At 44.6% G+C, this 141,404-nt stretch overlaps 9 protein-coding genes, 3 long non-coding RNA genes and 1 pseudogene across 18 annotated transcripts in view; 6 read left to right on the top strand and 7 right to left on the bottom strand.

The window, feature by feature from the left end:
• LOC120677774 (bromodomain-containing protein 4A-like) overlaps positions 1–1,434 on the bottom strand; it is a 6,694-nt gene extending 5,260 nt beyond the window's left edge. For 2 of the 3 annotated variants that reach the window (XM_039958965.1, XM_039958967.1), the window contains exons 1-3: positions 1,278–1,434; positions 352–1,175; positions 155–232 (exon numbers count right to left, since the gene is read on the bottom strand). In XM_039958965.1, coding sequence (XP_039814899.1) covers positions 155–232; positions 352–1,095 — 822 coding nt within the window. In that variant the 5' untranslated portion in view covers positions 1,096–1,175; positions 1,278–1,434. The remainder of the gene's footprint in view (positions 1–154; positions 233–351; positions 1,176–1,277) is intronic. The other variant, XM_039958966.1, reaches the window with a different exon arrangement.
• A 305-nt stretch (positions 1,435–1,739) lies between these two features.
• On the bottom strand, positions 1,740–7,269 carry LOC120680194 (auxin-responsive protein IAA25-like). Of its 2 annotated transcripts, none has more exons than XM_039961807.1 (5): positions 6,943–7,269; positions 6,670–6,803; positions 2,407–3,689; positions 2,140–2,278; positions 1,740–2,024 (listed from the first exon to the last, which is right to left on the bottom strand). In XM_039961807.1, exons 3-5 carry the CDS (start codon positions 2,870–2,872, stop codon positions 1,967–1,969), a joined length of 663 nt encoding a protein of 220 aa, XP_039817741.1. In that variant the 5' UTR covers positions 2,873–3,689; positions 6,670–6,803; positions 6,943–7,269; the 3' UTR covers positions 1,740–1,966. The 2 variants fall into 2 exon arrangements, with proteins under 2 accessions (XP_039817741.1, XP_039817740.1); XM_039961806.1 differs by having other exon boundaries at positions 2,401–3,689; positions 6,943–7,234.
• A 28,217-nt stretch (positions 7,270–35,486) lies between these two features.
• LOC120679788 lies at positions 35,487–37,289 on the bottom strand (annotated as a pseudogene).
• Positions 37,290–65,898: 28,609 nt separating this feature from the next.
• On the top strand, positions 65,899–67,022 carry LOC120678406. Its single transcript, XR_005676516.1, has 2 exons — positions 65,899–66,697; positions 66,770–67,022. It is a non-coding gene; the product is annotated as an uncharacterized LOC120678406 (long non-coding RNA).
• Positions 67,023–69,609: 2,587 nt separating this feature from the next.
• LOC120678405 (adenylate kinase, chloroplastic-like) lies at positions 69,610–72,196 on the top strand. Its single transcript, XM_039959586.1, has 7 exons — positions 69,610–69,926; positions 70,094–70,189; positions 70,343–70,471; positions 70,567–70,701; positions 70,931–71,077; positions 71,639–71,713; positions 71,814–72,196. Exons 1-7 carry the CDS (start codon positions 69,735–69,737, stop codon positions 71,910–71,912), a joined length of 873 nt encoding a protein of 290 aa, XP_039815520.1. The 5' UTR covers positions 69,610–69,734; the 3' UTR covers positions 71,913–72,196.
• A 3,879-nt stretch (positions 72,197–76,075) lies between these two features.
• LOC120678403 (alcohol dehydrogenase-like) lies at positions 76,076–78,693 on the bottom strand. The gene is made up of 8 exons (XM_039959584.1): positions 78,383–78,693; positions 77,864–77,999; positions 77,626–77,695; positions 77,445–77,538; positions 77,146–77,359; positions 76,858–76,999; positions 76,499–76,669; positions 76,076–76,419 (listed from the first exon to the last, which is right to left on the bottom strand). The coding sequence occupies exons 1-8, from the start codon at positions 78,627–78,629 to the stop codon at positions 76,225–76,227; spliced, it is 1,269 nt and encodes a 422-aa protein (XP_039815518.1). The 5' UTR covers positions 78,630–78,693; the 3' UTR covers positions 76,076–76,224.
• Positions 78,694–79,371: 678 nt separating this feature from the next.
• On the bottom strand, positions 79,372–85,414 carry LOC120678402 (phosphatidylinositol-3-phosphatase SAC1-like). Its single transcript, XM_039959583.1, has 16 exons — positions 85,216–85,414; positions 84,912–85,116; positions 84,315–84,480; positions 83,991–84,213; positions 83,800–83,876; positions 83,150–83,337; positions 82,829–82,926; positions 82,179–82,312; positions 81,960–82,094; positions 81,347–81,716; positions 81,022–81,143; positions 80,778–80,897; positions 80,472–80,702; positions 80,195–80,386; positions 79,957–80,068; positions 79,372–79,859 (listed from the first exon to the last, which is right to left on the bottom strand). The coding sequence occupies exons 1-16, from the start codon at positions 85,288–85,290 to the stop codon at positions 79,608–79,610; spliced, it is 2,700 nt and encodes an 899-aa protein (XP_039815517.1). The 5' UTR covers positions 85,291–85,414; the 3' UTR covers positions 79,372–79,607.
• Positions 85,415–86,438: 1,024 nt separating this feature from the next.
• LOC120678404 (TOM1-like protein 5) lies at positions 86,439–90,701 on the bottom strand. The gene is made up of 10 exons (XM_039959585.1): positions 90,543–90,701; positions 90,149–90,365; positions 89,775–89,853; positions 89,212–89,310; positions 89,012–89,125; positions 88,550–88,707; positions 87,714–87,789; positions 87,465–87,550; positions 87,141–87,296; positions 86,439–87,061 (listed from the first exon to the last, which is right to left on the bottom strand). Exons 2-10 carry the CDS (start codon positions 90,247–90,249, stop codon positions 86,716–86,718), a joined length of 1,215 nt encoding a protein of 404 aa, XP_039815519.1. The 5' UTR covers positions 90,250–90,365; positions 90,543–90,701; the 3' UTR covers positions 86,439–86,715.
• Positions 90,702–99,078: 8,377 nt separating this feature from the next.
• Positions 99,079–100,579, top strand: LOC120680121. Its single transcript, XR_005677480.1, has 4 exons — positions 99,079–99,158; positions 99,404–99,486; positions 100,409–100,460; positions 100,550–100,579. It is a non-coding gene; the product is annotated as an uncharacterized LOC120680121 (long non-coding RNA).
• A 7,546-nt stretch (positions 100,580–108,125) lies between these two features.
• On the top strand, positions 108,126–110,377 carry LOC120679699 (zinc finger BED domain-containing protein RICESLEEPER 2-like). The gene is made up of 3 exons (XM_039961356.1): positions 108,126–108,406; positions 108,889–110,112; positions 110,224–110,377. Exons 1-3 carry the CDS (start codon positions 108,126–108,128, stop codon positions 110,375–110,377), a joined length of 1,659 nt encoding a protein of 552 aa, XP_039817290.1.
• Positions 110,378–118,894: 8,517 nt separating this feature from the next.
• On the top strand, positions 118,895–122,753 carry LOC120680120. Of its 2 annotated transcripts, XR_005677479.1 has the most exons (4): positions 118,895–118,992; positions 119,084–119,808; positions 119,913–120,004; positions 122,218–122,753. It is a non-coding gene; the product is annotated as an uncharacterized LOC120680120 (long non-coding RNA). The 2 variants fall into 2 exon arrangements; XR_005677478.1 differs by lacking the exon at positions 118,895–118,992 and having other exon boundaries at positions 119,016–119,808.
• A 325-nt stretch (positions 122,754–123,078) lies between these two features.
• On the bottom strand, positions 123,079–125,179 carry LOC120679698. Its single transcript, XM_039961355.1, has 4 exons — positions 125,162–125,179; positions 124,660–125,058; positions 123,359–123,410; positions 123,079–123,269 (listed from the first exon to the last, which is right to left on the bottom strand). The coding sequence occupies exons 1-4, from the start codon at positions 125,177–125,179 to the stop codon at positions 123,190–123,192; spliced, it is 549 nt and encodes a 182-aa protein (XP_039817289.1). The 3' UTR covers positions 123,079–123,189.
• Positions 125,180–127,196: 2,017 nt separating this feature from the next.
• LOC120680298 (glycolipid transfer protein 2-like) lies at positions 127,197–129,556 on the top strand. Of its 3 annotated transcripts, XM_039961911.1 has the most exons (7): positions 127,197–127,475; positions 127,579–127,685; positions 128,299–128,354; positions 128,507–128,637; positions 128,735–128,870; positions 129,045–129,188; positions 129,288–129,552. In XM_039961911.1, the coding sequence occupies exons 1-7, from the start codon at positions 127,402–127,404 to the stop codon at positions 129,321–129,323; spliced, it is 684 nt and encodes a 227-aa protein (XP_039817845.1). In that variant the 5' UTR covers positions 127,197–127,401; the 3' UTR covers positions 129,324–129,552. The 3 variants fall into 3 exon arrangements, 2 of the variants coding, with proteins under 2 accessions (XP_039817845.1, XP_039817844.1); XR_005677575.1 differs by having other exon boundaries at positions 127,200–127,685; positions 129,038–129,188; positions 129,288–129,556; XM_039961910.1 differs by having other exon boundaries at positions 127,202–127,685; positions 129,288–129,553.
• Positions 129,557–141,404: the final 11,848 nt, after the last annotated feature.

The following is a 141,404-nucleotide window of genomic DNA, read 5'->3' as shown; positions in this document are numbered from 1 at the left end:
CCTTAAACTACTCAAACACCCTGAGGTGGTTTCACAGGGTAATTTTGCCTTGCTGGCATGCCATGCTGGACATGGTAAACCATGCTTAAATAGATGCAGCGTTACGGTGTATTTGAAATGAAAGAAACCACAATGTGTAGCACGAAATACTCACTGGTATTCCTAATGCAACAGGATCCACTGGAACATTGAACGGCTCAGCAGCATCCATTTTCATGACTTTCTTAATAGCCTGAGAAACACATGCAAACAGATTCTCAGTATAACTGTTATGCAGATTCAGCAGATATCTAATAGGCAAACCTTGGGAGGGTCTATAGACCTAAAACAGGAAAGCCGAATTTTACTCACTTCAAGTGCAGCAGAAAGCTCTTTGTCATCACGCTGACGCTCTGGAGTAGACTGTTTTTCCTCTGACTCCTCTGAGCTCCTCAGCTCCATTACCTCCTCGATTTCTTTGATGTCCGAAATAGCTTCCTGCTTACCCGGAGGAGGCTCATCAACCAAATCGGCTTTCCTATCTGGGGTGTTGCTTCCACCAGAAGATAACCCCACCGACTTGATCTTGATCCCCCCTACTTTCCTTGCCACCTTTTCCTTATCCGTATGACTCGGCTCCGATGCCTGCATGTCCCTTTGCTGCCCGTCAGTTCGGACACCAGCCTTCTCCGCATCAGCCTCTTTCATCACTTCAGGGACATTAGGGCTCTCGGATTTTCCAGCATCCACAGCCGGCGCCAGAGCTCCCGAAGAACCCTGCTGCTGCGGGGGCGGCAGGTCTACCGCCTTGGATGACTTGAACTTCAACTTGACACGGCCGTACACAGCTCCCACTTTGGGCTTGGTGTACGGCACGGCAGCGCTGGGCTTCTGGGGTGGCTCAGTAGGTGGAGGAGGTGGTGGTGGTTCAGGCGCATGTACTGCCGCTGCTGCTTCGGTGATAGGCAGCACGTTATCCTCCTCCGTCTGATCTGGCGTGCTGTTCGTCGCCTCTGTGCTTGGACTGGACGGGGAATCCGGCGAGGGGGACTCCGCCGCGGCGGCCGCCGGAGCAGCCTTCTTCCCCGCTGGCTTGCGGCCGCGCTTGCGCTTCATCCTGCTGTGTGTGTGTGTTTTTTTTTTCTTTTTTGGGCTTACCAACAGGGATGGATCGAGCGGCGCAGGTGAGGAACGCGCTGCAAAATCGACAGGGGGAAACAAGCATTCGAATCTCAGGCTCGGCGAGGGCGGTGAAGAATTCCCCTGGAACGGAACGAAGCGAAGCTAGGGTTCCTTACCAGGAGGGAGGAAGAAATTCGATCCCGGGGCAGGGAGGATCTCGGGTCCCAGCAGCCGCAGCAGAGCTCCGACGGAGGCGGGGGACAGGAGAGAGAGCCCAAGCTCTCCTCGGTGACGGCGGCCGGAGAGACGACTTGTGTGTGGGTCTCAGGGCTGCTGTTAGGCCTTATATGGGCCTTGTGGGCCTGTGCTTCACCCATTGCGCTGGTTATAATGGGCCTTGCGGACTTTGATGCAGCCTTTTTTTTATTTTTTATTTTTTAAAAACGTTTTAAAAATATATTTCTGTAAAAAATGTTTTTAAAAAATATAAAAATATAAAAAACGCCTTTGATGCATATGCTTGGGATTGACCGGGTCAAAACTGGCTCCATGTCTCCACGTTTATAATTAGGGGGCGGGGGGATATTGTTTGGTACGCTTTAGTTTGTGACAACGCCTCGATTGTATATAAATCCCCATCAAAATTAATTATGTTAGCTACTAATCGATTAATAATTCACCAAAGTCTGAAATATTACACAAACCAAAACTTCCTCTACAGATATATGTGCCTACTGCACTATATGAACTGCTAGATCGATACTAGCACATACAGTGTTGCTATGATCTGCTTTAATGTATGGAAAAAGCAGCGATCGAGCAACATCATCTCAGCAGCTCCCTCTCTCTCTCTCTCTAGCTCTAGCTAGTTCTTCCTGGGGTCCTGTGCGATGTAGAGCCTCTTCACCGAAGCCATGAACAGCCTGCAGCAACAACAACGATATCGACGCTCCAAATTAGCTCATCAGCACCAACGTACGACCTCATCAACATATCTCCATCATCTGCCACTGTGGCAATTAATTAAGAACAACTTACTCCCACGGCACGTCGCCGACGAGCATCCGGTCGCCCTCGTTGTCCTCGTACAGCAGGATGTACGTCTTCGTCCTGTTCTTCTTCGCCGGCTCGTCGTCATCTTCGTCTTCTCTGCCTGCGGCGATCCTCCACTGGCCATCTGAAAACAAAGGACGCACGATCTCATGGTGATCGAATTGACGCGATCCCAGGCCAAGCAAGGCGATGGATGCTAGCTAGCTCTCTCGGTCTCTCCTGATGAGTCGAGTCCCGAGTCCTGACCTTGACCTGACAGGAAGCCATGGAACATGGCCTGCAGCGCGCGGGACAGCGACGCGTACCCGCGGTGCGCCTGCAGGTCCACCTTCCTCCCGACGGCGCAGCCCTCCAGGTTCACCTTCACGAACATGCTCGCCGCCGGCCGATCGCCGCCGGAGCCACGCTTCTCCTTGCCCGGCTCCTCGGCGACCTTCGCGCCGGCCAGGTGGCTCTTGCGGAACGCGCCCACCGGCGGCCACCCCACCGGCTGCCGCTGGTGCGCTTGCTCCAGGGCCGCCTTCTCTTGCCTGGAGGCCAGGCTCCAAGGGTGCACTCCGCCACCGAGCCATGGATCATTGCCGCCGCTGCCATTGTCTGAAGAGATGCCGAGCCTGAGCTCCAGGCCACTGCTCAGACCGCTTCCCTGCATCTTGCTACCATCGCTCGCCTGCTCCGGTTTCAGTCTCAGCCTTGGTGCAGCTGAAGAGCTCTTCATGGCCGGCCTCTGATGCCAAGCTTCAGCTCTAGCACATACTACCACCACTAGTGTTCGTTGTGTGTACAGAGGAGGTGAGTGTTTGTGCAGAGGAGCCTGTGTGGATCTTTATGGTGTTGAGGTAACTGTGAACTGTGATGGATGGATGGAAACATGAAACGATTGAGGGGCTGAGAGATGATGAGAAAAAGGCAGGTGGCTTTGTGCTTGCTAAGTACTCCTAAAGTGAACTAGTGGGGGACTAACAAAAAGTATGAACAGTGAAATGATAGCCCTATAGTAAAAGTTAGTACATGAAAAAGTTAAGACATCCCTATAGAATATGTGTACTCCTCTGAACTTTGAATGCATGGCTTTATTTCTGAACCTGCATAGATGATAAACTGTTCTGTTTCAAAGATTCAGTAGCACAGTGAGAAAATAACAAGCGTATGGAGTTTGTGAAACGAAGGCAGGAGCTCTCTTTCGTTTATTGATATAAGAAGAGGAATCTGGCATATTTCAGGTCAAGTTGAAGCGCAGGGCAAATTGTTTCAGGAATGAAGAGGAGCGCTATCGCAATGGGCGACACGTGCCCGCAGCAGTTTGTATAATTTCAATGAGAGAATTGAGTGCATGGAACTGATCAATATGCTGATATGCGAGTGGTTCAAGTGGATGGACATCTCATCGTTTGCAAGAGTTGGTTGTGTAGTTTTGTCTGACCTTGGGTTCTATGGGGGACACAGTGGCTACTGGACCTCCAACTGAAAATTCAGTCCACTCCACTTCAGTCTTTTTTCCCGAAAGCGATGCTTGAGCTGTGCTTTTCCTTGTCCTGCAGAAAATTTGGCAGGCACTTTTAGGTAACTGTAACTCTGCACATGAACATGTGTCTCAAGATGCTTTGTTTCTTTTCCTCTATTGCATTATGTACAGCTTTTAAAGGGCACAAAAGTTATAAAAGTTATATACTGTATTTATGGACTTGTGCCTGTGAACAATATTCGATATTACAGTATTCGATTTCAGAGTTTATCCAAAACTGCTGCTTGCGCTCCAAGTCCTAGTATAGTGAATGTTATCTTCATGAAAAAGAAAACCTTGAGATTAGAAGTTAGCTCTTTATGCAGTGAAATGTACTGACCAAGATGCTGATGTTACTTCACACAGTTATCTAGCAAAAAATAAACTATGCACTAGTTCCTTATCTAGCAGCATATTTTCAGATTAGCTATCAGAACAGTAGTCAATACAAAGTAGCTTACATTTGCAGAGAACCAAAAAACGGCGCAACAATTGCCAACCACAAAAACAATATATCCTGTTGTGAACCAGAGTGAAAAGAACGTTTCTCATTCATTTATTATAAATAAATCTTGACTTTTCTAATGAAATATTTATCCCTATTTATTTTCTTGGAATCCTGCAGACAAATTGGTAGGCCGTTCTAGACAACTCTAATGCTGAACACTGACATGTCTCAAGAATCAAGATGCTTCCTTTTTTTTGTTTCACTGCATTATATAGACATTTAAGAGAGCTGGTGACCCTAACTAAAATAATTTGCTCAGAGCTCAGTGCTCTAAGCTTTAATCCAGAAAGAATCCTTGAAACAGAGAAGAGTTGATCCTTCTTGTACTCCCACCATAGTGAATGTCATCTTCTTGAAAAGAAAAACCCCCCAAATTAGCTAGTAATTCTTTCCACAATGGGAGCATAGTGCTATAGATGTTGACATTACCTCACATAAGTGGTGATCCAACTGCAAAAGAACTGTGCAATCTTAGTGTCTCATCTTACCAGGCTATATGTTTGAGCTGCTAGTGCAGAGTAGCTATTAGTATATTAGTCAACTAAGCAGTTTTTCAATTTATTTTTTGAAAGGAAGAAATTTTTCAGACTTAGAGAGGCCTAATGAAAGGTGTAATTATTTCAAAGCATCATTAAGTTAGTGTTTACTGTCCACAATGAATAGCACATTTCTCGTTACAACTGTCCTTTATTCAACTACTACTATAGGGATAAAGTCAGGGACATTTACAGTTGTGGAATGTAATAACTAACTTCAGGTAAAGTAATTTGGGATGGTTCTTGAGTTCTACTCTACAAGGCAAGAATTTTCACCAAAACAAATGAATCTGTACCTACATAGATTGGACTGTCGGCCCAAAACCAGGAGAGTTGGCCCAACCGGGCACACACCCGGAGGAAGTCATGCTACACCCCAAAAGCTAGCACAAGAGGTGAGAGACTCCCCCCACTTTTAAATTGGTTAAACTCTCCCCTCACAACCAATGTGGGACTAATCCTAACAATCTCCCCCGTCACACAATGTGGGACTAATCCTAACAATCTCCCCCGTCACACATTGGTGCCCCTTAGCACTGACCGGGCCCACACCACAGTCCACCAGTGACCGGCTCCACACACGGGCCTCACACCCGCAGGTCCACCACTGACCGGCCCGACACACGAGCACACACGGGTCTCACACCGACGGTCCACTGGGCTTCGGGCCTACACCACTCAAGTGTACACGGGCACAAGAGATTGCGGACCCAGCTCTAATGCCAATTGTTGGAACTGATTACACTAGTTAATAGAACACACACACGCACCACGTCCGGCCGCACGACTTGGCCAGGCACTCCGTGGCTTAACCACTAAGCACACATGCAGGCCACATCTCCTTGCATGTAGCACCACTAACAGCACACACTAACAACCTGTGAGAGCTTATCTGATCCACTCTTCACGCTATGACTTACTCACTTGACTCGGCCACAACTACAAGCCAGCGTGCATCTGCATGACTTGATCAAACTAGCTCACTCCTAAGAAGTCGCAGCCACTAGACCAAGCACCTAGCCGCTGCACACACATGTGCACACGCACATGACACACTAACATGGACACAACTTGATACAACCAACAAGATTAACTCTAACATGGACCAATCTACCTGACAGTTGGGGTTATCTATTCTTACCCAGTTCACTTAAAATACATGTAGAAGCAAGGCATATGGTTCCATGATGCCTACATATGCCTCAAAATCCACATTTGAGAAAAGGAGACCCCTAAGAATCGGTCGAATCGTACCATCTCTTATATAACCAAGAAAAGTAGGTGTAATAACTATTACGATTGTTCTTGATCCTCTCTATACAATGACAGCTCCTCACATGCCATGTTAACATAATAATGTCCAGAATCTATTCTTTACATGTAATACTAGAAGCTTTACTAGAAAGACACTCGACTTTTCACCAATCAGCTTTACCACTTGCATGCATCTCCTTTATCAGGACATCTCGTACATCAAGGAACACTAATCTATGCATCGGTGCAAAGTGCAAACCTAGTAGGCAGCTAGCCCCATGTAAGTTCTATTCTACCATGATTGGCCTGCCTAATTGTGTATCATTATCGCTTGCTTACTGAAAGAGTATCTTGTCCCATCCGAAAATCACGGTATAATAGTTGCCACTGGAATAACCCTTTCCCTTTGGCACAGATTTCTTACTTAGTGCTTAAGGAGTAGGCAGTTTTGATAGGTGATGCAGCAACATGTCCTGTCTGGTGTACATGCCATGCCATTTTCAGGGCATTAGTGGACCTGATCAGAAGCTTTTGTTGACTTGTGTTGAACACCGCCGCACATGATTCTTCAGGCTCACAATGATGATGAGTCAGGATCGCCTAGTTGCCCCTATCTGATTAGTTGTGTGATCTTTATAACTGTAAGACTACAGGAGCCACCAATTATTGGAACTTAGAAAGATTCGGGTACTAATTGACAAGGAGATAGATACCTCATATATACCCTCCTGCAGTCTGCAGAAGCTCCTTCTCACCAATGTTCATCTTGATTATTGTAGTACAGTGAGGCAGGATTGGCATGACCCTTGTGCCGCATGGCCCTTTCCAAGAACACCAAGGTATCATCCTAAGAATTGAATTGGTTCTTTAAGTTCGCGATGGCATTCCAGAATTTGTGAAGCAATGCTCGTCGACAATAATAACAAACAATAAAATAAAGACAACAGAAAGGAAAAAAAAGGATTAGGAAGTGATTGATCACATACTCGGTTTGAGGCTGAGCTGTGAGCCCTACTGCAATGGCGAGGCCACGCCTTAGCAGTCCGCGGGCGCCGCGCTCCCTGTGTCTGGGCACCGCGAGCTCTGGACGCGCCGGCGCCGGCGCAGCCGCGGGCCCGCGGCAGCAGCATTAAGAAATCCGTCGGAGCAGCTCGAGCTGTGAGCGGCGGCAGCGGGTGAGGGGATCCGGAGGCGGCGGCTGGGAGTCTTGGATTTTACGCGGGGAGGGCGCGGGATTGGCGGCAGCGGGCGCAGGCGATCTCGCCGGGTATGATGTCGCCGCCCGGAATATTTGCGAGGGGACCCCTATTTTGGATCGCGAATAATAATTGTGATCCGAATATTTACATATGGCCCCTAACTTTTGCACAAAACCCCCGCGCTCAGTCACTAGCACCCCCTGACTAGTGACTCCGGCAGCAACGGGAGAAGTGGAGGTGCAGCCGATTCCACAAATCCGAGACGAACGAGAGCTCACATGGTCGGAAATGGCGGCTTGGTTGGCAGAGACTCTTTCACATTATACTTGGTCGGATTCTGTATTTCTGTCCGGCAGTCAGCAGGCTTGCCATTGCTCGAGTTGCTGAGTTGGTGAGCATGCATCCAGTTGCTCGTTGGATTTCATGCAGTTGAGCCATTCGATGCAATGGAAGTATGGAACACATGGCACGAAGACGAACGTCCAATCCAATCGAGCTCTGAAACATGGATCCTGGTCTCTCTCTTTTTTTTAGTTGGAGTGACTAGCACTAGAGCAACTTGCAGTATTATCCCATCATACCGGTCGTGTCTGCCGAGACCTGTGACAAGGATTGCTGGATTGCAGTATTAGTTGTTTTGGTTGCTCATCCCACCGGTGCAACTCCTACTGCTACAGATTGATGCTACCAGCACAATGTCCATCAACTGATTGAGTGGCGGATACGCCGACTTTTCGAATGTCAACCATGTTTCCTGCTTTGCCCCTTCCTCTTTTTCCCCATTCAAGAGCCTTTGATCGACACTCAGGTCAATTTATTTGAGCCTTTGATCGATCCCCAATTTCAAAAATATTGTGTCTAAATAATAGTGTCAAAATCAGAAGAGGAAGTGGCCTTCCTTACAAAAAAAGATTTCCAGCAGTTTAGTTTAGCTTTTTCTTAGCTTTTTCTTGTCTCCGGCGCCCCTGAGTAGTTGTTTTGTTGTTTGGTTGTTAACCCCCGCGGTTTCTTTCTTTTTTCCTTTGTTGCAATGAGTTGCTTTCCTAGGGATTTTTGTATTGTTTGAGGGGGCTCTTTGCTCTCTCTTTTTTTCTCATCTTCTAATAAAAATTCGGCAAAGCTCTTGCCGTCCGTTCAAAAAAAAAAATAGTGTCATGCAGCTGCAAGTGTGCTTTTAATTAAGAGCACACAAGTTATGCTACATGCCATGCTCAGTTTTCTCTCCTTTTTTGTTATAAGAGTTTTTCTTTTCATTTCATTTTTCTTCCATAAGCTTCATGTGGATATTTATTTGACCTTGATAATAAGATGTTCGTTCCTGTAGTAATCAGCAGCAACCGGATCATGAAATGAACATCTGGGCAACAGAAAACCGGAGAAAGAGAGGAGCCTGTGGGCTATGGATGTTCCCCCTGTTGGAGTAATGGGCTTGGCCCATTCATTCTAAAGCATTAAAAGAATTTAAAGCCCACTATTAATGCTAGGGAATCAATGCTTAATTCCGTACCGGGAATTGAGGAGGATCTCAACCGACTTAAAAGGTGGACATCGTGTACACCACTTGTGAAGCCGGTAAGAGGAGGACGGTGAACCACACGCGCGCGCGCTCGCTCGCCTCGCCGTGGCCGAGCCGAGGCGCGGCCGGCCGGACGTGACGTGACGTGCAGGTGCGGTGCGGTGCGGTGCGACGTGCTGAGATGAGAAGGATGTTTTGCAGTAAAGAGTATTAAAACAGAGGGTTAATGTCGTCACTAATGACCGTTGAACCTGAGGCACATTAACCGCCGCTCATCAAAGCCATTCATGACGTCCAGGTTCGTTAAACCTGAGGCATCTCGTGCCTATATAAACCAGCACCCTCTCCTCTCATCCTTACTCATCTCAAGCACTCATCCAGGTACTCCTCTTCAGGAGACCTCTCCCTTCTCCCTCAGCTGCTTTCTGCCTTTCCCACCGCTAGCACTGCGCGCACAGGTCTAGCGAGAGCAGGGCCTCCGGAACCTCTGCTCGCTGAAGGTCCTGCACGGGACGCGGGCAATTAGATTTTTGGGGAGCGTCTTGACGCGACTGCTCGCTCCCTGAACAACTACTTCATCTACTTCCCGGCGTGACCGTTCGTGAGATGACTACTTCGACTACTTCCCGGCGTAACCGTTCGTGGGACTGCACTGCGAACATCTTCCTGCATCGACATAGTTCGGCTACTTCGAGCAAGGCCAGTCGAATAGCATGTCTATTCCAGCTGATAAAGGCGCAACCGGTGCCTCCGGCACTGGTCCCGCCTTGGGGTACTTACTAAACCTACTCTGGTTTAATTCTTTGTTCATGCTTATTAGTGAGAATAACATGAACACATGCACATATCTTGTACACACATTATCATTCATCTGTATCATGAAATTGATATTAATATTTGGAATTAAAATATACCGAAAATTGCCTAGATATCTAACAATCCAAAAACCTAATTGTGTTAATAGGCTTTTGGTATCTAGCTTTGCTGCATTAATCAAACCACCACCTTTTGATGGTTCAAATTACAAACGTTGGCAAGAGCGGCTTATACTGTGGTTAACACTATCGAGAGTGATCCATGTGAAAGAGGGTAAGCCTGAACAATTCTCTCCAGAGGAAGGGAGTGCGTTCGATGAGGCTGATATCCTCTTTCGAGGCTTGATCATTAGTGTTCTCGGTGATAACCTGGTGGATTCTTATATCCGGCTGCCAACTGGCAAAGCATTGTGGGATGCTCTTGAGGCTCAATATGGAGTATCTGACGCCGGGAGTGAGTTGTATATCATGGAGCAGTTCCTTGAGTACAGGATGGCCGAAGACCGTTCTGTAGTGGAACAGGCTCATGAAATACATACTCTGGCAAAAGATCTTAAAAATTGCAGCAAAGAGTCCCCATGTGTGTTACCCAATAAGTTTGTGGCCGAAGGTATAATCTCTAAGCTGCCACCTTCTTGGAGGGACTTTGCTACTTCTCTAAAACACAAGAGACAGGAGTTCACAATAGATGGACTCATAGGGACTCTTGATGTTGAGGAGAAGGCGAGAGCAAAGGACATATGTGGGAAAGGAGTTGTTGGTGCTTCAAGTGCCAATCTTGTTCAGAAGAACAACTCCCACAAGAACAAGAAAAAGCCACCGCAGAACCAACCAAAGACTAAAAAGACAACCACTTTTAAGAAGAAGAAGAAGACGGGAGCTTGCTATGTGTGCGCTAGTACGGATCACTTTGCTGTAAAGTGTCCGAACCGCAAAGGCAACGACTCCGCCAACATGGTTATTAGCGAGCCTGGAGGAACATCGGGGTACGGTAATTTATTACCTACTGTTCTTTCAGTCTTTGGTTCACCCGAGTGGTGGGTTGACACTGGTGCTAATATTCATGTTTGTGCTGATGCTTCTTTGTTCTCTTCTTACCAGACCGGCGGGACTTCCTCCTTGCTGATGGGGAACGGATCACATGCGCGTGTTCTTGGTGTTGGTACGGTAAATCTGAAGTTTACTTCGCGGAAGACCGTGCAGCTGAAGAACGTGCAGCATGTCCCCATCATCAAGAAGAATTTAGTCAGCGGCTCTCTACTGTGTAGAGATGGTTTCAAATTAGTCTTTGAGTCCAATAAATGCATCTTGTCTAAGTTTGGTACTTTTGTTAGAAAAGGTTATGAAAGCGGAGGCTTGTTCCGTCTTTCTTTGTCAGATGTTTGTAATAAAATTGCATATATTATTATTAACGTTGATGAAACAAATGTTTGGCATTCGAGGCTTTGTCACGTTAATTTTGGTTGTATGATGCGCTTAGCTAATTTGAGCTTAATTCCAAGGTTCACTTTTGTCAAAAATTCTAAGTGTCATGTATGTGTTGAATCAAAACAAACTCGTAAGCCTCATAAGACCGCGGAGGCAAGGAGCTTGGCACCCTTAGAATTAATTCATTCCGATTTGTGCGAAATGAATGGAGTGTTGATAAAAGGTGGTAAAAAATATTTCATGACTTTGATTGATGATAGTACTAGATTTTGTTACATCTATTTGTTGAAGTCAAAAGATGAAGCTTTACACTACTTTAAAATCTATAAAGCTGAAGTAGAAAACCAACTTGAGAGAAAGATCAAAAGAGTTAGGTCAGATCGTGGTGGCGAGTATTTCTCAAATTTATTTACTTTATTCTGCGAGGAACATGGTATTATTCATGAGAGGACGCCTCCCTATTCACCTCAGTCAAATGGGGTTGCCGAAAGAAAGAACCGCACTCTAACGGATTTGGTTAACGCCATGTTAGATACTGCGGGACTTTCCAAGGAATGGTGGGGTGAGGCTATATTGACTGCATGTCATGTCCTAAACCGTGTTCCTACAAAGAATAAAGAGATAACTCCATTCGAGGAATGGGAGAAGAAAAGGCCAACACTGTCATACTTACGTACATGGGGTTGTTTGGCAAAAGTGAGTGTGCCAATAACCAAGAAACGTAAGTTTGGACCTAAAACTGTGGATTGTATCTTTCTAGGTTATGCTATTCACAGCGTTGGATATAGATTTTTAATAGTGAAATCTGGAGTACCTGACATGCATGTTGGTACTATAATGGAGTCCAGAGATGCTATATTTTTTGAAAACATTTTTCCCATGAGAGATGAAACAAGTTCATCTAGGCAAGAGTTCATCGAGGATGATGGCTCTGCTGAGCCGATAGAACACAATGAACATACACTTGTAGAAAATCCTGAGGAGGATAACAATGATGCTCCGAGAAAGAGCAAGAGACAAAGGACTGTAAAGTATTTTGGTGATGATTTCATTGTATACCTCATAGATGATACACCCAGAACCATTGAAGAGGCATATTCATCTCCTGATGCTGACTATTGGAAGGAAGCAGTAAGGAGTGAGATGGATTCTATTATGTCTAATGGAACCTGGGAGGTCGTTGAACGTCCTTATGGATGTAAACCGGTTGGATCCAAGTGGGTGTTCAAGAAAAAGCTTAGGCCAGATGGTACTATTGAAAAGTACAAGGCTGGGCTTGTGGCCAAGGGTTATACCCAAAAAGAAGGAGAAGATTTCTTTGACACTTATTCACCAGTTGCCCGATTGACCACAATTCGAGTGTTACTTTCCCTGGCAGTCTCTTATGGTCTTCTCGTTCATCAGATGGACGTTAAGACGGCTTTCCTCAATGGAGAGTTAGAAGAGGAGATCTATATGGATCAGCCGGATGGGTTTGTATCAAAGGGTCAAGAAGGAATGGTTTGTAAGTTGTTAAAATCTTTATATGGTCTCAAGCAAGCGCCTAAGCAGTGGCATGAAAAGTTTGATAGAACTTTGACCTCTGCCGGCTTTGTTGTGAACGAAGCTGACAGATGTGTGTACTATCGCTATGGTGGGGCTGAAGGAGTGATTTTGTGCTTGTATGTGGATGACATACTGATCTTTGGCACTAGCCTTAATGTGATTAAGAAAGTCAAAGAGTTTTTATCTCAAAATTTTGAAATGAAGGATCTGGGAGAAGCTGATGTTATCCTTAATATAAAACTGGTAAAAGAGATCAATGGTGGGGTGATTCTTACACAGTCTCACTATGTGGAGAAGGTGTTAAGTCGCTTTGGTTATAGCGACTATAAACCTGTCTCAACACCATATGATGCCAGTTTAATTCTTAGAAAGAACAAAAGGATAATGCGAGATCAGCTGAGATATTCTCAGATCATTGGTTCATTAATGTATTTAGCGAGCGTTACAAGACCTAACATCTCGTTTGCTGTAAGCAAACTGAGCCGGTTTGTTTCAAACCCGGGAGATGATCATTGGAAGTCTCTTGAAAGAGTAATGCGCTATCTGAAGGGGATAATGAACTATGGAATTCACTACACCGGGTACCCAAGGGTACTAGAAGGGTATAGTGATTCAAATTGGATTTCTGATGCTGATGAGATAAAGGCCACAAGTGGATATGTGTTTACACTTGGTGGTGGAGCTGTTTCCTGGAAGTCTTGCAAGCAGACCATCTTAACGAGGTCAACTATGGAAGCAGAACTCACAGCATTAGATACCGCCACTGTTGAGGCTGAGTGGCTTCGTGAGCTCCTTATGGACTTGCCGATAGTTGAAAAACCGTTACCGGCAATCCTAATGAACTGTGACAATCAAACGGTAATTGTCAAGGTGAATAGTTCAAAGGATAACATGAAGTCATCTAGACATGTGAAAAGGCAGTTGAAATCTGTCAGAAAATTGAGAAACTCTGGAGTTATAGCCCTGGACTATGTTCAGACGGCTAAAAATCTGGCAGATCAGTTTACAAAGGGTCTTTCACGAAATGTGATAGACAATGCATCTATGGAATTGGGCTTGAGACCCATGTGAGTCATTCTATAGTGGAAACCTGTCCTATGTGATCAGAGATCCCGTGAATTAGGATGGTGAAACAAACTAAAGTCTGACTGTGAGAAGAGAACCTTTGTGAAAAGGGCTCATTCCGTGTATAAGGTGCATTTCTCTTCTAATCTGTATGGCAGGTTGGTCTATACCTTAATGTGTGCCAGGTGGTTTCTTTTAAACAAATGAGTTGTTTTCTTGAAACAAAGATGTTGTCCTATAGAACATCTGAAAGGAACACACCTATATGAGTTTGACCACTGGTCATGGTCTATGAGAATTGGGTATTCTCTAGAAACTCATGAAGGGCCTGGAGTATGACTTATAAGCTCCAAACCGCGGGGATGCTTTTGCAGCCTAGTACCAGTGTAGGGCTCTGGTCAAACTTGTTTGCACAAAACTGGCAATTCAAGGCATAGTCCATTGCACAGTTGTGAATAAGTGTAGCCTTTGTCCTAGATGGAAGTTCAACTTAACAGTCTCTGTCGAATACTGGTATATCAATGAGGGAATGAGGGCATTTCTAGTGTGGCTTGAATTTCTTAGTGGGGATTGTTGGAGTAATGGGCTTGGTCCATTCATTCTAAAGCATTAAAAGAATTTAAAGCCCACTATTAATGCTAGGGAATCAATGCTTAATTCCGTACCGGGAATTGAGGAGGATCTCAACCGACTTAAAAGATGGACTTCGTGTACACCACTTGTGAAGCCGGTAAGAGGAGGACGGTGAACCACACGCGCGCGCGCTCGCTCTCCTCGCCGAGCCGGGCCGTGGCCGTGGCCGAGGTCGAGACGAGGCGCGGCGCGGCGCGGCCGGTCGGCCGGACGGGCGGTGCGGTGCGGTGCGGGTGCGCGTGCGCGTGCGCGGCCGGACGTGAGGTGCAGGTGCCGGTGCCGGTGCGGTGCGGTGCGGTGCGACGTGATGTGCTGAGATGAGAAGGATGTTTTGCAGTAAAGAGTATTAAAACAGAGGGTTAATGTCGTCACTAATGACCGGACATTGAAGGCTCTTTACGACGTCCAGGTTTGTTGAACCTGAGGCACATTAACTGCCGCTCATCAAAGCCATTCATGACGTCCAGGTTCGTTGAACCTGAGGCATCTCGTGCCTATATAAACCAGCACCCTCTCCTCTCATCCTTACTCATCTCAAGCACTCATCCAGGTACTCCTCTTCAGGAGACCTCTCCCTTCTCCCTCAGCTGCTTTCTGCCTTCCCCACCGCTAGCACTGCGCGCACAGGTCTAGCGAGAGCAGGGCCTCCGGAACCTCTGCTCACTGAAGGTCCTGCACGGGATGCGCGCAATTAGGTTTTTGGGGAGCGTCTTGACGCGACTGCTCGCTCCCTGAACGACTACTTCGTCTACTTCCCGGCGTGACCGTTCGTGAGACGACTACTTCGACTACTTCCCGACGTAACCGTTCGTGGGACTGCACTGCGAACATCTTCCTGCATCGACATAGTTCGGCTACTTCGAGCAAGGCCAGTCGAATAGCATGTCTATTCCAGCTGGTAACGGCGCAACCGGTGCCTCCGGCACTGGTCCCGCCTTGGGGTACTTACTAAACCTACTCTGGTTTAATTCTTTGTTCATGCTTATTAGTGAGAATAACATGAACACATGTACATATCTTGTACACACATTATCATTCATCTATATCATGAAATTGATATTAATATTTGAAATTAAAATATACCGAAAATTGCCTAGATATCTAACACCCCCTCTTCAATCAGGAGTAGCATCTAGCAAAGATTTTGTGCAGCTCCCTTTTTATCTTTTCCTCAAAGTCAACAGCTTTGCAAGTTTCAACTGCAGACCTGCTGATGCCCAATGCAAAAGTCGGATGCATGCACCTTCAAGCAACGCAGGTTGTACAGCGACCTGCAATACAATTACAGTGTAGGAGTACACTTGGAGGCAGTCAGGCAGGCTTTATTCTTGTAGATAGACAAGTACTGCCACTTGAGCTCATTAAGTACAGTGTAGAGTTACACTCGGAGACTTGGAGTACACCAAGGAATCATCCTCTGAATTGAATTGGTTCTTTAAGTTCACGATGGCATTCCAGAATTTGTGAAGCAATGCTCGTGGACAATAACAAACATTAAAATAAAGACAACAAAAAGAAAAAAAAAGATTAAGAAGTGATCACATTAAAGATTATTACTACACAGGCATTTTAAAGATTACAAACCAGTTCAAAAGATTATTACAAAACCAACTTAAGTAAAACAGTTATACAAAACATAAGTGTAGAATCAGAGTTTAAAACAGCGGAAGATAAAACACGACGGCTACAACACGTCGCAAAAAGGATACCAGGCTAGCCCAGGCATGGTATCACTCGTCATAGTCATTGCCGGCCGAAGACGTATCCCACTCTACGGACCAGCCAGGAGGCAACGAGCAAGGATAGGTTAAGCTAGCGATCTGATCCTCAAAACTCATACCTGAAAAAGGGTTTCAACAGCAAGGCTGAGTATTCTAATACTCAGCAAGACTTAACCGACAACGGGTATAAAAAGCCCACCTTAGCTAGACTATGCAAGGCTTTGTAAGGCTCTGGTTTTTTCCTTTGCTGAAAAGCAATAAAGAGTAGGTCCTTACTTTCAAGTTTTAGCTTCAAGATTCTAGTTGATTAACCATTCTATGTATGCATCTACTAACCAAACATGGTGGAACTTCTAAGCAAACATCAAGATTAATAAGAATATTGTTGCTCTTATTACTCTGTGTGGCAAAGAGATCAAGCAGTCTCATTTCATCGTGAGAGGCGGACGATTCTGAATCGAAATTCAACCTTGCAAGGGTAACCTAGCACACACGTCTGGAATACCGTCGGGTCATTCCCAAACAACCGTTGACCTTTCTTTCCGGCTTGTGGATAGGAACACTCTCCCCGACTACAGGGCTCCAAGGTCCACCCGTGCTCGGTCCACCCTTGTCCCTAGAAGTCGTGGTGTTGCGCAACATAAAATAAAAACCTATCTCTAAGAGAGAGTGTCAGGTATATCCACTCCCCGGTCCAATCGGCTACTAGGCTTGCCGCGTACCATATTTACGGCATGTGACTAGTACTTTCAAAAACTTAACCAGCACTACCACACACCGCGACCTTAGCAAGTTCATCAACACAGACGGGGTATCACATAAGGTCATGATATCGAACACAACCCCGTCCGTAGTCCTTATATTGATAACAGAAAGTAAACAGGGAATTCCTATAAAACTCGCGAGTGACAGGCGATCACTCGACTTTTACCGGTCCTATAAGCTTAGCAATTATTCGAACTCAAGTCTAGTGTTCAGTACATAGGTTCCTAGGATCATGCATCTAGAGTTTCAATTCAACTCCTATGAACTGTAAATGCACAAGTAAAATAATACAGTAAATGAAATTAATTTGAAGTATAGGTTATGTCCGGGGCTTGCCTTCTCGGTAGTTGCTAACTATTTCAGCGCTAGGCTCTTCCGAACTTTGGTTCGGGGCTTCAGTTAGTTCCGCAGTGTTCACTTGAGCTTCGAGATCACCTCCGTCAGACTCCGGAATCAACTCGTACGTCCCGTCTGATAAAATAGTCGTATCTATATGTAATGCAAGAACAACATTATAAACAAACATGGGCAATCGTTTATAGAGTAGTTAAATAACAAATTTAACTACACAAGGCATCATGATCAACAGCACAAAAGAAGTTGACTAACTTCATAAACAAGTGGGGGTGATTTCCTATACAATTAAGTCATGGTTTACAAATAAATCAACAACTCAGAGTACAAATAGAAATAAATTACACCAAAATTACACTAAACAGAACATGAACATACTAAGCTATCCTGCAAAAATCATATGAAGACATGTAACCATTTAATCACAATAAATCATTTATGCAGGCAACACCTAGTACAAGTCTGAATTATACAGATCAAAATAGATCAAAACAGAAGCTCAAAAATTAACAGGAGATCTACACAGGGATGATCTAGCTACTGTGAATTTTTCACGATTTTATATACACGGAATTAATTCAGATAAATTAAACAAAACAGACACCAGTTTAACAAGATTCAATTTTAACTCCTATTCTAGCCATGAACTGAAGCTTAAACTTCCTGGACAAGCTAATATACTCAAAAAGAACATGCCAAAATAAAATCATGATTTATTACAAACAGAAACTATTTACCATAAATAAAGTGTACTAAACAAAGATTAAAACAAATAAATAGCTACACAAGGGAACTGACCATGAAATTTTTATAGTAAAGCTAGTGTAACATGATTCAACTACCACAAAAATTTCAGAGCAATCCAAGTTTTTAAGCATCAGATAAGAGAAAGATTAAAGAACAAGTATTTATATACCTATTAACACAAAACCATTTATACAGCAAAATTTTGCAACTAAAGCCTAACATATTATGGTTCTACTGCATAGAGCTCTTCAAGAGGATTCTAAAACATCAAGATTTGATATTTTACGAATTTTCTATGAATTGATCTAGAATTTCAAAGTTCACTGAAAAATATTACAAAGCAGTCCTTAGTGCACTATTCACATGAGTCTAGGTCTATTCAAATAACACCCTGAAGTTTTGTTTCTTCCACCCCGAGGTCCCTGGGCCGGGTCAGAGAGAGGGGGCGGCGGTTGACCGGCGATTTCCCGGCGAGGGGCTCACCGGCGGCGAGAGTGGAGGGGTGCGTGAGCTTCACGGGTGCAAGGCGCACCTCTGGGTGGCCTAGGGTCGCGGGGAGAGGCTCGGAAGCGGCGGCTCGGCGGAGCAGGGCGGGTCGGCGGCGGAGGCGAGCAACGGCGAGGGTGCTCCGGTGAGGTTTGGGCGAGGGGAAATGGCCTGGGAGCTGCGCGAGGTCGAGGCGGTGCTAAGGGTGGGGGCTGTAGGGGTGGAGCGGGTCTGGGGTGGCGGCTCCGCGGCGGGGTGGAGCTCGCCGGGGTTCAAGCAGGGCGGCGGCGGCGTTCTGCGGCGTGGGAGCGATGAGAGAGCGAAGGGAAGCACGAAATCGAGTTCTGGGGCTCTTGTAGTGCTCGGGCGCTCGCTAGAATAGAGCGGCGGGCTCTGCAGGGGACGCTCCACGGCGGCGTCGCGGTGGCGGCCGTCGGGGAGGTTCTGGGCGCGGCGGGGGCGCGTGGCGAGGGGTGGAGGCTCCAGCGCGAGGCAACAGGAGGGGGAGGAGCTCGCCGGCGACGCGTGGAAGCCAGCGCACGGCGAAGTAATGGCCGGGAAAGCCGGGAAGGCGCTCCACGGCGGCGCTGTCGGTGGCCGGCGGCGAGAAGCAGAGCAGGGAGGGGGAGATGGTCATAAGGGCGATTTTGCAATTTCCAAAAGTTCCAAGGACCTTTCTGTAAACAAGCAATAACTTTTGAACTAAAGCTCAAATGAAAAAGTGCCCAACATGAAAGTTGTTCAACTTTTCAAGATCTACAACTTTGATGTTGTGCAAAAATTTATTTGACCAAAGATTCAAGAGCTAAAATTAAAATCATTGAAGGGATTTTGAATTCCAGGAAATTTGTCTTTTTCAAAGCAATTTCACTTCAAATGTAGACCTTCAAGCAAAAATCGATGCCATGCAATAAATGCACTGAAATTTTGCACAAACACCCTTCACTAAAACTATAATTGCTCAACCTACTCAACACAACTGCAGAAAGGACCTTGCATAAAATCATAATTACACATATACCCTTTCATAATTACAAAAAGATCCTTTTTAAGTAATTCAAGCACATGATGCATAGCAAACCTACACCATTACTGTGCAGGCACCTAATTAAAATACTGTGTAAACACCCGGGGTGTTACAGCCTTCCCCCCTAAAAGGAATCTCGTCCCGAGATTACAGAAAGAAAAGGGTGCAACGATTTGGTACCTGGATTGGTTCTAAGAAAGTCGGGAAAGTTTCTTTGGAGAAAATTTTCAGTTTCCCAAGTAGCTTCTTCTACAGTATGCTGATTCCACTGGATTTTGTACATTTTAACTTTCTCCCTTCTAGTACTTCTTTCTTTTGTGTCAAGAATCTTGATTGGATACTCCGTATAAGATAGATCGGATTCAATTTCGATATCTTGTGGTTCAAGGATTTCAGTAGGTACCCTGGTGCACTTCCGAAGTTGTGAGACATGGAAGACATCATGAACGGCGGCCAATTGAGATGAAAGACGGAGTCGGTAGGCAACGGGTCCACAAGTTTCGATAATTTCAAATGGTCCGATATATCGGGGTGCTAATTTCCCTTTTAAGCCAAAGCGTTGAACACCTTTAGTAGGAGATACTCGCAAATATACAAAGTCTCCTACCTCGAATTGTAAAGGATCTCTTCTTTTGTCTGCATAACTTTTCTGTCTTGATTGGGCTGCTTTAAGATTAACCTGGATAACTCTGACTTGCTCCTCTGCCTCAGAGACTAAATCTGGCCCAAAAATTTTGCGTTCCCCAGCTTGTGACCAATTCAAAGGAGTTCGACACCTTCGACCGTATAATGCTTCAAATGGGGCCATTTGCAAGCTAGATTGATAACTGTTATTGTATGAAAACTCTGCCAGTGCTAAGCACTTAACCCAATTCTTGCCATATTGAATAACACATGCCCTCAACATGTCTTCAAGGATTTGATTGATTCGTTCAGTTTGCCCATCTGTTTGTGGATGATAAGCTGAACTACGAATCAGTTTTGTTCCAAGGGATTCTTGCATTTGCTCCCAGAAACGTGCTATAAACTGAGGCCCACGATCAGAAATAATCGTCTTTGGAATACCATGTAAACGAACAATCTGATCGAGATAAATCTCTGCGTACTTCTTGGCAGAATAAGTGGTGTGTACTGGAATAAAATGAGCGGTCTTGGTGAGTCTATCAACGATTACCCAAACAGAATCATGCTTATGAGGAGTAGTGGGTAAACCAACGATAAAATCCATACTGATGTCCTCCCATTTCCAGGATGGAATAGATAAAGGTTGGAGAGTACCAGCTACTTTCAAATGACTAGCTTTAACTCTTTGACAGACATCACACTCAGAAACATATCTGGCGATCTCTCTTTTCATTCGAGTCCACCAGAAATTTTGTTTGAGATCATGGTACATCTTGGTACCACCGGGATGAATCGAAAACTTCGATAGATGTGCTTCATCAAGGATTTGTTTTCTAAGCTCATGATTCTTGGGTACAACTAGTCGAGATTCAAACCATAAAACTCCTCTATGATCCACTCTGAAACATTTATACTTTGCTTCACCTTGTGATAACTTTTCCTTGATGACCTTGATACCCTCATCATGTAATTGTCCCATGATGATGCTATCATGAAGTGTGGGCTCAAGGGATATATGGTTCAAACTTCCTTGAGGTACCATTTCTAGATTTAACTTCATCATTTCCTGACATAAAGTTTCATTGAATGGCTCTACAGATAGACAATGGCATTGTGACTTGCGGCTAAGTGCATCCGCAACCACATTAGCCTTTCCTGGATGATAATGCACTTCTAGATCATAATCCTTTATCAACTCCAGCCAGCGTCTCTGTCTCATGTTGAGATCCGCTTGAGTGAAGATATATTTGAGACTCTTATGGTCAGTGTAAATATTACAGTGAGTTCCCATAAGATGATGTCTCCACATCTTAAGAGCGTGAATGACAGCTGCTAACTCCAGATCATGGGTTGGATAATTCTTCTCATGATCCCGGAGAGCTCTTGATGCATAAGAGATAACCCGGTTGTCCTGCATAAGCACACAACCAAGTCCCGTACCCGACGCATCACAATAGACATCAAAAGGTTTAGTACTGTCCGGTGTAGACAATACTGGAGCGGTAGTTAATCTTGCTTTGAGAGTTTGGAAAGCTTCTTCACACTTATCATTCCAAACAAACTTCACTCCCTTCTTCAATAACTCCGTCATAGGCTTGGCTATTCTGGAGAAATCAGTAATGAATCGACGATAATATCCAGCTAAACCAAGAAAACTGCGAATTTGATGAACTGAAATAGGAGATTCCCAATCCATCACTTCTTGTACTTTAGTTGGATCAACAGATATACCATCACTGGAGATAGTGTGACCTAAGAATTTCACACTGTCCAACCAAAATTCACACTTGGAGAATTTGGCATAAAGATGATGATCTCGTAATCGTTGGAGAACGATACGCAAATGTTCAGCATGATCTTCTTCATTCTTGGAGTAGATCAAGATATCGTCAATGAAAACCACGACGAATTTATCCAGCTCCGGCATGAAGACTGAATTCATCAAGTACATAAAATATGCTGGGGCGTTGGTAAGACCAAAAGACATAACCAAATATTCATATAGTCCATATCTGGTAGAGAAAGCAGTCTTTGGAATATCACAAGGCTTGATCTTTATTTGATGGTAGCCAGAACGAAGATCAATCTTAGAGAAAACCTTAGCTCCAGCTAACTGATCAAACAGAATATCAATGCGGGGAAGAGGATACTTGTTTTTAATAGTGACCGCATTGAGTGGTCGATAATCAACACATAGCCTCAAACTATTGTCTTTCTTCTTCACAAACAGGGCTGGACATCCCCAGGGTGAAGAACTTGGACGTATAAAACCTTTGTCAAGAAGGTCTTGGAGTTGGACTTTCAATTCTGCTAATTCATTTGGAGGCATTCGGTACGACCTCTTAGAAATAGGGGCGGTACCGGGTTGAAGTTCGATAACAAACTCGATGTCCCTATCAGGAGGCATTCCAGGTAAATCCTCTGGAAATACATCCGCATACTCCCACACGATAGGGATATCTTCAAGTTTAATTTCTTTTGTGGCATAAGCACAAGAGTTAATGCACTCTCGTTGCAGCAGATAGAGTATGGTGGCTCCTTGATGTGGTGAATCTATCTCGATAGCTCGGGAAGAGATATCTAACAGTACTTTATGTTTAGTCATCCAATCCATGCCCAAAATAACATCCATGCCTTCTAAATTCAACAAAATCAAATCTGTCTTTATCACTTTACTACCCAACTTAAGGGGTACATGTGTAGTGATTTGATTGGAAGCTATCCTCCCACCAGGGGTTGTTATCATAAAAGATCCCTTAGTATGACAAAAATCCAATCCTAATCTGGCTCCAAATTTGGCACTTATAAAACTATGCGTTGCACCAGAATCAAATAATATGACTGTGGGTTTATTGTGGATAGAGAAAGTACCCGTCATAACTGGTGCTCCTGCTGGAAGGTCTGCAAGAGTAGTGAAATTAACTCGCCCTTGCCGGACTTGCACCATTTGCCTCTTGCCCTTGCCCTTGTTGTTGTTGTTGTTGTTGTTGTTGTTGTTGTTGTTGTTCTGATTAGAGTTTTGCCCTGGATTATTCCTTCTGGGTTGTGGACAATTCTTGGCAAAATGAGAAGCACTGCCGCAGTTGAAGCATCGATTATTACTATTCCCACTATTGAACTGTGGGGCATTCGGCCTTGGGCTAAACTGCTGCTGTTGCTGTTGCTGAGGCACTGGAGGTCTGAATCCTCCTTGTTGCTGAGGCGGCCTAAAGACAAACCTACCCACTGGGGCATTTCTTTGTGGAGGCCTTGGTGGAGTATTTTGCACCAGGCGATACCTCGGTGGCTGGGCACTCGAGGGTCCCGTTGGTGCCTTCCGCTTTTTCTCAGCACGATGTGCAGCAATACAATCTTCCTGTGTAATGGCCATATTAACCAGCTCATTATAGGTATTGGGCTGAACCAAGTTTAAACGTTCTTTGAGCTTAGTATTGAGGCCACGACGGAAACGATCACGTTTCTTGGCATTAGTATCAGCATGATGGCCCGCATATTGGCACAGATGATTGAAGGTCTGTGCATATTGAAGAACAGTGCGGGTTCCCTGATCTAGAGCCAAGAATTCATTCAACTTTCTCTCCATTAGTCCATCCGGAATATGATGTGATCTGAATGCAGTTCTGAATTCCTCCCAAGATATGATATGTTCAGCAGGCTGCATTTCACAATAATTATCCCACCATATACGTGCAGGACCGCGAAGCTGTTGGGCGGCAAAGGGGGCCTTGTTCGCATCAATACATGGTACCGCTAACAAAGCAAACTTGGAATTGATTGTACAAAGCCAAGCATCGGCATCCAATGGGTCATCAGCTTTGCTGAAAAGTGGAGGTTGGGTACCAAAGAATTCCTGGTAACCCGCTGGTTGTGCCTCCCTTCCTCCATACTGCTGGCGTGGCTGATTTTGTTGCCCATGGACTAGCTGGCGAAGCAGCTCTGTTTGCATGGCCATTAACTCGGCCAGATTCGACGGGGGTGGCGGTGGTTGCTGAGATCCACTGCCATTTTCACAACCGAAGCCATCAGGAGTTCCGCGTGTATGACCAACCATCTGTAATCATGGAAGACATCCATTAGATACATATTTCTTGCTTCCAAAATCAATGGTACATGCAATGATCATACATTTGGATAAAACAAAATCAGCAAAAATGTAACTAGATGCGGTGTAGCACAATGTGCACAACACATAAATGTGCAACCCACAAAAATCAAAACTGGTCAGCTGCTAGGTAGCTTCATGCTCCATTGTATAGAAACTCAATGCTGAGACCAAAGGGTAAAGAAATAATCCATCAATTCGCTCTTCATCGCTATGTGCTATGTTGCTAAACAACAGAGATCACAGAAGGGGTTGGACTAAAATTTAGTCTCACAGATTCAACATGCTAACATTTGATGAGCACATATGCCACAAAAATTTGCAACCTCTTGTATTCACCAAACGGCGTGAAGATGCACAAATAAAGAGATTTGCTAAGTAGAAAGATTATGATTTCCAAACTGATAGTCGCTACTTATATTACATCCAAAGCAGCCTTGTTCTTACAACCTAACATCGCTTAACCTTACCACATATAATACAGCAAGTGGTACTCCTTCCTAAGGCTATTTTACAATAACATCTTCCCTATATACATATGATACAACAAGAGAACACCACTATCTAGGACAAGTCTAAGACGCCTAGAAGTCGTCGAGGTTGCCCACAGAAGAGGCACTACCGGAAGAAGAGTCGTCCGGCTGAGGGTTAGGCTCAGCAAGTGCGTGCTCTGAATCTAAGTCAGATACTCCCTCAATCTCCTCTGGGTCCTCCTCTGCTGCTGCCGGCTCAGCTGGGGCATCTAGTTGCTCCTGGAGCATACCAACATGTGCTAAAGCATCAGCCCAATCTGCTTGCAGCTCATTCACCTGCGCCTGAAGAAAACCGATAACTGTGTTGCGCTGCTCTATCTCAGCACCATACTCCATAGCCTGATGCTCAAACTGTGCAATAGCAGTATCCCTCCCAGCAACGGCATCCTGAAGTCCCCCAATCTGAATATCCTTCAGACGAAGGCCTCGCTGAAAACTCTGGGCCAAGTCTATCACCTGGTCCATGTGTCGCTGCTGAAGTATCTGGTAGTGAGACTGGGCATTCATATATCTGACTACTGCCTCGATAGTCTCATCCGCTACATCTCCAATCAAGTGTCCAAAGTGTGTGACCCTGAACAGCCACTCTGCATTTCCAGCACTGACTGCTGGGAACAAACCAATAGGATATGCTGCTACCTCCTCGGGATGGTGCTCACAAAAAGTGGTGATAGCGTTGAGAGCTGCTTTCTCAAACGCATCCACAAGACGATACCCAATCACCTCGATCTCAATCGGTGGCCACTCCAAGGTGGGGTGCTGAGGAATGGTCATCTTAACTCTGTTCTTCTTAATTCCATCCTCCGAAAACTGGCGTCCCGTGTACTGGGGTGGATCTGGGTAGTGGAAGATACGAAGTGAATCCCAAAGAATCCTCGGAAAACCCTCCCAGTACAGACAATCGGTATGAGCATTTCCCTCCTCATCCCAAAAGATCTGGGAACAAGTCGCCATCTGAATCAAAAAAGATTCAAATGTGAGTAATACAATTATCTCAAGACTTCTCAAATAAAGCTTTAAGAAGACTGCGGTAAAACAAATGTGATTCTAATTCACAAGATGATATAATTCCAAACTCAAAGAATAATAAACCACAATCGGTACTGGTTCATCATTTGAGATTCTAAGGAATGAAAAGATCCTTATAACAACAAGATGGGGCTTAGGAGGAAGGCATGACTCGAAACCATATTTTTCATCTAAGGAAACCTAAGCATTTTACTAATAAGGTACTAACATCAGAGTTTCACTCACTCATGTTTTAAGCACACTAACACTTATCTTATAAGGATTCATACTAGAAATTCCTTAACAAGCTCATGTAGCAACTTCAAGTACTAGGAACAAATCAAACATCAACTAGATGTGCATGCACGTCCTGTTCGTTCCTCACAAGATAAACAATTGCCAACTATCGTTGGGCTTACGTGGTTAGCACGGTGGCATACATAAATACGGCTCTCCCTATATAGCTAGTCGATACATTCTAACCGTTCTTATCTTATCGAATCGTGGTTAGCGTACCTGCATAAGATTGACAGAACATAAATATATAACCCCAATGAACCTTTCATGCCAGCACTCATGAAAGCGTTCCCAAACATTACCGCTCACTATAGAAGCGGCAGCCATACAATTTCCGCCGTATGGCCAACGTTAACATACGCTAGTTAGTGGCGTATTCACGAGTTCCTTTACTCCCAATATAGTCGACCGAGATTGGTATATTGGCAGCAGCTCAAGTAAGTCACTGCTTGAGCGCAGCGTTCGGTTCGCATCGCCGACGGGAAGGTCAGACTCCCTCAGCTGACTGAGTACACTTTACTCCCAATATAGTCAACTAATAGTCGGTATATTGGAAGCACCTCAAGTAAGCCACTGCTTGAGGGCAGCATTCGGCTCGCATCACCGACGGGAAGGTCAGACTCCCTCAGCTGACTGAGGATCCTTACCATCTTACCTCACGTAGGTGCGTCGTTACAAGAAGTAAGAGTTGCTTGTGAGTATGGTTTGACAAAATGTAAAGTGCTGGAAGTCAGATAACATAAACCATACAAAAATAACCACCTAGTAATTCCCATAAATTCCCTAGGGCTTTACGTTCTAAACACAACTCTTAACGAATCCAACGTAGTTTTCCGAGATTCTTTATGGTTCCAATTTTATATGGAAAGCGATTTTTAAGGTTCCAACACCTCTGGTATATGCTTGTAGCTCTGATGCCAGCTGTGGCAGAACCGCCTAAATTATCCCGGCTCAAGTGCGTAAACCATCACCATAAAGGCAATATTAGCTTAAACGCACTTCAAACGGAACAATTTTTGGTCTGTCGGGTAACGTCCCGATACAACCACCGATTCTCGGATCGAACAAGCATACCCCGCACGAAGGCGAGTCCAGAGATATTACAACCACAATTTTACAACACAGGCATATTAAAGATTACAAACCAGTTCAAAAGATTATTACAAAACCAACTTAAGTAAAACAGTTATACAAAACATAAGTGTAGAATCAGAGTTTAAAATAGCGGAAGATAAAACACGACGGCTACAACACGTCGCAAAAAGGATACCAGGCTAGCCCAGGCATGGTATCACTCGTCATAGTCATTGCCGGCCGAAGACGTATCCCACTCTACGGACCAGCCAGGAGGCAACGAGCAAGGATAGGTTAAGCTAGCGATCTGATCCTCAAAACTCATACCTGAAAAAGGGTTTCAACAGCAAGGCTGAGTATTCTAATACTCAGCAAGACTTAACCGACAACGGGTATAAAAAGCCCACCTTAGCTAGACTATGCAAGGCTTTGTAAGGCTCTGGTTTTTTCCTTTGCTGAAAAGCAATAAAGAGTAGGTCCTTACTTTCAAGTTTTAGCTTCAAGATTCTAGTTGATTAACCATTCTATGTATGCATCTACTAACCAAACATGGTGGAACTTCTAAGCAAACATCAAGATTAATAAGAATATTGTTGCTCTTATTACTCTGTGTGGCAAAGAGATCAAGCAGTCTCATTTCATCGTGAGAGGCGGACGATTCTGAATCGAAATTCAACCTTGCAAGGGTAACCTAGCACACACGTCTGGAATACCGTCGGGTCATTCCCAAACAACCGTTGACCTTTCTTTCCGGCTTGTGGATAGGAACACTCTCCCCGACTACAGGGCTCCAAGGTCCACCCGTGCTCGGTCCACCCTTGTCCCTAGAAGTCGTGGTGTTGCGCAACATAAAATAAAAACCTATCTCTAAGAGAGAGTGTCAGGTATATCCACTCCCCGGTCCAATCGGCTACTAGGCTTGCCGCGTACCATATTTACGGCATGTGACTAGTACTTTCAAAAACTTAACCAGCACTACCACACACCGCGACCTTAGCAAGTTCATCAACACAGACGGGGTATCACATAAGGTCATGATATCGAACACAACCCCGTCCGTAGTCCTTATATTGATAACAGAAAGTAAACAGGGAATTCCTATAAAACTCGCGAGTGACAGGCGATCACTCGACTTTTACCGGTCCTATAAGCTTAGCAATTATTCGAACTCAAGTCTAGTGTTCAGTACATAGGTTCCTAGGATCATGCATCTAGAGTTTCAATTCAACTCCTATGAACTGTAAATGCACAAGTAAAATAATACAGTAAATGAAATTAATTTGAAGTATAGGTTATGTCCGGGGCTTGCCTTCTCGGTAGTTGCTAACTATTTCAGCGCTAGGCTCTTCCGAACTTTGGTTCGGGGCTTCAGTTAGTTCCGCAGTGTTCACTTGAGCTTCGAGATCACCTCCGTCAGACTCCGGAATCAACTCGTACGTCCCGTCTGATAAAATAGTCGTATCTATATGTAATGCAAGAACAACATTATAAACAAACATGGGCAATCGTTTATAGAGTAGTTAAATAACAAATTTAACTACACAAGGCATCATGATCAACAGCACAAAAGAAGTTGACTAACTTCATAAACAAGTGGGGGTGATTTCCTATACAATTAAGTCATGGTTTACAAATAAATCAACAACTCAGAGTACAAATAGAAATAAATTACACCAAAATTACACTAAACAGAACATGAACATACTAAGCTATCCTGCAAAAATCATATGAAGACATGTAACCATTTAATCACAATAAATCATTTATGCAGGCAACACCTAGTACAAGTCTGAATTATACAGATCAAAATAGATCAAAACAGAAGCTCAAAAATTAACAGGAGATCTACACAGGGATGATCTAGCTACTGTGAATTTTTCACGATTTTATATACACGGAATTAATTCAGATAAATTAAACAAAACAGACACCAGTTTAACAAGATTCAATTTTAACTCCTATTCTAGCCATGAACTGAAGCTTAAACTTCCTGGACAAGCTAATATACTCAAAAAGAACATGCCAAAATAAAATCATGATTTATTACAAACAGAAACTATTTACCATAAATAAAGTGTACTAAACAAAGATTAAAACAAATAAATAGCTACACAAGGGAACTGACCATGAAATTTTTATAGTAAAGCTAGTGTAACATGATTCAACTACCACAAAAATTTCAGAGCAATCCAAGTTTTTAAGCATCAGATAAGAGAAAGATTAAAGAACAAGTATTTATATACCTATTAACACAAAACCATTTATACAGCAAAATTTTGCAACTAAAGCCTAACATATTATGGTTCTACTGCATAGAGCTCTTCAAGAGGATTCTAAAACATCAAGATTTGATATTTTACGAATTTTCTATGAATTGATCTAGAATTTCAAAGTTCACTGAAAAATATTACAAAGCAGTCCTTAGTGCACTATTCACATGAGTCTAGGTCTATTCAAATAACACCCTGAAGTTTTGTTTCTTCCACCCCGAGGTCCCTGGGCCGGGTCAGAGAGAGGGGGCGGCGGTTGACCGGCGATTTCCCGGCGAGGGGCTCACCGGCGGCGAGAGTGGAGGGGTGCGTGAGCTTCACGGGTGCAAGGCGCACCTCTGGGTGGCCTAGGGTCGCGGGGAGAGGCTCGGAAGCGGCGGCTCGGCGGAGCAGGGCGGGTCGGCGGCGGAGGCGAGCAACGGCGAGGGTGCTCCGGTGAGGTTTGGGCGAGGGGAAATGGCCTGGGAGCTGCGCGAGGTCGAGGCGGTGCTAAGGGTGGGGGCTGTAGGGGTGGAGCGGGTCTGGGGTGGCGGCTCCGCGGCGGGGTGGAGCTCGCCGGGGTTCAAGCAGGGCGGCGGCGGCGTTCTGCGGCGTGGGAGCGATGAGAGAGCGAAGGGAAGCACGAAATCGAGTTCTGGGGCTCTTGTAGTGCTCGGGCGCTCGCTAGAATAGAGCGGCGGGCTCTGCAGGGGACGCTCCACGGCGGCGTCGCGGTGGCGGCCGTCGGGGAGGTTCTGGGCGCGGCGGGGGCGCGTGGCGAGGGGTGGAGGCTCCAGCGCGAGGCAACAGGAGGGGGAGGAGCTCGCCGGCGACGCGTGGAAGCCAGCGCACGGCGAAGTAATGGCCGGGAAAGCCGGGAAGGCGCTCCACGGCGGCGCTGTCGGTGGCCGGCGGCGAGAAGCAGAGCAGGGAGGGGGAGATGGTCATAAGGGCGATTTTGCAATTTCCAAAAGTTCCAAGGACCTTTCTGTAAACAAGCAATAACTTTTGAACTAAAGCTCAAATGAAAAAGTGCCCAACATGAAAGTTGTTCAACTTTTCAAGATCTACAACTTTGATGTTGTGCAAAAATTTATTTGACCAAAGATTCAAGAGCTAAAATTAAAATCATTGAAGGGATTTTGAATTCCAGGAAATTTGTCTTTTTCAAAGCAATTTCACTTCAAATGTAGACCTTCAAGCAAAAATCGATGCCATGCAATAAATGCACTGAAATTTTGCACAAACACCCTTCACTAAAACTATAATTGCTCAACCTACTCAACACAACTGCAGAAAGGACCTTGCATAAAATCATAATTACACATATACCCTTTCATAATTACAAAAAGATCCTTTTTAAGTAATTCAAGCACATGATGCATAGCAAACCTACACCATTACTGTGCAGGCACCTAATTAAAATACTGTGTAAACACCCGGGGTGTTACAGCGACCCTCTCTCACACCTCCTTTTTAACCTCGTAGCCAATGTCTTCACAAGGATGCTTATGAAAGCAGCTGACCACAACTTAATTGTTGGTCTGATGAAGAACTCCATTGATGGGGGTATCATTAGTCTGCAATATGCAGATGATACAATTCTTTTTCTAGATAATGATTTAGACAAGGTCTGGCACTTAAAGTTGCTTCGCTGCCCAGCAACCATTGTTGGATTAGAAGGCATATTAAAAGACAAGAAGAAACTAGTGAAGGTTGTTAAGAAGATCTTAGGCCTGAAAAATACCTTTGTGACGGTACTCTCAGAATTGGCTATGGCTTTGTTATTTGGATTTCTCATGGACATTCACAATGCTCATAAGAAGAATTTATCTTGGGCTGGGGGATTCACTGTCAAGGATATGGTAGTTATCAACGGATGTGAATTCAGAATAACCAAGAAACCGCGAGAGTTTGGAATCCATAGTAAAGGTCATGATTTCTTCTTCACATTCTTAGCTTAGGAAAAGCGTTCTATCTCCAAAGCTAAGGACTTGCAAACACTTGAGAAGATATTTACTCCTTATCTGCAATCTGGTGATAATCCAGACTCTGAAGATGTAAAGGATATCTGAAGACTGAAGAGCTGCCATTGTTCTATGGTGACCTTAGGAGAATTCTGAAAGGGGTCACCACGGATATGGTGCAACAACCATGGTTTTGGGAATTCTTGCTCCATCATCCAGTTTTTGAGGCCTCACTAGTTCCCAAAAAACTGGTAGAACTTCTTCACTAGTTTTTTCTCAACCCAAATCTTGTAACTATGAAAATCAGTAATGTTCTAAAGAAGTTATACATTGAGGATGAGGACTGGCGATGCAATCCCTGAATCCAAGACTCATGTCCTCAATGATGTATATAACTATGAACCTGGGGACCAAAAGAATAGGAACAGTAAGGAGCAGAAATTGGGTCAAGCTCAGAAAAAGAACTTGGGTCAAGGCCGGCCAGAGGAAAAGTTTGAAAACTGTTTTGGTGGCCTTGTCAAATACAACAGGCATTTCCTGCAACACGCAGGTGATTATGTCGAGGTAGAAGACCCACGACAGATTGAAATCTACTTTTCGCAAGTCTTTGGTTACCTTCCCGAACTCTTGTTGCTCTTATTGAGTGAGGGATTCTTTACAGAGGCAAGGTATGTCTTCTTCTTGAGAGTTTCAGTTTTGTAGCATTTCTTTCCCTAAACCCTAAAAGTGACTTACCCTCCTCTTTTGTAGTGTTTCCCATGCATGGGAAGTCTATTCTGCATTTCAGGTAAAGACGGTTGATGGTTTGCAAGAGATTACGATTCTCAATCTTAGTGACTTGCTGACCAAATTTGGTAACACTTATCAAGATAATTGCTCGTGATTTTGGTACTAACATTAAACTGTAGGATGTCGATGCGACATAAATACTTGGAGCGTGAGTTCCTTTTTTACTCCTATGATTGATGTTGTTGGTGTGTGTCAGTGTGTGAATGTAACTCTATGCCCCTGTACTTTAGGTAGAACCAACTTGGGATCCTAGATTGCAATTCAGATGGATCAGCCTTTGATGAGGTCTTTGCTTTTTTATATTTAGATTTTTTTTGGAAAACAAAGGAGATACATTAGTTTGATGGGTTTCTGGTTGGGTATTAAAATTAAGGGAAAAGTCTATTTTCACCCGCCAATTGTTACAAAAGTCCGATTTCAACCTACAACTACAAAACCGGACACCAAGGACCATCCAAAACTGTCGAAACTAGGCACAATAGGCCCTTTGGGTGGTTTTCGAAGGTGGTTTTCTATTTTCCAAAAAATTACAAAAGACAATTTAATGCAAAAAATTCATAACTAATTTATTTAAAATTAGAAAAATATGAATCCGGTGCCAATTTTTGTCTAAAAATATGACCTATATATTGGTGCACCATTCGAAGTTATTTGCATATTATTTATTTTATTCTAATATTTTTAGAAAAACAATAAAACACTAGCAATATAAACATATAATACCAATAGTGTGCCAATATGCATGTTACATTTTAAAAAACTTTTTTGGCATTGATTTCATATTTTTTTGATTTAAAATGAATTAGTTATGAATTTTAAAGTTTAAATGATATTTATTTCTATTTTCATAAAATTGAAACTTCAAAATCACCCAAATGACCAAATCTTTCTGGTTTGGATAATTGGATGATCTTTTGTGTCTGGTTTTGTAGTTGTAGGTTGAAAATCAGACTTTTGTAGCAGTTGGAGGGTGAAAAACAGATTTTTCCCTAAAATTAAAAAGAGCACCGATCTGTTTATTGTTTGCGCTTAGCCACTCCCACGGTCCCACCCACCATGCTATGGAAAGTCAAGTTGCCCAAGGATGGGATTATTCTTCTTTGGCATGTCCTACATATATAGCCTTTGCACCAGAAGTTGTTGCAGCACTTCTTGCATTTCCTAATCTAAGCCCAAGGCTCTCCACACACATGCTGCCCTGTCAAATTTGGAAACACAATTCCGACTCTTTTGGACATTTGAGGCATATTGCATTATCAGTGTTTATTGATTTGTACAATGTTGTTAACATTCTTCAAATTAAAATTTTGACTTTACCTGTAATTAGCTTCCAGATTTCCCGCCACACTTATGTTTATTTGAAGTTGTTTACAAGTAGCACATCAGGAAACCTAAGCATCCAAATTCAAATCCAAGAGGCAAGAGCACACAGGCTGATGGAAGGACAGAAATAGATGAGATCATGAGAGGGCAGGCCGACAGGGGAGGAAAGTTATTAAGGAAATGAGTGGTCATCAGTTACCAATAGATGAGTCAGAAGAGATGAAACGACTGAAGTGCAAGACGGAAGCTGCGTTACCAACAGCTGATCCCACTGGAATCCTGGAGGACTGAGGGTTCTACGTACAGATAAGCTGCAGTCAAGGAAATTTATCGACGGTGGTGGCGGCAAGTGATAATTCTTTTTTTTTTTGGAAAGGGGAAGATATGGCAAAAAGATTTATGTTCTTTCCTTTTTCTGTGATAAATTTTAGGTAAAAATTCATGATACGACAACGTAATTCTTAGTCATCATGGGCTAGTTTATCTTTTTGCCGCATGTTTATATGTTCTCTTCATTCATGGGCTCATGTTTAATTCTTGTAGATAACTGAGTTGTATTTGAAATGTGAGTTTATTCCCCATTTATTTTGACTGTTTGACTTGTGCCTCACTGCCTCTACCATGAACTGCTATGTCGTCTAATATGTGACATTTGACCCTTATTGCAGAAACTAGAGTTAGGTGCATGACTGTGTTGTTTTTGGGTGAACGTTACTATCTGGTTGGCAAACCTGTTCACACTCGTAGCAGCAGCGCTTAATTCGGACGCATGGTTTTTGCCACTGAATCGTGTTATAAATATGTTTCTAGGGCGAACTCCAATTCTTATTTTGGCTTTACATATATCACGCAAGTTTGCGAAACCTGGTATGTCTGCTGAGTGCTCAGAATATTGATTTGTTGAACTTTGACAACCGTTAGTGCTAAAAAAGTGAACTCATTTTCAGAAACTTTGTCCGATGGCGATCAGTTTTTTTCTGCTGAGATCTCAGAATTCATGAAAAAGGAAGAATTAAACGAGTTCATCCCTTTTTATATACATGAAAAAATATATGAATTAGGGATCATCATATAGAATTCAGTTAAACTCTCCCACTTTCCTCTGAGTAAAAGGCAGGGGCTCTGATTCGTCTGTTGATACAAGAAGAGAACTCTTGCATATTTCAGGTCAAGTTGAACCCTGTTTGGAGCATGAAGAGCGTAATCACAATGGGCGACACGTGCCACAACAGTTTTTATACTTCTAGCTCACCAGGGAAATGGAATGCAATTCATCAGTGATTAGATTTCTTTTCATAGTTGAAGAATTTTCACTTCTAGCTCACGAGCCAATGCTCCGTGCGAGTGCTACGGGCACACAATATTAGAACGACATTTACTACAAATATTTTTTTCAACATTTTGACTGCTCCATAGCCTTTGATCTCTAAAAAACAGAACATGGAGACAGAGGCAACTCTATCTATGCCTTTCAAAATAACAAATTGACTCGTCCAGAACAACCTCCTCCACAGATTATGTTACACCAATGCAAAAACAGCGGAGAAGCTTATTTCCTTTCACCGTCATCATTATAATAGGATGAGTTTTTTCTACATTTGCTTGTAGCTACTCTCATCATCAGTATACCATCATATATATGTCCACTTACTCATTTATCACTTTGAGTATGTTCATATACTAATTCTAAGATACTTCAAATAGATATATATATAAAAAATTTTAAAAGCATCCCTATTTTTAAATATATGATGATTATACCTTAGTCTTAGTATATAAAAATAAGTATATACATATACTTTATTTCACATACCCAATATATATATCATCATAGATATTTTAGTATGAACACATACTCCACATACATACTGTACGTTGAATCAGATACATACTGCATCATAAGATACGCACGTGGGAGTAATTACAAACGAGTGTGGAAAGGATTTTTACACGCACGCACGCACGCGGGAGGACGGGCGTATATATGATGAGTTTTTACTAATACCTGAAGAAACGACAACCACCTCTATCCACGCAGGATACATTCCATCCAACAAAGACAAAACGGTTAACAGGTACTACCTCCGTTCTTGATTACTTGACGTTTCAGACAATTGAAATGACTTGCAGTTAACTACGTTGAGCTGTCGGAAACGTCAAATAATAACGAATGGAGGGAGTACAATGATTCCAGAAACAAAGCATTTACTAACAAATTGTCAGGGCCATACATTGTGCATTAAAGATAGCTTGTCCAAAAAATTTAAGAATCAAAGCACAGTTTATTAAGATGGGGAAAAAAATAAAATTATTGCACATGGCACAATTACGATACGATAACTTATGACAACCTCAACCCTCCATCATCTTTATTTGCTGTAGTAGTATGATACCGTGGGACAGCAAGGTGTATGCAAGGCCAAGCCATTACTATAATTTTGCCCAGAACACCTATGAAGGGTGTCCAATGTAAGTTGCTCAAGTGAGACTGCGCTCTTGACAATACAACATGTTAGCTCAACCAAGCTCTTTGCAGAGCTGAATCCTATGATCTCCACTCTCTTGAGGTGATCGTGGCGGCTTTCAGGCAGCTGCCTCAAATGTGAAGAACCTTCAAAAATCGATTCATGCTTCATATCTTTCTGAGCTACCTGAAGACAACCAGGAAATTGAATAATTAGACACACCCAAATGAGTGACCATATTTAAATTTGCAGGATAGGATAGGATGGACAGCGCCTTACATCCAGGTTCCAAGTCACCAGGGAAGGAGATGCATCCAAGAATGAAACCAGAGAAAAATAATCATAGGAACAGGACCAAATCTGAATGGTAAGGTGCTTGAGGTTGAGGAATTTGGTGGGTATCCACCTGCACAACAAATATGCCATGTTCAGATTATTAATTATACACCAGCACAGCAAGGTATTACTATTGATGTATGAAACTACTGCTAATCTGCAGTATACCTCAGCGTTCGTATGTAAGAAAAGAGTCTCAAGATTTGGCATAATGGATGCAAGCTTAGCACGAGCATAATAGACGACGTTCGCATGGTACAACCCCAAGACCTTCATCGTTTGTGATGCTTCTCCAAGGGAGAGTTTTGAAAAATGTCCGGTAAATGTAAAATTGGAGAGACTTGGTGCTTTATTCTCTACAACTCGGAGTTGCCGACATCCAAAAACCATCAGGTAGCTAAGCTGCTGTAGCACAGAAGGTATCTTCAGGACGATTATCTCGTTGCAATGAGTGAGGTCCAAATGCTCAAAGCAAGGGAGTTAGAAAGAATGCACTCCAATTCATCCCTTGTGATACGCACGTCCGTCAGTTTCAGTCTTGTTAGGCTTCTCAATGGGCCAAGTTCAAGTGTGGGACGGAAGACACAAGAACAAAGTTCAAAAGATCGAATTGAGCTTCTAACTCCAACGGATAAAAGTGAGCATGGGAATTTGTACTCTTCATGTTCATCTAGAAAAAGTGTGAGCTCTTCAATCCCTGCTGTAACAGCAAATTGAAGCCAACGGTCGATATGACGAAAGGAATTGTATTGACGACATAAGTTAAGCCTCAGTATCTTCAAGCCAATGCCTGAGTGATTTTTTTAGAATGCTGTCAATTCTGGGGCTTAAATTTCCACCACATGCCTTTGAGCAAAGCGCTTTTCGAGTTAAAGTGAGGTTGGGATAACATCTCCAGGAACTTAGAAAGGCATGAGAAAGGCAAGCAGCACGAGCAGCAGCATCCATTGGCATTAAAGAATGTATACGGCGCCATATGTCCTGCATGTTGTCAAGGGATACAATTTCAGTTTTATTAAAGCCAAATACCTACTATGGTATCTATTCTTGCTTGCATTCACAAACTAGCCAAGCATTCATGTCTCGTAAAATGCACTAGATGATGGTTAGAGTAGTCTCGGTGAAATTAAGATTGCAATCCACCTTGCTTACCTCAGGAAGACACGGGACTGAATATCCTGATGTTTCTCCGTCTTTGGAGACGCCACCATCGACTTCATGACAGGGTGAGGGAGAGCCCTGAATTTCATCCATTGTAGCAAAAGGTCCATCTGGGACCCAACAATCATGGTTATGATGATAGCTCATCTGGCGTGGAGTAGATCAAAGAGAATAAACTCAAAGCTGAGAAGACAACAGTTTCTCGAAATATCCACTCAAAGCCAAATTTTCCTTGCGAATCAACCGAATTTTCTTACGAATCAGCCGAATTTTTCTTACGAATCAGCATAGGGGGCTACAGTCTACGTACTAACCTATGCTGTATTCTGGTAGGGAAAAAAAAGGGGTCTTTTCTAACTAATACATGTAGATATATGAGGATCCTTAAAGGAGCACTATTGGAGGATTAATCTAACAAAGTGATAGCTGTTAGCGAACAAAAACAGATATATTTTTCTTTATACGAAGTGATGTAGAAAACTAGAAGCGCATCATCAGAGACAGTTGAGACTTACTCGAGTCCAGAGTTTTAATTTCCGACCGGACCGGCCAAACCGCCTGCCTCCGGTACCGGTATACCGGTCCGGTTTGGTCGGTTACCGGTCGGAACCGGTGGAATTCAAATTTGAATTCAAATTGCGCCGTTGAACCGGTTTGCACCGGTCTGTATACCGGCCGGTATACCGGTGATTTGAGAATAGCGCTGTACCGGCCGGTTAGACCGGTATACCGGCCGGTTTGGCCGGTTTACCGGTGAGTTAAATTTTTTTTCCGACGGTTACAAAATAGATCCCCGGTGTGAAATAAAAGGAAATTCCGGCATGAGCTATGCAAATATTAATATAAATGACCACACCAAAGCAACAATTTATAATTATGCATACAAATACAATAGTAATAAGCGTGCATACAAATACGGAGTCATACACTTATACACATGAAATAAAAGTTCAACGTAGGTATGGGAAGACCCCCATTTGTGACGCGGTTTGGTATTCGACGGTGGACATCAACGCGATACCTCGCACTCTAAGAAGGTCAGCCTTATAGTGTTGCCAAGTTTGGCCCGTCCACGCCGATGTTGTCTGCCATTCCCGAACTAACATAGTGTAAAAATAGGAGTCTTCCCATTCGTACACCCATCTCGTCGGTGGCTGCATGTTGATGTCAGGAATGTGGTAGTGAAAAGAGTGCCTGGAATCGCTGTAGGAGGAAGAAGAGTACCGTGGAGTGTCGTTGTCAGTCGGTCCACCTGTTCTCCTCTGTGATTGCGGTGCTTCATGGTGTTGTCGGTCAAAACCCACCGGCGAGTAGCGACAGGCAACACGAAGAGCCGGGAGGTCGCCGGAGCGCTGGCAGGCACTGCTGCCTCGGACAACGGCCCGCAATCTGGCACACGCCGAAGATTCCGGAGAATGTAAGGCATGCCACCTGACCTATACCCAATCAGGAAGGTGCGAACGTGCTTGCAACGATTTGCCTGCATACACAAACACGTGGAAACGTAAGTCCGAGCCGTGGTCGGCTCCCCGGGACGACTCTTGCATCGGCTTTAAGGAACCGATCGAGTCCCGGTGTCAGATTGGATCTGCATCTATCCAGATTTTGATGAATAAAGTAAATAATTATGAGAAACTTGCTTCAATTAAATCTAGCTGATCCGATCCACAACAGTAAAAGCTTCACCACTAGATCGGAACATCCTACATGTGACTAGGCCTAGCGAACATAACAGATAACTAAACCATAACAAAAAACAGAGGCCTAAGAACTAGCATGAGCCGATTCCCAGAACAATCTCTATTAAGGCTAAAATAAAGCATCTATTACATCACCGGAACATCCAATCCGTTTGCAGGGCCTAACCTAGCAGATATTGAGCTAATCCTTATAGAATAAGAACAAACCGTAACAGATTGGATCTACTAGATGGAAAAGAAGCAAGGTGTTAACTCTACGCAACTAACCCTCTGCAACGAGAATTAGCTTAAGATCAAGCATGAGTGCATAGAGAGAACATGATATTCGTAGATGGTAAACAATAAGAACATGATAGATCTACTAAAAATCATGCTACGAACATCAAGATAACTAGCACTACTCGCCATCAAAAACGCTTCATTACGAGTAATACCAAGGTAAAGGCAAGGACAATGTTGCCCTGATTGCAAGAAACGATCAGGGCAACATGGCGCTTACTTGGATGAAACCCTAGAATTAGGGTTGGCGATGCGCCGAGAGTTGTTGTTGCAAAACGTGATGACGTTCTTTTCTTACGAATATCATAGGGTACATATTTATAGTCCGAAGACTTGGGAAATAATCTAAACTAATGTGTCCATATCGGACTCTATCTCTAACTCAATCTGAACTAAATCTAATGATACACGGCCCATAAGGCCCAAATGGTTATGCAGGAGCCGATTTGTAAGCCTTATTCAATCTCTTCATTAAGCCCAACTCACTCGCGGGCGATAACACATGCCCCCTTGGTTTTGGCAATGATAATTCCAAAACCACTCCGTCGCTTCATCTTCCCGTTAATGCTCATTAAAATACACTGCAACCATCAAGGAAGACGCAACATCTCTGCAATTGGCTCCTCGTAGGATGTGAAACTGCCGATCCATCTCCCATTTTTTTACTATTTAAACTCATCCCGAATCGGCTCTCTTCACGGCAAACTCATCTTCCTCCCAAAGCCAAGTAGCACAGAAAACCCCACCTTCAGCAGCCATGGCGATTTCTTCCTCCTCTGGCTCCAACTCCATCGGCCATTCTTCCTCCCTTCCTTCTTCCCCTTCCTCTTCAGACCTGTCTGCCTCCTCCCTCGACTCCATTCCAGAGAGTCGAGAACCAACGCTGGAATACGATCCGACGGCGGCACACGAGGCGCTCGCTCCTCTGCATTGGGATGCAGAGGAGCCGGAGAGTACCAGCGACAACGGCTTCTCCTGGGATGGAGCCGATTCCTCCTCGGAAGAGGAGATCGGCTCCCCCTCCAGCGACGACGAGCCGATGGGCGGAAAGCCCTTCCGGTTCCTCGGGTCCTCCGAGGAGGACAGCGAGGAAGAGAGCGGCGGTGGTGGCAGCTGGAGCGACGACGCCGAGACCGATGGCGGCAGCAGCACCTTCGACGGCGCCAGCGACGACAATGACGACGACGAAGACAGCGACAGCGGAGATGCGCCGGCTCGAAGCCCCAAGCGCCGTAGGTTCTAGGTACTTACGAGTAATAGGTGTAGGTAGTAGTACTGTAAAGCTGAAGGAATTATCCTTTGTCAAATCGGCTTCTCGCTTGTAAAAATCCAATCTTTAATGAAGTCTTTTTCTTCGTCTTGTTTGTTCGAATCTCAACCAAAAAGCCGACGAAATTCAAAATTGGAAGCAATCCGCATAAGAACAGAACACCACCTCCACTCTGAATCCGACTCGCAATAGACACTCCAAGTCCGAGCGTAATTCGAGAACCCTGCTCCATAAATTCGAGCAAAACTCGCAAAATCATCCAGAATTCGAATCAGAACCCGCAAAACAACCAAACCCTAAGTCAGCAGATCTAAACCATGGCGGATTCTGCAGCTCAGACAACGAATTCTGCAACCAACGATGCGGCAATCTACGGCCTGAAGGTAACATTCAGCCTACCCTTTTGACTTTTTTCAGCTTGTTAAGCCTCCAATAAATTAAACTCTGAAATATGACACCACATGTAAATTTTTGAATCTCTGAACTTCAGGTGTCAGACATACTTCTGCCGCATCCTTCCAATCCCAAATCCTTTTGTCTTGGCCCACGAACTTATGAAAATCCCACAGATTTAATCTCTTGTGAAGCAAATAGGATCCCTTTCGTTAATCAAAAAATTGATTTGAACCTCTGGGCCGACTGCTTAAGAGCCTGGCCTAACCCTCCTGAAAGCTGGACTACATGGTATAGCAGAGTAGCAAAAACTTATATGCCCTTGTGGCAGAAATTGAACATAGCCGGTGCACTTAGCTTATCATTATCACCCCTTGACAAAGATGAGAATCTTCTGAAAACCATCGGCTATTTTTGGTATGATGCCCTGAACTGTTTCCTCTTTGGCCACAGTCCCATGACCCCTACTCTGCTAGATGTCACCATGATCACTGGCCTAAACATTGGATCCCCTAATCCTGCTGCCCACAAAATGGCAGAAGTTCCCTTTAAACTTTCATCCAAGGCAAACAGCACAAACTGGGGCACTTACATGAACCAGCACATGAAAACAAAAGGTCCAGTGGCTGAAAAGGAACACACAGCCTTTTTAAATCTATGGTTAGAACACTTCATCTTCTGTGGACCTTTCTTAGCTCCAACTAAGAATTACCTTCCTTTGGCCTACCACCTGGCCCATGGCAACCACACCGGCCTAGGCAAACTTTTCCTTGGAGAAACATACAGATGTCTCCACATGATGACAATCAACTTGCTTAATCAAAAGAAACTCAAAACTGGAGGCCCTTGGTTGTTTATTCAGTTATGGGCACAACTTTACTTTCAGCATCAGATCCCAAACTTTCAAAGCCTAACCAAGAACAACTTTCCCGACGAAAACAACAAGTTAATTAGATGCACTAGCTATGACCAAGCCTTATTCAGCCTCCCTAGCAGTAAACTGAATCCAATAGATGCAGCAAACTGGTTCAGAGTTTTCTACAAAGGATTAGAACAATCCACTCTATTTTCCATTCACTGAATCTGAATCTTTTGAGAACCCAACTGCCTTTAGACTGGATAGTTTTGCCGATGACGACAGCACTCGGCATCTATATTCCCTGATGATTCGACCTGGTTTCCTCCCTGTTGGCATGAGTACTTCCAATAGAATTATCAAACCAGGCTATGAAACCTATCAACCAGTCATAGCAGCTCGGCAATTTGGCTTAGGACAAGTCCCTCCCCATTTTCATATTCACCACTTGGTGGAGAGTAGAGCCGATCTGTCTGATGGTCTCACCAGTTCAAGATGCTACAACATGTTTGGCAACCTCCACATTCCAATACCAGCCGATCTGTCCTTCACTCCCTCATCAATCGACTTTTGCACATGGTGGGGAATGTGGAAAACTCATGTTTTCAGAAAAGCTCTAGATCTTCGACTGCAGCAAATTGATCCTGAATATGTAATCCCCGAGGAAGAGGTACTGAACCTGTGCACTTTATCCTTTCTGAATCCTCTATCCCTTTACTTGACTAATCCTGCTCACCCTGCTTACACCAACAAGATGATCCAGAACCCGTGACTAGTAACGGAGAACCATTCCACTTTCTTCCAATTGCTCCTGATGTCTTCTTTTGCAAGGGATCACCATCAATGAAGAAAGTAATAATGGCTGCTCAGCCAGACTTACTCCAGTCGGCTTCTAAATGAAGACAAACCTCTGCAAGTGTTGCCCCCCGAGTACCAACTAAGAAAAGGAAGATGATCACGAGGCGAGTCATCAAGAAGTCAACACAAGCTTCCCCGAGTCCATCAGAGTCTAACACCAACCAGGTAACTCATCTTTCTAAAACCTCTTCTTCATTGCATATATATGTATCTTGGTTGACTGTAATTCTATTTCCAGAACGCAGCTGAAGGCATCCCTAATACTAGCAGCTCAGTACAACACGAAGTCATTGTTCATGAAGCTGAAACTGGAGCAACTGAAACTTCCAATGCTCTGACGGATGTGTATGACGAACAAGCTGACATATTCGAAGCCCTTGTTGTCACCTCCAAACCAACTGGACCGGCCGCACTTAAACTGATCATCACTTCTCGTTCAGAACAGGTAACTTTATGAGCCGATCTAAATTAGCTGATCACTCCATTAATGCACTTCGCTCCAATTAATCTTCATCACGTCGACAGGGCTTCAATATTTCAGACCTGCTCTCCTTTGACCCAGCATCAATGGGTCTGAATGCACTAGATGCAGAAATGCAATCACCACAGCAGCCGATTACAACTACAAATCAACTTCAGAATATCAAGTGTTTGCTCTCTGCTCCAATCACTGCTCTAGTTGGTGATTCCAGCGAAATAAAGAATGTCTTCGAGCAAATAGAATCCCAACTGCCAGAGCCGCTGCAAATCAAGCTTTGGCCAGCCAGCAATCTTCCATTCTTCCGGGTAGAAGTGAATAAAGCACAACAAAGAATAGAAGCACGTCATTCTCAAGTCTCTCTGAAAGCTGACATTGCTCAAAAGTGCAAGGCCCTCAACCAGAAGAAGGCAACTCTGGATATCAAAGCTGACGTGTCTGCCAACATGAACCGACTCGACCTCCTGAAAAAAGAATTGGCAGAACTCGAAGAAAAAGTCCGCACAACCAAGAAACTCATCTAGGCCGAGGAAGCTTCTATTGCAAACTCCAAGCAAGAAACCCAAGAAATAGCTGAGCAAATACAACCAGAGTTTGCAGAGATAAGCACCTTGAGTCGGCAGATAGTAACAGGCGACGACAAAGATGACGAAGCAATCATAGTACGAGCAGACGCCGTCCGCACAGAAGCCATCCATGCCATAGAAGAATTCGTGAACTAATAGATAGGCTCAAGAAACTTTTAGCATTGCTTGTTAACCTAAAACTTGTAACTATTTAAAACATCTTAAGTCGATGGTCACACATCGGCTGTCTCGCTTCTCATATATTATCTCCCTTTTTTTTACTGGCCAACTCAACGTGTTGGCCTCTCGTGATTTTTTTTAACTGGCCAACTCAACGTGTTGGCCTATTACAATACAACCAGATGGATCTCATCGGCTCTTGTTAGTCGCCTTCCCACATGCTTGGAAAATATTTCTTGAGGTGTTGGTCATTAACCACCACAGGAAACTTGACACCATCCAACTCTTCAAGCATGTAGGCATTTCCAGGCAAAACCTGATCAACCTTGTACGGCCCGTGCCAAGTTGGAGACCACTTGCCATATTTTCTATCTTTGGTTCCCAATGGTAGTACTGCTTCCCAAACTAGGTATCCAACCTGGAATTTTTTCGGCCTGACCTTTTTGTTGTATGCACGAGCAACTTTAGCCTTATTTTCCTTAATCTTCTCCAACGACCAAAGTCTTAGCTCTGTAAGATCCTCCACATTATCGCTTATCAAGGCTGCATACTCTTCAGCCGATAAATCATTCTGAAACTCAACACATCTCGATCCGGCCGTGATCTCCCATGGTAACACAGCGTCTTGACCGTAGACTAGATGGTATGGTGACGTCTTGATAGATCCGTAACACGAAATACGATATGGCCACAAAGCCTCATACAACACCTCATGCCAGCACCTAGGATATTCATCAATCTTTCTTTTGATAAGCTTGATCAGGCTCTGGTTGGATGCTTCAGCTTGTCCATTAGCCTGGGCATAATACGGGGATGATCTGATCAGCTTGAACCCCGTGTCATCGGCAAACTTTCTAAATTCCTCCGATATAAAGACCGATCCTCCATCGGTCGTGATGGTCTCAGGGATCCCAAACCTATGAATGATGTGCTCTTTGACGAAATTGATCACATCTTTTGATGCCACCAACCTCATGGGCACCGCCTCCACCCATTTCGTGAAATAATCCGTGACAGCTAAAACCCATTAGTGACCCTTGCTAGACGGTGGGTTAATCTGGCCGATCATATCCATGGCCCAACCCCTGAACGGCCATGGCTTAATAATAGGATTCATTACCGATGCCGGTACCATCTGAATCTTGCCAAATCTCTGACATGTTTGACATCCCTTGTGATATTTGAAGCAATCTTCAAGCATGGTAGGCCAGTAATATCCCGATCGCCTAATCAGCCATTTCATCTTATGAGCCGATTGATGAGTTCCGCAGGCTCCTTCATGAATCTCATGCAACACCGATTCGACTCTGCAGGTCCCAGACATTTAAGCAGCAGTCCTTCCAAAGTCCTGTAGAACATGTCGTCCCCAATCAGAACATACTTCATGGCTTTGAGTCTCATCCTTCTGGGTGCCCCCCGAGCCGAATCCTTCAAATAATTGAAGATATCGGCTCTCCAGTCTCCAGGTTCTAGAAACTGAACTTCCACATCGACCCCATCGGCTGTTTCCTTGTAACCGGAAGTCATCTGTGCCAAATCATTGGCTTCATTGTTCAGAGTTCTACGTATCCAGTGGAAATTAATGTACCTGAATTGTGACATCAACTCACGGCATTGCATCCATATTGGGAAAAGAGCCTCGCTCTCACATTTATATTCCTCCGTGAGCTGAGAAATCACCAATTTCGAATCCCCAAATATTTCCACTGCCTCTGCACCAGCTTCCAGGAGTAATTCCATCCCTCTGCGCACAGCTTCATATTCTACTAAATTATTGGTACATGGAGCAGTCATCTTGATGGAAAAAGAATAAGTCACCCCTCGAGGTGACACCAACAGAATTCCCACGCCGAATCCATCATCGCATGCCGATCCGTCAAAAAACATGGCCCAGGCACGTATAAACAGTGCAGCTATATCGGTGCTGACCATGTCTGCCACGAGATCCGCTAGTGCCTGTCCTTTGACTGCCTTCGTGGGCTGATATCGGATATCGAACTCCGATAATGCAAACATCCACTTTCCAAGCTGGCCTTTCAGAACTGGAGCCGACAGCATATATTTTATGACATCCGATTTGCAGATGACAATTGTTTCCGCCGAGAGCAAAATATGATGAAGCTTTGTGCATGTAAAGAATAAACAGAGGCAAAGCTTCTCGATCTCAAGGTACCTGGTCTCGGTGTCTAACATGCGCCTGCTGAGGTAGAAAACCACCCTCTCCTGGCCGTCGTGCTTCTGAACCAATACTGAAGCAATGGAATTGTCACCCACGGATAGGTACACATAGAAAGGCCTATCTTGTTGGGGGTGGAACCAACACTGGAGTCTTCGATAGATATTCCTTGATTTCATCAAAGCCTTCTATTGTTCTGCCTCCCAGCAAAACTCAGCATCAGACTTGATTTTTACCAAACCCATGAACGGCTCGATGCGCCCAGACAGATTGGAGATAAATCGTCTGACAAAGTTGATTTTGCCGATGAGCTTCTGCAACTCCTTCTTCGTAGTAGGCAGTCTCATTGTCCTTACAGCTTCCTGACTCTTCAAGCCAATCTCGATTCCCCGCTCGTGCACCAGGAATCCTAAGAACTGACCGGCTGAGACACCAAAGGCGCACTTCTTTGGGTTCATTCTAAGCCCAAACCTTCGAGTCCGTTCCAAGACCTGACGCAAATCTTCCAGATATCCCCCAGCCAATGTGGACTTGACCACGACATCATCAATGTAGATCTCTACCAACTTGCCGATGAGATCATGAAAAATGTAATTCATGGCACGTTGATACGTTGCACTAGCATTTTTCAATCCAAAGGTCATGACGAAGTACTCGAACAACCCGACTGCACCTGGTACTCTGAACGCGGTCTTGTGTACATCCTCTGGGGCCATAAAAATCTGGTTGTAGCAGGCATTACCATCCATAAAACTCATCATCTTATGACCAGCCGCTGCGTTGATCAATGTTTCCACAACAGGCATCGAATACTCATCTTTTGGCGTTGCTCTGTTGAGGTCTCTGAAATCCACGCAAACTCGCCATCGGCCATCTTTCTTTTGGACAGGGACCACGCTAGAGATCGACTCAGCATACCGACATGGCCTGATGAAGCCTGCATCCAGCATCTTTTGCACCTCTTTCTTAACCTCCTCTAGGACTTCGTCCTTCATCTGACGTGCTGGTTGCTGAAACGGCCGAAACCCCTTCTTAAGCGGGAGCCGATGCTCGAAGATGTTTTCTTAACCTCCTCTAGGACTTCGGCCTTCTTTATCTCATGCAAAACAGTCCCGGTACTCCTTCAACAGTGCTATCATTTGCTCACGCAAGATCGGGTCTAACTTTTTGCTGATAAATGTCGGTCGCAACTTATCCCCGGGACCGATATCGACTTCCTCCAAATCGTCAGCAGACGTAAATGTGACACCTCAGGTGTTAGCACCTTTAAATCCAATCAATGTACCTTAGTTAAAGTTAAAAGAAAAATTTGAGAAATTTATTTAAAGAGAAAGGATCAAATAAAAGACAAATCATACAAAAGAAATTAAAGGAAAAAGAAAAAAAAAGAAGTGAAAAGCTACTCAAAATTTAATTCAAAAATGTGCACAAAATTTTTGTTGGCTCATGAGAGGTGTTTCAATTGACATGTGCTCAATTGAACTTCAGCCAAAATCAAGTCAAGAACTGAATAAAACTAAAGTCCTTTTGTGCAAATATGCAAATGTGCCAATAGTTCAAAATGTGATTTTCAAATGAAAATTTGCATAACACAAAAGTTGTAGATCTTGAAAAGTTATGCAAAAATGGTATTCAACACTTTTCCATTTGAGCCCTCTAATTAGGAGAAAATTTTAGTTTACCGAGAGGTCCCTGGAAATTTCAGAAATCACAAAAGAGCCCCATCTCCATCTCTCTCTCTCCCGGTGCTCTGTTTTCCCGCCGCCCGCCGTACGCCGCCGGTGGACCTCGTCCACCGCGCGCCCGCGGCCAAATGGACCCGGGGAAACCGTTTAGCGCCACCTGGCCTGCCCCTTGGCGCCCTCCCACGCCCACACGCGTCCCAGGCCGCTCCCGAGCCGCCACGACGCCCCAGCCATGCGCCGCGCCGCTGCCTCCTCCGCCCGCTCGCCGTCGACTCGCCCAGGCCGAATCGACCGCCCCCAGTCACTCCTTTCCTCACCCAGGAGCTCTGTGGCCTATAAAGACCCCCAGAACCCCCGCAGTCGCGCCCCTTCTCCCCTTCTTCCTCCTCCCGCCGCTCCGCCATGGCCGCCGAGATCCAGCTCGCGCGGACCGGCTAGCCCAGCCCCACATTGCCCCCTCTGACCACCGCAACAGCTTCGCCACCTCCCAGTTACGCTCCACGCGCGCAGAATCGAACCCAAACCCCCTCCCGACGCCGTTCCCCTTTTGCGCCGCCGCCGGCGAGCTCGGGCTCACCGCGGACCGGCCAGCTCCGGGGAAAACCGAGCCCGATAGCTACCCCAGAAGCATCCACGAGCTCACGCGGTGCTCGTGCGCGCCTTGTTCCCCTACCCCAAGCCCTCCTTCGCCTCCAGCGCCGGCGAACCGAACAACCGACCCGCCATCAACGCCGACGAGCTTGAACCTGTGCTCCAATCGCTCGAACGTCGACCAGGGTAGGTGTTCCTCGATCCTTTCTTCCCCACGCGCCTCCCCGTGGCAGCCCCGGTAAGCCCTGCACCGCAGAACACCACCGGCAAGATGCCACGACGGAGAAGGCCGGCGAAGGACCCGGTTGTAATTTCTTTTTTTCGTTTAAGGGTGTCTCTGCAAGTTTTACAGTGTATACCAGTGAACTTCTAAAATGCGAAACAAATCACAGAAAAATCAGAAAAATGCAAACTCAACTGATCTGGAATCCTTGTAACAAAATCTACAAATTTTGTAACATTCACATTTGCAGAAACTCAACCGAATTTAATCTAGGGAAAAGATTAAGAAAATCACCTTATGCATGTTCATGAAGTTCTGCTCATCAAATGACATTGATTTTTGGATATGTTATAACTAATGGGATGCTAAGATCACAGTAAAAAGATGACATCAAACCAAAACAGTTATCAGGTTAGAACAATCAAGATTCTCTAATCTGTTGTTAGCACTCTCGATTTAATTCTGGAAAATATGTACATGAACTTGCTCTGAAAATTTTACTACAGTCTTGTGCCACTGAATCCCTGTAAGTCTCTAAATTTCAAATTTATTAGAGTTCATTTGCTATATACCATGATTCATGCTTGTTTAATCAACTTAATTCCTCATATATAGTTGTTATGCTCGGAAAAATCCATATTTATTTCTGGAGTCTCTTTTTAGCTCTGTGTCCCTATATAAAAATTTTGAGCTGCAGTTACTGAGTTTGGCTTTGTCGAATAATCATGCTTAGCATCTTATGGTTAGGGTTACTATTTTTTTGTTCTGGGAAATCTACAATGTTTCTGATCTTTATTTTTGGGCATGATCTTGCTTAGAGTATGTTCTACCCTTGATAAAAAGTTCAGATGCAATGCTGGTCAAATACATCTTGAGAAAATTATGCAAACTCATGTTAAGTTAACTGAATAACTAATTTAGTATAGTGAGTTAAATCTTGAAAAATTTTCTGGAGTATGTTTAACTCAGTACTAGTCTCTGGTAAAAATTTGAGAACCAAATCCTTAGTAAAACTTTCTGTAGATTTAATCTTTGTTAATGGCTTGCCGTTTTTAATCTTTTTTATCACCTCTGCTATATAAGTATATAAAATCTGGAAAAATTTCAGTACTGAGTGTATGCTTTGAAGTTGCTTGCATAAAATTTGTAGCATCAAAATCCATGTGGAACATTCTGTACAAAAATATGAAGTAACTAGAGTAATCCATTTGCATGATTAGTTATAGTTTTTGCTTTATGGTTAAATGCTGAAATCTATACCATAATTACTTATTTTGAATCTGAGTTACTTTAGTGTTCATCACTAGCTCTTTAGTAGTTGTGATGTTAAGAAATAATGAAAGCATGTTATGTGTTGAAATTAAAAATGAAAACCTAAAACCCCACTCATTCATGAATAACCATAGTTATGCTTACTACTCTATAAACGATTGCCCATGCAATGAAATGTGAAATCGGCACTAAATTAACTTACGTGGACTACAACTTTATCGTGAAGGAAAGAAATTGTTATCCATGAATAACTCATAATCTTGCATTGCATATAGAAACGGTTAATCTCGCGGACGGAGACTACGAACTGGTGCCCGCGGACTCTCGTGCGGAGCAGGAGATTAATCTGAACTGTACTAACTTGTCTCAAGACCTGGGCCAAGCCCCCGAAGTTTTTCTGCCTGACAGTGCCCAAGAAGGCAAGCCCCGGAGCATAATCCCACTATTTTTCCGAATTACCATTCTGTTATCTATTTACTAATGTATGGTAACAGTTGGTTTTCTGCATTTAAGTTCTCTAGGCGTTGATCGAAAACCCTAGATGCATGATCCATAGGAACCTATGTGTGATACCGGATCTTTTTATCGACTAGTTGCCATGCTAAATAGGCACGGTAGAAGTCGAGTGGTTCCCTGCCTCTCGCGAGCAAATAGGAAATGTACTGACTTTATTTCCTGTTGAAATGTAAGGACAACGGGCGGGGTTGTGTAGTTGTGATACCCCGCTGGTATAGTCAAAAATGGCTAAGGTCGAGGTGTGTGGCTCATTTTGTTAAGCGTTTGAAAGTACTAGCCACATACCGAGAAATATGGTAATCGGCAAGCTTAAGTACCTGATTGGACCGGCGAGTGGAACGATCTCGCACCCTCCTGATAGAAGTAGGGTTTATTTTATGTCGCGACGTACGGGTGCAGAGTGGTCGGACTCTGTAGTCGGGGAGGGTGTGCCGGATCCACGGACTGGAAAGAAAAGGGAAAAGTAGCGTGGGCGGGAGCGAAGTCAATCCCCATGCGTGTGGTCTAGGTTCCCCTGGCCAGGTTGAAATTCGATTCGGAATCGTCCGCCTCTCACGGCATGAGATTGCTTAATGATTTCGGTCACATAGAGTAACAAGTGGAACAGGATGATGATAATACTGCTGGTTGATTAAATGGTTGCTCTACCATGTTTGAGTAGAGTTAGTTGCAAACTTAGAATGGTTGATTCCACTAGAATCTGGCTAAGTAAAACCTGAAAGTAAGGACCAACACTTAGCGGCATTTTTGGCAAACAAACCTCTCCAACCAAAAAGCTTGCATGTATAGTTATCGGACTATGTTATATCCGGAGACGGGTCAGTCTTGCTGAGTATTAGTATACTCAGCCTTGCTTGTGGCACTGTTTTTCAGGTACTAACTTTGAAGATCTGTTTGCGAGTCTTACTTGGCCTTGTACTCTGCCTCCGGGTTGGTCGGTTGAGTGGGATGGCCCTTCAGCTAGTGCTAATCACCCTCCCGCTGAGTGACGCATTCGTACGGGCTTTACCGATGCGTCACGTTATTTCGTTAGTTATCTTTTAATGCTTCCGCTGAACCTTGAGACTTGAATAATTTGAGGAGTTGGAACTCCTTAGTACTTCACTAGTCTGAACATGGTTTGTAATAAATTTTCCTTTCCGCTGCAATCACTCTGAGATGTATGAAATGGTTTGTGTTGTAATCTCTGGGCTCACCTTCGTGTGAGTGTTGTCTGCTGATCCTGGAATAGCGTGGCTTTTATCGAGGCTTCACTCGAGGAACTACCGGTGAGTGCCAAATTGGGTCAGAGTTGCTTAGCAACGAAGATCAGTGCACCCGGGCCCAGTAGTTTTGGGTGGTTCCGCCACAGCAAACCCGTACCCTAACTTGCCGCCGTCTGAAAGATCGACCTCGACAGCAAACACAGGGAGATAACAAGAAAAACTTTCCGGCCAACCGCACGGGCTGGCCATTCCCATATTTCCGTTATTATTCAAAACTGAATGCTCAGCAAAGGCCATTGTTTGTACATAATGTAACAATTGTAACCCCAAGTCTATATTACTCATTTTTTGGGGCCGGTCACTGGGACCGGCCTCTCTAACCTTGCTGGACTCCGTAGCTTGCCATGATGTGTCTACTCTGTGAGGCCAGTGGATAAGACCAGCCTTAGCCCGTTTTTTGTCGCTTCAATCCGATCACAGTCTTCCAGCGCGATCCCTGAGATCGGCTCTTGCCCTTCCGCATCCCAGTCATTCATATCTGCAAGCGAAACCTTGCTGGAATCATCTGCACGGGCCACCTCCACTTCATCGCCATCCCACTGGACCAAGCACTGGTGCATCGTGGAAGGAACACAACAATTTGCGTGAATCCAATCCCTCCCAAGCAGCACTGTGTATGTACTCTTACTGTTGACGATGAAGAACGATGTTGGAATGGTCTTGCAGCCAACTGTCAACTCCGCATTGAGGACACCCTGTGCCTCCGATGGCTGACCGTTGAAATCATTGAGCATCACATTGGTCTTGATAAGATCAGCAGTGGAACGACCCAACCGGCGCAGCACTGAGTACGACATCAGGTTAACTGCTGCGCCAGTGTCGATGAGGCCCTTGAGATACAATCCCTTCAGGTGCTTGTAGCTTTTCTCCTTGGGCTTCTCGAAGATGATCGGCTGTGGGCCGAGATCCAGCTGCGCGATGGCCAATTCCTCCGGTTGTGGTGCCCGAAACTCCGACGGGAGCACGAACACCATGTTCACATCAGCCGATGGCTTGTCATCGGCTCTTGGCTGCTTGGGGCGCCACTCCCTCCTTGGAGGGCGCTTTTCCACCCTTTTGCGGGCGCCTGACTTGTTCTGCGAGATCTGGACGTGCTTTCCTCAGCACATCAAGGTATTTTGCTTCCGCCTCTTCGAGATTGCGTAGGCGCTGCACTCTGCGCTTCTGTGATCGGCTGAGCCCGTCAGGACACCATCGTGGACGATGATACTTGTCTTCCTCTTCTAGTTCAAGATCATCCCTGGATAGCCTCCTCACACGGTCATCGTGATGTGTTCTGGGCCCTAAGCGCTGGAACACCGATGTCTCGCCTTGCTGGCGTCCCCGAGGCCTGCACTCCAAGCAATCATCTATAGTAAGCAATCGGCTCATGCCGGAGTTCCAATAGTACCTGAAGAATGGGCAATGCCAGTGGTCTCGTATAGCCTGGCATCTCCCCAGCGTCCTCCCTGTGCGGTGCTCATACTCCTCCTCTTCCGCTTCGTATCGGCGGCGCAACTTGTACTGATACTGGTACTTCTCCAAAAGCCGATTGGAAGCTGGGAGCTGATTACGGATGTGACGCACTTGCTCTTCAGTCACATGTTGCTGCTCCAGCTCGTGTTCATCCTGGGGCCGTTTGCCAGAAACGGCCTCTTTCCTCTGCTCGACACGACGACGGATGGGTCCTGCCATGTTGATCTGAAATGCCAAATTCTGGCCCTTGGGTCCGAAATCTGACAGCTCCACCACTTGTGGGAACGGTTGACTGTCCACTTTCATCGTGTGTTGGGCCAGAATTAATCGGCCCTACTCGATAGCCGATTGGATCTGCCGACGTAGCTCCTTGCAGTCATTTGTGGCATGGGTGAACGAGTGGTGCCACTTGCAGTACAGCCTCCCCTGCAGCTCTTGTGCCATTGGTAGCTTGTGATTCTCTGGGAGCCTCAGCTGCTTTTCTTTGAGTAGTAGATCGAATATCTGCTCTACCTTGGCCACATCAAAGTCAAAGCCCTTCACAAGCCCCTTCTGTTTGACCCACTTGCATGGGACGGGGTTTGCCCCCCGGGTCCACTCCGCCACAGCCACCTCTTGTTCCTCGCCAGACTCATTGGAATCGCCAGCTTGGGCCATATTGGCATGGCGCTTGAACTTTTCCTTGTATAGATCAGGGTGGTAGTGTTCATACGCCGTAAGCTTCTACACCATGTGTGCCAGCGAGGAAAATTCCAACTGAAAAGCCAGATCCTTGATCGGCTTAGCGAGTCCCAAAACTGCCAGATCAACCGCTTCTTTTTCTGTTATGCGCGACATGTAGCATCGGTTCTTGACCTCTCGGAAGCGCTGCACGTACTCTGAGATGCTTTCACCTCGCTTCTGCCTGACTTGGGCGAGGTCGGCAATCCCGGCTTCAACAGCCTCTGAATGATACTGGGTGTGAAACTGATCCTCCATCTGCCTCCAAGTCCGAATCAAATCTAGGGGCAGCGATGTATACCATCCAAAGGCTGAACCCGTGAGAGACTGGGAAAGGAAACGGACCCTCAGAGGATCCGATACTGAAATCATCCCAAGCTGTGTCAGGTATCGGCTCACATGTTCAATGGAGCTGGCTCCTTCTGATCCGCTGAACTTGTTGAACTCAGGAAGCCGATACTTGGGCGGCAACGAGATCAAATCGTAGTCACTTGGATACGGCTTGGAATAGCCGATCGCCTTTCTCTTGGGCAGGATGGCAAACTGGTCCCTCAGTATTGCACTGACCTGCTCCACACTAAGAACTCCTGGGGCCGAGGGTTCAGCACTCGGCCCGGTAGCGTACTTTGCCAGCCATGCCTGTTTCTCCGCGTCTGCTCCTGAGGCTCCAGTACCCACTAGCTGTCCCGCGCGCGTTGCACTGATGTTGTCAGGTATGTACACGCACGTGTAGCCATGCGGGATCTCCTTAGGCGGCTCGTTTAGGAACTGGCCTTCTCCAGGGTCACCGCCGATCTTGTATACGACGTAGATCGGCGAGCTCTGCTGTCCTGCTGCCGCGAGTGAGTATGATACTGGCGGCCTAGATTGCTATGCGGTCTCCCCCCTGTGACTCCCCAGGGATGGTCCCGATGGGAGTACTGGTTCTTGATCACCTCCTGGACAACGCGATGTGCCACGCGCTCAAGCTCGTTCACCAGACTCTCTGAGTGCCGATGATGCGTATAAGCCACCATGTAGTTCATCTCCTGGCGTAGGGCTCTGGTGCGCTCCTCTGATGGTACAGACAGGTCAACATTGTCGAGAGCGCCCTCTGGTGAGAACCCCTTCCACCTGATGCCGTAGTTGCGGTTCCTCTCAAAAGAGCCGATGAGATTGGCTTTGAACTGAGCTTTGACCTCATCGTATTTTTGCTTGTGTTCCAGAGTCAGCTTTTCATACGTGACAGGTTTGGTGACCGGTGGAATAGGAGCCTGGTCTTGAGGTCCAGCCATCTTTGCAGCGGGCGTTGTTGTTGACGAAGGTCCCACCGGGCGGGCCAGAATGTGTTATCGGTTAAAACCCACCGGCGAGTAGCGACAGGCAACACGAAGAGCCGGGAGGTCGCCGGGGCGCTGGCAGGCACTACTTCCTCGGACAACAGCCCGCAATCCGGCACACGCCGAAGATTCCGGAGAATGTAAGGCGTGCCACCTGACCTATACCCGATCAGGAAGGTGCGAACGTGCTTGCAACGATTTGCCTGCATACACAAACACGTGGAAACATAAGTCCGAGCCGTGGTCGGCTCCCCGGGACGACTCTTGCATCGGCTTTAAGGAACCGATCGAGTCCCGGTGTCAGATTGGATCTGCATCTATCCAGATTTTGATGAATAAAGTAAATAATTATGAGAAACTTGCTTCAATTAAATCTAGCTGATCCGATCCACAACAGTAAAAGCTTCACCACTAGATCGGAACATCCTACACATAACTAGGCCTAGCGAACATTACAGATAACTAAACCATAACCAAAAATAGAGGCCTACGAACTAGCAAGAGCCGATTCCCGGAACAATCCCTATTAAGGCTAAAATAAAGCATCTATTACATCACCGGAACATCCAATCCGTTTGCAGGGCCTAACCTAGCAGATATTGAGCTAATCCTTATAGAATAAGAACAAACCGTAACAGATTGGATCTACTAGATGGAAAAGAAGCAAGGTGTTAACTCTAAGCAACTAACCCTCTGCAACGAGAATTAGCTTAAGATCAAGCATGAGTGCATAGAGAGAACATGATATTCGTAGATGGTAAACAATAAGAACATGATAGATCTACTAAAAATCATGCTACGAACATCAAGATAACTAGCACTACTCGCCATCAAAAACGCTTCGTTACGAGTAATACCAAGGTAAAGGCAAGAACAATGTTGCTCTGATCGCAAGAAACGATCAGGGCAACATGGCGCTTACTTGGATGAAACCCTAGAATTAGGGGTGGCGATGCGCCGAGAGTTGTTGTTGCAAAACGTGATGACGTTCTTTTCTTACGAATATCATAGGGTACATATTTATAGTCCGAAGACTTGGGAAACAATCTAAACTAATGTGTCAATATCGGACTCTATCTCTAACTTAATCTGAACTAAATCTAATGATACATGGCCCATAAGGCCCAAATGCTCACGTAGGAGCCGATTCGTAAGCCTTCTTCAATCTCTTCATTAAGCCCAACTCACTCGCGGCCCATAAATTAACCCTGTTAATTAACCCTGTTAATTTATAGTGATAACACATGGTCGGTGTCCTGAGTAGCATGTGTGAACTGAGTCTCCCCTGCAATCAACCATATATCATAATTAGTAATCAATACTCATAATCAGAAATATGTGTGCATTTATATATGCAATGTATACCTGTAAAATGAACACTACGAGCACCATCACTACCACTAGCAGCACCACCAGCACTAGTACCAGTACCACCAGCACCACCACCAGCATCAGCACCGTCACTATCATTATCATCATCGACCGAGCTGCTATCCTTGGACTCTTGATACGGAGGACTACGCACCTTGAAGTATTTTTAGGAATTTTTTGGGAATTTTTCATTTTTTTGAATTCAAATTTGAATTTTGAATATGGGCCGGTTTCATACCGGACCAAACCGGAACCGGACCGGACCGGTTTGACCGGTAACCGGTCAAACCGGACCGGTTCCCACCGGTTTGGTGAACCCTGCTCGAGTCTAGGGTTTGCAGAGGCCGCTGCTGCTCGCTCTGCAACGCCGGCATCCCCATGGTACGAGAGATCTCGCCTCGTCTTTGTTTCCACTGCCTCAGATCTCCACTCCTCTATCTATCTTTGTATCAGATCTCCACTCCTCTATCTATCTTTGTATCTGTATACAGGGACGGATCTAGGGGGGGGGCTAGGGGGGGCTCAGCCATGACACTCCATTGGAGCAAGAGGTCAAGGGGGGAGAAGAAGGTAGGAAGAAGAAGAAGAAAGGAAAATGAGGTGAAGATGGAGGTGGAAAGGGAAGGGAGCCCCCCCCCCCTATCAGCTTGTGCTGCATCCGCCACTGTCTGTATATATACCGCGTCTCTATTTTTGGCTGGTTTTGAGCTCAGTTTGGATTGGGATCGGAGTCTCGGACAAGGCCGCGAAAGAAATTGCTGCCTACCCAGTGGAAGACTCCTTTCCCGTCTTGGCTTTTGCTCCAGACCAATGAATTACTACATGTTAGTACTCCAGTTTAATTAATACTAGCATAGTGCCTATGCATTGCTACGGGTACTATATAATAGATCTACATAATATCATTGACAAAGTAATATCATCTCGTTCACTCCGTCTACATGTCATGTTGTGGTCATACGAGTCATTGGTTATCCGGGATCCGATTGGGATTCTGGTCGATTTGCCTGCGTTCTAATTAGGATTTCGATCGATTTGTGGGTTGCAATTAGGAGTCTGATTGATGAAAGGCTAGTCCGACTCGCATACGTGATGAACTAAGGCCCACCTGTCAATGGCACAAGATGAACCAAACTAAAAGTTTAGGTGGAAACCTTACTCGCTTTATAAATATGTATAGATATAGATAGATATATTATATGTATTTTATAATAATATAGTATGTGCCGGTCAACAACTTGAATCATTTCTTGTTTTACAACTTCAATCATTTCTTGTTTTACTGGCCAATGCTAATTCTAAATAGATTTGGACCTTTAACTCAACATACATCACCTAGATTCTAATTAGAACTTTAATTGACGGACCAAGTAATTATTATTTGCTATATATAGTATAGTGTCTGTGCGTTGCTATGGGTAATATAATAAATTTACATAATATCACCAACTTTGTATTCGTTCACTCCGTGTATAGACCATGTGAGCTATTGATTGTCTGGAATCCGATTGGGATTCCGATTGATTTGTCCATATTCCAATTAGGATTTCGATTGATAGAAGTCTAGTCGGACTCGCATTCATGATGGACTAAGGGCTAAGGCCCACCTGTCAATAACATAAGACAGACCAAATCAAAATTTGTTATTGACAGACCAAATCAAAATTTGATGTGAAAACCTTACCACTTTATTAATAGATATATTGATAGGAAAGCAAGGGGGCAAGACAAGTTTACCCCCATCATGGAGCTGGCAGAGGACCAGAGGTGCTCGATCTCATCATGGAGCTGGCACTGCAGCACTTCTAGTCATCGCCGAATGGCTCCAGGAGCATCCGCTTTACGCACACCGAGATCATCTGCGATGACGTGGCATCCAGAGGCCGCTGGACAACAAATTGAAGGACAAGGTTCATGCTGTGGCGAGCAGCAGATTCCAATTCCAAGAACAGGGATATATTTGTCTTTTTAAGTGTTTTATGGCATGTTTAGGGAGGAAATCATATTATAAGAGATATAGGTGGTGTTTTGTTAGGAGATTTTAATGGTAACGTAAACGGTAGTATATGATATACTCTCTTCAAATCGTAAATCATTCCCACATTTTTGAAGATTTAAACTATTTTATGTTTGACCAAAATTATAAAGTACTCCTAGATCATAAATATTTACAGTACTGAATAGATATAGTATTAAAAATATATTTACTGAAAAAACTAATGATACTTATTTGGTATCATAAATGTTAGTACTTTGTTATATAAATATGGTCAAACTTAAGATGGTTTGACTCTCCAAAAATGTTGGAATGACTTGCAATTTGAAACGGATAAAGTATTTGATAGCAGTGGCAATGGAAACAAATTAAGCGATCACTGACCGTAACGGAAGTAGACTCCAGCTACCAAAGTAGACTGCATCTGAACATACTTTCTTTTTCTTTTTAGACAAATCTGAACCTACCTATTCATCTCACTAGAACATACTACGCGCTTTGTGCGCCCTAAAAATGACCGTAAGACGCTTGGGACGTATATAGATAAAAAAAAGAACAAACCAAGAAAGGAGGATTCTGTATTCGAAAGCGATGTAAGTTTGATGCATGATAAGGGAAATGATCCCTTGACACCGGTTAATTCAAGGGACCGAAATAGAGACCAAATCACCATAATGGTTGTGCAAGAAGGTTAATATACCAGAGCACTGAATCAAGTTATTTCTGCGGGCAGCGACCAACAGTTCACATATACGCAGCATTGTTCAGGTAGGACATGTAACATAGACAAATTAAAAGCAGCTGCACAACCTAAAGCACACTGATCTATCGCCTCCGGTGTATGGTGAAAATTGAACACAATCAGAGAAAGGCAAAGCTCTTAGAACACTCTATTTGGTCCCCCTATGGTGCTCTTGATGCACATGCACCTCACCTGCAAAAATAAACATTAGGCACACATCAACTTGTGTTTGAGAATGTTTGTTTGCTCAGTCTGCTCATATAACACTACGTAAGCTGATTTCTGGAGGGGGGCTTCTATATTTTTATAAGATTCAACTCCATCACCTCACTTCACAATCCATCTTGCACATATATGTATTTGTGCATTTCTGCGAGGCTTTGGTATTGAACCTCACATTGAGTTCTTCGGCAGCTTGTACACCCCCATACCACTGCCTTTTTCCAATTGGATGGGTAGGATAGGGTGTGCGAATTTGGAATTGCGCCAAAAAGTAGTCGAAAAATACCTAGAATGGCCTCGGATTTATGTGAACCCAAATTGGCGGAGCGATTGGTTTTACACTGCCAATCCTGCATCTGGTTTGCCCAAGTTTAGTGTTGAACCGCCCGAGTGGCTTCGGGGTGGTTTATGGCGTTCAATGCCGCATATTCAGTGCAAGTTGCAGAATTGCTGGAGCGCACTTTCTTTTTTCGGATGATTTGAGTGAATGCTGCTTCCGTGGGTCTCAATTTCACTCAACGCCAGATCCAGCCACTCCAGAGGCATAGGAATTTTGGCTTTCAGTACCAGCCTACCAGGGTACTGAAGATGTTGACCGGTTGTCTGCAGAGTCGGTCAAGCGTGCTGCTGGGCTGAGGGTGATCAAGAGTATATTCCCTGATCAACTCGGCGTCCTCTATGTGCCCACGGTGTTCCGGGCGTCCAATCCCCCTTCTGAGGTAGGATTGCTTCTTCTCTGACTGCTTTTTGTAGTAAAGATTGCTTTGTCGAGTGGTTCTTCACCATTATTTTGTGTCTGAACAGGTGGATATGGGGATATACAAAAGTGATCCTCCAATCCCCGGTTCTTTGGGTAAAGAGAGCCGGAATGATTTTCATGATCCTCCGGCTACCTTTGTGGCCGATGCTCCTGTGGTTGAGGAGGATCCTTTGACCTCGTCGGATGGGTCATCCAAGGGTGAAGAACGCTGCCAAAGCGACGGTCAGAGGTGAGTTTTTGTCGTGCCTCAAATTGTAATTATTTCTTATCATAATTGTGCTCTAATTGGTGTTTATATGTTGTAGGTCCCCCGCTACTTATGATGCTTCTGGAGCGTATGTGAACCAAGGGACAAGGGGTGGCATGGACACTCCGAGTGCCTCTGCCCCTGTTGCAGCATCCGCAGGTGCTGGTGCCCCGAATCCTGCGGCCCCCACTACCAGCACTTGTCCGGCATGGAGAGGGTTGAAGGTTCTGAAGAAAATGGTTGTGAAGCGGGCAAAGATGTGAGTATCTTACTTGACAGTATGGTCGATTGTTCTTTTGCCCTTGCTTTTCTGAGTCTTTCACTCGTTCTAGTGGTGCTGCCGACTTGAACCTGCCGCCGCTGCGACCGACGGTTTCCTCATCGACTGCTTCCGCGGAGGGGCCGTGTGGATGATGCTCCAAAGTCGCCTGCCCCAGCTGCCACTTCTCCTCCTGCTCTCACTGACATGACTGCTTAGGTTGAAGAGGAGACTAGGGGTGGGGTGCTAGTGTTGGTGGAAGAGACGACCACCAATCAAGGCACGGCGACGTCGGGGGCGGGGCCCCACTGAGGAAGAAGCCCTTGGGTCGGCTCGGCCTGAGGCTTCTGCTTTCCCAGATGTAACGGCATCGTGGGCGGAGCCGGTCGATGCTGAAGACCCTGAGGCGGTTGCTCCAGGAATGCCTGCTCATCCAAACATGGCAGAGCCTGATGCAGGACCAGTCGACGATGAAGGCCCCGGGGCGGTTCCTCCAATGTCTAATGAGATCCCTGATAGGCTCATTAATGACGATCTTCTGGGAGAGCGCCTCTTGAGGAAGATGCAGAACTCGCTGAAGTGGGTTTATATTCATCACAAGGTAATGTTTTTCCTTGAGATAAGGAGTACTTTGCATTTTGGCTGCATGTTTCCATTACAGTCTGCTCGTGTTATTACTTGTGCAGAAAGTGGTTCAGTGGTCGCGAATCAAGTCATCTGCTCTGGCTGTTAAGTCGAAGCGGCTCCAACAGGTTCCTGCTCTCAAGCGGGAGGCTCCTGGCCTCTTTTTTTTTAGTTGGAGTGACCAGCACTAGAGCAACTTACTAGTATATGTGAGTTTCCCATCCAACCCCCGCGTCGTTCTTGCGGCGACTCGGGGGGCGACAGAGTGCCCCATCCCGCCCGCCCCCCAAGCCACTGCCGTCGCCGGCGTCCGGTCGGGCGGCGGCGGCAGCCAGCAACCGAGGCGAAGCTGACTCGGTTTGTCTTCTTTCTCCCTCCCTCCCTCCCTCCCTTTTTCTAGTGCAGCCTCTTCCTCCTGACCTCGCCTCTACCCTTCATGTGCAGCCGCTGGTCGCCGGCCGCCGGGGACCGGATCCGCCATCCCCTTCGCCGGATCTGGGCTCCCCCGGCTGGATCTGAGTTTCTTCGACGGGGTTGGCCGGGGGCCGGCCTTCTGCTCAAGGAGCTCCTCTTTGGCCGGTGGCCGGCCCGGCCACGCTTTTCGGGGTTCGCGGTCCCTGGCCGGGCGTGGCCCTTCCTCGTCGGGGCTCTGGGGCTCCCTCGCTGCGTGCGGCTAGCTCTCCATCCCGGGCATGGCACTGGCTGTCAGCTCTCTCACGACCGGAGCTCTCTCACCACTCCCTCGCCGGGCATGGCCGCACGCTGGTGGCCAGTTCTCCTTCGCCGGCTGTGGCGGGCCGTTGGTGGTGAGCTCTTCTCCGACGCTCCCTTGCCGGGCGCCGTGTGGGTGTTGCTGCTCCCGGTGACGGGTCCCCGTCTACGCTGTGGTGGCCGTCGGCTCTGGGTTGGAAAGGGGTGGTGGCGAAAGCCCTGGATCCGCTTGCGGACCGATGACGATGACGCCCTCGGGTGCCGTTTACCTTGTTGAAGGCGTCATCCTTCCACCTTTTTCCTCCCTTTCCAGCTTGCCTTCCGGGTGAAAACCTAGACCATTTTGGTCAGACGACGGCGGCGCCTATGGCATCGTTTCCTTCTTGGAAGCTTTGCTGGCGGCGGCCATCTGCTCTCCTCGGAGAGTCTCTGCTTCCGCGCCTGCCTTCGCTTCAGTTCATCTGCATCGTCTGGGTCGCGTTTGGTCGTCTGATTCTCTTCGCTGGCGGTTGCTTTGCCGTCGTTTTCGGTCTAGCAGATGCTTTGTCGCCGTCGTCGCGTTGGTTGAAGTTTGTTTCGGGCGGATGCTTTGCCGCCATGGTTGATGGTTCGGGTGGATGCTTTGTTATCTTTGTTAAGTCGTAGACCTTTGCACCCGGAATGTTGTTTATTCTGTTTGCAGGTTCAGTTGCAGGGTTCTGGGTCGTGGTGTGTGTCGGGGCCTTTGTCATCTATCTCTGTATTGCTTTGATGGTGTTCGTGTTGTGTTTACTCATTTGTGTGTGCGTTTTTTTAGTGTTTCTCTTTTTTAGTCCTTTGTGCTCTTATGTTGATCAAGTTTTGTTTGGCCGCATCAAGATTGTGTTTGTAACTATTTTTTTTAAATGAAAAACGTGCTCAAGCACGGTTGCGAAAAAAGCACTAGAGCAACTTGCAGTATTATCCCATCATACCGATCGTGTCTGACGAGACTTGTGACAAGGATTGCTGGATTGCAGTATTATAGTTGTTTTGGTTGCTCATCCCTCAGGTGCAACTCCTACTGCTACAGATTGATGCTAGCACCACAATGTCCATCATCTGATTGAGTTCCGGATACGCCGACTTTTGGAATGTCAACCATGTTTCCTGCCTGCTCCCTTTCTCTTTTTCCCCACTCGAGAGAATGGTTTGATCGAGCCCCCATTTCAAGAATATATAATTTGTCTAAACAATAGTGTCATGCAGCTGCAAGTGTGCTGTTAATTCAGAACAAATGGTTTTTCTTTTCATTTCATTTTTCTTCGATAAGATATTTATTTGACCTTGATAAGATGTTCGTTCCTGTAGTAATCAGCAGCAACCGGATCATGAAATGAACATCTGTGCAACAGAAAACCAGAGAAAGAGAGGAGCCTGGGCTATGGATGTTCCCCTCTTCAATCAGGAGTAGCATCTAGCAAAGATTTTGTGCAGCTCCCTTTTTCTCTTTTCCTCAAAGTCAACAGCTTTGCAAGTTTCAACTGCAGACCTGCTGATGCCCAATGCAAAAGTCGGATGCATGCACCTTCAAGCAATGCAGGTTGTACAGCGACCTGCAATACAATTACAGTGTACACTTGGAGGCAGTCAGGCGGGCTTTATTGTTGTAGACAGAAAAGTACTGCCACTTGAGCTCATTGCTCAAGCTCAATGGGGAAGGACAAAGAGGCAACAAAGACAGGAAGAGATGATAAAGGGCAGAAAGGGTTGACTTGCAGCGTTGATCAGGCATTGAACCATTGACACATGATGTCGTGAGGATTGCAGTTCAGATCATCATATCAGCAGCACTAGCAACTACAGTTGTGGTGCTCTCCGCGAAAGAAAGAAAAAAAGAGATAGGGGGTAATTATGGCATTATGCTACTTATATGTGTTGCTGCTCCAAAGCTATTGGTCGTTGTAATTCCATTCCATGCTCAGAAGTCTGAACCCTGGCACTGAAGCCACCCATGATTCCTGCAACAGAGGAATCAGGGTAGAGTTGTGAATAAGCTATTAGGCCAGTCTTAGTGGAGGGTATCATCGCACAGATGACAAGACTGCCACGTCAGTTTGACACTGTCATGACACCACTTTCCTCAGTGCATAGTGTCATTGCACAGTTTTATAGATAGATTTTAATATTAAATTATTCAATGGTGATGCGATCAAATGTGCTATGTGAACTATGTAACCCAAGTAGCAATCTCTCTGTTCAATCCCTCTCTGCTAATGTCCTCAAATCGGCAAGCAAAAAGCACTTGCTCAGCTCCTGCCCACCTCCGAACAAAGCAAGCAAGCTTCATGCTCTCTCTCCTCTCAGGCAAGCACCAAATCCACCCCATCAATCTTCAATTCCACCAAATTGATGGGCAACAGAGGCCGGAGTCCACCCAAGTCCTGCGCCGGCGCCGTGCTCTTGCTCCCTTGCTAGGGGACGCCTCCATCTCCATGTGTGAGAGCCGCTAGCATAGATCTGAGCTGCAGGAAGCGGACGAGCTCCACCATCATACATCCACAAGCTCCTGTCGCCGAGGACCAACGCAAGCAAAGACCGCAGCGGCCAGAAGCTTCATGCTGCCCGCTGCGGGCATGCCCCCTGGCCGTCGCGGCACTCACTGGACAACCAAGGTCGCGCCGCCACACGGAGAAGGACGGTGGACCAGCGACGCGCCCCCGGCCGGAGCAGCACGGCGGGCCGGCGTTGCGCCACCACCCGGAGCAGCCGGGCCAGCCACCGCCGCGCCCTTGTCCCTTGCTCCACGGCCGGCCGCCACCGCGCCCCCGGCCGCAGCAGGCCCGGCCCCCACCGCGCTGCTGCCCCCTGCACCAGGGCTGGCCGCCGCCTTGCCCCTGGCCGGAGAACCAACAGCCGTGGAGGTCCGGGGAAGGAGCGTGGGAGCCAGGCGTGAGCGTGTCGCGCCCGTGTCATTCGCTCGGCAACCGAGCCACCAGCGGGTCGTGCTGATGACCCGGTATTGTCTCCCTCCTCTTAATTTTCTTGCCAAATCAACAATTTTATTGATGTGTCACAGTGCTTAATATCCATGACACCCTGATAACTTTAGCACTAAGCCTGGCCTTACCATGGAAAACAAAACCGCTTGATAATCGCAATTATCGGTAAAATTTATCGTTACCGATGCTAACTGAAAACGTAAACCGACTGAAATTTCGCTGGATTTCAATGAAAAATTCAAAAATTTAAAAAAATTCATAAAAAATAGAGAACTTATTTTTATAAAAAACTAGACCTTCTCTTGATTCCAGAATGTTGTCACATGTTGAAAGGAACAATTGTTTGCTCAGGGAAAAAATATTTTTATCTAACTACACGTTACCATCCACTCATTTGTCTGTGACTGTGGCCTCACGAGAATCTCCCAGCAACCTCATGTCCCTTTCCTCGGGTTCCAGCTCACTTTTCCCACCCTGCCTCTCACTTTCCCCACACGCGCGCAAGCACAAAGCAAGAGCGTGCGCGATTTCGCTCCGTTCACTGATTTTCGTGCGATTAAGGCCGATAATTAATATATATGCGGCGATTATCGATGACGCTACAACTGGGAGCAAGAGAGCTGTGATCGTGGCGTCGATAATTGAGGTAAATCGTTGATTATCGATTTGTATCTAACAATTTTCCAAAGCATTTGCGATTTGTATAACGATTTTCCAAAGCATTTGCGAGGGAGCGGGGGGTGTTGATGTTTGACGTACGCGGGGGGTTGGAAGCTTGGGACTGAGCAAATTGCCGTGGCTAATCCAAGTTTATTTAGTTGCACACGCCTACAAGCTTTGCGTTGAATCAACTAGAGCTGGCGTGCTCGAGTCAAAAGTCCAAGGGCCAGCCAGCTGCTAGCTAGTAGGTGTCTAGAGAGAACTCCGGAAATTAAGAGTGCATGCCTATACAAATTAAGAGTGAGTATTATTTATTCGTACCATAATTTTGACAGACATGGTTCGATTTCCCTCTTATAGGTGAATGTCTGATAATCAAGACTTAGTTTGGGAACATGGAGAGAAGATTGGCATTGGCTTCAAGTGCAAGTATTGTCGTGTTGAAAAGGGTGGAGGAGGGGCAACACGGCTAAAGGAGCATTTGGCACACCGAGGGAAGAATGTGAGGTATTGTCCCAATGTTCCTAAAGAAGTGAAGGAGTACTTCGGGCTTCAGATCGACAATAACAAGCAAAGAACGAAAGCAAGACATCGTCGAAAGCTAAGAGAAAATGAAGCAGCTAGAACTGAATATGTGGACTTAGAGACTGAGAATGACGACCATGATTTGGAAGCTGCTCTCCGACAGTCGAGAGAAGAGCATGAGTATAGAGAGAGGGCTTGTCAACGATATGAGAGAGGTGGTGGTTCCAGATCGGGGCAAGTGAGAGGTACGTTCCCATCTATGCTCACTAGGAGCAGGACACAAGTGCCAGACCGTGTGAGAGACTACAATCTTGCTTCTGCCTCTGGCCCAGGACAACCACGAATTGATATAGGCCCATGGACGGAAAAGGGGAGAGGGGCCAACAGCAAGATTGGGAGAGCGTGGGAGAAGTTTTGCCATGCGGCTGGTATCCTCGGGAAGGTGATAGCTCCAGTTCAGTGAGTTCAACCTTCAGCTATCCACGTCCACCCTCCTACCCATATCCATACCCACAACCATACCCATATCCGTACCCACAACCATATTCACACCCACCACCATATCCAAGCCACTTCATTCAACTACCGGTACATCTTGGCATGAGCACTAGTGGTCAGATTGGTGAATTACAGGTATGTATGTACATATATCACAATTTCATCATTATGTGTTCCCCTCTTATTTGAGTTCATTTCAATATTTAGGAATATTATTATGGATATCACACATACCAGCAAGAAGAGACCGAAGAATGATTAAATTGATATGCCGAATGCCTTTATGTATGGACTATGTGCTTGCTAGTTTGTATGTGGCTTGTATAGACTATGTACTTTTGTTTCTATGCACTATGAGGTTTGTATGAACTATGCACTATTTTGTTTCTGTGAACTATGAAGTTTGTATGGACTATGCACTCGTTTATTTATATGAACTATGCACTTCGCGGTTTGTATACATGTGCAAATTCACGTGATTTATGTAATTTCATGGGCAAAATATGTAAACATATTTATTTCTTAGGAATCTCATATGCAAAATTGTGCATGTATGTGTAATTTATCTAATATAATATAATACATAACCTAAAAAATTAAATGCTATCAAACCTTTATATTTTTTCCACTGCCAAAACACATTTTCAGTAGGCGAAGCGATAAATCGTTCGATTTGCATCGATTATCGATGATAAATTGTCGATTTTCATTTTTTGAATTTGGGTCCTTTTACCAATCGGTTTTGGCGATTTTTCACCGATTTTCAATCAATTATCGTTACCGGAACTCACTGATAAATGTTGTATCAACGGTAATGTAATCCTTGGGCCTTACAGCATCCTACCAAGAATGCAGATGCTCTTTTTTCTTTCTTTCTTTCTTTTTTTTGGAATTAAGATGCATATGTGTTTGCTGCAGCTTTGTTTGGTCAGTCAGGAACTCAGGATAAGCATAGAATAAGCTGAGCGAACAGGAAGCAGAGAAACACGTGCTCTCATTTTTCTCCGATAGTCCGATCCATGTAAGAAAAAGAGGAACACGTGCTGCTTGACCAAGGAAAGCGAAGCAACTTGCTGCCTGACTGAGATGATGCAGATTAGTTCTTCACCAAAAAAAAAAAAGAGATGATGCAGGTTCCAGTCTTGTGCCACTGCCATCGCTGACCGAGACCGTGAGGATCGTCATGGAATGTTAGGGTGTGTTTGGTTTGAGAGCCGATGAGGATGGAGCGGCTCTGTCCTTTGTTTGGTTCGCGAACGTGGGAACGGAACGAACCCAACTAGCGAATATTCCTTTAATATTCGGAATGGTCTCGCTCGGCCAAAACGACCGAACGCACTCGCTCCATTCCAACGCCGTCTCTTCCGTCTCGTGTTCCCTCTCGACGCCCCTCTGCTCCCATCGACGCGGCTATCCACGCTGCCACCTCCGTTGCCCTCGCCGATCTGCGCTGCCCGCTCTCGCGGCCGCGCAGCCCCTCACCCGCTGCACGGGCTGCCCCCCGCCAGGCCGCCGCTCGCCCGGAGCGGGCGGAGCTGGGCATGGAGGCGGGCAGATGGCACTCCGGCGGCGGCCCCTTCCGCTACACGGGCCGCCCCTCGCCCAGCCGCTGCTCATGAAGCCGGAGCGGGCGGAGCTCGGCGCGGAGGCGGGCAGGCGGCACTCCGGCGGCAGCCCCTCCCCCGCTGCGCGGCCGCCCCTCGCAAAGCCGGAGTGGGTGGGGCTCGGCACTCCGGCAGCGGCCGAGCCCGGGACAAGGGCGGCGCCCGGCGTGGAGGCGGAGCTCCGCCGGCGGCCAAGCTCCCAGCCGGCGTGGAGCATGACGCGGAGGTCGTGCTCCAGCCGGGGCGGAGCTCGGGCCGATGTAGAGCATGGCGCAGAGGCGGAGCTCGGGCCGGCGTGGAGCACGATGTGGAGGCGGAACGCGGGCCCGAGCGGATCTCGGCGTGGAGGTGGAGCACCGGCGTCGAGGGCAGCGTGCAGAGCCCGCGGCAGCAGCAACAGGCGGCAGAAGCAGCGGGCGGCGACGCCGCATGGCGAGCGCGGAGAGCCCGCGCCGACGGCAAGCAGCGGCGCGGTGGGGTATGGAGCTTGCGGCGGCGGCAGGCAGGTGCGCTCAAGGAACAGGGAGGAGAGCAGGGGAGGAAGAAGCCGGTGTATGACATGTGGGCCCCACAAAACAGGAGCTAACGGAACAAAACGTCAGTAGATGCTCATCCTTCCAACCAAACACAAAATGGAGCCATCCCATCCCTCTAACCAAACATAAAGATAGAGCCACTCCATTCCTCCAATCTAGAATGGAACCGTTCCATTCTACCTCGCTCTTCAACCAAACGCACCCTTAGGTGCAAATGGGCTGGCTGGGCTGCCTTATACCAGTATGCGTTGTGTTCGCTTGGTTTGTCAGCCAACCAGTGTTCTCTCATACTAAATCAGGACCAGTCACCGGCTACCAGCCAGTCAGGAGTACTGTTCTTTCATAACAAATCAGCACCAGCCATCATCCACAGCCAAGCGAACACAGCGATGATCTATCTCATGCCCATAATTCAATTCAAGAGTCATCAAGAAATAAATAAAAAAAGGCAAATCAATGTGCAAGAACGCACACAAAAAAAGAGAGGAACAACTACACAACAAAAAGAACATGCCGTTTATCAGCTTTCTGGCGATAAAAACTTTTTTCAGAAGGAGGTGATAAAAAGTTAAAAACATGAGCGAACAGAAATCAACCAATTTCTAAACAAATGCAAATGAACCAGAAAAAAATGGCGGCCACTGAAAACAACAAGATGAAACTGAAACAACGAAAGTTTCGAAAACAACAAAATCATCAATTGGAAGCAACGTAGAGAACAACATACAGATTGTGCGGTGTGCAATGTACTACGTGCATCACCGGGAACTGTGGATGATCCTGATAAATCGATGAAGCCTGAAACCAAGACCACCAGAAAAACAAGACCATTTTTTTTGGGTAAGGAAAAGAAAATGGATGAAGCCAGGAACCAAAACCACCAGAAAAAGGAGCACCAGTTTGAGGCCTAAAAAATTCCAAAATCCAAACTGATTTTGTTTATGTTTGTTTATAAATAGACAAAAGGGGAGGCGCTCCTCCCTTTGTTTTCTGTCCACTGCCTCTAGTCGTCTTCCGCCGGCGCCGCCGCCGATGGCTTCCTCCATGGCCGCCGCCTGCACCGCCGCCGCGGCCTCCCTCTCACCGGCGCAGTCGGCGAACCAGAGGACGCCTGCCCAGGGCCGCGTCCTCTTCCCCGGCGCGGCCCCCAGCTCCCGCTCCCTCCGGCTCAGCCCCGCCGGCCGCCGCTCGCCGGCGACCCGCTCCTCGCGTCGGGCGGCCAAGGTAATCGCTTGCTTGCTCGGGTTTGGAGGGTTCTCCAGACATGGGGTTGTTGGGAGGCCATAGCATAGGTCTTGCCAATCCTGGCCAATCCATCTCCGTGGACTTTCATGGATAATTTCACGAGTTATTCCACGGCAGGATTCATGCTGTGTGGTTCTTCGTTTCAGGCTGTGGTGGCAGCGTTGGCTGACCCTCTCAAGGTCATGATAGCAGGGGCTCCCGCGTCAGGCAAGGGCACGCAATGTGAGCTCATCAAGGCCAAAGTAAGTCATAGATTCAGGAAAAGCCTTGCATGCTAGTATTTCAGATTTCTTCTCTTCATAACGCTTCATACTGTCCTCTCATGGGCGATGCTCACTGTGTGATGGGGACAAACCATGGCAGCCATTCAGTAAGCTTTTCTGCGGTTTTTGCAGTTTGGTCTGGTGCACATCTCTGCTGGAGATTTGTTACGGGCAGAGATCGCTGCTGGGTCCGAGAATGGGAAGCAGGCCAAGGAATTCATGGAGAAGGGCCAGCTAGTGCCTGATGAGATTGTAGTCAATGTGAGCGACCTTTTTATTTCCAATTCCCCATTGGTGTAATTTCAAGTTGCTGGCAATGCTCCTAAGTAAAAATAATAAATTTGGGTTTCTGACAGATGGTTAAGGAACGCCTTCTGCAACCAGATGCTCAGGAAAACGGTTGGCTATTGGACGGGTACCCAAGAAGCTATTCACAGGCCATGGCGTTGGAAACTCTTGGAATCCGGCCTGATATTTTCATTTTGTTAGATGTAAGTGTCCAGCCAGATCAAATTAATGAAACATAATCGAAATCATATTAAGCCTTTAGATTACTTGCGCCATCACTCTTACTAGTGGTTTAAATAGATTTTTTGAAACCCTGCTTTCAGGCATTGAAACACTGCTATTAGCTATTTTAACCCAATGAACAGGAATTGGCTGGTTTAGTATTAGTTGATCAGAAAATGTGTACCTTCAGCTCGTTACTTGTCAATCTAGGTTCCAGAGGAACTCCTTGTTGAAAGGGTGGTTGGAAGACGTTCTGATCCTGTCACAGGGAAAATATATCATTTGAAGTATTCTCCACCAGAGAATGAAGAAATTGCTTCAAGGCTTACACAAAGATTTGATGATACAGAAGAAAAGGTACAAACTTGTACTGGTCATTGGTAAATGCAGCGTCAAATGAAATTGTTGATATATGAGTAAATAGGATGTAGTTGCTTATCTAGGTGTTACCGTTTTACTCTACATGTCCTTTTTTTGGTCTTCTACTAAGTCGAACAAGGTTAATGAATTTTATCATGTGCCTACTGGTGAATGGTGATATCTAAAGTATCCAGTGCATATATGTTCAAGCCCACTGACATGCTTAACATTTGTAGTGTGCAAGTCTTTTTTTATGACATTGTAGTGTGCAAGCCTTTCCCCTGATGATCAAGGGCCTTCTTCTTCTTTTTTTTTGCTGATTCCTGTTGGTGTGCCATTGTTCTTGTTATGTTATATAATTGTGATTGATGTGGCAGAGGTGCTGATTTAGGATGCTGCTAGTCTGCTACTTAAACTGCGTATTATGATGATTGAACTTTATGTAGTGTATATTAAGTTTGCTTTTTCTTCGTTCCACCAGAAATATTATTGTGAATCACTGTACATGGTTGTCATGAGAATCCACTTGTCACACATGTTGTTTTTGCTGTTTTACAGGTCAAGTTGAGGCTGCAGACTTATTATCAAAATATCGACTCCTTACTAACAACATATGAGGATGTTATTGTCAAAGTAGGCACCATCTCTTTTAACTGAAAACTCTCTGCTCCATCAGTTCTCTCAAAGCTGATGTGAACAAAAAAAAAATTGCTTACTGACTTCTTTAATTTAGGTGAAAGGAGATGCCACCAAGGAAGAAGTTTTTTCGGAGATCGAAAAGCTGCTGAGCTCTAGCCTGGACAAGAAAACAGAAATTGTGGCCAGCGCCTGAGCGGGTAATATCTATGCAGGTCAGGCATGTTTATGCATGCTCCCTTGCATGCTAAGAAAACTTCTCCATTTGGATGTGGTTGAAACATAGGGTTTGCCTGGAATTGTACCATGTGTTGTTGTACACAAATGGAAGTGACAGGTCATTCATAGGGATGAGGACTTCAGAGATCCTTTCTAACCATACCTGCGCTGTACATGGTTTGTTTCCATCCTGTAAACATACATGTTATGTTTCTCAGCTGGAGAAATGGTCAGTGATTGATTTTTATTGGTTTGCTGCAACAGGTTTTGGCATTAATCCTTTTATACTTTCAAACTGTTGTGATTCCAGCTTTCCAGGGCTGTTTTTTTTTTTTTTTGAGCAGAGCTTTCCAGGGCTGTTGCCATTGCTGGATGCTGGCGTTTTCTATCTCAGGCCTAATTTTGGGCCCAGGCACGACCCAACATAACTGGACTTTTGGGCTCGAACATCTCGTCCTCAAATCTCTCTGTCTCACGCGCCCTCATGGGGGATTCTTTCATTATTTTAGCTTCCGCACCTTTCAGTGATTAAGATTCATAATGCTATACTAGATGAATAGTTGTGATGAAATAAAGGAGCAAGCCAACCTTATATACACTAGCATATTGCCTGTGCTAATGCTACAGCAATATTTTTCTCTAATACGTTGCATGTGAGTATAATGCGTGATTAATCATGGTCTGAAAACATCATTTATTGAAAAGTACGGACCAAGCACATACCATCATAAGATGCCGATTAAATTCCAAATTAACTAACTGCCAATCATAGAAAAATATTACTACAAGCTTGCATATTTTCAGAAGAACAAACCAATCATAAGATCATATTGGATTTAAGCTCAATCACCATTCATCATCTACTAAATTTTATTAAAGCGCCAATTTTGAGAATCAAACCGCTGTGTTCTGTGGCTGATGGCTGGTGCTGATTTGTTATGAGAGAACAGTACTGCTGACTGGCTGGTGCTGATTTAGTATGAGAGAATAGTACTGCTGCCTGGTTGGCTGACAAGCCAAGCGAACACAGAATGTCCTCATGTCGATCTAGGTCCACTCAACTTCGTGACTCGTTATTGTCTCCATGCACCATCATCTGTCTTTGTGCTTGCTCGGTGATGTATCAATGCAAATTTCTAGCTTTTTTGCACAAATGGTCATTTATGTTAAGACATTTGCTAAATTTAGGGAGTAATTAATGGTATCATAGATCAATTTGCATTTGAATTGAACAATCAAAGACCGCATCCTGATTCCCTTAGAAAAAAATCACCGGACCATCTCGCAGCTTGCCAAGAACGTACTGGCATCCCAGACTAACACAAAGTTGTAAACTGAAACTGAGAAGATCATGGCAACAAGAACCAAAGAAGCATATTTGCAGCATATAACCGTCTAACCAGGGTGTATGTAATCAATCTTATGGTGCGCCTTGTTGAAAGGGTGGTTGGAAGATGCCTTGATCCTGTCACCGGACACCGGGAGAATATATCATTTAAAGTATTCTCCACCAGAGAATGAAGAAATTGCATCAAGGCCTACACATATAGAATATTTGATGATACAGAAGAAAAGGTATGGATTTCTCCTGGTTCTTGGTAAAAACAATTGCAAACATAGTTGGTTACCTAACATTCAGCAGGATGTAATTGCATTTTATCTTGTTTGTGCTAACGATGTCTAAAGTATTCAAATACACTTACCATTTTTTTAGAGGTGAAAGCACCTAACATCAATGATATAAAAACTGTACATTTGTAGTGTGCAAGCCTTCCTGATGGTCAAGGTAGCTGTCGACTTGTGGTGCGCTGTGGTTCTTGTAATGGTTTAAAAAACTGTGATTCATGTGGTATAGCTGCTGATAGAGTAGTTAGTTTGCATATTCTTTCTCCATCAGATATTTCTCATCAGCTGCTTGTCTGTTTATTATGTGTACTTGTGTAGTGTGAAAATTAATGTATATGGTGTCATGAGAATACGTGCGCTTCTCACACATATGTTGCAAATATGGAGTCATTGCTATCAATATATGAGGATGTCATAGTCAATGTAGGCAATCCATCTCGTTTACTTTTGAAAACTCTCAGTTCCATTCACTGTCTCAGGGCTGATACGCTTTTCTTCTTGATGTTATCTACTGATTATGTTGCATGAAAGTAGTCAAGCACAGATTAAGCTGCCGTCCTTAGTAACGCAAATAGTTTTGTGTTTTGGAGTAGCATTGTTAATTTTTCTGTCGCCTCTATGCTGCCATTTATATGATGCCCTTATTAGCATGATGTTCAGTAGAATCTAATCCAGTGTTGCCATTACCAAATTTTCATGCAGTCATATGTAATATAGGCTTACCTCTGTTGATCCTCAGCTTGTGATGCCATAAGTTTACCTTTGTTGATTTTCTGCCTATGATGCCAAGTTACACCATGCAACGATCATGTTTTATTAGTCCACTTATCTTTGCAACCAAGCAGTCACTATGTCTGCATGTTGTATACTAACCTTCAGACCTTTCTTTGTTACTGACTTCTGTAATTAAGGTGAAAGGAGATGCCACTGTGGAAGATGTTTTTGCTGAGAGCGACAAGCTGCTGTGTTCTATCTTGGACAAGAAAACAGAAATTGTTGCTAGTGCATGAGCAATGGGGGAAAAGGGGGCGCAGGTGAGACATGTTGTAATGTAGATGCGATTGAGGCATAGGAATTTTGGCTCAAATTGTACCATGTGTTGTTGTACATGAATGGAAGTGAAGGGTTTCGCAAAAAAAAAAAAAGTGAAGTGTGACCGCTCATTCATAGGATATGAGAACTTTAGATATCCTTTTATCATTCACTGCTGTACATGTTTTACTGTTCTTTAAACATGCATACATGTGTTGTTTCTCAACTGGAGTAATGGTCAGGGCGTTGATTTTTTTTATCTGATGTTTGCTGAGAGAAGTTATAGCATTGTTATATCCTTTTAACTTTCATTTCATCCAGAAGAGAGAGCTTGGTCATGGTTCATCAATCAGAGACTCAGAGTTATTAAACAGAGCTCACTCCTCCTCGTCGCTCTGCAATTCACGCATACTCTCCGTTCTCCAAGTTGCACCACATGTCCCAGCAGGCAAGACCTGCTGAGCAGACACACTGAAAAATCACAGGCGGTCCATGGAACCTCCCGGCTTGATCCCCACATGCTTCTCTCATCGTACCAGCCCTGCTGACCTTGATGAGACCCGCTCGGGAAACTTGGCTTAAAGAACCTCGGCTTCAGAAGCGCCTCCTTGCAGGAGGCAGCACGGCCACCATGTCCCGTCACTTCATGGGCAGGTCCAGACAGCTCCTGCACATCAATGGCCTCTTTACCTTTGCTCCTGAGATCATTCTCCCTCGTTGCCTTCTGCCATGGCGATTGATTGTTTCCTCAGCCTAGTCACAAAGAGAGCAAGTTACAGGGTGAGGGAGGCTTCTCCTTGCAAGACAGTCGGCAGTCCATGCGGCGCTATTGCAATACAATCCGATATTTCACAGTTCTCTCATTTCCTCTCCCTTGTGGACCGATCGTAACAAAAGCAAGTTAATCTACTTAACTGATAGAATTCGCGGACTAAGCAATATGCTAACTTTTTACAAAGTTTAACCAAGCCATGTAGCATCAAATCATTAAACATTAGAAATTTAGTCTTAAGCTGCTAGGTAAATTTGAGACACTATTAATTAGAAATCAAATTTAATTAATAGAGATATAGAATTTATACATAATTACTTTATGAAACTATATGTGATTGCTATCTATTAAAAATGGTAGAACAGTCTAGCTTATGTATAAATAAGACGGAATAGGTAAGTCAAAGCAAAGGGTAGGAAAAACTGAATCAGCAAAGAAAAAACTTTCAAACTACAGGAAACTTGATCTATTTCTGTTATAAGGTACCACAACAAATTTCATGACATCTTTGATGTGAAGCATCATAGCAATCTTCATTCATTTTGACCATAATGGCATTAGTGATTTTCTGTTATAGTTCCTATCTAGAAAGATCTATCGGTGTAGGCTAAGGAACTGATGCACGATTCAAGTTAATTTATCACAACAGTAATTTTTTTCTAAACATAAATTTAAAAATACGAGACAAGAAGGGGCAAACTAAACAAGAATAAGAAAAATGCCAGCACACAGTGAACATCTCCCTTTTTAGTTTAATCATCTTCTCATCAATAAATTTTGGCAAATCCAGATGACATTGCCCAAGTACAAGCACACTTATTGTCCGACCTGGGTTTAGAACCACAAGATCATCTAGTCATCACTCCATGATCTCAACCACAGCTCGGCCGATGATCTTGCCTTGATTGAGATCCTCATAGGCGCCATTTGCCTCCTCGAACTTGCATTTCCTCGATATGGTGTTCTGGAGGTTGAAGGCGCCACTTTCCGCGAGCTTCACGATCTGAGGAAGATCTTGCCTGGCCCTCGCACCGTATGATCCAATGATTTTCACCTGGTTCCAAGCAACCATGTAAGAATTAACAAGGAACCATGCATACAATACAAACAGTGAAGCCAGTCGAATTGTGTACCTGTCGCCGAACAAGACGGGTTATATCAACCTCCCCAACTACGTTTGTTGCAGCAAGCCCAATCATAACAGCTTTGCCTCCATCTCGTACGCTCTTTGTACACTGGGCAAATGTCAATGCCTTACCAAGTGCCTCTACAGCCACATCCACACCCCTTCCATCAGTAATTTCCTGTGAACAGCAAGATAATTACATTTGAATGGGGTCAGCAGATGAAAAGTTCAATTTGCACATTTGAACACAGCCCACTTACAGAAAAAGAAACTGAAAAACCAAGACAAGCAACCTCAGCACTTGAATAGTTTGTGAACTCAAGTGGTTATGTTGATAAATCATACATATTGACGATCAACACGTACCTTTATCCTTTCAACGGCATCCTCTTTTGCTGCGTTTACAGTGTGGGTTGCTCCAAGTGTTCTAGCATTCTGGAGCTTCTCATCAAGAACATCCACTGCGATGACTTCAGAAGCTCCAAAGGCTTTTGCTATCTGTAAACAGCTGCAAATTTGTCTTATGAGGTGCTGTGAACAAAAGATCTACTTTTAGGAGAAGCGTACTCATGTAATCATGTTTCTGTTTTTCATTGTTACAATTAAATGGAGAAATATGAACGCTAAGCATCATTAAATCAGGCATCTGCTAACCTTGATCCGACCCCACCGACTCCAATCACAGCTACTGAATCACCCGCACGCATTTCAGCAGAATGCCTCAGGGCACCATATGCGGTAAACACTGCACATCCCAAGATTGCTGATTCTGTGTATGGCAACGAATGAGGGAGAACTGCTAGAGCGTTGGCTGGCACGACACAGTACTCTGCAAGCCCGCCCATGCTGTACATATACACTGGTTTCCCTGAAGATGGAAAAATAACTTTAATACTTCACAATTATATTGTGGCATTACTGAAGAATGATGCAATCAGATATCCTCAGGTTACCATTGCTGCGTAGAAACAGGCGTGTTTCACCATCATATAGAGTTCCTTTAGCACGGTTATACGCAAAGAAAGACTCACAAAGATCTTCTTGGCCCTGTATCGAGTCAGTGCTGATGAACATAAGCAAGAAATCTTTGAAAACACTAGAAAAAAGGGTTATCGTTATCCAAAGATGTTATACCTTAACACAGTAAAAGCAGTTGCCACAGGGCATTATGAACGCACCAACAACATGGCTTCCAATTGGTAACCTGAAACGTTTTCGGAAAAGGGACCTATCAATTCTGAAATAACACAATGACTGAAGTTTGACAAACTGAATTAACAGATCTCTATATGTGGTAACAACAAAGTTGTCAGCCTCAACAGCAGTAGTCCTATATGAATGAAGCATATGCAGTCTGGTTTCATTGATGTACCGATTGATGATTTCAATAGGAGTGTGCGTGCCGTGGTCGACAACCTCCCCGGTGATCTCATGGCCCACGACACAAGGGCTGGAGAAAGGGATTTCTCCTTTCATGACATGGAGGTCGGAATGGCAGACACCGCAAGCTGCACAAGTTTGTCAACGCCGTGTCAGATGAACATCTTAGGAATCAGATTAAGTTCTTAAGATCAATCACCACAACACTCCAATCTCCCACACTCCCATAGTTGTCATAGAAAGAATGCAGGCACTCAAGTGAATCATCATTGCAGAGTGTGTGAGATGAAACCAACCAATTTAGCATTTGATTATGCAAGCATTATCATTAGAATTTGGGTTCAAGTTAGTTCTGATTCATGGACTCCTAACCAGCAGCTGGCACTTGGGAATTCTAATTCAGAATTAGAGTCAGAGAAGAACCCAGCGAGGGCATCTAAAACTGAAGGCTGAAACAAAGCGACAGCTATGGAATAAGACTCTTTGGTCTCGATGAAGAAAAAGGCGGGACCTTTAGTTTTGATGAGGAGCTCGCCGGCCTTGGGCCGCGGCATCTGAAACTCCTCGAGCGTGAGTGGGCGGCCGGGCTCCCAGAAGACGGCGCCGCGCATGTAGCTGGGCCCGCCCGCCACGTGGTACCCCGCGGCGGCGGCGGAGTCGGACCCCGCCGATGCCGAGGCGGAGAAGGAGCGGCGGAGGAGCGCGCCGCCGATCCGGCGGAGGAGGGCGTGGGAGGAGGAGGAAGCGGACATGGCCATGGCCTCGAGTCGACCAACTCAGCTGCAGCTGTCAAGCAACTACTGACTACTCCATCCTCTTTACTACTGCAGGTTTGCAGCCGCCGCCGCTTTTATTTAACTTTTGATGGAAGATTATTCGTAACAACATCCAACTTGTTTGTTTATATATATTTATGAGGATGTTTGGATAAAATACGGATGCTAAAGTTTAGCTCTAGATATGCTATTGGGACTGAACATGAGTTGATGAGAGCTAATCAATTGCTAATGGATCCTAATGACTAATTAGCCATCATCTATGTAATCAGATTAATAATTAGCTTATATTTAGACCGACTATTTGATAGGTAAATAAATACGCTAAAGTTTATCCCTACATCCAAACTCCAATTGGAGAGTGGTACACCAAAAACTTCTCTGAAATTTCAGACGTGACGTGTAGCTGTTGTTGTTTTGTCCATTCCAATCTCCAATTCAGTACAAGAGGTGGTATAAATCTTGGATGTGTCAGGAGGAAGCAACTTGCATCCAAATTATATATTGGTGGTGGAGATGAGATAGTGACGAAGCATCCGGCTGCTAAACCACATCCAAATTAAGTAGCATTTGTTCATGTTATCCTAGTATTTGTTCATGTGACTTTCTTGGAGCATGGATAAGGATACATAGGATGACGGACAAAGCCTCCAACCACTGCCACATGGGACCACCAGTCATGCTTCAGATTCCTTTGGACTTGTAAGTATATATATTGGTGGTGTCGTCTGAAAATAATCATGACTTTGCTTTAGCCTTGCCATTTAATCACCATACTGAACCCACAAACTGAGGCTCAGCTTACTACAAACAATGTTTACTTGTAAGTCTGCTCCAAGAAAAAAAATGCCTGATTATGGCGACCAAATAATGTTTAAGACATCACTTGTATTATTTACACAAACACTGACAAGTTGATCCAACAACCTGTACTGTACAGCACCCACAAATAAAATCGAGCTACTGTGCAGCACCAAGGCGCAGCTTCTCATCTCCAATGATCCACCTCGTCAGATGGCTTGGATCCTCGGCTAGTGCGCGGCATGAAGGGATGATGCTGAGGTCCGAGCCTATGACCTGATAGTCATCCAGTGCGGCTTGCATTTCTGCCTCTACCCGAGCATCATTTGAAATGTCAAGATCCACGCTAAGGGCCTCCGCGTAGTGCCGTTCTTTCTCGGGGTCATGCTCGAAAGGATCCATGACAGATCCCTACAGTATCGCAAGCATAAATAAGCAGCCTTAAACATTCTGAAGCAAAGATGATGAGATTTTATTTTTAGCATGCCACAACCATTCAGTTGCTTACCTGGCAGAGTTCAGAGTAATGTTTGTAAGCCCCGCTGTTTTCATCTTGGTCATATATCAGTGTTCCGCCATACCAACCGTTCTCTACATCCGCTGTTGTGAATGCAAGATACCTGCATATTTGAAAGGTAACCAAAAAAAAAACTCTTATCCACAATGGATTGTAAAAATGATGGCTATCAACAACACCCACTCACAACGAGTCATTTATAAAGAGCTATAGCAATATGTGGAGTCACCTTCTGAAAATGTCCTCCTCGCATGATTCAGATGAGGAGGATAGCCAATTCAGTTCCCCATAAAGAGAGGTGGTCGCCTCATCTTTGTTTCCCTCGTTCACATTTTCAACCGGGGCAACTCTTTTTGATGGAATTGTCTCAGTATGCTTTCTTTGACCAAACAACCAGTTTGGGCTTTTAAGCTGTATCTCACTGAATCATGCATGCATGTTGTAAGGACCACATCAAGCTAATGAATTCAATCAACAACCATATGTGAAGGGGGAAAAATGCATACGCTGCATCTGGCGCCATTCCAGAAGTTCCAACACCTCCACTTAGCTTTAGATCAGCATCACAATGAAGCCTTACATTCTTTATCGAACTACATGTCATTCCCATAAGTTTGTCCAATGAAGTAAGTTTCATCCTTGAGTAATCCTCTTTACATGCTGGAACAGGGGTCAACGTGGTTCCAGGGTTCAATGCAGCTCCAGATCCCATGAACGCATTATTACCAGGTGCACAACTGTGAGTTAACATCTTGTTAAGAAACTAAGATCGTTGCATCATAACAACTGAACCAAAGAACATTTAAACTTGCCTCGAGGGGTAGCTATTGGACATAAGGTCATCACCAGCTGTTGTTACATGAAGATAGTAATCAGTATCCAGTTCCCAAAGGGCTGGTTTTCCTTCTTGTGGTTGAAAATATCCCAGAAATCTGATAATATAACCAAATTAAGAATCAGAGGAGGTAATCAAATTGCACCCACTGGCAGTAAACAGCTCAAGCTGCCTTGTCTGGTTAATATAGCAATGATGATGAAGCAACATGAAAGACTTACAGATTTATAGCATCTTGTTTCTCACCATCAGTGTAGGCATTACTATAATACCGTTTAATTGATTTCAGGAATTCCCGAGACTGAGTAGTAGCCTTCCACTTCCCTTGCCTCTCAGTGAAAACCTGAAAAGAAACAAATAGATGCAGTTCCAGTTCATTGGAGAGTATTGAATGTCTGAAACCAGGGGAGGAACCAAGGAGGCAACAGGAGATAGCTCCAGCTGCCATCCTACCCCAAAAAAACAATGGCTTCTGGACCCTATGAGCATAACAAATGACTAACAAATATGCTTAATTTAACATGTGGTTGAGAAATATTTACTGACCGTGTTATGTGCTGCAGATCCTCCATATTGATGAGCAAGTGCATCACCCATGCTCTGGTACATTTCCATCAAAGCTGAAGCAATGCTGCTATCAGGGTGGATGTTTGGAACATGTGTGAGTCCCATTGCATGAAGTTGCCTCCCCAAAGCAGCAAGGCCATAAGCATACTGTGCAACATTTGTGCGATCCAGGCAATCTATGCAATTTGTACGAAGGACTCCAGTTTGGTAACAAGGAGCATCACCAAGAGGCTCTTGTTTGTTAGCCTCTTTTCTTATATCCTGAAAGCCTGTAGAGCTAAGTGCATCAGCATTACTCGAGAGCCTGGAAAGATCTCCAGAACCAACCCGTATATCAAGGGAACCATCCCTGTAAAGAAGATAACATTGACAGTGTACAGTTAGTATATGTGCTATTGTGCACATGTTTGCTAAGATAGATATAATTTATAGCCCCCATAGTTACTAGTATGGTAGAGATAGATGAGCAAACATATATGAAATTGCTCATTCTTACATTCTATTTCTCAATTCTCTGATAAAAAAACACGTCTGCAGGATACAATAGTTCTGTTTGTTGTAAGCTATGCATTCCAACAGATTGCATATTTACCTTGCAGTGCTAGTTCGACTAAGCTGAGTTGACCTTTTCTTCTGGACTTTTGGCTTTCCGCTGTAGTAAAACCCAGTAAGGTCCAATGCTTCACCCGCAACTTTTCCTAAAACACCAAGTACATTTGCAGATTTGCTGACAAAGAAGAGTGTGCAACATTAGCATGTGAACAAGCACGAACTTGCATAAATTTGAAATTAGCAAGATGCATTTGAAAACCTTTTAGCAAATTTATGAAAATCCCAGTGGATGAATCTCAACTTCTTCTCTTCTGGGACATTTTGATTAAGATATCCAACCGCATTAAAATATTCACGCCTGAGCATCATTTCACGTGGCCTTTTTTCAACAGTCTACACAGAAAACAAAAAATTCTTGATGTGTACCACATTAAGGATGAAACGTAACATGTCAGTTGTCAATACAAACAAGTAAAAGTAGAATAGCAACAACTAACTCCGCTACACCACAAATTGAACTAACATGTCCATGCAAAACTTTAAAAAGATGCACATTGTTCAGATCAGTTTTGACTGCACCTGGTCTAAATTTTTCACTGGCGACGCATGAAGAATCAATGATATACATGCAAACAAAAAGAATATTGTATTCATCGACAGATATCAATGTGGTATGTGTAGCAATCATTTCTTGTGTGCAGTGGAGTAAGGATTATAGCCTCAAATACCTAATGAAACGAAAGTAAAGTATATTTGAAAAAGGAACAGGTCAATGATCTTTCCACTGTCTCATACAGGGAGAGTCATTAGCTTTATCTTGAAGCTATCATTTGGGAGAATCAAAACTAAAATAAGCAATAAGCAAATGAAGATATTTGGGGATTGCAAAATCAAGTTGCAAGTATGTACCTTTATCAAATTGAGTATTATGATAGGATGTCCATATCGCTGGGCGAGATCATCAAAATGTAATTTGGTTGCTTCATATGTGGGATCATATCTCTGCACTGCAGTGAATTTTTAAGGTAAGACAGCACTGAGACATCTTATGAATTTTAAGGTCTAGAAGCATGTTCATTTAAAGTTGAGAGCTAGGATGAGCATCAAAAAGCCAAAACTCAACCATTCTCAGATGCACAAGTCTAGTATTCTACCCAAGGAAATAAAATTTTATTTTAATATATGAATATCCTCTGAGATTATAAACAATTATTTACAAGATCTACTAACCAAAAATGTCAGGCTTAGGACTGAGTCGTGAAGCCTCTTGAGACCAAAAGAGAGGGATCGATCCTCGCATCTGTACTACGGCACTCATTCTTCCTTTCAACGAACCAGCTTCTTCTTCAAATACTATCTGTTCTGTTTCAACATCGTTAGCAACTTTTCCATGGTCATTCACCCCTCTTTTCAAATACCTACAGAAGCCATGAGGGGGTGAAAATTTTCAATTGAACAAGAATGCGATAATGTATCAACTTGCAGAGCATAGAGAAATGGTGCCGAGTGGTAAGTGACTGAAAGATGATATGACAAACAAACAAAAAGAAAGAAGAAGAATTCGAAAAGGTATTCAAGAAAGCCTCCAAATGCAAAATCTGTCTTCCCAGTTCCCACGGACATCTGGCTTATCCCTTTGATCCAAGACTGTGATCTATTGATTCAACACTAAGCTCAAGGTGGAATAACAAAAGGAGGATATGGGTTTTACATTTTTGAAACAAGGCATGCATGTGACAACTCGACAGCGATATTAAAAACATAATGTGCTCAATGGAAGAGGACATGAAAGCCCCAATATAAGGATAATGACTTCAGCTTACATGAAGGCAAAAGGACATCGAGAAATATGGAATGACTTGAAAGCAAACAAAGCCTACCGTGTCCCGGCAAAGTGTCGGGATCTTCTAGAGATGAGGACAACATTTATCTCCCGGCCAAAAATTGACAGCCTCACCTGGAAAACAAATGGGAAAGACAAGGTTCAACTGGAGCTCATGAATCAAGCAAGATTCCAAAACCTCATGCAATAGAAAAAGTTATAGTAGGAAAAGAACATATTATTACTAACCTGCTTGAAGTGCCCATGGACAAGAGCTACTGTCCAGAGAGTATTCCGGCACCTTGAACGTATTGGCTCTGTCAGGAAAGTGTTCCATACAAACAAATTTTCATAGGGCATTTCCTTAATCCCAGCAGAAGTGACATTTTGCTGCAGGCTCTGCATGATGGGATATGTGTAGCTATAGAAGAAATCCTTGGTGAGATCGACACTAGCCAAAAGCTTCTTGTACCTATTGTTATAGAGGGTATAAACTTCATAATCAGTAAATGTACACTGGTATGTACAAACTCAAACGGGCAAAACAGTGCAGAAAAAGGCTCTCTCTTATACCTAAGCTCATTCTTCGAGGTCGCAACATCCGTCTGCACGGATGAGTGTGGGATGGTGATCATCTGACTGTCATCTATACAGTATATAGCATGTCCGCAAATGCAACCGATTTGGCGGCGCTTGGTAACTAGAATCAGGTAATACGACTCGAGAAACTTGATGCAACCTGCATAGCAAAAAGGAAACAGAAACAAAGCATATTGAGAAACAGCCGCACAAGGATATATATAGGAGCTTTCTATTGAAACAAGTGGATGACTCGGGGAAGAAACATAAGGTCTATAAACCCATTCTACGCGATCCTATCGAGAAGTGCTCCCATCATCTGATTGGGAAACGCATATCAGCAAGCAACATTAGAGTTGCTGGCTAGAGATTCTAGGGGCATTCCTAATACGAAGTATCCAAGTCATATCTATCCTGAGGCAGTTTTTCAACCAAAACAATCCCGCCAAATCACCATTAGAATTTATCCACCGAAAAAGAAGAACATTTCAGGAAATCCAATCATCCCATCCGGCGCAATAGCGGGAGGCGGATGAAGGAAGGGATCAATGCGTCGGACAGGCAATTGACCAGTGAGAAAAAAAAAGGGACCTGCGATTCCGTAGGCCTTGGTGACGAAGGTGAGCCCCCCGGTGGAGCGGTTGCCCTCGTCGATGCGCTGGAGGAGGCTCTTGACCTCCTGCAGCGAGTACCAGACGGGGTCCTCGCTGACGTTGAGCTCCGATGGCTCGGAGCGGTCGATCTTGAGCACCCGGAACCAGCGCTTCTCCCGCGAGCTCCCGATCACGTAGAACCTCTGCACGCGGCCCGGGCGGATTAGATCAGCGGAGCAAGTCCAATCGGATGGAGAATTGGGGGGGTAATGATGAGGAGGCGGGTGACGGGAGATACTCACGGCGCGCGTCTCGTAGAGGCGGAACTTCTCCAGGGTCGCCGCCAACGACGGGTCGTCCGCCTCCGCTGCCGCCATCCCGCGAGACGCCCGCCGCCAATCGCGCGCGCGCGAGGCTGCAAGAGATGGATCGAAGGAAGATTCCAAGGTACGAGACGAGAGGAACGGCGGAGAAGGCGTACGCTGTTGGGAAGGGAGGACGTGTCGTAACTCGGCAGTGGCGGCGTACTTGGGCAAAATGCGTGATCGTGTGCGAGAGGCGAACTGAATGGGCCATACTGGATCGTGATTCTAATTGAGTTTGAGTGGGCCGCACAGAAAACAACCGAGCTTTTCTTTTTTGCATTTCTTCTGTGGGCCGGGCCTCCACGTTCGTCGGCTAATTTTGTTGCTTCTCTCTCATGCTGTCACTTGAGACTTGAGAGATTCTTTGAGCCTGATTGGTTTTCCAAAATTTGTCTTGCCAAAATTTTGGTAACTATAAATTTTGGCACTCAATTGGTTGGAATCCAAAAAATTAGCCCACCTCATAAAGTACTTGCCAAGATTTTGCCAAAAAAAAAATTCCAATATTTTGGCCTGCCCTAGTTTTGGCAAAATTTTGGAATCAAACTAATCAGACCCTTTATGTCGATAAGAATATTGCCTACCACTTATAGCACAATACCTATAGTGATTTCATCAATTTTAAGAATTTATCAGTTCATTCTTTGAAGATACTCATAGGAGCAGGATTTGTGTGCGTGAGTTTATAGAGGTGTGAGTGCTTTGTGAGTGTCGAGTTATACTTTGTAATTAAAAAAAAAGAAAAAAAACTTGAGAGGTTCTTTCATCGGTTACATTATGTATACAACTGCGATCGTGATTCACTCATTTTGCACACAATTATTTATGAAGCTGATCATTGGCCTATTTCAAACGTACGTTCTCCAGTTTTTCCAATGTAGAGTAGAGAGCACGGGAATTCCGAATGTACAGACAGACAGCTCAAGGTGGGCTTCTCGCACGCGCTGCACAGTAAGCTAAGCTTTTCCCAACGACAATGACCGACCACTTCGCTGCGCTGCAGGGCCGAGGCGGCAGCAACTCAACCTAAAGCTGAACGGCACACAGCGGCAGGCACGCCTCTGACACGACCAAGTGCTACACCACATACAAGAGCAGAAAGCCAAAAGGGGAAAGCACGAGAATGCTTCAGACAGAAGCATACCCCATGCAGATGCAGATAGATAGATCACAATCATCTCTATAGATCTCAGAAAAGTAGCCCACAACACCACACCAACCCAACGGTCTCCCAATAATGTCATCAGCGAAAGGACAAGAAGAGGAGAAAAGGATCAGCTACCAAACCAAGTGTACACAGGTCAGCAGAAACAAGAAGATGATGAGGCCGATGCTGAGGCCGAGACGGCCTCGCCGAACATCAATGTATCGCCTTGACATGGGGGAGACCTACAACCCCAAGGAGGGAAACCTATAGGTACTACTGCCGCTCCCCACTCAGTCGCCATAATCAGTGCTGCCGCTACACGAGCTGCTGCCATCCCGGCTGTGCTGCGACATGCTCCTCAGGTGGCCCGGCAGGCTAGCCAAGCTGTCTATGCTCTTCTCCCGGAAGAAACGCTCCCTCTCGGCATGCTTCGCGGGGGGCGGCGGGATCAGAGGACCGAGCTCGGGTCTCGGCTCCACCTGGTCTGGAGAGCGGATGTTGAGCGCGCCAAGTTTCTTGTCGGGGTGAGGTGGCTGGATGGTCAGCGGGCGCCGCATCTTGTCATCTGGTATGAATCGGAATGACGGCACAGAATCATCTGTGTAATCTTGAGATAGAGCTTTCCCCTTCCTCAGTCTGTGTCAGTAGGGGGAAAAAGAATTATGTTTGAGGCCACCATCCACCACTTGTAGGACGAAGGAGTGAAAAATCGTACCTCCGATATAGACTTTCAGCATCTTCTTCCTCCTCTTCCTCCAGATTAGAAGCTACTGTTGTAGTCGGCTGAACTGAAAGCAATGCATCGTGCCGCACAAGGACCTTATGTAGCTCTTCATTTAGCTCTATAGCTTGTGATACCACTGCTTCGTCCCTAACAAATAGTGACAGCAAAAAATATAAGTGCAAAAGCAAATCAGAAGCCTGTGACAAAAAGGAGTGGAGAAATGTCCCACATGCACACGGAAATATAAACCAGAGAGGTTTCCAACAACCACAAACACAAGGCAAAAATGAAACATTTGAAAAACTGAACCCATACCTTGATGTCATAACAAGGTGCATTATTCTTTGCTTCTGAAATGTACATTGCTCGACAAGATCCAACACAAATTCATCAGTTGCGCCCTACAAGAACACAGAACTAGGTCATTATTCTACACAGTAGGCTACCTCTACAAGAAAAAACACTTTGGCTACCTAAGAAGAAAAGGATACAAAGGTTTTAAATAGAAAATGATATAGATATCAATAGCATAACTGATGTTAAAGTGAATGATTCAACTGATACCTCAGGGTGTCTAGGATCCATAGAATTTAGCACATCCCTTAAAACTTCCATCACACTAGAGGCTTTCCGTACTATACTGGAAAATATATAAAAGAATGCACTGTTAAAACATTGGAAAAACAGCCGTACATTTGAGGCGGAGTTTGTTGCATTATGCAGTTATCTTAACCAACGCTTAAGGGTACTACCACACAGATGCTAATTAAGGCATCCTAACTATGCCTGCACGGAACAGAAATTTGCATGCTATAAATTTCCACGCAAACAAATGTAAGAAGATTACTACAGTTCAAGGCATGCGTAAAACATTTTTGCTCCATGCAGTTCTATTTTGCAATTACCAACTGAGCATCTGCATTTAGCTCCTACCAAAGGTAATCAAGAAGATAGCTCAGAGGAAGCAAAAATGGAAAAGAACACAAATCATGATATCACCAAGTGGGCAAGTGAAACACTATTATAAAAGGAAATTTAAAGTTGCACCTAAGTGCTTACAAATGGCTACTCCACCGCATGCTGGAACACCAGAGAACAGGCCGTATATCATCATAGGTGACTCTAGAAATAAAGCATCAACATGTACACTAGAAAGCTACTATTCTGTTACTTAAATGGCATGAGAAGGGGTGCCATGTATCTGTTTTCACCAGGAAAGCAAAACAAAATGTCATCATGGAGATATCAAAATACTGGAATGTTAACATGCTAGCTTAACTTGCAGCACAACTAACAGCATATTTCAACCAAAAGAACCAAATTCGAAAAGAATCTTGAGAAATGAGTAAATTTATGTAAGATGCAGCTTGAGATGGTCAATAACAAGGGCAAGATGGTACCTTGTGTCAGGAACAGGTTGAGCGTGCACTTCCTGCTGAGCTTCATTCAATCGGGTCGATAAACTTTCCTTATTTGGTTCTGTTCTCGTTTCTGGGACTGGCACTTCTGCTCGTGTGACAACAACATTTGGACGATTTGAAAATTGCACACCTGCAGACTATGGATGCAAGATAAAATTATAGCTTCAGCTATATTAGTAATAAACACTACAGCAACCAAAGCAGCTACTTGCTATTGTAAGGTAACAACAAAAGATTGCGCAAAGACAAGAATTCTGCTGCACATATTGGAGTCACAGAAGTGGTTAAGCAATAAATCTTGCAACTGCCAAACAAAGACAGAATCACTTGAGCAGGTAAAAGATTCTAGTCCATATACCTACAGACTGATATGACACTAACAGAGTTCTCAACACAATAGCAAAGAAGGAAACTAAGGAAAATGCTGAATATGATACCTACCACCAGCTCATAGTATGCATCATAGTACTGAGGGAATCTTGCTTTAGCTCCACCAAGGGATGTTTGGGTAGCATCTAGCAAAAGAAATATATTTTCTCGAACTGGCAATTCTGTCTGAAACCAAGATAGTATTCTGTCAACATCAATCAGCAAAAGTTTCATGACTCCTATCCAATATTCAGCAAAAAAAAAGAAGTTACCTTTTTCTTCACTATCTTCACAAGTATCGGAAGAAGGCCATTATCAATGACCTGCCTGTGGATAGGCTCTCCACAGTTATTCATGAGCATCTCCAATAGCTGAATCAAATAGAATCAAGACTGTTAGTCATAGAAAACACAGGAGAACATTGGATGAGCTTATTAAAATTCTCAATGGAAAATGATAGGTCATTTGGGTACAGTGGTAGCAGATAACTTATATCACGATGTAAATTTATGAGTATAAAAATCAATGTTTAATGTACAAAGCGCATAATTAACCCTGCAGACAAGGGAACATCTAAAGTGCCTCCATGGTCCCTTATATATCGAATGAACAGTAACCACTAGCAAAACTTGCCTTTTTTGGATTAATGGTATTTTCTTTTGCGGGACACTAGTTGTATAAAGAGCTAAGTCATCTCATCTCTCACTTACTATGCCACTATGATCTATGAACAAATACAAGGAGTGTGTTCCTGGTTTAATCTAGCTACTTGTAGTGCTGCGGCTGAGGCTGAGAATCCGAAAACCAGAGGGCTGCTTCTGTGAAAATAACTCACCATAACAGCATAGAGTTGAGTGTTCTTGTTCCTTCCCCCTATACACTTCTTTATAGACTTGATCACATCTTTCGCTTTTCTGGTGACAGCAACAGGAATGAGAAAGAATTAACAAATCATTCAGGAAAACAAAAACAATCTTTCCAAATGGCAACCCACGAACCACTACTTGTGTAAACAAAATCGTAGCCAACTGGCAACGAAAAACTGATAGCTCCTCCAGATGAACTCGCCGTGCGCTCGAAAGAAATCATGAAAAAATTGTGTCCACATCGAATTCGTTATCCGAACCTTCGACCAGCAAAGTTGCAACGTTGCTTGCTAACCAATGATTCCAAACGAGAAATCTAGGGGAATAGGGAATGGCAACATACCCAGGATCCTGCGCCACGAACTCGCAGATTTCGATGTTCTTCGCCCAATCCATCTCCTTGAGCTTGTCGCTCGTCGCCGCCTTCACCATTACCGACGCCATCTTCTCCCCTTGCCTCCTCCACTCTATTATCCCTCTCCTCCCAATCCCTCTGAGAATCCAAGCCCGTACTCCTCAACTCAAGGTGAGGAGAGAAGGCGTGAAGAAATTCTTCTTCCCTGCGGAAACGCCATTCCGAGCGTAAATATCGCGCCTTTCGACATAAAACGCAATCAATCGAGCAAGGAAAGAACATTCTGCCGTGGCGGAAAGGAGGAAGAGATGCAATCTGCAACCGGAAGACCACACATCGACGGGGGGATGAGAAAGGGAGAGAAGCGGTCGCACGCACAAACCTAGATCGGCCAAAGCTGCCTGGAGACGCGTTGCTAGTGTATTGCAGCTGGCGGCGGCGGTGTCGGGGCCATGGCGCGGGCGGCACCCGCGGTGATCTCAGTCGGAGGGGAGCACGCGGCCGGGAGAGACAGAGGAGTCTGGAAGCTAGGGATTAAGGAAAGAAGAAATTTTCAATGTACTAAAATTTCCTCTTTTTACAGATTGCACCGTGAACTTTGTAGTATTTGCTCTATCGCTACCAATTGACTGCCTTTAAGTCGCGACCACACCCTGGGTAGAAATTTCCATCTTGTTCAGGTTTCCGACCAATTTCCCAAAGCGCGTATTTTGTTCCGAGGATCAAAGTATCATTTTGGGTTCTTATACTCTCTCATAGCAAAAACAAGTTAAGGGAAACAACGCTTTAGAGGAACATAATACTGGAGTATGTTGTTTTTATTTGCTAGGAGTCCCTTCTCACAACTCATAGCAAATAAATTGGTGGATGTGCCACCCCGCTATGCATGACAAATAAATAGAAATGTTTTTCAACCTCATTTTGATGTAGGGGTATACTTCTCGGCATACACAATTATGCTTGACTATACAACCCTAAATGTTTTTCTACTTCAATTATGAAGTTCTCTTCACAAAAAAAAAGACTTCAATTATGAAGTTGGTTGCATTACATCGCACAAGCGTAATTAGTAATACCACCAGCTGCATGTTGTATAACTTATATTTTAAGATAGATCAACTGCTAAGATTCTTTTGTAAAAAAAGGTTCGGTAAACTGCCAAGATCCTATGAGGAGCATAGTCCTTAAAAAATATGAATTGGTAGGTAGGAACATCTTTTGATCCTGTTGCTCATTCAATCAATAGCAAAAAATGGTCTAAATCAGAGAATCTGAACCCCACCCCCCCCCCCCCCCCCCCAAAAAAAAGGAGAATCAGAGGTTGGGATGGCTAGTGCGTTTACCGGCCACTGCAGACAAAGCAGCAAAGCTGACCGCTGACCATTTGGGATGGGAGAGCGAGGGCGACCTGGACCAGCGCATCAAACGCCACCAAATTGAGGGGCCTAGGTGCAAAACGCGGGGCAACAAAAACGGGCGGGCGACAGCTTGGTGGGACGGCGTGTGTGGGCGCTCACCGGCGGGCCCCGCCTGGTCCACGCGCCGCGTGTGCTCGCCACGTGGCCCACACACCCCCGCCGCGGGCGCGGTCTAGCCGGCCGGGCTAGGAGTCGTCCTGGTGGGCCCCGCCAGCCCACCACCAGGAGTAGAGAGAGAGCCCGCGGGCGGCACGTGGGTGGGCCCGGCCCGCGCGGCGCCGCCGCTGCTGCTGCGCTAGTGCTAGCCTGGACGCACACCGGCCGCGCGCGCTTTCGGCGTGCACGGACGCGCGAGCGACGGGAGGGAGGCTGCCTGGCGGGGCCGGGCAGGGCGGGCCCACGTGGCAGCGTGGGGAAGCGGGTAGTTCCTGCGCTGGTTGCCAGAGGGGGTGACGTGGCAGAGATTAGATGGAATTGTTTGTTTCTTTAGACAGGCGGCAACCAAAAACCAATCTGATGAATCAATGGAACAGTGTCCAAGGAGAGACGAGCGAGGAGCCTACAGGCTACAGGCTAGGTAGGCGCATAAAAAATGTGGACCTAAAATATTAATGGAAAAATCTGTTACTATGTTCGAAGCAACATCATATCGATGTATTGAGTTAGATCTAAAAATTATTTTAATTATATTTTGTGGGTTTACGGAGGGAAATCAAAACCCAAGAAGTAGTACAACTACCACATGTAAATATAGTATACAAATTTTAGTTATTATTTTTGTATGTAGGAAGTAGTTAAATATATTTTGTTTTGTCAAATAATGGAAGAAAAATATTTTTTTAAGATAAAGAGACTAACTTAATAGAATCGTGGGCCCCACGTGGGTCCCGTCTGAATAGTACGTGGGCCCCACGTGGGTCCCGCCTGAATAATACGTGGGCCCCACGTGGGTCCCGCCTGAATAGTACATGGGCCCCACATGGGTCCCATGTGAATAGAATGTGCGACCCGCATGAACAGTGCACGAGCCCCACGTGGGGGCCACGACTCATGAGGTTGCCTCGATTCTTGGCCCTTTAGTATATGTACTTAACTAGTGTTAACTAGGGCGCCAACGATTACGAATGAGGGCTCATGTGCTAATTTTAGAAAGATGCACTAATATGGTTGATCCATTAAACATATTGCACATGTGTAATGTGTAATATTTCCTCCACTCCACTGTAACACTCTGAAATATCAGATTTCAGGATGTGAATAGAAGAAAAAAATAAAGCAACGATTTTCTCATATTTTTAAAAAATTTCAACATTTATTTAAAATATTATTTTAAAAAAATAATTGACTGCGTCTAAACTATACAAAGTTGTTCTTCTTGTCTTACATTCATGCTGTCTTGCATTGTTTATTTTTGAGTTTAGTTGAATTTAAATTTAAATGAATTTGTTTGTGTCTTTTTAATTTCAGAACATCTCTCATTTTCCTCTCTCTTTTGGCCCAAACCATCCTTTTTCCTTTTCTCTTCTTTGGCCCGCCCCAACTTCCTTTCCCTTTTTTTCCCTTTCCCCTTTTCCCCTCCCCGCGCGGGCCTAGCAACTTTGGCCCGCCCCAACTTCCTTTCCCTTTTTTTCCCTTTCCCCATTTCCCCTCCCCGCGCGGGCCTAGCAACTTTGGCCCGCCCCAACTTCCTTTCCCTTTTTTCCTCCTTTCCCCTTTCTCCCTCTCCTTTACCTCCCGCGCGGCCCAGCCAACCCACTGCTCCGGCCCAGTCAACCGGCCAGGCTCCTTTACCCCCGCTCTCCTCTCCCCCCTCGCTGCCGGGCGGGCCCCGCCTGTCGGGGGCATCCCCTTCCCCGCGCCAGACTGACAGGCTCGGACTCGAGCCCGAGTCCGGCCACGTCGCACCCCGCGCTTAGGTCCGACCCGGACGCAGAGGCCGCCCCGCTACCACTATAAAAGGCGCCGCGGACCCCCCAGACCCCAAGTCGCAGCCACCGCCCTCGCAAAATTCTAACCCTAGCTCGCGCCCCGCCATTGGAACTCGCCGACCTCGGGCCACCGGTGTGCCGTCGCTCCACCATCCTTCCTCGACAACAAGCCGCCGTAGGAGCTTCGCGTGGTGGTGAGCAAGCCGCCGGCCCCGTTTCCCCTCTTTCTCCCTCGCTCCCGCGCCCGCGATTGCTCGCCGGAGCGGCCGAGCCGCCGCTCACCGCCGTACGCCTGCCTTCGGCGGGTGCACCGCCTTCCCATGCCCCCTACCGCGTTCCTCTCCTCGCTCTCTCCCTCCCAGGCCAAACCGCGCGCTAAAACGCGACCGGAAACGCGTAAATGCGTTATTCCTGCGAAGCCGCCACCGTGCGCCACCGCCCGCCACCACAGTCTCAATGAAGTCAACACAACCTCTTGGAGCTTGAAGTAGTAGTTACTATAGCTGGCCAACTGGGCCGAGCCCGATGGGCCGGCACGGGCCTGGCCCACAAAAAGCACGGCACTAACCCGGTCCGGCCCGTGACCTGGCGGGCTAGTCCCGGGCCCGTGCCAGGAGCCGGGCCGTGCCTGGGCCTCAATCATGGCCTGCGGCACTAGCACGGGCCCGACCCGGCTAAGGCTGCGGCACGGGGAGACACGGCCTCGTCCCATTAGGCACGGAGGCGGCCCGATAGGGCACGGCCGCAGCCTCCCCCGCGCACCTCGTCGACCGTTGGATCGGCCCATTGGGGGGCGATCTGCCCGTTGCGTCCAGGGCTATATAAGCCCCAGCACCGGCCACCCCCTCCCAACCCTAACCCTAATCATTTCTTCCTCTCCCCTGAAAGGCTCTTGTTTGGTTTTGGTAATTGAGTGACAACTTAGGTGGACTAATAAGTGTTTATGTTAAGATACACAGGAGATTAGTCCACACAAAGACACTAGTATGAGCAACATGTGCCATGGAGGAGAAATGGCTAAGGGTTGATGCTATGCTCATATAGTGTGATCGAGGAGCTCATTGCATATGGGACATGACATGGAGTTATGTGACCAAAGTGGAGAAGATCAAGACAAGGATTGGTTTGATGGACCGGTTGCAAGGGAGAAGGGCAAGTCAAGACTTTGAAGCGAGGGACCGCGAGGCGGTGAAGCTTGGGCAAGATTTGGCGCCGATGGACCGAGGCAACGGTGAAGAGCGAGCAACGTCAAGATCGATGGACCAAAGAGGTCATGTGATGATATGGAGTGGATCATATCATTTAAGAAAGATCAAGCCAAGTGTTGACTCATGATGATGATCAAAAGGCTTGATGGAGTTTTGTGCTTGTGTGGCATCAATATTTGGGAAGATGAAATGGAATGCGCAAAGCAAAAATATGACTTGTAGGGCATTTAATTTCACCGGTCAAAGGTTGTGTAGAGAAGTGCATGACTGGATTTAGGATAGATGGCCGTACCATCAAGAGGGGCAAACTTGTTTGCATATCGGTCATCTAGTGCCACTTGAGCGATCTAACATTGCGATGTTGCTAGGATCGAGTGGCGTGGTGAGATCAAGTGAAAATCTTTTGAAAATGTTTGTGAAATGCTAACACACATGCACATGGTGTTGTTGGCACATTTGCAAAGGAGAAAGAGTTGGAGTTGATGTTTATCAACTTGGGGAAACAAGAAAGGCTTTTCGGTGTTCTTCGGAAGTTAGGTGGGCTTTTGGAGTGAAATACTTCTTTGATCCATTGTGTTTTGGATCAAATATTCAGTTGGGTTGTGTAGCCCTCTAAATAAGCTTTCCATAGAGTCCAAGATCACCAAATTTGGATATTGGAGCTAAGAGTTATGGCTGTTTTACCGAGGTACATTTTTGCTGGAAATAGATCTGCGGACGGTCCGCTCATGGGGGGCGGACGGTCCGCCGTTATCTCGGATGTGCTCGAACAGAACCGTTTTTGGCTCTGTTGGTGGTCCAAAATGAACTGCGGACCGTCCGGTCCATGGGGGCGGACGGTCCGCCTTTAAAAGCTGAAACGAGCGCAGAAACTTGGTAGTTCTATCTTGGGTGTCCAATTTGTACTGCGGACAGTCCGGTCCTTGGGGGCGAATGGTCCGCCTCCTACTGAAAATTCTGGGACAAAAACACTGCGGTTTCTGTGTGTGCTCACGTTTTGAACGGCGAACGGTCCACCCCTGGGGAGAGGACAGTCCGCCGGTCACTTCCAGATTTAATCAGAGACGTTTGCAAATCGGTTGGTTCGAAGTTTTGAACCGCGGACAGTCCGCCCGGGGCTCTAATGGTCGACTCTGACACATAATCATTGCAGTTCTAGCCGTTGGTTTTGAATGACGGATGGTCCGGTCTCTGTGAGGCGGACAGTCCGCGAAAACTCTGTTTTCACAGGATTTGAGTGTAACGGCTAGTTTGGGGCCTCCCTCTATAAATAGAGGGTGTGGCCGGCCATTTGATGTGGCTGAGCACCTTGGGAACTTGGTGTCCATGTGTGAGAGTGCTTGAGAGTCCTCTACTCACTCTAACTTGATAGTAATCATCCGATCGAGTGAGAGAGCGATTCTAGTGCGATTGCTTTGAGAGATTGCATTGAGTGGCACTAGGTGATCGTGTTGCAAGCCGTTGTGATTGTTACTCTTGGAGGTTGCCACCTCCTAGACGGCTTGGTGGCAAGAGGCTCCGTTGAAGCCCGCAAGAAGATTGTGCGGTGCTCCAGAGAAGAGATTGTGAGGGGTATTGTGCTCACCCCGCGGGAGCCGCGAAGAGCAACTCTAGTTGAGCGAGACGTGAAGAGCAACAAGTGGTTCGGCCGGATCATGTGCTAGAGCTCGGTGTGAGTACTCCACGTGGGAGAGTGTGACTTAAGAGTCACCACTAGCAAGAGGATCGGCGGCAACCTTGGAGCTTGTCTCAACGGGGATTAGTTTGGTGGCAACCAAGTGAGCCTCGGGATAAAAATCACCGTGTCAATTTTGTCTACTCTTCTCGGTGGTTTGCATTCTCCAAATCACAAGCCTTGTATTTACATTCATCTATATCTAGTGCTTGTGTAGTTGCTCTCTAGTGTAACTAGTTAGCTTGTGTAGCTTAATTAGTTGCTCTTGCTTAGATTGTGTAGCCAAGCAAGTTGAGCTCTTGGATTTGGATTGTGTATCCTTATCCTTGAGCATCTAGTGAGCTTAGGTTTGGTTTTGTGCTTTTGCTCATTAGAATTGTGTAGGAGCTCCCCCGGTTTGTGAAATACTAGTGCTTAGGCTTGTGTGACTTGGCATTAGAATTGTTAGGAGAGCTCTTGCTAGCTTGGCACTCCATTTGATTTGTGTAGGATCTTTTTGGAGGTACCTTAGAGTCATAGTTAGAGGGGTGAAGTCTTGGCTAAGCGAATAGTTTCAATTCCGCATAAGTTTCGGTTAGCCGGGGCAATTAGTTTTAGAAAGGACTATTCACCCCCCTCTATTCCGCCATCTCGACCCTACAAGTGGTATCAGAGCCGAGGTCTCTCATTTGTGGTCCTACCGACCCGAGAGGATGGTGACTTATGGGCTAGATGTTGAGTGTCCACATATTTTTGATGGCACACACTTTGCACGGTGGAAAAATTGGATGATATGCAATTTTAAATTTATTTGCCCTCAAATGTGGTGGATGGTGGATGTATGTTTTTCTCATGTGTTAGATGAAGAAAATCTAACTCCAACACAAGAGAAATGCCTAGATCTAGACATCCAAGCTACTAACATCTTGTTTAGATATTTGCATAATTGCATTCTTGGTGAGATCATGGACAAGGAAACCGCCCATGAGATTTGGAGTTATCTAAATGAGAAATATGGGGTGGCCTCCGATGATCATGATGATTATAAGACCAAGGAGGAAGTGCATGAGGATGATGAGAACATCCATGACATGGTGATTGTGGAAGATTGCTCCACCTAATGGACAAGTGATGATGATGATGATGATCAATCTACAACAAGCTCACTTGACAAGGTTGATGATGACGATTCAAGTGTTGCAAATAATGATTCTACTCCAAGCACACTTGATGATCAAGTTGGCTCATACACGGATGATATTGCTATGTCAAGCTCATCTCCATCTCCACATTGCTTCATGTCACAAGGTGACACAAAGGTATCAAATTGCAATATGATTGATCTTAATTCATATGATGAGCTCTTGAGTAAATATGCTAGCTTGACCAAATTATTTGAGGAAGTGTTAACCAAAAGAATCAAATTTGAAAAAGAAAACTCTTTTCTCAAAGACACATGTGAACAACAAAAGCATCTACTTTATGTCATCAGTTGTTCACATGAGGAGCTAAAATTGACTCATGAGGAGCTTAGTGTTGCTCATGAGAATTTGGTACTAGACCATACTTTACTCACTAACAAGCTTTCTAGTAAAGTAATTAAAACTAGTGAGAGCTCATCACATGGGTCAAAGGATCAATTACAAAATGTTGCTAACCCTTGTGATGTAGGCAAGAAACATGTATCCACCTCATGTGATGATTTATTGTCTATGCCATGTACTTCACATATAGATGCTTGTTCTTCTTCTACTATGCAATATGAGACTAACCTTGTAGAAGAAAACAAAGAGCTCCAAAGTCAAGTGAAGTATTTGAGCAACAAGATAGAGAGGTGGACAAAATCAAAAGTCACCCTCGAAAGCATAATCAAAAATCAAAGAAGCTTCGGTGACATGAGTGGCATTGGTTCCAACAAGAGCAAAGCCAAAGGCAAGAAATGGGGCAAAAATAAATATAATAGGAAGATGAAGAAGCAAGAAGAAATGAAGCTATCTCATTTCATGTGCTTTCAATGACATGAGATGGGACATCTTGCAATTGGTTGCCCCAACAAAGAAAAGCTCAAGTTGAAGAAGGAAGAAGAGAAGTTTAAATATATCAAATGCTTCAAGTGCCGCACTTGGGGTCACCTCACCTCAATGTGCCCAACCAAGTAATTGGTGAAGCAACAAGAACCTCAATCAAAGCCACAAGTAGAGCAAGTGAGGGCACCCCAATCTCAAGTCAAGAGCAACCATGATTAGCCCTGCTAGTGGGGCGGGGTCAGATGGGGATTTTGGGGCGGGTTTTTGAATGGGGATCTATTTGTGTGGGTAGTAACAGGTTTAGAGGCCAACGGGTTGGGGCGGGGTGGGCTGCATTCGCGAGTTGGGGCGGGGTGGGGGTAGAAATAGATCGCCTGCTCCCGCAAGAAGCCAAGAAGGCGACACCGCCGCTTCCTCCGCTACCCTGACGCAGCCGCCGCCGACGGCTTCAAGGCCCGCTTCCAGGCCGACTCGGGGATCCCCTCCTCCGACGTCCACGGATCGAGGTACTCCTCTTCCACCTCACATCTCCATCTCCTCCGCATCACCCCTTCCTCTTCCTCAACGGCTCACTCGCTCCCTTCCTCTTCTTGCAAGTTGCCAAGATCTGTGGGGGAGGTGCTGTAGACCTTCCTTCACGGACCTCCATACTGAGCGCCGATGCCAAGCTGCCGTCGACCCAGGCCTCCACACTCGTGCCGCCGCCGACGCCAAGCTTCCGCCAAGAACCAGGTCACCAGGAACCCAACCAATACAGTCTTCGGTGAGTGTCGTCCCAGATCTGTCCCTTCCTTGTACTACTCGTGCTGCTACCTGCAGTTCTGCTATTGTTTTGATGATTAGATCCGTGGATCTGTGGATCTGCTATTGTTTTGTTGCTGCTACCTTCCCAGAACTTGTTGCTCCATACTTGTTTTGTTCTGTTGGACTATTGCTGTTGAATTCCGTTTTCAGTTTACGTAATGGATTAATGGGTTAGTAACAAAGCTCTGGTTTTATTGGAACCAGTCACGAAGATGGAAGCACTCTCTGGTGGGATGTACGAAAGCCTGGGTCGCCTATATCTTCAGTGAAGTATCATTCAGAATCAGGTCTCATTTTGACCGCTTGCAGTGTTAGATCCTAGCTGTTTAACTTCGATTTTCCAATAATAGTAGCTGGAAAAGGCATGATCTAATAAGGTGCTGGTGTGCAGCTTTATCCCTTGCTATCAATGGGTCTTGCAATGGTGGAATCTCAGGAGGCGCTGATGATAAAGTAGTCATTTTCATGCTTGATCATCCAAATGTTTGCCCTTGAATATTCCCTTTCCTTGCTACTTGTAAATCTTTATCCTTGTCATGGAAATCACATGCTGTGGCCTGTGGGTAATGATCTTCGCTTCGTACTTATTTTAGTAAGGATTGACACCATGAATTGTATTACTGAACTTTGATAAGAGTTGAAACTTTTTAGTCTTGAATGTTGAAAAGAATTGTTGTTGGGACGTTACTTTCTGCAACAATGCTTATGCTGTTTGATAAGCTCCATTAGACCTGAGCTGTGCTGACAATATGTTTCCTCTTCCCATACAATTGGTTTCTTTCAGAAGAAGTACAACATTGGGTCATTTGAGCTGCTTCAACCGAAGTATGCAATGAATACCCCGGCCAGTAGCCCACATGTAGTAAAATTTTGTTGCCAATGACATAACTGATTCTGTCATGGAACCGTCACAACTCACAAGAGTGTTTCTTTTGGATCCCCGATATTGCTTAACATTCTTCCTAAGGATTGCTTATCTCTTGATTGTTCTAATATATGGCTTTTACTCAGTTTTGCTGCGTTTTTTAACGCCAACTGATGAAATAAGTTTGAGCGGTTACCTTGTTGTTGCAGCTGATACATGCTGTTATCCATGATGCTTTCTGTTGTTCAAATCATTATCCAGTTCTTCCAGAAGCTTGGAAAGTGTTGTTCTGTTAACCAGTATTGCTTTCTGATCTAACAGCTCACAATATTATCGTTTTGTAGTTTATGCGCATGATTTTCAGCAAGCTCAGAAATGCTACAATGACTGCTCAGAGTAAGCTTTGTGCCTTTGTCCATTTGTTGCAGTTGCTATCACTGACGAAATTTTATATAATAATATTTATGCCATCTGTGATATTGCAGGGTTCAAGCCTTCCTCAATTGCCATCAGAAATAGGTGGTGGTGTCTTCTGTCTTGTGGTGAACCCTTGGTTTTTGAGTAGGCGTTCAAGTGGTGTCTACTTGATCTCTGTAGATATATACCTGCTTCTGCTTGTATGGCTGACAACTAGTTGCTGCTTGCAAAAAAATCCCACTACTAGTTGCTGCTTGTATGTGCCGAATAATGAGCCACTGATGCATGCATTTTCTTCTTTCTGTAACACTACTGCAAACTGTGCCGAAGGAGTGAGAATGTTTAATTAGCAACTGATGGCTTCATGTTTTAGTAGAATGCTGCTCTAGTGCTTCCTATCGTGCGCAGCAATAACCCATGCATAACCCACCATTGGTGGGGTGGGTTGGGGTGGGTTGGTTAATTAAATATTTGGGTTGGGGCGGGTTGGCAAAAATTAATTGAACTGCTGCAGGTAGGGGTGGGGAAGGGGCGGGTATATCCCCATTAGCAGGCCTAACCATGATGATCAAGTTGATGACTTGAAGATGATGAAAAAGAGAACAAGAAGGGGTGGCAAAGCAAGAGCAAGGCATCAAACTCATATTTAAGATGCCAAGATGTTGAGCAAGAACAAGATTCAAGAGAAGAATCTACATGCTCACATCAAGTGCTATAGTTGTGCAATATTGGGTCACCTAGCTTCGGGTTGCCCAAACAAGCTTGAGAAGAAGGCTCAAGCAAACAATGAGAAGCAAGACAATGAGAAGCATCAAATGAGTAAGGAAGAAAAGGTTCAATAAAAGAGAAGAAGCTACTTATGCCGGGAAAGGGGACACATGGCTTATTCATGTCCCTTAGGTAACAATTCTAAGCCTATTTTAATTGATGCAAATATTATGCTTAGAAAGGATGGTAATGGTACCTCATTTGTTACTATTGCAAAATATCCCACTATTCATACTAAGGCATTGCCAAAGTATGTTGCTCCTAACTTGAGAGGACCCAACCTAGTTTGGGTACCATCAAAACGTGGATGAATGTGTGTAGGTACCAAATGCATTGGAGGCTTGATTCAAATAAAATTCATATTTTTGATCTTATGATTGAATTAAGGAATTGAAGCTTTTTGCATATATACAACCCAATGCCAAGTCAAAACAATGAAGTCCAAGTGCTACAACATACAAATATCTTATTCTAGTTATGAGAAATTCATTGGAAATATTTGATGGCTCGCAAACTTATTTGTGTTAAACCTTGCTTTTGAATGAAAAAAAATATTTTGCAAATTAAAAAATGAGCTAAATGTCATTTACTTCTCAAATGTGACTTGAAAACTAGTACATATGACATTTGGTTCTTATGTGCACTCTTTGCTTCAAATTTCTGTTTTTTTCAAAGCTTTTATGGGCTATTTATGAGTTCCCTTGATTTTACTTGATTTATTTTTTTTTCTCGTTCTTACTCACTCATATGAGTCTTTGGATGGTGTTCATGCTAGTTTTGAGATTTTTGGAATGTTATTTGAGCAATAATTCCAATTCAAAGTTGAAATTGTGAAAGTTGGAAAAATTCTGGGCTATCTGAAATTTAGTAGCGCGGACAGTCCACGTGTAAGAGGCGGACGGTCCGCCATTCATGAAGTTTTTCACCAGAGGCTCTGATCAGCAAAAAATTGAAGTGCGGACAGTCCGCCCATGGACCGCGGACGGTTCGCCAGATGAACCGGTAAGCTTCGGTTACACCGATGATGTGTCCACTATGCAAGCGCGGACGGTCCGCCAGTATACCGCGGACGGTCCGCCTGAGATAAGTTGAATCTGCTAAGAAAAGTGACAAATATTGGATTGATCTTGAGTCACTTCAATTTAAAGGTCCTCAAGTTGGAATCATCTTTACAAGTGGTTGAGGAACCTAGGTTTGGTTTTGAAATAATCTAGAAGCATGACGAGTATTGGGGACAAGGCCATTTGATTGAGAAGTATTTTTGGCATACTTTTGGTACTCAAGTTGAGATTCAAGACCAACCTCAAGTAGAAAGAAAAGGACTTAGAGCAGACTCCAAAATTACTCATTATGACAAGTCCATTGTTTGATCAATCAACTAAATTCATTTCAAGTGAGTGTCAAGAATGGTTCTTGGAGAGATCACTTCTCTCTGGAGGGAGGCGAGCCGCCCAAGAGTGGGATTGACAAGCAAGGTGCTTGGAAGGCCAACATAGAAGTGGTTATCTAGAGTCATTGGAGATGCTTAGTTGAAGATATCAAATGGGTTGATCAAGAAAAGCAAACAACACCCAAAGTAGAGAGATTCATGAAAATTCAAGTGATATTCAAATGGTATTCTCTCATGCAAGCAAAAATCAAAGAGATGAAGCAAGCCAACCACAACAAGATAGTGTATTTGATGATAAGTGGTATTCATTTCATATGGGTGAAGAATGGTTTTCATATTGGTATTCATTGTCTTCACCAAGCTATTATAATTGGACTTCGTGATGCTAGTTGGAGAGCTAAATTGGAATCTAATGACTATCCTCTACTCCAACATAGCAAGGTGAAATTGCTTGACATATGCATTCATACTACGCTAAGGACATGATTAGTGCATATAGTCATATATAGTGATCATTCATGAAAAATAAAATAGTTTTAAATATTTTATGATGCCACTATTGTTTCTATGCTTGATATGATCTAGTGGTAACATATGACATGTTCATGAGCTAGTAAACCCAAATAGTTGATCTAGAAAATGAGCTTTCAAGTGTTTAACTCAACATTGTCAAGATAACCCTTAGAATGAGGTGTGAAAAAGCTTGTCATTGGTTCAAACCGAGTTGAATTATTTGGGCAAGTAGTCTAAATCAAGTCAAAGAGAAAGAAGCTCATGGAAATAATCTAGTTCAAGAATTGGTTATCAATGTCAAATTCAACAAAGTGATCCATCATGATTTTACATGTGATACTAGATTGAACAAAAGGTATATCATTGTATCTCTACAAGTGATATACATGGTCATACAAGTGGTATTCATTCAAGTAGATGTAGAACGACAATGGTGGTTCCACAAGTGATCCTCAACTTTAAGTGATCAATTCAAATCAAGAAAACTACCCTCATCAAGAAGAGCTCAAGATTCAAGTAGATTGACAAACACTTTGAAATAGGGGGAGGAGCCCCACTACAAGGTATCAAGGTCAAGGATCCTACTAGTGTCCTACATGTGGCATTTCAAGGTGGTCTTCATCCTTCCACATGTTGTTGTTACAAGTGGTGTCAATTCCAATAAAATTGAAAATGTCCATCAAAAATGAAGATTCAAGACTCAATCATCTACCCAAGTCCAACTCTTTGTATCAAACCACAAGCGCTTCATATGATTGCCTACAAGGGGTATTCAAGTGGTAACCCTACAAGTACAAGAGGTACAACTTCAAGTGGTAGCCATTGATCTTCACATGGCAAATTTCATGTGGTTTCGGCCCTTTTTATGGTCATTGATGACAAAGGGGGAGAGGAATGAACAAAGATATGAATTATCCTTGGATGATAAAGGGGGAGATGAGATGAGAGTGCGAGCATTGACATGGATCAAGAGGAGCAATATTGAGGAGGATCAATATTCTTGGATAAGGGGGAGATGAGATGAGAGTGCGAGCATTGACATGGATCAAGAGGAGCAATATTGAGGATGATCAATATTCTTGGACAAGAGGAGCACACAAGTAGGGGGAGCAAACTCATGAACTTGGTTGTTTGCATTTGACATGTGCATATTCATGTGCTTGCTTGCATTTGCATAAGTTTTAAAATTTATATATGCATTGCTTGTGTGTGATGTATGCTAGTCAAAGAACTTGATTGATGATTTGATAACTAGCATGCATAGATTGTAGCTACATATTTTTTTACAAGTGAATCAAGAGCCTTGCTAATATTGTTGATCTCATGAGGTATCTTGAGTTTTTGATGAATGTCTAGTTACTCATTGATGCTAAGGAATGAACTTCAAGGATGCAACTCAAATTGGTATCACGCTTCAAAGGTTTATCCTATATACCTTAGCATCACTTAGTAATGATAACAATCCCACAAATTTCATATTTATGCATGTGTGTGAGTTTAAAACCAAATCTCTTGAGCACACATGTAGGGGGAGTTATCACTACCAAGTTGGATTTTTATGGTGCTTATCCAATCTTTTACAAGTGGTCTTATTGGTGGATAAGAAACATAAAATCCAAACCAAGTTAGCTATTTACACGTGTGTGAAGTTCTAGCTTGGAATATGCTTAATTTCCATATCTTTGTAGAGTTGTCATCAATTACCAAAAAAGGGGAGATTGAAAGGCCCTTGTTTGGTTTTGGTAATTGAGTGACAACTTAGGTGGACTAATAAGTGTTTATGTTGAGATACACAGGAGATTAGTCCATACAAAGACACTAGTATGAGCAACATGTGCCATGGAGGAGAAATGGCTAAGGGTTGATGCTATGCTCATATAGTGTGATCGAGGAGCTCATTGCATATGGGACATGACATGGAGTTATGTGACCAAAGTGGAGAAGATCAAGACAAGGATTGGTTTGATGGACCGGTTGCAAGGGAGAAGGGCAAGTCAAGACTTTGAAGCGAGGGACCGCGAGGCGGTGAAGCTGGGGCAAGATTTGGCGCCGATGGACCGAGGCAACGGTGAAGAGCGAGCAACGTCAAGATCGATGGACCAAAGAGGTCATGTGATGATATGGAGTGGATCATATCATTTAAGAAAGATCAAGCCAAGTGTTGACTCATGATGATGATCAAAAGGTTTGATGGAGTTTTGTGCTTGTGTGGCATCAATATTTGGGAAGATGAAATGGAATGCGCAAAGCAAAAGTATGACTTGTAGGGCATTTCATTTCACCGGTCAAAGGTTGTGTAGAGAAGTGCATGACCGGATTTAGGATAGATGGCCGTACCATCAAGAGGGGCAAACTTGTTTGCATATCGGTCATCTAGTGCCACTTGAGCGATCTAACATTGCGATGTTGCTAGGATCGAGTGGCGTGGTGAGATCAAGTGAAAATCCTTTGAAAATATTTGTGAAATGCTAACACACATGCACATGGTGTTGTTGGCACATTTGCAAAGGAGAAAGAGTTGGAGTTGATATTTATCAACTTGGGGAAGCAAGAAAGGCTTTTCGGTGTTCTTCGGAAGTTAGGTTGCCTCTTGGAGTGAAATACTTCTTTGATCCATGTGTTTTGGATCAAATATTCAGTTGGGTTGTGTAGCCCTCTGAATAAGCTTTCCATAGAGTCCAAGATCACCAAATTTGGACATTGGAGCTGAGAGTTATGGCCGTTTTACCGAGGTACATTTATGCTGGAAATAGACCTGCGGACGGTCCGCTCATGGGGGGCGGACGGTCCGCCGTTATCTCGGATGTGCTCGAACAGAAGCATTTTTGGCTCTGTTGGTGGTCCAAAATGAACTGCGGACCGTCCGGCCCATGGGGGCGGACGGTCCGCCTTTAAAAGCTGAAACGGCCGCAGAAACTTGTAGTTCTATCTTGGGTGTCCAATTTGTACTGCGGACGGTCCGGTCCTTGGGGGCGGACGGTCCGCCTCCTACTGAAAATTCTGGGACAGAAACACTGCGGTTTCTGCGTGTGCTCACGTTTTGAACGGCGGACGGTCCGCCCTTGGGGAGAGGACTGTCCGCCGGTCATTTCTAGATTTAGTCAGAGACATTTGCAAATCGGTTGGTTCGAAGTTTTGAACCGCGGACGGTCCGCCCCAGGGGTGCGGACAGTCCGCCCGGGGCTCTAACGTTCGACTCTGACACATAATCATTGCAGTTCTAGCCGTTGGTTTTGAATGGCGGACGGTCCGGTCTCTGTGAGGCGGACAGTCCGCGAAAACTCTGTTTTCACGGGATTTGAGTGTAACGGCTAGTTTGGGGCCTCCCTCTATAAATAGAGGGTGTGGCCGTCCATTTGAGGTGGCTGACCACCTTGGGGACTTGGTGTCCATGTGTGAGAGTGCTTGAGAGCCCTCTACTCACTCTAACTTGATAGTAACCATCCGATCGAGTGAGAGAGCGATTCTAGTGCGATTGCTTTGAGAGATTGCATTGAGTGGCACTAGGTGATCGTGTTGCAAGCCGGTGTGCTTGTTACTCTTGGAGGTTGCCACCTCCTAGACGGCTTGGTGGCAAGAGGCTCCGTTGAAGCCCGCAAGAAGATTGTGCGGTGCTCCGGAGAAGAGATTGTGAGGGGTATTGTGCTCACCCCGCGGGAGCCGCGAAGAGCAACTCTAGTTGAGCGAGACGTGAAGAGCAACAAGTGGTTTGGCCGGATCATGTGCTAGAGCTCGGTGTGAGCACTCCACGTGGGAGAGTGTGACTTGAGAGTCGCCACTAGCAAGAGGATCGGCGGCAACCTTGGAGCTTGTCTCAACGGGGATTAGTTTGGTGGCAACCAAGTGAACCTCGGGATAAAAATCACCGTGTCAATTTTGTCTACTCTTCTCGGTGGTTTGCATTCTCCAAATCACAAGCCTTGTATTTACATTCATCTATATCTTGTGCTTGTGTAGTTGCTCTCTAGTGTAACTAGTTAGCTTGTGTAGCTTAATTAGTTGCTCTTGCTTAGATTGTGTAGCTAAGCAAGTTGAGCTCTTGGATTTGGATTGTGTATCCTTATCCTTGAGCATCTAGTGAGCTTAGGTTTGGTTTTGTGCTTTTGCTCATTAGAATTGTGTAGGAGCTCCCCCGGTTTGTGAAATACTAGTGCTTAGGCTTGTGTGACTTGACATTAGAATTGTTAGGAGAGCTCTTGCTAGCTTGGCACTCCATTTGCTTTGTGTAGGATCTTTTTGGAGGTGCCTTAGAGTCATAGTTAGAGGGTGAAGGCTTGGCTAAGCGAATAGTTTCAATTCCGCATAAGTTTCGGTTAGCCGGGGCAATTAGTTTTAGAAAGGACTATTCACCCCCCTCTAGTCCGCCATCTCGACCCTACATCCCCGGAAGCCGCTCACCTCACCTCTCTTCTCGTTTTCTCCAGACTCTCCTCTCGTGTCTCACCCTCTCGCCTCTCAGCCTCTCCTCGATCTCTCTCTCCTCTCGTCTTCCCGAGCTCCGGTGAGAGGCCGGGGCCTGGTGCCGGCACTAGCAGAGGCACGACCATTGAGACCCATCATCTCGATCTCGCACAGATGATGTAGCGTCGTCATCTCCTTGTCGTCCTCCTTGTCATCTCCGTCGCCATCGCCGCCACCAGACTCTGGTGCTCCGGATCCGGATCTAGCGTAAGTGAAACAAATCCTCTCCCTCTTGTTCGCTCTCTCTGTCTCTCTCAGACTCTCACTGTCTCACTTCTTCTGTAGATGTAGAAGAGATCCGTTGAGGAACTAGGGCCGGAGGCGGAGGGCCGGATCCGTGCTTCATCCATGTCGCCGGTGCACCTGGTGCTCCGGCTACAAAGGTAGGTCCCAAACCCTAACCCTTGATCCAGTCATCCAGTATCGTTTCTTCTCCAAGATTTAACCCTAACCCCTGTTATTTTTTGTGTTGCATTGTAGATGTTTAGGAACTAGGTCATTGGCGAGTGAGGATGGCCGGATCTGACGAAGAGACGGTGGAGGTGGGCATGAACGAGGAGTGGCAGTTGTGCGGCTTGGCCAGAGATGACGATGAGGACAACATGGACGAGGACCATGAGGCCCTATTTGGCGCAACATCTAATGATGTTATTCCCATCGACGGTGAACTCGTTGAGGAAGAGGAACCATCTGCAGCAGATGGTAACAGCGCCAAGCACCCACGCCCCTCTACCTCTGCTGTCTGGGCTGACTATGAGAAACTATTTAAGGAAATCAATGGTAAGATGGTCAAGTATGGAGCTTGGTGCCTTCACTGCTCTAAGGTCTACTCTGGTTTCTCTAGTGGTGGCACTGGTCACCTATCCCGGCACCTTTTAGTTTGCGTTAAGAAGCGTGAAAAGACTCGCATGTCTCGGTCTCAAATCTTTTTTAATGCTGATGGTAGTATGCGTACTTGGGACTATTGTCCTATGCACGCTCGTACTGACCTTGTTCGATTGATTGCTAGACTTGATGTTCCTATCTCTCTTGGTGAATATGAGGCTTTTGACGAGTACATTAAAAATGCTCACAATCCTAAATATGCTAAAGTGTCTAGGCAAACCACCTCTAGAGACATACTGAAGTACTTCACTGATTGCAAGGCTAAACTTGTTGAGACTTTTAGTACTTCTGTTAATTGTGTGTGTCTAACCTCTGACATTTGGTCTGGTAATGCCAAAGAGGATTACATTAGTGTTGTTGCTCACTACATAAACTCTGACTGGCAACTAGAGAAGATGTGCTAGGTCTGGTTCTTATTGATGTGTCCCACAATGGACAAAATATTGCTGACCGTGTAGCATCTGTTCTTGTTGGTTATGGTTTGTCTGAAAAGGTGTTTGCTGTTACTTTAGACAATGCATCGTCTAATGCATCAGCCATACATAAACTGAAACCTATTCTGTCAAAATACCTCGGTCTTGAAGTATTTGATGAATCAGAGTATGCATCATCTAGTTTCAACAACGCATCATCTAGTGCAGTCAATTCTAAGTTCTTGCATCACCGTTGTGCATGTCATATTCTGAATCTGATTGTCAAGGAGGCACTAACTACTCTTAAGCCTTTGATAGAAACATTTAGAACTGCAATATCATTCTTAAGTTCATCTAATCAGAGGATTGCTGTATATAAAAGCTACTGCATTGCAACTAGTGTTAGGCCTAGAAAGTTTCAACTGGACATGGAGGTTAGGTGGAATTCTACCTACCTAATGCTTAAACATCTATTTCCTCATAAGTCCCCTTTCTCTACTTTCATCCAAGCTCAGTATCCTAGGGATGAAGGTGAGTCTTTGCTGTTAACTGAGGACCATTGGATGATGGCACAAAAAGTGCTATTATTTCTTGAGTTGTTTTATGATGCTACTGTCACATTGTCTGGTGTGTACTATCCTATATCTCCACTTATGATTCATTATCTTGTTAAGATTTCTCTGCACCTAAAAAACTATGCTAATGATGTGCACATCAGATCTGTGGTGCAACCTATGATAGACAAATATAATAAGTATTGGAGGGACATATCTTTACTTTACTGTTTTGCATTCATCTTGGACCCCAGAGCTAAAATGAAAGGTTTTACAAGGGTGCTTAGAAGGTTAGGTGGTCTCACCAGTACTGATTATTCTGCTTATTTGGTTGGCACTAGAGCTGGACTTGCTGATGTTTACAATAAATATGATGAGAAATATGGTGTTGTTAGGTTGAGGAGGACTGACCCTCCTGTCCTGTCTGGTAATTCAAGATCTGCTGGGGATGAAATATATGATGATGATGGTGGCGGTCCTATTTTGGGTGGTATCTTGCCTGGTAATCCTAACATGTCTAGAGATACATCTGCAACTTCTCTGCTGCATGCAGTAAGGTCATCAGCTTCTAATGCTTCTGAACTAGTGTCCTACTTGGACTGTGACACTATCAACCACCTAACTGATGACTTTAACATCTTGGACTGGTGGCATCAACTCAAGCTTACATATCCAGTACTGTCAATCATGGCTAAAGATATCTAAACTGTTCATGTGTTTACCATATCTTCATAATCCACTTTTACTATGACTGGCAGGATTATCGAGGAGCGGCGAAGGAGTCTGAAGCCTGAAGTGGTGGAGATGCTGACCTGCATCAAAGAATGGGAGGCTGCAGAAGCAAGACTGCAACAGAATGTAGAGGACAAGGAGCTTGAGGAAGCTTTTGAAGAACTTTATCTTGATTCATGATCATTTATGTAATGGACTGTAATATTTAGGACTTGGACTCTAGAACTTTAAGTATTGAACTGTGATGTAATAAACTACTTAATTGGAGCTTGGCTGTACTCTTTTTCCCTCTCTAGGGTTTCTCACAAGGGTGAGTTTTACCTAGAGAGGTTTTTAATGAGGCAGCCATTGCACAAGCTCCTAATAAAATTGATCTTTTGTTATGTCTGACTGTCTGAGTTTTGGTTTGTGAGTTTGTCTGAATTTGATCTTCGCAGTTCAATTTCTTATCTGTTACTTGTTTCAATGTTTGAAACTTGGAAGTGCTTGAAATTCTGAGTTGAAAGAGGTGCTTTGGCAGTTTGGCACTATAGTGCTAGTGCCGGCACTGGCACTACCGTGCTCCTTGGCACGACACCGTGTCGTGCTAGTGCCTGGACTACGGCACGGCGGCACTACTGGGCACGGCACGACGTGTCTGCTGTGCCACTTAGTGCCGTGCCTGGTCGTGCTGTGCCTGGCCCGGGCCGTGCCGTGTAGTGCCGTGCCGGCCCGTTTGGCCAACTATAGTAGTTACACTTATGCTAATGTACGTCATGACCTGGTGATTCTGTACAAAGTGGATGTTTGGTTGCAATGGAGTGCGGGTGACAGTTTATCAGGGGTTTGTGTAGATGTTCTCAAGCCAGAGGTGAGAGGCATGATAGATTATTGAGAGATGTTTGCTTGACCTTGCTAGGTTCTTTATCACTAGTTTGTGAAGCAGTCAGAATTCATGTGCTGACTTGCCACTGCCTCAGTGCCTCGTATATTCATTCCTAGATCTGCAGTGTCATTGTCTAATTTGTTGGTGTTAACAAAACAATGTTCCTTTCTGTTCGTACCCGGTTGGAGTAGATCATGGAAAAAGGGGGAGGATGGGGCTGTTGCAAATAAGGCTGCATGTAAATGTCGCTCGCGTACACTTCGCTCTATAGATGACTCCAGCAGAAACCCTGACGAGGATTTGGAGGTGAATGAGTCGAAAAGGAAGAAGGAAAGTGTTGAGCCTGTGATGTCTCTCGGCCACAGCAACAAACTGAGTGACAGGTTGATTTTATTACTATTCACTTCACTGTATGCATTCACATTTTATGTTTGTTCACTATAATAAGCCTCCAACAATCTATAGGCACAAAAGACAGCTGGCTTGCTTAGCAGCTTTGGTTACATCAAACAAGACAGAGTTAAAGACACACTAACAAAAGGGAGGACATTCTCCAAGATGGTACCTCTAGCACTAGGCTCTATATGGAGGTTAGTCAAAACTCTCATTCTATATTTAGGTTTACTCCTTTAAACCTTTTGCATTAATCTCCTTTAAACCTTTCGCTCCAAGATGCTGCCAGCCAAACAAGATCTGGATCCTTAAATTTGAGCTGCTTGCTGTTACTGGTATAGAAGTCACTATTTATTTTATTGTTAGTTATATCTCTCTTCTTGCTCCTCCACATATCTTGCTAATTTATCTTGGAAAATGTATAGGCCTCGAAGCTGTCCCAGAGGTAATTGAGATAAGGAATCCTTTATTAATTTCTCTGAAGGGTTTGGTAACAATGAGAACTGGGAAGGTACAAAGATGCTACTATTTGAGGTAAAAAAGGAAAAAATTAAATGTGAAATGCTCAGCAACCATATAACATGCATAGCTTATCTCATTCTCCCTTGCAGATATTTAGTAAACCTGGTGCTGACAGCAACTCTGCTAAAGACTATGTTTACTCTTTTACAAGAAGCTCAGGTAGGATTTACTTTCGAATTTACAAGGTAATCCATGGGTCTTTAACTTCAGGAACTCTATGAACTGCTCTCCATTTGATTTTTCAGAACCCTGACCCCCTTGTTGAATCAGATGTATTACACAACTTATACACTAAGTACTTAGAAACTAGTAGACTAACACTTACAAAACACTTGCTTTATTACAACACAATAGTATTACACAAGAGTACACAACACACCCTCTCTTTGTGGCTAACCTAGCACTCACCCTTCTCACTACTTGCTAGCACCACTCATCTACCATGCTCATGGATGGATGGCATGGCAAGTGAGGAGGTCTCTATTTATAGGGCAAGGGGGGACCATGAGGTTGTGACAAGTGTCCCCCATTCTAGAGATTTTCTAGATATTACAACATTATCTATTTATTTTATTACCAAATCTAGACTACTCCATAGTAAATCTTGTTCTTTCATAGTGTAGAACACTCTAGAATGTTGCCTTGCCTTCTTTCAACACTCCCCCTCAAAGCAAACTTCTTTTCAATGTTGTCCTGCACACCATTACTACTACATTTTTTTATTTTCAGATGCGTGCATTTTTGATTTTCGGAGGCATTTTTTTAAAACGCCTCAGAACTTTAGTCAGTGTAAATACAACATTTTCAGAGGTGTTTTTTGTGCACGCCTCAGTTAATCAAATAAAAAAAACCCGCCACAGGCCTGCCGAGCCCATCACGGGCCCCGCGAGCCCATCGCAGATCTGCGCGCCGCCCACCACCAGCCAAGCCCTCCGCACGCCGTCCGCCGCCGGCCTGGCCCTCCACGCGCCGCTGTCGCTCCGAGGCCTTGCCGGTCGCGGATCTACCAGGAAGACGCGGGGATGGGGTGGATCGGCGCGCCGCCCGTCGCCGGCCGAGGCCTGCGCGCGCCACCGCCGCCAGCCTCCGCCCTCCACGCGCCGCCCGCCGCCGGCCTGGCCCGCCGCCCCGCCGGTGCTCCGAGGCTCGGCCTCCGCGGCGCTTGGCATGTTGCTGAGGAAGATCACGCGGGGAGAGAGGGGGTGGGTGCCCCCGCCGGATCCCGGCCGTCCCGGCCGCGCGCCGCCGCCTGCCATTGTCGGCGCAAGGGGAGAAGTGGAGAGTGAGGGGCGGAGAGGAGAGGAGAGGGAGGGGCTGTACTGCTGTAGAGAGAGAGAGAGTGCTCAGGGAGGCGGCGCACGATGGGGAGTAGTGAGGGAGGAGTTGTGGGTTAGGGTTAGCTTCATGTATATATACTTGGAGCATCTATTGGGCCGAGATGGGCTGGGCTTTTTAACTGAGGCGGTCCTTTATAACGTGACCGCCTCTGGAAATATGACGATTAACAAAGGCGGTCACGTTACATTTGACCGCCTCTATTAATCAATTTTTTGAAACTTTGCTTTGTATTGGCTTCATGTATATATACTTGGAGCATCTATTGGCGCCACCGGGCCAGCCCGATCCCGCCCCGCGGCCGGCCTCGGCGCGCCGAGGAGGAGGGGGCGGTGGACTGCGGGAGGCGCGTCGAGGGGGAGGGAGCGGAGTGGGAGGCGCACCGAGGAGGAGGGAGCGGAGCGGGAGGCACGCCGAGGGGGAATGCGGCGGCGGCGGGGGCGGCTCTTGACCTAGGCGGCGGGGTTAGGGGCGGGGGAGGCGTGTGTGACGCACGGGTTGGCGGCGGCCGTGCGGTGATGCGGTTAAGTCCTGACGCCGCGTTCGCCGTGTGCCTGATCTGTGGCACACGGCGAAGACTTGACTTCGCCGTGTGTCTTAGTTCAGACACACGGCGAATTAAATTTGCATTATCTCATGTAATCAAATGTACTTTCCAAAAAATCATTAAATCTAAATACTAAAATTTTTTATATAGCCTCAATAACATGATTAATTTTTTTACTAATTCCATTCTATTGTTTCATGTCATTATTAATCACATTTTACTTATGTCAATTATAATAGTTTACTTGCAATTAATACATTAAAAATACCAAATAGACCCAGAAAAATATGAAAAATTCAACATGAAGCAATCATTATCGCATATTGTCTATAGAAAAAGTTTCAAAGTCAAACTCAATTTTTTCTATCATGACATGTACAAATCTAACCTCATTCTCTTCTTCTCTCTGAAACTTTCCCGGCAAACTCTTAATTTGTAAGCATCATCGTGACAAAATGTTCACATCGTGCTCAAATTTTTATCATACATTCCACGTATGATAGGATGAAGCTGCGGCAAATATCATAATTTTTTGACGTTGTTCTAATTTTACATAATTTAAACACAATTTGCCACCACGATCGTCATAAGGTTTCATTTCCACAATCTTTGAAATTTTGTTTCAACTACTATTTAAACTCTAACACTACAGTCAATATTATGAATATCATTTCTTACAAAAAATTTCCTATTATTTTATGCCCTTTGGAATTATATTTGATTTATACAGAAAAAACATTGAAAAGAAATAAATTAGTTAAATACAACTAATATGTCTATAAAAATATCATATTCAAACCTAGAGTACCAAGCGAAATATAAAGAGTGCAGAAAAAATTTGGAAGCAAAAACATGAATTTTTTTTTCATGTTCGCCGTGTGCTGGACCGAGGCACACGACAAACATAATCTTTGTCGTGTGCCTAGGGCCTGGCACACGGCAAAGGTCCATGTTTGCCGTGTGCCACCCTGGACACACGGCAAATAAAAACGGCCCTGACGGCGCGAGACAGGAGAACCATGTTCACCGTGTGCCAGCCATGTGGCACACGGCGAAGATTTGAGTTCGTTGTGTGCCTGACTCTGGCACACGGCAAACAATGACGGCCGTGAGGCCCCTGACGGCAGAATCCGCGTGCGAGCCACGTGATCCATGTTCGTCGTGTGCCTGCGGGTTGACACACAGCGAAATGCCACGTTCGCCGTGTACTAGTGCTTGGCACACGGCGAAGAGCATGGTTGCCATGTGTTTGTTGTTTGCCGTGTGTTTTCTTGCAGACACACGGCAAATCCTTTCTTTGTCGTGTGCCCGATAAAATGCATACGGCAAAAATTCTGGCACACGACGAATAGGTGTTTTCCGGTAGTGTTATATTTTAAGACAGATCAACTGCCAAGATTCTTTTGTAAAAGTTTTTTTAGAAAATTAGCTAGAAAGATAAGTATGTACTAACAAACAGGTTACCATTCCCCTCTATGAGGAACATAGTCCTTGAGAAAAGATGAATTCATAAGTATAAACATCTTTTGATTCTGTCGCTCATCTATAAAACTTATATAGTTGGTCTCCACTAGAGATTTCTCTCAACATGCAAGCTGTCTACCTCAGCAATGCACTATCACATGCAATTAAAACCCACTATGTTTTTCGCCGATTTTCTGTGAATGTTGTCATGCAATCACTTAATGTTTCTACTTTCAAATTTCACCTTAAAAATTTGTTAAAGAAATCCCGCACCTATTGGTATCATTTGTTCAGCCATGAAGTATGTCTTGATAATAACGCACTTATTTGGTACTATAAATGTTATATTATTTTTCTAGAAACTTGATCAAAGCTATAACAATTTGACTTTGGATAAAGTTATGAATTATAATTTATAACAGAGGGAGTGGTTTTGTGATTCACAACTCAACACATTGACAAATGATAAGGAGCACCATGATGTCAAATTCCTGATACCTTAAAATACATGACTGATTTGGAGATTTACTATTATATATTTTTTTCCTTATCTGGAGATTTACTATTATATTTTTTATAAACCTGTAAGAGAGCTCTCACTTATACATAGCATTTTATTTAAATAATTATTATCTTTTTTATTATAATTTATTGAAAAGCTTTCTTAAATCCCGCAGCAACGCGGGAGTCACCTAGTTCAATCAATAGCAACGTACGGGAGAGAGGCTGCCTGGCCTTATGGGTGGACGTTCGGGTTACCCGAAAAATTCGGGTCGGGTATTTCGGGTTTTTTGAAATTCGGGTTTTCAAAAATGCTACCTGAAGTTTACTCTGAAAAATCAATACTCGACATTTCGGGTACCCGAAAATTCGGGTTCGAGTTCGGGTTTACCCGAAATACCCAATAAAAAATCAGCGAGCAAGGAAATTCTGAGAAGATAAATTAGGGTAGAACAGCAAAGTAAACTCAATAGCTTCTCCTAAAATCTATTGCCTGCTCCTATCTTTGCATCCACGTCAAGATTGCCTGCTAGCTGAAACGGAAAAGAAAGAAGCAGATGAAAGGAAAAAAAGGGAAAGAAATAACAAACCCATTGAATCCTCCATCAGATCCCAGCATCGTCGATTCCCTCGAGAGGACCTAGCATCAAGCATCAACCAGCAAGTACACTTTTCCCCAGTAGCATCAAAAATCAACCAGCAACCTTGAGAGGACCTAGAATCAAGCGCCGGGGTCAGAACTCAGAAGCGCCGCTGGTCTGCACACTACAGTCGAGGACGGAGGACTCGAGGTCGGGGACGGGGAGAAGGGGCCTCCTCGGCGCCTCGCTGCGGCGCCTTGGGGGGAGGCCGGGAGGGGGCCTGCACCCTGCAGACGGGCGGCGTGAGCCGGTGACGGGCTGACGGCGGTCGGCGCGCGAGGGGCGGACGGGACGGGCGACTCGCGAGGGGCGCTGTGGCTTGTGGCGGCGTGACTGGGGTGGGGGCGTGGGGCGGTGGGGGACTGACTGGCCGACTGGGGGTGCCGGGGTGGGGTTAGGGTTAAGAGTATTCATGGGCTGGGCTGGGGCTGATTTCATACAATGAGTAAACACATCTATGGGCTGAGCTGATTTCGGGTAGTTCGGGTAATTTGGGTACCGTAGCATAATACCCGAACTACCTGTAATAATTTCGGGTACTGTGGGTTAGAACCCGAATTAGGGTTCGGGTTTTTCGGATTCGGGCTTCGGGTTTTGGGTATTTTGCCCCGCCATACCTGGCCTGGACGCACACCGGCCCTCTAGTGCTAGCCTGGACGCACACCGGCCGCGCTTTCGGCGTGCACGGACGCGCGAGCGACGGGAGAGAGGCTGCCTGGCGGGGCCGGGCGCGCACAGGCCCACGTGGCAGCGTGTGGTCTAGTGGGGGTGTCACCGGCGCTGGTTGCCGGAGGGGGCAGTGACGTGGCAGGGATCAGATGGAATTGCTAGCTTGTTCGTGTCACCTGCAAGGGGGAAAGGATGGACAGGCAGCAACAAACCACCGATCAAATGAATGAATGGAACAGTGTTAATTAGGGCGCCAACGATTACAACGAGGACTCGTGTTTATTTAACTTTGCAAAGATGTATGTAAGCGCAGCACTAGTGCAGCCGAACGGACTAAAAGTTCCCTACCATATATCCGCGTTAGACTCAGGACTAATGCGTTTTTATTAGTCCGATGAAGGGATCTATATTCCTTTTTGCCTGCCACATCAACAAAAAATATTTATTTACTTATTAAATACGCGCGTGCGATACCGTACAATGGCCATATTTGAATCCAAGAGCTAGAGCTATTTGGACTGAGCTAATTAGTTGAAGCAAATAGCCCTCCAATAAAATAGCTCTTGGCATGTTTGGATCCAAGAGCTATTTAACATTTAAAACACTTCTTCCAATCATTAAAGTTTTATTACCTCTCTTGCTATGGTGGGTTCCATCTGAAATAGCTCAAATATTCATTCTTTGGGTGAGATAGTTTTTTGAGGTAGGCTATTTGCAAATAGCAAAAAACTAACCCTCATGTTTGGAGATTTTAGGCTATTTTGAGACATTTTAGCTTAAAAATACCTTTAGCCCTTAGATCCAAACACGCTCAATAAGATTAACCTAAGAGCTGCTAGGTAGTACTTTTAAAGTAATTTGGAGCCATGTTGCAACGGGACATATGTACCAAGTAAAATTAAAGCTTCCGTAGCTCTATTCCAATATCCTTATTAGTAGTAGGAATGCTTCTCCGAATTAGTTTGATCAGCAGTGATTCACAACGAGGTGACGGTTACCGGCCGGTTGTGATAAATACTAGTGCTATAGTTTAACAGTAGGGAGCTGTAACTATCATGGCAGCTAATGGTTAAACCGTACCGGTTATGATAAATACTATAGCTGACTACCGTAGTGCACATTTACTATGGTCATGTGCTATGTGCAATGTGTGCACGCAGTATAAACAGGCTAATTTCAATCAAAGTATCGCAGGAAAGTTGGAGCATTAAAATATTATGTCACATCAGCAAATTTGTCGGATAAAATTATTTATGAGAAGAGAGAATAGAAAGTTTTATGGAATGAGAGAAAAGTGTTATCACTATGACACTCTTTCGGCACATAATCTTAGTAACTTACCTCACCGAGACTGGCCGAATCAATTTTAATTTGTATACATATATATTTATTGTTGGAAAAGCTAAGAAAAAACCGGCGGGAGTTAAGCGTCATTGTCAGGTACTGGACCGGAAGACAAGGTGCAGTGGATCGGAGTCGTGCAGGTGTCAACGCCACCACTAATTAATAAGCCACCTAGCTTACTAGGGGAGGATGCATGCAACGGCACCAGCACCACATGTGGTCATCATCTGATCGATAATGAATGGAGTTGAAGCTGGTAGCACTGCTAGTGGGGCGGGGTCAGATGGGGATTTTGGGGCGGGTTTTCGAATGAGGATCTGTTTGTGTGTAGTAACGGGTTTAGAGGCCAATGAGTTGGGGGCGGGTGGGCTGCATCCGCGGATTGGGGCGTGGTGGGGGTAGAAACGGATCATATCGCCTGCTCCCGCAAGAAGCCAAGAAGGCGGCACCGCCGTCGCCGCTGGCGGCCACCGTCGCCGTCGCACCTCCCCTCCTCCGACGTCCACAGATCGAGGTACTCCTCTTCCACCTTGCATCTCCATCTCCTGCGCATCACCCCTTCCTCTTCCTCGATGGCTCATTGGCTCCCTTCCTCTTCTTGCAAGATGCCAAGATTTATGGGGGAGGTGCTGTAGGCACGGTGGGATCGCCGGATCTGTGGCCGCCGGCTTCGCCTTCTTCCAGGCTGCCAACGCGGCGGTCCGCGCCCCGGTCTCCCGCGATCCGCTCTTCGTCAACACCGTCGTTTCCCTCCTCCACTCCTCCCTCACCTCCGCCTCCCGTATTAGATCCTCTCCCTAGCCTTCCCTTACCCCGACCCTCCGTTCCCTACCTTTTGCTGTATGCCGAGAAATAATATAGGTGAACCGTGAATCCGTGATTGCTGATTAGCACATGCAAAGTAGGTCTCAGCTTCGAGGTGATTCACTAGTATTAAGATCCAACTTAAAAGTGGGGGCAAGAGGTCAGAATTATTTCATTCACAAATCCTGTAAAAAGGACATATCAGCTGCGAAATATAACTGAGATGTCATCGGTGGAAGTGTTCTGATTAGTGTCGACGTTTTCATCATGCGATTAAACTCTTCAGTGTCAATATGGTGCATTTGAGCATGTCTTTTGCGAAAATAGACCACTGCTTTTGTCTTCTGAAATGCATAACGGGGTATTGTTTGTCAGTATTAGTATATTATATACCGTAATGGATTAATGGGTTAGTAACAAAGCTCTGGTTTTATTGGAACCAGTCACGAAGATGGAAGCACTCTCTGGTGGGATGTACGAAAGCCTGGGTCACCTATATCTTCAGTGAAGTATCATTCAGAATCAGGTCTCATTATGACCGCTCGCAGTGTTAGATCCTAGTTGTTTAACTTCGATTTTCCAATAATAGTAGCTGGAAAAGGCATGATCTAATAAGGTGCTAGTGTGCAGCTTTATCCCTTGCTATCGATGGGTCTTGCAATGGTGGAATCTCAGGAGGCACTGATGATAAAGTAGTCATTTTCATGCTTGATCATCCAAAGGTTTGCCCTTGAATATTCCCTTTCCTTGCTACTTGTAAATCTTTATCCTTGTCATGCAAATCACATGCTGTGGTATGTGGGTAATGATCTTCGCTTCGTACTTATTTACTACAAGTCTGATTGTACCTTATATTTCTTGTGGGTTCCCAAGTTTATCTTTGTCAATGCATTATTAGTTATTCTCTGCCAAGTTTATGTAAATGTCATAATAAGTCTGATTGCTATTCTGGTGATAATAATCAAAATATTCGTTAATGACTTAGCATCTAGTGATCCCAGGAGAGGGAAGAATTGAGGGAGGGATGGATGTATAATGGACGGTTTGCCATTAGCTGACAGGGACAGGTTGGACCATCTGCAGTCTTGACTAAGCCACTAAGGCTTGGCCTTATTGACCACAGGCCAGCCAGATCCCGAGCAGGCCATGCTTCTGAGTCCTGCCTCGCATTCGGCATGACTGTAGCAACTCCATTTAATCTGCTTCTCACTTCTGTTATAAAATATAAATGTCATCTTGACTTCGAAATCTAGTGTTTATTTAAAGAAAATCTGTGTGCATGCATTTGCACAGTGAACCACAACTTTTGAATTCAGGTCTTGTTGCCTCACTATGTTGACATGGTTTTTTCCCTTCCGATTATAGGGTGCATTTACTCTTAGTGATTACAATTAATCTTAGTGCCGATGTTTTAATATGATTGTGATTTGAGACCTGCTGGTAGTAGAATCAGTTTCCTTTATTTTGCTTCAACTGAAAAACTATTGCATTCCTTGCTGTATATTATGATAGATTGGACTTAATTAACCAGGCAGCTAAAAATCATGAATTAGAGCTGATGTAGCATTCAACAAGTTTGATGATGAAGGTTTTGAGCCTTGGATGGAGTCACTGCAACCCACTTTTAGCGGCATAGGGAGACAAACGATTCGTAATGATTGTGTTGCTAAGTTTGAGAGAGCAAAGATATAATTATGAAGTGAACTTCAGAGTCTTAGCTCTCGCATATGCTTCACTTCGGATCTTTGGACATCAAACCAAAAGTTAGGATCAAGTTATCACTGATTTGGCAAATGCAATGGATAAGAAATTTGATAAGTATTGGAATGGAAATTACAATATGCTCCTTCCTATTTGCAGCATACTTGATCCAAGAAAGAAACTTAACCTCCTTGACTTCTTCTATGAGAAGGTGTGCATCAACTTGATTGACATTGAAATTAGCACAAATATGGTTAAAGAGTGGCTTCACAAGTATTTTAGGAAGTATGAAGATGTTATAAGAAGAAATGAAACAAATGTGGTGTCACAAACTGCACAGTCCATAAGTATGGTGAACCGTTCTCCAGTGCTAGTGCTTGGAAAAAGAAGACTGGAACAAGAATTTGCTGAATACAGGAATTGGAGGAGAGGGACTAGGATTGAAAAATCAGAACTTGATGCATATCTAGAAGAGCCACCAGTGAGGCCAGATGAAAGATTTGAAATTCTGACTTGGTGGAAAACAAACTCCAACAAGTATCCTGTGTTGTCAGCAATGGCACATGATTTTTTAGCAATTCCACTCAGCACTGTTTCGTCTGAATCTGCATTCAGTTTGAGTGGTCGGATTCTTAGTGACAATCGAAGCTCAATGAAACCAGAAACTCTTCAAGCTTTGGTCTGTTGCAAAGATTGGTTGTACACATATCCCACCAATGAAGTGAGTAAGGAAATTCTGAGAAGCTTATCCTTTGCACGGTCAAACTTCTTATCCCTGCTATTTAGTTCTTTTCAGTTAACATTGCCAAATAGATGTAAAATTTAACTAGTCATCTTTGAATCTTTTGCAATATTAACGACAATCTTGACCAGCATGTGATGTAGAAACCTTTTGTTTCACTTGATCTAGTCGATCCAGATCTTTATTTGGCCTACAAAAGCAACATCATTTAAACTAGCATGTAATTGAAAATACAGAACAAGCAAGTATGCATAGGGTAGACCACACACCTCATATTATCTAAAAATAAATACAAGCCAATGCTTTCAGCAGTAGGTTCTGATGATGCCTCCCAGCACTTTGGCCAGGCTTTCAACTTTGAATGCTTTGTTACTTTCATTATAGGTGGTAATGACCTTGATAATTCTTGCACCTTGTAATTCTGCTGTAATTCTGATCTTTGTTACTTTCATTAGCTTCTGTTCTTGACTGGTGTATGGTAAAAATGTGCAGGACTCTCGTGGCAATGGGCTGGAAAGTACAGTGATCCTAGCAGGCTGTGCCGATGCTGTTTGTTGCTGGGGACTCATTGCAGCCAGCATCATGTGGATGGATTCCAGTATTTATTAATAGATTAGTTGCTTCAGATCTAATGTGGAAAAAGCCGGAGTGGCATGTTGCCTTTGGTTTTGTTTCAAAAAGAATGCTGCCTTTGGTTTCTAAATCAGAAGTGGTTGTCCATACAGCCTACCTGAACTCAGAAGCCTGTGATCTTCACTGCTTCAGCTCTCACAAGTCAGAATTCAGAAGTGGTTGTTTGAGCAGGAGCTAAATCAATAGCAGGAGCTGAAGCCATGGAGCTGATGACTATTATGTAAAATTTATGCTTCTGTTCTTGACTGGTGTATGATATATGCGTCTTTATTTTATCTTCCAAGGAAATAGACCTGGAAAGGACCATGCATGGTTGAGAGACCGTGCCTTCCTATCGTGCGCATGTAAATTTTTTTCTTCTTTCTGTAACACTAATGCAATCAACTCTTTGGCTTCCTATCGTGCGCAGCAACCCATGCATAACTAGGCCTGCTAATGGGGATATACCCGCCCCTTCCCCACCCCTACCTGCAGCAGTTCAATTAATTTTTGCCAACCCGCCCCAACCCAAATATTTAATTAACCAACCCGCCCCAACCCACCCCACCAATGGTGGGTTATGCATGGGTTATTGCTGCGCACGATAGGAAGCACTAGAGCAGCATTCTACTAAAACATGAAGCCATCAGTTGCTAATTAAACATTCTTACTCCTTCGGCACAGTTTGCAGTAGTGTTACAGAAAGAAGAAAATGCATGCATCAGTGGCTCATTCGGCACATACAAGCAGCAACTAGTAGTGGGATTTTTTTGCAAGCAGCAACTAGTTGTCAGCCATACAAGCAGAAGCAGGTATATATCTACAGAGATCAAGTAGACACCACTTGAACGCCTACTCAAAAACCAAGGGTTCACCACAAGACAGAAGACACCACCACCTAGTTCTGATGGCAATTGAGGAAGGCTTGAACCCTGCAATATCACAGATGGCACAAATATTATTATATAAAATTTTGTCAGTGATAGCAACTGCAACAAATGGACAAAGGCACAAAGCTTACTCTGAGCAGTCATTGTAGCATTTCTGAGCTTGCTGAAAATCATGCGCATAAACTACAAAACGATAATATTGTGAGCTGTTAGATCAGAAAGCAATACTGGTTAACAGAACAACACTTTCCAAGCTTCTGGAAGAACTGGATAATGATTTGAACAACAGAAAGCATCATGGACAACAGCATGTATCAGCTGCAACAACAAGGTAACCGCTCAAACTTATTTCATCAGTTGGCGTTAAAAACGCAGCAAAACTGAGTAAAAGCCATATATTAGAACAATCAAGAGATAAGCAATCCTTAGGAAGAATGTTAAGCAATATCGGGGACCCAAAAGAAACACTCTTGTGAGTTGTGATGGTTCCATGACAGAATCAGTTATGTCATTGGCAACAAAATTTTACTACATGTGGGCTACTGGCCGGGGTATTCATTGCATACTTCGGTTGAAGCAGCTCAAATGACCCAATGTTGTACTTCTTCTGAAAGAAACCAATGGTCTGGGAAGAGGAAACATATTGTCAGCACAGCTCAGGTCTAATGGAGCTTATCAAACAGCATAAGCATTGTTGCAGAAAGTAACGTCCCAACAACAATTCTTTTCAACATTCAAGACTAAAAAGTTTCAACTCTTATCAAAGTTCAGTAATACAATTCATGGTGTCAATCCTTACTAAAATAAGTACGAAGCGAAGATCATTACCCACAGGCCACAGCATGTGATTTCCATGACAAGGATAAAGATTTACAAGTAGCAAGGAAAGGGAATATTCAAGGGCAAACATTTGGATGATCAAGCATGAAAATGACTACTTTATCATCAGCGCCTCCTGAGATTCCACCATTGCAAGACCCATCGATAGCAAGGGATAAAGCTGCACACCAGCACCTTATTAGATCATGCCTTTTCCAGCTACTATTATTGGAAAATCGAAGTTAAACAGTTAGGATCTAACACTGCGAGCGGTCAAAATGAGACCTGATTCTGAATGATACTTCACTGAAGATATAGGCGACCCAGGCTTTCGTACATCCCACCAGAGAGTGCTTCCATCTTCGTGACTGGTTCCAATAAAACCAGAGCTTTGTTACTAACCCATTAATCCATTACGTAAACTGAAAACGGAATTCAGCAGCAATAGTCCAACAGAACAAAACAAGTATGGATCAACAAGTTCTGGGAAGGTAGCAGCAACAAAACAATAGCAGATTCACAGATCCACGGATCTAATCATCAAAACAATAGCAGAACTGCAGGTAGCAGCACGAGTAGTACAAGGAAGGGACAGATCTGGGACGACACTCACCGAAGACTGTATTGGTTGGGTTCCTAGCGACCTGGATCTTGGCGGCAGCTTGGCGTCGGCGGCAGCACGAGTGTGGAGGCCTGGGTCGGCGGCAGCTTGGCGTCGGCGCTCAGTATGGAGGTCCGTGAAGGAAGGCCTATAGCACCTCCCCACAGATCTTGGCAACTTGCAAGAAGAGGAAGGGAGCGAGTGAGCCGTTGAGGAAGAGGAAGGGGTGATGCGGAGGAGATGGAGATGTGAGGTGGAAGAGGAGTACCTCGATTCGTGGACGTCGGAGGAGGGGATCCCCGAGTTGGCCTGGAAGCGGGCCTTGAAGCCGTCGGCGGCGGCTGCGTCAGGCCAGCGGAGGAAGCGGCGGTGTCGCCTTCTTGGCTTCTTGCGGGAGCAGGCGATCTGTTTCTACCCCCACCCCGCCCCAACCCGCGAATGCAGCCCACCCCGCCCCAACCCGTTGGCCTCTAAACCCGTTACTACCCACACAAATAGATCCCCATTCAAAAACCCGCCCCAAAATCCCCATCTAACCCCGCCCCACTAGCAGGGCTATGCATAACCCACCATTGGTGGGGCAGGTTGGGGTGGGTTGATTAATTAAATAGATGGGTGGGGGCGGGTTGACAAAAAATAAATAAACTGCTGCGGGTAGGGGCGGGGAAGGGGCGGGTGCATCCCCATTAGCGGGCCTAGAAGCTGGTACATGTAGCATGCAACCATATCTAGAGATCTGTTTGGATCATTGAGGCTAAAAATTAGCTCCTTACTTTTAGCTCTAAAATAACTTCAAGGAGCCAAACTGGTGGGCTAATTTAGGGCTAAAATGAATTACCCTCTCCCTAAATCATTAGCCCCTCCTAGAGGTGGTTATTTGGGCTAATTTGACGTGAGCTCCACCAAAAGTTACTCCCCTCAACCCCCCCCCCCCCCCCCCCCCCCACTCTAGCTCTCACGAGATCCATCCAGCCAATGACTAGAGGATATGCATTGCAGACAATTTAGCCTATAGATCCACGGCTAAAGTTTAGAGAGCTAAATGAAGGATTAAACTTCAGCCCTCAAATTAGCTCGAGTGATAAAGATTCAAATAGGACTTAGATCAGTAATCTCTACCGCCTAGCTACCAGTCTTTGCATGGTTAATTACAAGTGCGTGCAGTGAAGTGATGGTACCTGCCTCTAGTTAGTTAGTATTATTTATTGATTCCTTTGTTTTATTGCTTAGCACCAATATAATCCAACGACGTACTACTACATAATAACACGTTTCTAGCTACCTAGCTGTCGGTATGCGATTGAACGATGTGTACCGGACGCACTCTAGCTAGCTACCATACCAGAAGCCTGCCTCTGCGTGCCACCAAAAGTCAGCAAACAAGACTTATCAAAAGAAAATCAGTCAACTCTTGCTTTTTTTAGTACAGTACAATGCAGACGCTCACAACACGCACGCACACTCACCCCTTTGAACACACGTACGCAAACCCTACCCCTATGAGCACCTCCAAAGGACTGGACCGGCAGATCTGGAGATTCCCGAAGTCACCATTGGCGCCTCGTTGTCGACGGGAACATCGCTTACCACTTAACGCATAACGCCGGAAAATTCTGGAATAAATCTAGGAAAGTGCGAGCACCCGTGCCAAGTCGAGGACTTGAACCCGGATGGGTAGGTTCCACCACAAGGGACCAAACCAACTGATACATGATCAGTTCGCATCAGTCAACTAGTGCGGAATAATGGAACACACCAGTTATTGGTCCATGTACTAACATTGAAAACTGCAAATAATGGAAGAAAAACATCATCTTCAATTTTTTTCCTCTGATCTTATCACAATAGTGTCCCATATATAAATAATGACATCTATCATCCAAGTCAACCTCTCTCAAGAAGCAGCCATGCTCTTATAGGCCACATGTAAAACTGATGAAGTCATGTGATGTGATGCACAGTTTCTATTCTAGGGCTGTGAGAAACAATCGACCACCATTGGTTCACAAAAGTTCCATGGACGCACGCATCACGATCAGCGGCTAAGCTCAGCTCATCAAGGAATCCGTTTCTGTGAGTGTGCACGCATGGATCTGGCTGTGTGTGGGTTATCTGGGCAGGAATAAAGGATGTTAGAAAAGACAAGGGCAGTGTTCATCAGTGACCAAGCATACATCATTATCCGCATGAGGGGTATTAAATTGTACGGACGAAGAGAGACCAAGTAGCTAGTTCATCCTCTACCTCGATCAAAACCTCTGTTGCTCCATTTTTTTTACTAATGATCTTTGGACTTTTTTACGCCCACTGTCATTCTAAACAAACACAGTTTAATTGTCATGTAGAAAAGTCCAAGAATTAATGTACCACTTTCCCTTAAAAGAATCTGCATTTTCACAGGCTGGTGGAATTTGGGTGTACATTTGTTTTTTAAAGAAAGGTTTGGGTGTACATTGGCAAACGTTTTCACAAACAATCAAACATAGTATAAAAAGAAAGAGATTCCTATAATAAGTACACGGCAATGCGTCAAGTGTTAATAAACAAGTCCATCCCGGCCACCTGCATCGACCAATTAAATTCATCTCCAAGCCGAGTAAGGACAGGAGCCACCACCCATTTTTTTACTCTCAACCATTCGCTGTTCTGACTTCACATAGAGGGATGCGATGAACACCACCAAGGCGCCACTGTTTTTCTTTTCAAGAAAAAGGACAGAAACTAGACGTTGACCCCATCATTTGCCCCAAGAAAATGTCATCAAATGAGCTTGCATCTGTCATCTGTGTGGGTATAAGTAGTGGATTAGTTGAGCCATGGAGGTTCAGGTAAGATAGGATAGCAGTAGGGGTACATGGAGAGAAAAAGAAAGGAGATGGAGAAGGCCAAGTCTGGGCTGAGGCTGACCATGGAGGAGCTCTGTTTATGCAGTCCAGGAGATGGGGAGGAGGAGCAGGTGCAGGTGAAAGTGCAGGAGCAGCCAAGGTCTTCCACCATGGACCTCCTCTCTGTCTCCAAGCAGCTTATCCATGTCCTTGGTTGGTAACTGACATATGCTCTCTCTCTTTTTGGAGGGGAGACATATGCTATTTCATTTGCAATTTATTTACTGAAAGATTTTTCATTCCCAGTTGGGATTCAATTGATTTTCAGCTGGTTTATTTCAGTAAATCTGATGTTGTTATCAGTAATAATCACTGTTTTATTTTATTTATACAAATGTTCTTGGGTGGGGCTATTCAATAGAGTGAGGTAGGTTCCCTTCTCCAGGAATTGCTGTGATTATATAGGTGCTGTGAGCACGCTTCATTGTGTCACGGTCACCATGTTCATGTTTGGGATTTGAAAATCTTGCATAAACCAATAAACCATTCATGCCGTGTTTGAAAATCTTGCATAAACCAATAAACCATTCATGCCGTGTTTGATTCTTAGAAGGAATGGATTCAACTAAATAAGTGGCTCCAGACCTCTGATCTTTCTCTGTCATGATGCCATCAAATTGAACATTGAATTACCCATGTAAAACGGGGAAGGGAGAAAGTTTTGAAATCAGTTTTACAGACAAATATTTCTTTCATGTGTTACTCTCTACTTTATAAATCTGAAAAATCAGGTTAAACTGACAAACGCTACCTTCTCTTGGTGAAGATGAGATTGGACCAACGTTACTAGTCCTGAGGCAAGACATTCAGCAAAACGTTCAGGTAACTGATTTCTGCATGCCAGATGCCCTTCGGCTCTGAACATGCCACTCCATTTACTAACTTACTCCCAAGCTGCTCTGCAGCTGTCATTGATTCATTTCATTTGTTCAGATCAATGACCAATAATGCTTCTCTGTTCTCCCCTCCTATAGAGATTACAAGATCTGCATGAGAGAGACTCTTCCAAATATGCCAGCTTGACGGCGATTGTTACAGAGGAAGTGGAGCAAGGGACAGCAAAGAAGACCAAAAGCTGCACCCGAGCTATCATCTGGCTGTCAAGGTACAATGAGTTCTGGTTTTGTCTGGCATTCATGTGTACCATGTCCATTCTGGTGCTAACCTTCTTCCTGAAATGTCACGGTAAACTGTCCACCCAGGTCGATAAGCTTCTCAAAATATCTACTGGAAAGGCTGCTGACAGCCCCAGAGTCGAGCCTGGAAGAGATTGTGGAAGAAGCCTATGCAAAAACTCTAAAACCATGGCATGGTTGGATCTCATCAGCTGCTTACAAGGTATCACCGTACCTGAACATTTATTGCGCATTCCATGCGGTTATAATCAAATTTCTGAAAACTGATTGTTCACAGATAACTTCTTATTTGCAGTCATGGTTGCAGAACTAACTCTGCAATTTCTTATTGGTTTGATTTTGCCCACTGACCTAATCTGTTGAGCATAGTTGTCAGGTAGCAATGAAGCTCATCCCAGAAAGACAAGTTCTCATAGCGCTGCTGATGGGTAACTGTCAAGATTTTGAGGATCTTGCAGAAGATGCGAAGATGTTGACCCATGCCGTCAAGCCGCTGTTAGATGAGATCGATGCAATTTCGGTCAGTGTCTCGAACTTCACATCTGTTTATTACTAAGGCTAAAGTTGCAATGAAAGATCTGAATTTCTTGCTCATACATGCAGTCTCTGTGGTTTGCAGGCTAAGCACAACATGGACAAGCTGAAATCCTCTTAGGACACAAGGATTCTGCTGATGTACATAGCTGCATACCTAACCTTGCGTACGTCGTGCTTGTAATAGTGAAAGGCCTTATATTGTGGTGTTCTCTTGTACATTACAAGTGATAATTTGAATGTGCAAAACGCGTTGAGTGTACTCCTACATTTGTAGTTTTAGTAGATATACATGACCATGATCAGGCTCGCGTTCATATATTCAATGCATAGATCTACTCATTTGGAGTCCAACAAAATTAGATTTTTATTTTATAATTTTTTATGATTTACTATGATTTTTTAAATATTTATTTAAAATTCAAAATAAATATGAAAGAAAAAGAGGAAAACAACTAAGAGAAACCAGCCAGGGAGGTCTTGTGTCGGTATCACGAGTCAAAAGAGCCCAAACGGCCGGTTTTAGAATCTAGGGTGAAAATGTGGACTCGGCCCATATGTTCACTGCTTATCCTTGATATTTTTCTTTATATAAATTATGATGTTCACGGTACACAATACTACCATTTAATATTATATATACTAGCCTATCAACCCGTGCTCCCGCATGGGTTAATAATTAGAATGAATCTATAATGATTTTTAAAGCGAATAAAAGTTTCTATCTAAATTTTTAATTTGATCCGTCTTATGTCGTTGACACCTGTATGTGAGTCGGACCATAGCTCTCCATCTACGACTCGATCATATATATCCCTATATAAAATAATGTACGGGCAACTGTATGTATCCGATACTTATACCAACTTTGTCTGTAGCAATGCATAGTCAAATTTGCCTATATTTATACCTATTTCTAAAACGAGTAAAGTTTCCACCTCAATTTTTGGTTTGGTTCGTATCGTGTTATTAATAGGAAGGTCTTAGTCCATCTCGTATGCGAGTAGGACCAACCCACTCCGTCCATGATTTGATCATGTAGATTTCTACAAATTAACACACGGACAACTATATATATCTGATACTTATCGCAGGTTTATCCAGAGTAACGCACAGGTATAATTGCCTAGTAAAAATAGAGCTTATAGCTAATAATTATAATTATTTATCTTTTCCTATTTCATCTATTAAATATTCTAACATATGCTCTAAATACATATTTATCATTATCTAGTTGCAATAGATTTTTTTTTGCATCACACCTCCATGCATGTATGTTTGATATATATTTAATTGAACCATTTGTTTGTGAATTAGTATTCTTATCTTTTTCATCATACATGAACATATGGTAACACATATGGTGGGTAGTATTTTATATAAATAATAACATAAATAATATATTAATAATGATAAGAATAGTAATTAGAATTTTATATTGGTGCACTTTAATAAAGCCCAGCCTAGCGGTCGATGCGTCACTCACAAATATCACTCTGATTGTTAAAGATTATTGGTCTAAATTCCAACGGCAAAAGAAATCATTGAAAAAAGGCCCAAGTTCAAGGACGCTGCTGGCTAATGTTGGCAAGCAAACGCCATTTGGGTATTTCGCCACATCAGAGCGTACGTATGAGAATATTTCTCGCACTACGTCCACGTCAATAGAGTGCTTGAGAAAATTACTTCTGCAGGATATCCGGGCAGATTAATATAATTGGATAATTTATAAACAAATTAGGAGATTATTTGCATTATTTTTTATAATGGCAAAGGAGGGTAATTTACACGAAGATTAGGGGTTTACTTTAGTTTTTTATAATGTCAAAGGTAGGTAATTTAGATACATGTTTAGGGGGTTGCTTTAGTCTAATTCATAATGGCAGAGGTGGGTAATTGTTAGGTAAGATAACAGATCTAATGGCTATTATAATTAGAGTTGTCGGATTGATGGGCGGATGTTTAGATACATGTTTAGGGGGTTGCTTTAGTCTAATTCATAATGGCAGAGGTGGGTAATTGTTAGGTAAGATAACAGATCTAATGGCTATTATAATTAGAGTTGTCGGATTGATGGGCGGATGTTTCTGATTTTTGTGAGAATTTCTAGAATTTCTCTATTTTTGTAGAGTGTCCACCTAGGATCATAGGTGGCTTCATGTGGAGGCTTGAAAGGAGCCTCCAATTAATAATAGTAAGATAGAGAAGATACATAACCATCCATTATTAAGGATAATCTAGTAAGTATTAATATGTTATTAATTTAGATGACGTGATAGAACGAGAAATGATAACCTAAAATAAATGAGGCTCATTTCACTATTTATGGGCAACAACAAGTAGACTAATATAGTCCATGTAGGTTCACAAGGGATGTATAAGCAAGTCTTTTGAGTTTCTATGAAATTTCTATTTGGACCAAGTTGGCCATTTTTTTTACGTAAAAGTTGAAGCAGAAGATACAAACGAACCCCTAAAACAATAAAAGAAAAAGAATGGCATCTACCTGAAGTGAGCCCTCTCGATTCATGCTTACACCAACAACCGCCAGTACCTTTTGTACTTTGCTCTTTCTGGATGCAAGATACAAAGCTGAACTACTGAAGAAAAGCATGAGTTGCACCTAATCCCATGGATGACCACCACCTCCTTCACCCACTTGCACTTTTGCCAAACAGCAATATGCTATATAAAACCCCAAGTTTTGGATTGGTTTGCTTATTTTTAGCGTTTAATTTGTCTTGCTCGCTGGTCAGCACAAAGCTGCATGACATTTTTATCTTATGAACTGGAATTTTAAAAATATACACGCGCGTCTTAGTTCTTAGCTACTACTCTTATCCATCTTATGTGCATGGGAAAAGATGGGCAAAAGATAGTGCAACTTGAGTTGAGACGTCACTCCCCATCCGTCCTCCGTTGTTAATGTTCCTTAGCAATGCATTGCCAAAATTTGAAAATTATTTAGGCAAATCCTCCATTATTTAAAAAAAACCCTAGGATCTAGTTCATAAGACCACAAGCAAAAAAGTTGAGATCATTACTTTTTGGGCCGGTTTATACTATCTTCTTGGGATCCACAGGTGGTGGTGGTAGTAGTGGTGGGCCTTGCGGGCCGTCACAGAGTTGAAGTTGAGGCCTGGGCTGAGCTTTTCTTTAAAGGAAAATAGCAGAGCTCTCTGACTGACTGTTAGGCTTTTTTTTTGCTCCAAAAAAGGAAGAAGACCGTTAGGCTTCAGAGTTGAAACTGGGCCAGTAAAATGCAGAGCTTAGCAGAAGATTTTGGCCAAGTTTACACTAACTAGCAACTGGTAAAGGATGAATCCCCATATGTGCAGCTACTATGAGTATCATCTACAAGCAAGTAGTAGTAAAATACAGTCCACCACTACATCAGAAAGAAGTCTCTGATTGGTTTTGTATGCACACAGCACACACTGTGGTGATTGCTGAAGGCTGATGAGAAAGAAGTCTCTGAATGGTTTTTGCACCTGAGTGGTCTACCCTACCACCAGCAGGGTTTTTTTCCGCAACCAGACACCCCAAACCGGAGCACTCCGGTTCCGGTAAACCAGACCGGTTTCACTGGAAACCGGTAGAAACCGGTCAAATCCCAGTGCAAATTCAAATCGTCCGGCGCATTTGGGAACCGGCCGGTTTAACTGGTAACCGATCAAATTCAATTTTTTTTTCTTTTTTGGTTTAAATTCAAATGCCCGCAAAGTATACTAAATAAATATTTGTATAACATATTTTAGTCTAAATGAACCCTCCAACCCTCTTTTGTACTACTTTTACATTGTATTTGTATACTTTTGTATGTACGTTTTTTTGTTTAACTTCAAATCCCCGCAAACTATACTAAATGAATGAATTTTTGAGAAAATTTGACACCATTAGATTCGTCGCACCTTGAAGTATTTTTAGGAATTTTTCATTTTTTAATTTAAATTTAAATTTTGAATTTGGACCAGTTTGATACCGACCCAAACCGGAACCGGGCCGGACCGGTTTGACCGGACCGGTTGGGTGAACCCTGACCACCAGTACCGTATGCCATTGGTCAGCAGCAGGGAGCCCAAGTTCCCAGCAGGTAGCTCATCGACATGCATTGCCCAGCATGCAGAAAGAAGGCATGATGGCAATCATATGCCTATGTGCTCATAGGCACTAGCTGGCTATGAAGCTACCTACCTACTACTATCAAGGTGTATAGGCCTGCAGATTCAAAGTGTCGATGGATTCTGTCTTGGGTCCGAGACCAAAAGCAGCAGTTAGTTGTTAGAGCAAGGATAATGGAGCCGCTGGCCTGGCGAGCGACTCGCGTTCCAGCTCACCACAGCTACCGAGATGGTGTAGTGGCAGGCCCCAACATCTTGAATGTTTTTTGTGTTGTTGGGCAGCATGAACCAGCTGTAAGATTCGTGGGAGAGCACATACGTCTGCTTGCGCCGGCGACTCACAAGTCGCTCACCTCCTTCTCTCTCCTCTCTTCTCTCTCCACCAGCTGTACTTTTTCCTGACGTGGAACCTGAGTCGCCCGCTTACTCAGCATCACTATACTTGCTCTTAGGCAGAGAGGGGCTAGCTCTCTCTCATCCGTCGGTCAACAGTTGAGATTTGAGAAGCTCAGCCTAGCTGATGATGCATTTGGTTATAGGAAGCCAATGCAAGTTGGTCGATGAGATGAGCCATCTCCATCAGAGACCATCACCACCTCACAAGACTAGTCGACCGCCTACCTTGTTGTTGCATTGGGAAACCAAATATCCCTTTTGGTTTGGTGCTGAATGCTCATCCATGGATCAGCGGCGTTGAGCAATAGGCTAAGGCTTGGCTGGCTCTATTATTGCATTGTCTATTCTATTCACCATGCTGTCCTGGCTACTGTACTTGGCCTGGCGATGCTCCATTCCATGGCTCCTCCTCGTCTCGCTCTTTTTGCATTGACACGGGCATTGCATGCTGCATGATGGCCTCCTCTGCATCCACCAGCTGCGCACTGAAGTGAATACTACACATGAGTAGTGAGCGCCTTTCATCTGCCTTTTGGTACTACCGGTTTCATCGACAGGTATGCCATGCCATCCACAAAAGCTCAGGACCCAAAGACTGACTTATTTGCAGCTAGCTAGTGGCATGGTTTGTTTATCCTCCAGATCGATCTCGGAGTCAGATTCATCAGTTTAAGTAAACAACAACTTGTTGCATTATTATTTGTCATCAAACTACTAAACAAAGACTGATGATCAAATAATTCTTGTTCAGATGTTTGTGTGTGTGTGTGAGAGATGATGTAACACCCCGATATTTTGCTGGGGTCACCAAGGCCAAATTGTCCACGGCACCGCCGGACGACGCCTGAAGGAAGGAGCGGCACGGCGGCGCCGCGGGACGACGCCCGCGTTCCGCGTGTCCCGCGTTGCCGCCGTGCCGCGCGTCGTCCCGCGGTGCCGCCGTGCCGCTCCTTCCTTCAGGCGTCGTCCGGCGGTGCCATGGACAATTTGGCCTTGGTGACCCCGGGGCTATGTATATCCATAGTCGGGTAAGTTTTGCTGAGTATTAGTATACTCAGGGTTTGTTGTTTACCCTGTTTCAGGTATATAAGCTAACCAGGATTAACATCGGTGGGCTCGATGTGACGTCCTCACGTGTTCATAGTTATCGTTTTATTTTATTGATTCTCAATCATATTTCCTTCTCTCAGGTCATATTCTCTTCCGCTTCTGTCATTTATTTTATGTAAATTCTAAATTTAAAGCTGTTTTGTAAATAATTATGTTATTATCTATTTTTGTGAAATTATATTATGCTGGTACCGTCTGCATTCGCCGTCGCGCGAGACTTCTGGTGTGTTTCGATCGGCCTGTGGGTTGGAAACAGGCTGTCAGGTTACACTTAATTAAGCTAATGCGCCTGATGCGTTCAAACGATGGCCATTACGCTTAATTAAGTCTTTTAACTTGACGGTTCTGTCATGCATGCATGATCTGATTCTGAATTTCTGATCCATCATCGATCATTGACATGGACGATACAATGCAACCTTGTACGCCTGCAGGACAGGAGCATTATGTGTTCTTTATGTGCTTGGAAAGCTAGGCAGCCGAGCCAAAGCCATGCGGACGCACGAGGAAGGGAGATGCAAAGATGGAAAGCGCTCCCTGCGCTTTGTTTGCCTTTGGGAGAGGAGAGGAGAGGAGAGGAGAGCTGGAGAGGACGAGAGTAGCCAGCGCGCGCACTCCGATGCGAAATCTGAAGCGGAAGCTAGGGCGCCGGTCAGGCATTCGATTCAGTGCCCCTGGACCCCTGCACTGCAGGCACAGGCAGGCTGCTGCGGCTTCAATTCACAATTCCACCGTCTGGCTCTGGGTCTTCTGGCTTGCCTGCAGATGCATTCCTGATCCCTGCGGCAGTCCTTCATCCCCACACATCGCTATCGTACTCGGAAATCCCACAGCTTTTTGCAACTGCTTGCATTCTCTCTTCCCTTTAATCAGATCCTTGCATCAGTCTTTACACAATACGCGCTCTCTCTCTCTCTCATCACTCATAGTACTGCAGGACCAGGACTGCTGAGGCTCGGAGGAGTTTCCTCCTCTCCTCTCCTCTGTGGCCAGGCCTGAGCTTGGCCTGCTGGCTAAGGTTGTGTTTAGTTGGTGAAATTTTTTGGATTCGACTACTATAGTACTTTCATTTTTATTTAATAATTAGTGTCTAATTATGGACTAATTAAGTCTAAAAGATTCATCTTATCATTTCCAGCTAAACTGTGCAATTATTTATTTTTTTAAACTACATTTAATGCTTCATGCATGTGTTTAAAAATTCGATGTGACGGAGAATCTTAAAATTTTTTGAGAACTAAACATGGTAAACAGCAATGAAGCCCCAGCAGCTTGTAAACAGCAAGTACACTGCCTTGGGACTCGGTATGTAGCCCCAGCAGCATCAGAATGAAGCAGCAGCAAAGCTAGCGAAAAGCACACTGCAAGCAATGCATGCTGCAGGATCGAGCGAGCTCAGCTCATCACTTTGCTTGGACCACCAGCTGCACCTACGTACCGATGCAGCAGCAGCAGCTATGCTAGCAACAAGAAGAAGAACCTGCTTTCGCAGTTACCATTCATATTTATGTCAATCCCCCTCCAGCATCAACACCTACCTCATCCATCCAGCAATTGCTTCATAACCCAGCGTACTATGTACATGCATGTGTACCTCCGATCCCACAGCATGAATGGCATACACATGTGTGAAAAAAAGAAGCATAAGTTTCAAAGTTAAATATTGTTCGACAGTTTCTCAGTTATTTGTCTCACAAAAGTTAAATGACATACAATTTGGATGGGCTCAAATATGTTCCTTTAGCACAAATTTAATTATATATAGAGAATTTGCTTATTTTGACAAAGGTTCCAAATTGGCATCACCACCGACCTTAGAGGTACCACTGCTGCTTCCAAATTGGCATCACCACCGGTCTTAGATCGGGCCAACAATAGCCATTCAATAATTAAACCTTGGCATATATTATCACCGTGTGGATTCACAATTTTCATCATGACCTGTTTTAGAGTCGGCTATAACCATTTGATATAGCAATTTGCTGCTCCATCAATCCAAATATACAATGGTGTCCTTCCATTCATGCATAGTAACTATCACTGCTGATTTTTTCTTGTATTAGTTGTGCTGGACAAACCAAAGTAAACCCTACAATCATAGTTTATCACCGTCGGTTCGATTGCACTGGTCAACGTACAATAAACTCAATCATGTTCTATATATGGCAATGGGCTCTAAAATAGAAAGACCAAATTAAAGCTAATCTTTCAGGAGTGAAGTTTCTTTAAAGATTATTACTTGGAGTCAACCATTCAGCAGTAAAGCTAGCTAGCTGCTTTAAAGACCACACTTGCTTATCACTCATTACTTGAACATCAGGGGCGAGTACAATTCCTTTTCTTTTTTTTTACTTGATTTGAAAACCCGAAAGGCGCCTTTTGTGTATGTAGGCAGGAACCTAGGCATGGACCAAATTGTATGTATGCACTCATAAAGAACGTACATGCTATCTTCTTGGCAAGTCTCTCTCCATGCGTGATGACCTTACCTCATCACATCTATCTTTATGCATTCAGATCGACTAGTTATTCATTCAGCACTAGAACTATATCTGTATATTATTGTGTGTTGTCCATATATGCATTGATCTCCTTGCAGAGACTTTCTTTTCCAGGCCCCATCATTCATATGTGCGCGCAATATTTCTGCTGCAATAACATATATGATCGATCGATCGCCCCGTCCATGATATTATTTGCATTCATGAAGATAGAGCTTTGGATCGATAGATGGATCGATCTGCAATACAAACACGATATTATTGGATTTATGCGTGTAGACAGAGAAGCTAGGCCGAAAGCAAGCAGACTGCGCATATGTGTACAAGATGCGATTTTTATCCTTGTTGTTTGGTGCCTGTCCTAATTGCAAGGTGTATGCATGGTATGCAGCATTGTCAGGCAGATGCAGGGGGAGGCATATGCTTTCTTTGCAGGCATGCACACCACCGGTCAGTGGAGTTGGCTATGTGATGAGAAATTTTGGAACTTTCCTAGCAGCAACGTCGGCTTAAAAAGGGCATATAAATTACTATTTATTATTAGTATTGATCTCCACCAGTTGGCCCAACGGCAACTGGGCCCTTGACTCGCGTCCTGATCGGGAACGCCCAGCCCAATAGACGGCTGGTGGGCCCCCGTCGCGCAGCGCCATATATAGAGGAGGTAGGGAATGCGGCACATGACACGAGGTTCGTCGCCGCCACAGTGTCCCACCGTCCTAACCCTAGTCCGATCGAGAGGGGGTGCTGAAGCGACGGGAAGCCGCCACCAGCGCCACCGCGAGCCCGTCGCCCCGGCGCCACGCTGTCAACGCCCTCGACTTCGAACCCCTCCGGCTAGCCCACGACTCCGCCGCCGGCGTTCTAGACATCGCCGTCGGGTTCGTCTTCGACCATTGATGGTATGTTCTTCAAGAACCAGAGAATACTCCCACTGATCTACTCCTAGGCGATCTAAAGATTATAACAATGGTATCAAGAGCCGATCTAGTGGGTAGATCGAGATGGGGAAAGTTTGGATTCGTCATGAATCGAAAGAAATCAAAAGAAAAGATAGAATTTCGATGCAAATCGAAAAACAGAAATGAAAAGATAACCCTAGAAAGAACGGGGAGGCGGCGGAGCTCACCTGGGCCTCACTGCCGGCCGTGGAGGCATGGGAAAGATCACCCAAAAGCGCTCTGTGCACTACCGCCGTTGCGCGGACAGGTGAACTCGAGCCGCTGCTCGGCGCGCGGGCTTGGGCACCGCAGCAAGAGCCGCTCGACGGCGACGCACTCGCGCGAGGGCGAATGCGCGCGCCGGCAAGTGGGCCTGCGGCGGCGCCGCCGCCACACCCCTGTCCGGTCGTTCCTGGGGCCGCCCCTCCGTTGCCGCCTCCGTGCGCGCCGTGGTAAAGCAGAGAAGGAAGAGATGGAATGGCGCGGGGAAAAGGGGGCCGGCTAGACTGGATCCAGCGGCGGCGTCCCTCGCCGACACCGACGACCAAGGTGGCCGGTCGCCATCGGTGGCGGCTGCCGTGCGGCTCAGAGAAAGGGAGGAGAGAAGGGCAAGCTAGGGTTGCGGGGGACCTGGCCATCGCCGGTTTTGACCCAGCGAAATCAACGGAGAGCCGTCCGATCGAGATCAACGGCTCAGATCGAGGCGGGCCGGGGGGGGGGGGGGGGGCGCCGCGAGTTGGGCCGCCGGCAGCTGCTGCGCGAGCAGGCCGAGCAGCTGCTGGGCCGCGCGGAGGCAAGCGCACCTTCGGGCCGCTGCAGCCAAATTTGCAGTATGGGCTGCAAAGCACAGCAAAGAAGTTTTACGATTTTCTATTTATCAGAAGCCTTTTGAATGGTGATTTGATGATTTTGATTGTAATTTGTTCTCTATTCAATTTTGCACCAACGTGTATATTGTTTAGAGAATAAAGAGTACAACAATGTTTCTGAATATAGAATTTTAATGTATCCGTTGCAAAGTAAAAGTTTCATCCTCTATTTAAATTAGAACCAACGGGAAAATTTAAATAGAGGAGAAGAAAGATATTGGTTTGAAGTTAATTATAGTATTGTTATTTTCTGACCAACGTTGATGATAACAATATTATAATTTTATTTTGATTTTAAGTTCAATGTTATATCTCTGACTTTTTTGCATCAAAGTGATCAATTTTTCAGAGAATAGAGAAAGACAAAGAAAAGCTTATGAAAGAAAGAAAAGTTCTTCGCTGCAATAAAGAAAGATAAACTCAGATGAGTTCTTCCCTGTGGGAAAAGGCAGCCTGTAAGTTTAAGGTTAAGAAAAGCTTCCGCTGTTGTAAGTCAAAGAAAAGTTGTTTTGGCATATTTTGCCATTGTAAGTGTCAAGTTGAGCATTAGTTTGCTCTTAAAAGAAAAGAAATTTTAAAGTTTATTATGATGTTGTCATTTTCTGACCAAAGTTGCTGATGGCAATATTATAATTTTTATTCCAGTCATGTGTTCTATTTCTGCCCAACATTGATATAGAATTGAAAGTAAAGAAAAGTTGTATGTTTTAATTTTGACCAACGTTAAATTAAGACATACAATTCTTCCCAAGTAGAGAGAAATTAACAAACAAAAGTTGATTCCGATCAACGTTACAGATAAAGTTTGAGGTTACTCAACTGTATAGTTGAGGTTAAGAAAGAAAAGTTTTTGTTCCATTCTGAGTTGATATGGAAAAGACATGCAACTTTTTCGGAAAGGTTTTTGGTTTTTCTCTCACTAAAGTTTTTGTAATATAGAGATTTGTTAAATTTTCTGATTAAATTGGAACCAACGGGAAGATTTAATTAGAAAATAAAGTATATGTGCATGTTTTAGTCATTGTGACCAAAGTTTTATCACTATATTATGTTTTTTCTTTGTCATTCAATAGTAAAGATAATGGTTGAAAAGAGTTTCACGCACGTTCAATTTGACCAACGTTGAATTAAACATGCGTTTAAAATTTTATACCGCATGTTGGAAAATTTTTGGCACTTGTGCCATTCATATCCTGCATGGCAGAGAAAGTTTTGTGATGGCTCATGTGCTACTTGAGTATCACATAAAAGTGAAGAAGTCTGGGGGAGCTTTTAAAGCTATTCTAGCAATTCCTATGCACTGTTATAGTGGCATGTTGAGTAGTGACTTGAAAAAAGTCGAAGGACAAAAGAAAAGTTGTATATGAACCAAGATTGCAAGCATGACTTGCTAAAGTATAGCAAAATGAAGAACTTGATGAGTTCTTGAAAATGTAACAATAGCAAGAACTCTGATGAGCTCTTGACATGGAACGAGGAAAATGGTACTCCCATTATTTTGCATGACTTGATCATAGAATAAAGTTCAAGTAATGAAAAGGCTCCTCGTTCACAATTGCTGAAAATAGTTTCGAAATCATGGCAGCAAAGTCTGTGCCATATTTCGAGGGGGAGAAAGGTTAGAAAGACTAAGATTTACAAAGAAATTCTCCTCAAAATTAAAGCAAGGATGATCTATTAAAGTGAATATGACCGAGAAGGGAGTACAACGGTCATAACATTGATACCCCAACAATAAAAGTAAGCGAAATTCCTGGAGTTTTTCAGCTCCAAATAGGAAGAAAAGATAGTTGAGCCTCAAAGCAACCGAAAAGAAAAGGTGCTTAAAGCACCCTGCGAGGCATGTAAAGTCAAACCCAAACAAAAGCAAAGATATTCCATCTTTACAATAGAATGGGATAATCTGGGGGAGTAAAGTATTCTGATAACTAAGGTTTGAAGAGAAGTGAAACTGTATGTTCACTCCTACGATTCAAGCACTCAATTGTCTCAACATTGTTGGCATTGTATATATGAATGGCAGAAATTGAGTTGTCTCATTCGTCGAAGTGTCAAAAAACTACGAAAGATGTCATGAGACCTGGAAATTCCAAATTTGTTTTGGAACATAGAATAAGTTTCTAATGGAGCCAAGACAGTAGGCTATAATGGGTCTACAAGATTGAAACGTGACTCCGGAGGGAACATGAAAAGTTGCTAAGCACGACTTATGGCAAAAAGTTTTGTGCAAAGAAAAGAATAAGTTATAATGAGATATTTTATTC

Source organism: Panicum virgatum, chromosome 6N, assembly GCF_016808335.1.
Source record: "Panicum virgatum strain AP13 chromosome 6N, P.virgatum_v5, whole genome shotgun sequence".
Taxonomy (NCBI): Eukaryota; Viridiplantae; Streptophyta; class Magnoliopsida; order Poales; family Poaceae; genus Panicum; species Panicum virgatum.
Note: the sequence above shows the minus strand (reverse complement) of the source record. Positions and strands in the feature narration are given on the sequence as shown.

Excerpts from the sequence above, each read along its gene's own strand:
- LOC120679699 (XM_039961356.1), top strand. The coding sequence starts at position 108,126 with ATGGCCGGATCTGACGAAGAGACGGTGGAGGTGGGCATGAACGAGGAG. Across the intron at positions 108,407-108,888 it reads ATCAATGGTAAGATGGTCAA|AGAAGATGTGCTAGGTCTGG; the intron begins GTATGGAGCTTG and ends ACTGGCAACTAG. Across the intron at positions 110,113-110,223 it reads GACTTTAACATCTTGGACTG|GATTATCGAGGAGCGGCGAA; the intron begins GTGGCATCAACT and ends TATGACTGGCAG.
- LOC120678405 (XM_039959586.1), top strand. The coding sequence starts at position 69,735 with ATGGCTTCCTCCATGGCCGCCGCCTGCACCGCCGCCGCGGCCTCCCTC. Across the intron at positions 70,702-70,930 it reads ATATTTTCATTTTGTTAGAT|GTTCCAGAGGAACTCCTTGT; the intron begins GTAAGTGTCCAG and ends TTGTCAATCTAG. Across the intron at positions 71,714-71,813 it reads ATGAGGATGTTATTGTCAAA|GTGAAAGGAGATGCCACCAA; the intron begins GTAGGCACCATC and ends TCTTTAATTTAG.
- LOC120680298 (XM_039961910.1), top strand. The coding sequence starts at position 127,502 with ATGGAGAGAAAAAGAAAGGAGATGGAGAAGGCCAAGTCTGGGCTGAGG. Across the intron at positions 127,686-128,298 it reads GCAGCTTATCCATGTCCTTG|ATGAGATTGGACCAACGTTA; the intron begins GTTGGTAACTGA and ends CTCTTGGTGAAG. Across the intron at positions 128,355-128,506 it reads ACATTCAGCAAAACGTTCAG|AGATTACAAGATCTGCATGA; the intron begins GTAACTGATTTC and ends CCCCTCCTATAG.
- LOC120679698 (XM_039961355.1), bottom strand. Across the intron at positions 123,411-124,659 it reads CCCAACCAATACAGTCTTCG|TTTATGCGCATGATTTTCAG; the intron begins GTGAGTGTCGTC and ends ATCGTTTTGTAG. Across the intron at positions 123,270-123,358 it reads TGCTACAATGACTGCTCAGA|GGTTCAAGCCTTCCTCAATT; the intron begins GTAAGCTTTGTG and ends GTGATATTGCAG.
- LOC120680194 (XM_039961806.1), bottom strand. The coding sequence starts at position 2,872 with ATGAAGAGCTCTTCAGCTGCACCAAGGCTGAGACTGAAACCGGAGCAG. Across the intron at positions 2,279-2,400 it reads TGGCTTCCTGTCAGGTCAAG|ATGGCCAGTGGAGGATCGCC; the intron begins GTCAGGACTCGG and ends CTTTGTTTTCAG. Across the intron at positions 2,025-2,139 it reads GTCGGCGACGTGCCGTGGGA|GCTGTTCATGGCTTCGGTGA; the intron begins GTAAGTTGTTCT and ends TTGTTGCTGCAG.
- LOC120678402 (XM_039959583.1), bottom strand. The coding sequence starts at position 85,290 with ATGGCGGCAGCGGAGGCGGACGACCCGTCGTTGGCGGCGACCCTGGAG. Across the intron at positions 82,927-83,149 it reads TCCTAAGCCTGACATTTTTG|TGCAGAGATATGATCCCACA; the intron begins GTTAGTAGATCT and ends AATTCACTGCAG. Across the intron at positions 80,387-80,471 it reads GGAATGGCGCCAGATGCAGC|TGAGATACAGCTTAAAAGCC; the intron begins GTATGCATTTTT and ends TGCATGATTCAG.
- LOC120678404 (XM_039959585.1), bottom strand. The coding sequence starts at position 90,249 with ATGGCGTCGGTAATGGTGAAGGCGGCGACGAGCGACAAGCTCAAGGAG. Across the intron at positions 88,708-89,011 it reads ATGCATACTATGAGCTGGTG|TCTGCAGGTGTGCAATTTTC; the intron begins GTAGGTATCATA and ends TTGCATCCATAG. Across the intron at positions 87,551-87,713 it reads TGGATCCTAGACACCCTGAG|GGCGCAACTGATGAATTTGT; the intron begins GTATCAGTTGAA and ends GTGTTCTTGTAG.
- LOC120678403 (XM_039959584.1), bottom strand. The coding sequence starts at position 78,629 with ATGGCCATGTCCGCTTCCTCCTCCTCCCACGCCCTCCTCCGCCGGATC. Across the intron at positions 77,000-77,145 it reads GTCGGTGGGGTCGGATCAAG|CTGTTTACAGATAGCAAAAG; the intron begins GTTAGCAGATGC and ends ACAAATTTGCAG. Across the intron at positions 76,420-76,498 it reads CCCGTCTTGTTCGGCGACAG|GTGAAAATCATTGGATCATA; the intron begins GTACACAATTCG and ends GCTTGGAACCAG.